Below are 144,179 nucleotides of genomic sequence, written 5' to 3'. Positions count from 1 at the left end.
AAAAACTTTAAAAATTTTAAAAATAACAAAAAAAATAGTAAATGATCCAAAAATTATATATAATTAAATTTGGTAATTTATTGATTCTTTTTTTGGGGTAATTTTTAAGGTCTTTTTTTGGTCATTTTTTAATCAACTAATGATTAAAATTAACTTTGATTGATGCAGGGGTTAGATTGTATCATTTTTAAAAGTTAAAAGGTAATATTGCATAAAAAATAAGTTTAGGGTCTCAAATGTCCCTGGACCTATATTTTAGGAGGCCAATACTTGCTCTTTTGCACTTTGTTTTTTTTAAAAAAATTGTTTATGAAGAAATCCTTAAATAAACCTGGTTCATCATGTCATTTGTAGACTATTCAATAAAATTGTACTATTTCATTGAAGGCTAAAGTATACTTTTAATTATTTAATTTTATATAAAATTTTAATTTGATCGTTTAATTTTAAAAAGTATATTTTGAATTCTTCAACTATAACACCATGAGTTTTAAATGATTAATTTTTATTCCAATCATTGTTACTTTAAAAAAATTAAACTTACTCTATCAAAATTTTAGAATATTTTGTTAATATTTAAAATTTTAATGTATAAATTTGGTGTGATGAATTAAAAGATTAAAAAATATATTTTATAAAATTAAGAAACTAAAATAAAATTTTATATAAAACTAAAGAATTAAAAATATATTTTAGTCATCAAACAAAATTTCACATGTCATCATTTCTTGTGATTTTATTTTTGGAATAAGATATCTATTAATTTCCTATCTTTTTTATCTATATTACCATTGATGAAAGAATTAATTTATATTTATAGCGATATAACATGCTATATTTTTATTAGATAGTTTGCAAATGATGTGGTATAGAAAATTCTTAAGTAGATTAGGTATATTACGTCATTTATGATTCATCCAATAAAATTGCACCATTCAATCAAATAAAATTTTATTTTTCATTATTTTTAATGAATTTATTTTTATAATAAAGTACCTATTTGATTCTTTTTTTTTCTCTTTCCATTATCATTAAGTCATAATTAATTTATATTTAATATCATGTGAATATCATATTTTTATTGGATGGACTATAAATACTTAAAAATTTTTCCATCATACATTAGGGTCTATGTAAGAATTTCTCATTATTTATGTGTGATGTTAGTTAGGGATATATTTAATACTTGTTATAGTTATAAAAAAATGCAAATATTTTGGAAATATTATTATATGTAATTATAACTTACTCCCTCCGTTAAAAAATATAAGATATTTTTTGAGGGGTTGAATATTAAAAATGTAAGATATTTTTGGTTTTTCAAGGTGTAATTATTACCTTTTTTTAAAAAAGTACCCCTATTGATAATGACTTTATATTTATTGTAGGGTGTTTAATAGGGATAAATATAAAAATATAAGATTAGTTGAAAAGTAAGTAATTACTTTACTAAGGGTGAAATTCAATTAAAAATATCTTACATTTTTAAACGATGGGAGTACCTTTTTTTTTAACAGATTGGTCAATGCAATGCCTCTCTTTTTAAAATAATTTTGAAAAGAGATTTTATTTTTTTTAAAAAATAATATTTAATATAGAGAGTATAGCTTAACATTCCTCACAAGAGAAAATGGTAATTCATCATGAGACTTTCAGTGGTTTACAAATATTCTTGGGTAAGTTTTGTACAAAACACAATTATTGCCTTGGTAGGCTAATATCAACAAAATGATAGGTTCATGAACTCAAATCGCTAGGGGCCTATAATCTATAATCCCGCGTTTACGTTAAATAATGAGGGGAAAATTTTATTAAAGCACGTCTCATCTCAAAATAACCTTGGCAATTATAATTTCTCAATATTGAATCAATCTTACCACACATTCATTCATTTTGAAATTTGAAATTCAATAAATGCTCAATATTAAAGAATATGTTTGGTTTAATGGGAGGAAGGGAGGAATTTTTAATAATTTATTGTAGTGTTTCAAGTCCCGAACTAATATAAATTATTGGTTTGACTCATTATTTCATTTTAAAAATTGAACGGTTTAAATCAAACAATTTTAATAAAATTAAAATTAACTCAAAAACTGTACAACAAGTTAATAAGAGAATTGAGAAGCATAAAAAAGATGGCCATGAAAGAGGAAGAAGTAAGATGGCAAGAGAGAGAAAAAAAGAGTACTCCTTTCGGTCTTATTTACAAATCACATTCTAAGAGGTCCATTTAATCTCATTTATAAATTATAGTGTAATTTTTTAGGTAATATTTAAAATATATTTTCAAAATTACCTTTTATAAGAGAGAAAAAGTACCAAGACATTACTTTTTTGAATTTATTATATAAGGATATATTTAAAATTTTACACATTTTTATTCCTTGTACTTTTTTTACATTAATATTGATGAAGTTGATAGAAATGATTTATAAAGAAGATTGGAGGAGTAATAAGATTCTACTCTTAGGAGTAATAAAAGGTGTAAAAAAGGAGTATTTTATTTCATGTGATTATACATCTTTGACATGATATTTTTATATAAAATTTTAGTTTATTCTTTTAATCATATAAAGCATCTTTGTCTTCTAATTTTAACATTATCACTGACAAATATTTTTTTTTGTATTAATCATTGATATTTAAAAAAAAATTAAGTTTCATATTTCAAATGTGATAATATTTTATCAAAATTTAAAAATTTAATATTAATATTTTTATTAATAAAATTAACTGTATGAGAATTATAGGAATGAAAAGATATCTTATAAAATTAAAAGATTTAAATGAAATCTTATATAAAGTTAAAGACTAAAAATTCACTTTTACCTATTTATTATATATTTTTAAATATTATAGAATATTGAATTGTCATATATTTTCAATAAAATTCATTTTATGGAATATGTAAAGTATATATTCAAAATATAATTTTTTATACCTTTTTTACAATTTTTAATAACTTATAATTTTTCTTGAAACGAATATATCATATATGATATTCCACTTTTTTATAATTTTTTAATTTTTTGGTTTTAAAAATTATATGTAATTATACATAATTTATCATCTTCTTTTTTCCTATAAATTATTTGTTATAATAAATATTAAACAAATGTAATTAACTATATATAATATTAATTATTAAAAAATTGCTCTCTCGCGCTTTTGAGGCTAGGTCCACCTTCATATGTAAACTCATATGGACCTAGCCTATTATTAAACTAATTGAACTCTGCTTATTATTTCCGGATCGTTTGTTGTTAATTTTTTTTGATTAACATGTAAATTTTCTTCTCCTAAAGTAAAAGTATAAATTCACATAAAGTATTGTGAATAAACATATTTCTATTGTAAATAATTCATTTTTTTGGTTATGTTACGAACCTTTTGTTATTAATTTTCTTCAATTAACTTTTAAATTTTCACAAGTATAAACTAATATGGACTCTCGTGAATAAATAAGTTTCATCATGTAAATAATTATACTTTTATTGTTATTTACAGACCTTATATTGTTAATTTTATTTGATTAACTTATAAATTTTCTAAAAAAAAAAACAAGTGTAAACTCACGTATATTCTTGTAGATAAACAGATTTTTTATTATAAATAATTGATTTTTTTTGTTTATATACTTTTTGTTGTTAATTTTATTTTGGTTAATTTGTAAATTTTTTTCAAGTACTTGTAACCATGTGGATTATTGTAAATAAACGGTTTCTTGTTATAAATAAATAAATTTTTCTTGTTATTTACGGATATTTTGTTGTTAATTTTCTTTAAGTGCATATATTCTCACTTATTAAAGATAGTAAAGTCTTTTCACTTTTAAAAATAATTTCATCTAAGGCTCTTGAATTTGTAGAGAAATATCAAAATTACTGTAGAGAAATTATGTTATTGGGTAGGCCTTATATGAGTTTCTCTAAAAAAATGCAATGCGAGGACGCAAAGAAATTGTCAAAACTATTAGATAATGTTTGGATTGTGATTTTAAATTTAGATTTTAAATTTAAAAAATCACATTTTAAATTTGATATTTGGATAATTTAAAAAATTTTAAATGAAAAAAAGAGATGAGTTGAGTTTTGAAACAAAAATAAAAAATTAAGAGTAATAAATTTATTTTTATTTTTCAATTGATCATAAAAATAATCATATATGAGAAAAATATGAGAGTTGTACTCCCTCCATTAAAAAATATAAAATATTTTTAATTAAATCTTACTCCTAATAAACTAGTTATTTATTTTTAAATTAATTTTATCTTTTTATATTTACTCTTATTTAATAAGATATTTAATTTTAAAATAAATATAAAGTAATTTATTTAATAAGGATAGTTTTTTAAAAAGGTAATAATTAGATATTGAAAAATTAAAAATAGATTATATTTTTGAACATCCAATCTCTCAAAAAATATTTTATATTTTTTAATGGAGTGAATATTAATAATGAAAATATAAAGAGAATAAAATGATTAAAATAACTAAAATTTTAAATAATTAAAATATAAAAAATTAAAATTATAAATCTAAATTTATAATTTTTGTATAATTTAAATAAAAAATTTGATTCAAACTTAAATTTAAATTTTCGCAAATTCAAGCAAACCATTAATTTATTTAGAACACGAACCATGAAATGCTCTGATGCCATTTGCTGGTGTTTCCTCTTTACGTCACATCATTATATTCAGCATTTAGCTTTTCTTCTGAACTTCTTTTTGCTCTTTGCCTTTTCATTTTTATTCACCAAAGCTGAAATCATTCGTTTTGTTGCTTCATGATGTCCACTATCATTACTATAAAGTCTTCTTACAAAGATGCGCCTGTCAGCTTTTCTTCCTGTATTTGTTTTTTCTAATTTTAAATTTCTTTTATTTACCAAGACTGAAAAATAAAAATAGAATGCATAATTATTATTTTTTTTGGAGAAATATCAATTAGATTCGATGAGATTTAATTTATAACAATTAGGTTTTCTATCAATTTTTTTGAAAATACGTTCAAAATATTGATTCAAATAGTTACAATATAAATAAGAATTTTAATTAGTTATAAACATGAATTCTTGTTTCAATTTGAAAGTTATATGTAAAATATAAATATTTTGAATTTGCTTTATTATAAGCTATAAAAGATCTTGACGCAAAACTAAAAGTTTTTTAGTTTGTAAATCTTGTGGCTGATGGCCTTGTCCATTTGCAAGCCACACTTTCCTCAGTATAAAGGGTATTATTATGTTATTGGCATGCTATTAAATAAGAAGAACTATCTTCTAATTCTACATTATTTTTGAGGAAAAATGGAATATTAATTATATGTTCCTTACAATTTTCTTTTAATTAAAATTTAGCTTCTAAATTTTGATTTAATGCAACTTAGCTTTTATAATTTTGATTCAAATATAATTCAATTCATAAACTTTGATTTGGTACAAGTAGCTGCTGAATATAGATTTAGTGCTCAACCTCTATAATTCTAATTAAATATAATTCATAAACTTTGACTTGGTGCAACTAACTTCTAAACTTTGATATAGTGCAATTTAACCTCTATAATTTTGATTCAAATATAATTCAATTCATAAACTTTGACTTGGTACAACTAGCTTCTAAACTTTGATTTAATACAACTCAGTCTCTATAATTTTGATTCAAATATAACTCAATTCATAAACTTTGACTTGGTACAACTAGCTTAAACTTTGATTTAATACAATTTAGTCTCTATAATTTTGATTCAAAATGTAACTCAATTTATAAACTTTGACTTGGTATAACTAATTTCTTTAGTACAACTCAATCTCGATAATTTTAAGTCAGATATAATTCAATCCATAAGTTTTGACTTAGTACAACTAGCTTTTGAATTTTGATTTAGTACAATTTAGACTCTATAATTTTGATTCACATATAACTCAATTCATAAACTTTGATTTGGTCTAAGTTAGGACCCTCCACCTCGTCACTCTCTCCCTCCAATAAGCGGAACAAGCTAGCATGAAGACACCAGTATTGTCGCGGCCACGACAAATCTTGACATGCAACCAGGAAGGGATCAACCACAGCTAGTTCAGCGAGCTTCTCAGGAGGCATAGCTTTCTTCACCATTTCATTCGCCATTGACAACTCAGCTTCAACTGACATATTGCTTGAACCATCCATGCAAACACTCTGAATAACCTGATGCACCAGCGATTTCTCTGGAACAGCATCGTTGCCGCTGCCAACATTCTTGACGGCTCTGGGAAAGCCTTCGACGTCTACAATGTAATCCAGGAAATCAAAGTCCATAGACAAGCTCTAGAGATGATCACCGTCGGCAGGACCCTAAGGGTATGTTGGGCTTGGAGCTCAGGTAGTTGAGTTCCTCAGGTGAAAAACCAAAAGCGATGTTCGACTCCACCGATGATGTAGTGGGGTGGTTTGGAACGTCAGGAATTGGAGGAGGATGGCTGTCGATGAAGTCAATGTCAAACGGATCGAACCGAGCCAGGTCACTAAAGTCAATGGTTGTTGATGAAGTTATTGTCAGAATGGGACCCATTGTGGTGGGACTGAGGTTGGGTAGTCCCTGAGCTCTGTCCAATTTCCATGGTGGGTACCGGCACTAGTGGTGAGTTGGTCGATGACATCTGCTTGAAGGGGTCCAAAGTTGTTCTTCTGCAAATTCTCCTTCTTCTGCTCTCTGGTCAAGCAACTGGGAAGGAAGAAGAAGAAGAAGAAAAGCTTTCAACTTGGATATATATGTAGCTTCAATTCCTAATTGGTGGGTTTTTTTTTTTTTAAATTGGAAAATAACTCATATGTCCCCGGAAATTATGTCTCTAGCATGTTGACTTGTTTGGCTTAGGGTTTTGATTGCTAAAAATGTAATTGCTTAAAGGTTAAAATGCATTAAAAATAAGTTTAAAATTCTAACCCCTTTAAGTATATAGTTTAAGGTTCAAATTATCATTTTTTTGTTTAATAAAGAGATCCAGTGATAATATATAAAATTGGATTTAAAAGGACATTACTTGAATCGCAAACTTGAAGAGTCCACTAAACTTGAAGCTGGTTGTCCTGGGACAGATAGTATGTTACAGTACCTGAGAAAACAAAATAACATTTTGGATAGTGAGAAAATCTAAAATGTGGCAGATCTAAGATAACCGCCCAACATCATTTATTATTAGATAAAATTAAAGTCCCTCATTTAGTAATTAGAAATAAGTATATTAAAAGTATATAAATTTTAAGATATGTTTAACCAAGTGACTTAAACCATTTTTATGAGAGCATACTTAATTAATATAAAAACTTAATAGGGTATCAAGATTCTGTTGATCTAGCACAAGTACAAAAAAAAAACTGAGAAAATAAAAACAATAAAAAAAGAATGAAAGATGAAGAAGATGGAGAAGAAAAAAACAAGAGAGATTGAAGAGAGAGAGAGAAGAAATATATAAAACTTATGATATGTCTAACCAAAATAGCTAAAATTATTTTGATGAAATAGACAATCTTCAAGCATATTTTATATAAAACTTTGACATTTACTACTTGTTCTCTCATAGATTTATGTTAGTTCGAGGTCAATGGGATTAGCACTTTGACAAAAAAACTGTTGTGATTAATCATCATTTCTATTGTGTGTCATTATTAACCAAAAAAATAAAAATAAAAAATACCAGTCATACCTTTGTAATAGAAGCACCATATAACATCAAAGGTGCTCATCATTACGTCCCAAGCATTACATCTTCCTTCTTGCGAAAAAAAATCTTAGATATTATTTGTTAAATAAAAAAGATCATGCATCTTCTAATTCTAAGTTATATTTCAAGAAAATGTTACCCAAAAGATGAGTATAATGTTTAGAATGTGAGTAAATGGGAATTGTGATATAAATGCCATTGCTTTTCCAAGGCCATATCAACGAAGTTTTTGGTCTGCTACTCATGTTCTTCAGCATTATTTCATGGTATAATCCACATTTGAATCCACCATCCTGCACCAGAAGAAATTACAAACGTGATAAATTAAATTAAATTGGTAAGTAATCAGTTTGATAAACTTAATTATTTAATCTACTTTAAATCAAGTAAGACATTGATTGCAAAAATACATTATATTGATAAATATGACAATATTTCTAATTTTAAAAAATGCATATACAAATCCTTTCCAATGTAAATATAATTAGAATCAAATAAAGAGAAATATTCTCCACAAAAAAATATTTCAAGTGTCTACAAGAAAATTAAAGAGATGCCTTACAAGGAAAAATTGGAGCTTGGTTTGAGCTAAGAAGCTAGAACTCTTCATAGAACTAAGTGGTGATAGTAATATGGCGAGCGATGAAACTTTAGATGCATACTTTGGACAATTGGTTTATGAAGAAAGAATATACAAAGAATGGATATTTATAGAGCTCAAAAGGAAGTTGGTGGTAAATATTGAGCATGTATGTAAAAAATTAGACTTTTTTATGTGACAACCAAGAGGAATATTGGAAAGAGAGAAATAAAAAGATATATAAAGTGTGATAGGCATTATTATCATGGTTGCCAAGCGTCAAACATGCAATGACAAAAATGTGGCATGGGTGCCAAGTTTCAAACATGCAATAACAAAAATGCGGCATGGGTGCCAAGCGTCAAACATGCAATGACTAAAGTGCAAATGTCAAACATGCAATGACAAATATGGCATGACTTTCAAGCATCAATCATGCGATGACAAATAAGACATGGCTGTCAAGCGTCAAACATGTGATGACAAAAATGCAGCATGGTTGCCAAGTATGGCATGACTGTCATGAGTGTCAAACATGCAATGAAAAATATATCATGACTATTAAGTGCCAATCATGCTGTTCTAATAATAAATAAAAAAATATTATAGCAAGTAAAATTTTTACTTTTATAGAACGCAAAAGGAAGGATTATGAGTTACAAGTATAAATAAGGACATCAATTTGAAAATTCATATTTAGTTTTACAACCAAGAGGAGAGGCAATAGTTTGGGCCAAGCCCAACTAGCAAGCGTGTATAAACTTGATAAATCTTAAGGTCAGGCTTGAGAGTGTAAAAGATTGTTTTTTTCCTCTAGGCTTATTTGGCCACCTAATTAAACCTGAAGAAATATGAGCTAAACCAAATGTGAATTGGCTTATCCTAGATACTCACATTTTTTTATTATTAATAAAGTAATATAAAATTGGAAACATTAACATTTTTGAATAAAAATGAAATTACATAAAAACAAAAAATAAAATAAAATAATATTTAACAATTCGAGTATTCTAGCTTGCCCGAACAGGGGTTGAGAAAAGGGAGGACCAGTAGGGGCCACGGCTCCCTAACATTTTAATTTTTTTTAAGTAAAATATAGAAGTTATATATTTTTGGCCTCCATAAGTCAGCACATTATGTAAGCTTTGAGACACTAAATAGAATTCTCATTTAATTTCAATCATATAATAGTCTTTTATGCTTATATAATCTGACTGTTTTAGTAGTTTGAAGATATAATTGTCATAAAATTTACTTATTTTCAACAAGATAATGTTACAATTGCCTTTAAAGCATTGATGACATTTAATTTTACTTTTATTTTATATTTGATAAAAGAAATTATGAGAATTATTACTAACAAACTTTGTCTAGTATTGCAACAAAAATTTCAAGATATATTAAATTTCATATGCATGATATCTACTATAAAATTACTTACCCAAAAGTTAAGAGGTTATAGTTAAAATATATTCTTTTTAAAAAATTACTTTTTCCTGCAATAATCAAACTAATTAAATTTATTATATGAGTGATTTTTACTATGATATATTTAGATCTTATCAACATAAAAAAATTATAACAATTGAGTATCATCACCGTATTGATATAGAATTTTATTAGATTGAATAGAACTTTAAATCCCAATGATATATTTAAATTATTTATTTTTATTATATATGTAAAATTAAATATAAATATATATGTTGAAATATTTATATTATGTTAGTGATATATATATATATAAATTTAATCTTCTTTCGATTATCATATATGCTTTGTCATCTCGACCTCCTTAATAAAATTTTCTGGCTCTACCTTTAAGCTCGAATAAGTCTAACAGGCCGATGCATTAGGATCGAGCTTGGCTATATGAAATTTTTATATGAAAGAATATTTTAAACCCAATCTGAATAAGCTTGACGTAAATTGAACTCAATTCGAATAGCCTTGGCTTGCCCAAATTATTGACTTTAACCAAGAGGATGAATGAGATATGTGAGAACATAAAAAGTGAGATGTAGCATGATATTTTCAATTGTAAGACATGTAGTGACAAGTATGGCATGATTGTCAAGTGTCAAACTTGCAATCACAAATAAATATGAGGTGGCTATCATGTGTCAAACAAGCCAACAAAAATAACATATAAAGTAATCATAAATAAATATGACGTGGCTATCATGTGTTAAAGCTAATCTAATGGATCAATATCTTTATTTAATATCCTAAATTAAACCTAATTATATTTTATCCCATATTACACCATTATGTTTGGCCTTATTTGACAATTTTGAACTGTCAAGTATGAAAATATCATATAAAGAAGCTTGCCTTACTTGACAGTTAATAATAACTATCACATTGTTGTATGTGTGTCAAAAGTGTGTGTATCAGAGTCCCACATTAATTAAATGAAGAACTTTCCTAGTGTATATATACTAAGGAATGAAGTGGGCTAGTAAAATAGGCTTAGAGGAGAAGTTGTCTCGTGCATATGAGACAGGCTAACACAGGGCAATCGCAGTTGAAATCAACCGATTCGCCCCCTTGCACGCGAGTTCAAGAGGCATCGGGTTCCTTTTACCGGGTTATTTTTAAAAAAATAATTAAATAAATAATTATTTTTAGCTTCCTTGAAAAACCTCTGGTTTTGCTATTTTGAATTTGAACTTGAAGCTTTGATAGTTTTTGGGCATTAAACTACTTCTAAAAACTGATTTTGTAAGTTGATGTCTTGAACATTTTTGTCTGCCAACATCTCCAAATTAACTAATTTTATAAGTTAATATCTTAAACGTTTTGTCTGCCACCATCTCTAGATTAATGGTGTTTTATACATGTGTAACTGAAGTATTAATCTGGTGATTATGAGCCAATGTTCATGTCTCCATCTTCAGGCTATATATAGCCATAGGTGCAGACGGAAAAACTCGACCAGCCTCTTGAATTTTCGAGGCAATTCTCTCCTTCCTCTACCTTTTGCTCTCGTATTTGTCTGTGTTTGCTTTTTAGTCTTTGTTGTTCTGTTTCCTTGCTCTGTAGGAAGTGCTTGTTTAATCTTGAAGAACTGTCGGTCGTCACAGGTGTGCCAGAATAGTTTTTAAGGACAGTGCCCTTCTGGGCACGACTCAAGCAGTTCATAGTTCACCGTTCATGTCTGCTGCTAGTGCTGCTAACACAAATAAGGTCTAAAATATTTGACAGATATAACAAGAAGAATATCAAGTATGAGTTACCACGTCTCTTCATTTTTTGTAATTCACTCACTTGACTATTATTTCAAAATATTATCAAATAAAAGCCCATATTTGATAGCAATTTGATATAACTATCAAGTAATTAAGGCAAATTGTATAACTAGTGCTTGTTTTAAACCATCATTATTTGATGCTTATTTCAAATTAAATAACCATTAAGTAATTGACTCTATGTTGGTGGTTATTTTAAATAACCGTCAAATGTTTAGACATGTTTGATGATTATTTAAAATAATTGTCAAGTAATTTATTGTAAATTTCTTATAAATTTGTATCCAAAAAAGTAATTTACATGTACAAATATAATATTTAGTAACAAAATTGGACCTCAATACAATTTATCAAACAGAATGAAAAAATTATAATAACCAGGATAATTTAGTCTTAAGCCTATATTTACATGAAACTATAATCTTATGAACATCATTTCAGAAAAAGTTCTTAATTTTAAAATCAATCTCTCTAAATTCTTTTTGGTCATTGAATCATCTCATTTGAAGCTTTTTACGCAAATGACAACATTAGTAATGAAGTCACTTGGTTACTTAGTTCATTGACACTTATTCAACTAGCTCTATGCATGCTTATGATTTTCACTTCCGTTTGAAGTGAAAGGAAGTGTTAAACATGCAGTTCCAATAATAAATAAAAATTATTAGAGTTGGTAAAATTTTTACTTTTATAGAGTTCAAAAGGAAGGATTATGAGTTACAAGTAAATAGGGACATAAATTTAAAAATTCGTATTTATTTTACAACCAAAAGGATAATGAGAGATGTAAGAACATAAAAGTGAGATGTAGCATGATATTGTCAATTGTCATATATGTTGGGACAAGCATGGGATAATTGTCAAGTGTCAAATTTGTATTCACAAATACGGTATGATTGTCAATTACTATAGAAATAACTAACATGCTTTATTTATAATTAATTTAATTATGATTATATTATCATTTGGACTATTAACTTTGAAATTGATTCTTTGATGAATTCAATGACTAGTATGATTTTCAATACCTTGACAATTAATAATGTTTTCTAAATAAGGGTAACTATAAAAAAATTGTGTAATTTTAAAAATAATTAACTAACTTATTGAAGGTATAATTTAATTAAAATTGTCTTATAATATTAAATGGAAGAAATGTTACATTTAAGAAGTCTTTATCATTTTTCCCTAATAATTTCTTATAAAATCGCACACACTCATTTGTATAGTTTTTTAATTATTTTTTGGAGTAAAGAGTTTTTGAAAACTGTAAATGTGGACACGCACGCTCGCATTTAAGATTTACTTTCCTAATTAATAAAATTTGTAGAAGTTGACTTTTTTTTGTCAAGAAGTTGATTATGTTCTTTGATATTTAAGCTTAGGTAATTAATTAATATACTCGTTCCGAGAGACTTAAATTATACATGGGAAATACTTATATAGTTAGCTTTATATACTTAATATATTTTTACCTAACTAAATCAAAACAAGAATTTAGTGTATAAATAATATTAATAATAAGAATTTATTATAGAATAAATGTTCTATAAACAAGGATACAAATGTCTTGATTTAATTGAAAATAAGTATTTTAAGTATACAAGACCAAGTACATAAGTTTTCTCCATTATATATTACTTGTATGTTTATTTTAGAAATACACACATAAAAAGGTAACCATACTATTCTTAAAAACACTATTTAATAAAAATATTACTTATAAAGAATTATTTTAATTTTAATATTTTACTTTTTTATTTATTTTACAAACCATAAACTAAATTTATTTTATTTTTTAGGTAAAAGAGTAAATTAGACCCTAAACTATATGTTCAGGAACGTCTAGGATCTTAAACTCATTTTTAATATAATGTTCCTCTTCAACTTTTGAAAATGATACAATGTGAATCCTATCATTAACAAAAGTTAATTTTAATTATTAGTTGATCAGAAAATGACAAGAAAAGCTTCAAAATTATAGAAAATTACAAAAAATTACAGTAAAAGACCTAAATATTATACATGATGACCCAAAAATTATAGAAAATGACTAAAAATTTTATCAGTAATTTTTTTTTTGTAATTTTTTGTTGGAAAGGTTGGCACTCAAGAGAGGGTGAATTGGATGACACTTAATAATTTTTGAAAACTTAAAGAGTGAAAAACTTGAATGAGAAGGAAGAGATAAAATAAGATTTATCCTAATTAAACTTGGATTACGTCAAGTTCTCAAAATCACACTTGAGATTTTCAACTAAAATAAGATGTTTTGATGGGTGCTTGCCACTACAGTATAAATTCACAATATCTAACTTGTCTTGATTCACTCAACAATCCTTGTTGTAATCTAGCATGTTGTTACAAATACTTGAAAAACTTCTTTTCAAGATTTTAGAGGTAAAAGATAAACTTTCACAAAAAACTCTTCTAAAGAATAGATATATTACCAATGAAAGCTTATAAACTTATGAGAGTTTTTTTACAATTCTTTTCAAGAATGATGAATGAATGTTAAATGTTTAAGCATAATTTGAAGGCTTTTTTTAAATGCTTAGATAAAGAAAAGTTTGCTTAAGGATCAAAAGTTTTAGTTCAAACTTGAATTGTATCACATACATAGTTTTGACAGTTGACAAACCATTAGAATAGTGCTACTAGCCGTTGGTGTTATTTCTTGCATGCATCTTGACATATCACGTGTGAAATGGCTTGTATTAAAGTTCTAGATATGAATATGTGACAAATCAGGCATGAACCTCGAGGCGTCTCATGCATGGTTTAGATTATTTGAATATGCAATCCATTCGGTGTGCAAAAAACTCGCATGCGATCCTCTTGTTGTCACACGTGGTTTGGCTAATAGAAAGCCAAAACTAGTTCTGTATGACAAATCTTGCGTGTGACCATCTTGTCTTCACGCATGATTTGGCTATCAAAAAGTTAAGCCCAAATCTGTGTGATAAAACTTGCATGAAACCATCAAGCTCTCACGCGTGATTTGGCTGGCAGAATGCCAAAGCCAATTCTGTGTTACAAAACATGTGTGAAAGCAAAAGACTATCACGCGTAGAATGGCTTGCTTCAAACCCAGACCATTCGGGAAGTCAAATCAAGCATAAACATAACAATACTTATGCTGAAATGAAAAGTTGCAAAACTTGAGCCATTCTAGGATACATATCACGTGTGGAACCATTATGTACTCAAGCAAGATTTTACATGATCAAAAGATATGGAATTGTGAATCACAGATCACACAAGTGTACAAATTGAATTTGGCTTGAAATGATATGAGATTCAATTTGGTAAGATGTGTTTAAAGAACTAATGACAAATCACGTGTGGTTACCATCTGCTTTCATGCATGAAATGCCTTATGACAAAATGTAATGAAACACAACTTTGACAAAACTTACAAGCAGACCAAAGGGTTGCTTGTGTGATTTGGAACACAGAAGCAATGTCAAGGCATTATACAAACACAAGTGACAAATCACGTGTGGATCACTTTCTGACTCAAGCGTGAAATGGCAGTTGGTGTGCCTGACATGACACATCTCTCAAGTGACCATATAGAATCACACGTGATTCTGCAGTTTGAGAAAACTCAACTTCTATGAACCACTACAAGCTAAAATGACATAACTTGTAAGATTGAATGTATTAAGATGAGTCTTAATGTGCATAAATAAGACTTATGAGCTAAGGATAATGCATTTATTTTATTGACAATGATATGTAATTAAGCTCTCAAAGTTTTCAAGTTGAATCTAAGAGAATTAAATGACTTATCCTATAGTTCTTCATCTTCTCATGAGATTTTATCTCTATGATTCTTTATTTATCTGCACACATAACAAATAACTCTTCTCTTAGTTTTGTAATCATTAAAACACATGATCCAACAAACTCTTTTTTTTGATGATGACAAAACCTTAAAATCAAGGTTCTTAGTTTTGTTCAATACAAGACTCCCCCTTAATTAGATATGAGAGCATAAAAAAATCAAACTTGCAATTAACAGCTTGAAGACAGGAATGAATAACTTAGAATATTCCATTGATAAAAGATAATGTACAAGATATACTAGAACAATTTATCAATGAAAAATATAAAACCTTAAGTATAGATTCTTCATCCTAAGTCTATGTTCTATTACAACTCGCCCTTAAGTCTAGCCTATCTCTCTAGAATATTTTCTCCCCATTTGGCATCATTAAAAAGATGTAGGCTTTCTTAAGAGAGAGGAAACTCAATGCCTAAGATGGGCTTTCAAGACTTCTTTATCAAAGAGAGAATCTAGGTTAAAGGGTTGAGTAGATAGAACCATATCCCAGGTAGAAGAATCATTAGGATCCATAGGAGGAATGGAATCCATGCAGAAGCTGATCCTTCAGTAGCTTGTGAAGAATCTTAAGGAAGTACTGGATCAATGTCTTTAATTTGACCTTTATAAATCAGAGGGACTTAAGTTTGCTAAGGCTGACCTTCATTTCTTAGTCCTCTGGTTCTTCAACAATTGTCTCCTCAACAAGTTGGCGAAGGGAATGTTTGTTATGTTTGTATCTTAGAATGCATTTCTTCCTCTGAAATGTTTTGGTCACTGATTGGGCAGAGGAAAAGGCTAGTAAAGGCATGGCCATAGGTATGGATAAAGGTGTGGTAGGCTCTCTAACATTTTGAGTGAGTTTACTAATAAGTTTGGTAAAACTCATGTCACCTATATCCTCATAAAGGTCTTCAAAGGTTAGAGTCTCAGCAGATATGACTGTGTCAGTATTTTTATTAGAGAGGGAATGTGAAGAATTGGTATGTCATCAAATGGATGGATACGCTTGGAAGTGTCTTGATGGCTTTGAGCTTCAGTTTGGTTAGTTTGTATGGTGAGCTGAATCTTGGGGCTGATTTTCTTGGTGAAGGTAAATAAAGGAACCTTGGTCATGTTAGGAAATGAGATTTTCTTGTTCTTTAGAGGAAGGGTAAATTGGAGAAGGCATATGAAAAGGTGAATAAGGTGGGTCAAATTGGGCTTTGGAAGTTGAGAGAGAATCAACTATGTGAACTAAACCTTCTCTAAATCTTGATGGACCAGCCTCATCTTCTTGCCTTATACTTTCTCCTTGAGCCTTAGAAATCTCAAGGTGATCCATGATTTGATCCAATTTTCCATTTAAGTATAACATCATGTCACTAAGTCCTTTTATATCATTTTTGAGATGTACCACTGCTTGATCAATTTTACTTTAATGCCATTGAGAATCTTGTATAAGAAGGCATTTGACATGCCACTTGGTGGAGTAGGCATCTATGGCAGTGGTTGGGAGGTAGAGGCTCTAAAAGTTTTAGAAGCTCTAGTAGCAGCTTTCTTCTTCATTTTCCTCTTCTCTCTTGCTGCAGCAGGATTAACAAGTTCATCTTCTTCCTAAGGAACAAAATTGTTCCTATCCAGTTTGAACTTCATCTTGAAAAGAGCTATATCTTTGAATTCTTCAAGCTCTAATATTGCTCCTTCAGTATACTTGACTTGAAATCTCCTTAATATCACAAATATTATATTTTAGAAATAGATATTTCTATCCTTCTTCTTCTCCTTTTTCCTTTTTGAGTCCACTTTTAAAGCATATAGTATCTTGGTCAACATTTAGTGACACATATTAATCTTCTGCTTCTTGATCTATCTTGTCAGCAAATCTATTTCAAACTCAGCACAAGTGTTGAAGGCAGTCCTATTGTTGACAAAAAAATCTTACTACAATATAAGCAAGCATCCTCTGCTTGAAGGTGAAAGTTGTGGGTTTAAAGATAAAACTAAGCTTAAGTACCTCATATGGCACTTCTTCTGTCATCATAATTTCCTTGTATTTATCTTTATTTGAGTGAAATTTAGGAGCATTTCTCTGAGTTGCTTTTTCAAATTCTTGAACCTCTATACCTTTTGCTTTTATCCTTAAGATGTGCCCCAAGCTTTTGGCTATGAAGAACATCAGACAGCTTTTAACATTAGCCTTGTACGTCTTCTTTTACTTGTCCTAGCCAAAACTTGCATATAAAGCTTTCACCACTTCTGCTGAGTAGCTTGTGTTGAGCTCCAGTAAGCCTTTATAGTCACTTAAATAATCATCTATATCAAATTTATAAGCTTTGATAAAAGAATCATATTTTATATAGTAAACAGTAACCACCACACCTGAGGAGAAAAATTGATTATAACTTGTTTAGTGCTCGATGCTCAAAAGCTTCCCTTCTCTAACATTTACTTCTGAAAAATCACTAGGGGCATATTACTGCCATTCAAAGATAGTTCTTGTCCCAGTCTAGTTAGAGCTTTATCTTGCTGACTAGCTGAAGCAGGCTCAGGAGTTGTAGTAGGCTCCCTCATCTTTCTTAGTATTTTAGTCCTCTTGGATGACTGACCAGGTGATTTACTTCCTTCAACAATTAGAGCCTCAAAGAATTTTCTCTTTTTGGTCACTTTTGTACTTGCTCTCTTACCAGTGTCCTTTGTTTATGCCATCATAGAATTTTAGTATCCTTTGCCAATGATTAAAATTAAAATGTAGGGGCTAGATTATACCATTTTCAAAAGTTAAAGGAGAATATTGCTTCAAAAATAAGTTTTGGGTCTCAAACGTTCCTTGATCTATAGTTTAAGAGGCCAATAGTTGCTCTCTTACCCGTTATTTGTTAGAATTATTTATGGAGAAATTTCTTACATAGACTTAGTCCACCTCTTCATTTGTAAATTATTAAATAAAATTACACTATTTCAATCAAATAAAATACTATGTGTCATTATTTCTTATAATTTTATTTTTGGAATAAGATATCTATTTAATTTCTCATCATATGATATGGTATATTTTTATTAGATAGTTTACAATAATGTGGTACATCAGGATCTATATAAGAATTTCTCATTATTTATGTGTTCTGTTAGTTAAGGATGTATTCAATACTTGTTAAAGTTATACAAAATGAATATGCAAATATTTTGGTTATATTGTTATATGCAATTACAACTTGAGAAATTCTTAGTTTGACCGAATGCACTATGTCATTTGTGGTTTGTCCAATTAGAATACTTCAAGCTATCTAAATAAAATCTTACACAATATTATTTTAATTAATTTTAGTCTCATATACTAGCAAAGACAAGTAAATTTACATTGGTTAAAATAGCTTATCTACATCAGTTGTTCAATTGGTTTAGATAAGATCAATGTATATATGATGAAGTTATCTACACTAGTTATTTAATTGGTGTACTTATTGGATAATCTACACCGATTCCAAAATCAGTTTAGATAAATTAAATTATGTACATATTTTTTTTAAAAAAATAATATCTACATCGGTTCTAAAAATATTATTTTAATTAAGTCACCTACACCAATTTTTGTGATAATCGGTGTAGATAATAGCATATCCACACCAATTATAGTGGCTATCACAAATAACTGGTGTAGATGACTTAGATATCTATATCGATTATCTCCATAACCAGTGTAGATAGTTCATTTAAAAAAATACTCTCATTTTTTGCATTTGCCACAGCCATAATTGGTTGCAATTTAAACTTTGTACTTATCAAACATCTAATAACTAGACAACCAAACAACAGCCAGCTAAACAATCATATATTATTCAAATCAAATGAATTTGAAATCATGTACTATTCCAAACACATAAAACATAAATTGTCAAGTAAGTAATCCTATACACAACTATATATACCAATGTTTCCTACAACTATACAGCTCACTTTTCCAAAGGATTATTATTATGTAGATCTAACATGAAAAGTCTCTAATGTTGCCTAATTTGATAAATCTCTAGATTTGAAAACGGAGATAGGTTGTTGAATGTCTGAAAATATTTGGGATAAGGGAATTAAATTAGCAATTCAAAAAAAAAAAATAACACCTAAAATTAGATTTACCTCCTCAGTGAACTTAGTTAAGCCGGTTGTGATGATATTGTATTCATGTCTCAACACATAAAAGCTGTACAGACTAGTAAGGAGTTGCTTACGGTTTTGTGGAATAACATAACGCTGTCATAGTTTTATTGAAAGAAAGCTCTATCATCAAAATTACATAAAATAAAAATATATACAACTTGTTACCTTTGGTGTTATCCATATAGGATCCTTGCCATCACGTGGGGCCTTGCCTAATTGAACTTGCTGGCCAATTCTCATTTCCCTATCATCAACATGACATAATTAGTGACTTAATCATTAAGAAAGATGTATTATAAGACTTCTTAAGCACACTTACTACTTGCAAGATTTCTTCATTGTCGGGTTGAATTTACGATGCAGAGAGCATAAAAAGATTATAGAATTGCTCTTTATTAAAAACACTATCAATTTTCAGTGTGTACTGCAAAAAAAAAAAAAGCGAATTAAGCAAATATTCAATACCACTATGAACAAATTCAAACACATTTACTTATAGATTGAGAAATATAGAAAAGTTACACTCATTTCTGCCTTCACCGAGCCTTTAGTTTATATATGCCTCCTTTGCCTAATTGGTGGTCTCCTTATCATTAGTGTAACACGGAAAAAGAAATTCGTATTGTTTGTCTTTGCCCTAGGAAACTAACAATTGATGCAAAAGCCTATGAAAATGAAAAAAGTTAGTTTTAAAAGCTAAATTGTTTAATTTCATTTAAATTTACAAAAAGAGACTTACATCATCCCAATTTAAATGTTTGCTACGGTTAGGTCAGTATCAATGAGAATTTAATGGAGATCCTTACTCTTAATAAAGATTTCATAGTTTTTTACACCAGTAAGATCAAGAATCACTTTAAAACACTGAGGTGGAAACGATCCACCATATGCCATTAATGCAAAATGACCCTATGGACTTAGCTTGAACAATTGTGGCTTTCAACCTACTTTATAGGATGATAGGGTTTTTTGTTAAACAAAAAAGTTAGTGACACATTCTTAAATATAAATAATTCATTATAATTAATTAATAAAATTTTTTACTGAATTTTGAGGCTTCCTAACAAGTCTCTTTGGCCATAAGCAAAAGTACCCTTAGTGTCTTTCAATGTCTTGATCTCATCGGTAGGGAACGGGATAGGAGCATAATTAATTTTCACCTCTTCAATAGTGACCTTGACAACATCTTTTTGAACTTCTTGGAAGTATCATTTTGACCTCTTGTGGATGCGACCATGTGCTACTAAGTGTTTATCCAAATCCTCTATATACAAGTAGCATGGTTCACTCTCCAAGCAGGGTCATCTTTTGAAAGAAGTGGAATGATGTTTCTCCCTTTAGTGCTCGGATGACAAGTAAGGGAGTGGGTCTGTGGACCACTTGGCTTTTTGATTGAGCTCATTATCATCATCATCATCATCATTATCATCATCATTTCTTTCTTCATATTTTGTAGCTTGGCTTTAAGAGTAGTCTTAGTCTTTACCCTTGCCTTAGCCCTTGATTAAGCTAACATGGCATCCAACTCCTCCCTAGTCACAAGTCTTGAAGAATGGCATTGATGAGGTGGTCCACATGTATCTCTTATGCTCACCCCTGATCCAAATCCCTTAACATATCTATGATGCTGTCCTTTCCTTGTAGCAATGGTTAGGATATCATTCCTTCCCTCTAAGATGAATAATCCATCAGATTCCTTTTATTTAAGCTCATCCTGTAATATACAAATAACAAAAAATAGTAATATTTCATATTTAAAATAAGATTACAAATGATAATTATACTTACAATTTTTTAAGCAACTTTACAAGCATGTTCTCTTGAAAAGGACCCGTCCTTCTTTTAGTGAGCTTAGAATCATCTCTCATCGCGACGTGTAAGAGGAGGTGGAGATAGTAGAATAGAAGGATTTAATTAAGCTTGTTTGTCTCTTTTCCTCCTCTTGCCATCAATTCTCTATCAGCCAATATATTATTGCCACGAGACTTTATTTGGGGCAATTATTCTTCCTTCTAAATTCTTGTGCCTTTCTCCTCCTTTCCTATGAATTAGAATTACAAAGTATTCTTTATCTAATAAGTACATTAATATACAACTAAAATGAACTAAAAAATAATAAATTAAAATAAACTAACTCACCAGAGCATTTGACATAGTTAGAAGCTTAACAAATTCTTCAAAAGTAGTTGTATCGAGAAATGTATATTAGGTATAAGGATTAGGCCACAATTGTCCTTCTAGAACCTCAATATGCACAAATTTATTAGCTAGTGATGTCTTGAAACCCCTTTAACGATCACAAGCCTATGTCATCAACTTATGCTTAAAGTCTATACTAGTAAGGACATCATATGTGACCTGCAATATATTCCATTGAAATAGTTAGCGATATAGTGGTAATAATTAGTGATAAATAGTTATAAAAGTATTTTTTTTTCATACATTGATATCTTCCCAGCTCTATTCCTTCACTTGTTTTGGGACATCATCCCATAAAGGCGCTAATATACTTGGATTAATGCAAGCTTGGAGGCTTGTAAAGCTGATAAACTTGGTTGCATTGGGCTCGATTGGCTTCCAATTGTCATTAAACTAGATTGAAATCTTCTTGCCTCTACTTCAACTCAGAGCTAACTTTCTTAATCGTGTGTCACTTCTGGGTCTCCTAGATTGTGTACATTGGCTATTACTCGCAATTTGGGAACTAACAGGCACATTGTTGTCATCATTGCTGCTAGACATGATTAGAGTAGAAGGGTCAAGCTGGCCCAAATTAATGCTCCAATCTTCCATGTTCTTGTTTATACAATACATAAAAATCATTAGTGATATAACTATTAAATAAAATATGTTCTAATATGAATAAAACATAAGAAATAACCAATTTAATAAATCATATATGTTCTAAATAAATAACTAACTTTTAACATATTTTTAAATAGTAATATTCTCCCATATCCTTTCATGGTGATCATCTCTTGTGCCATGTTCGTCATCCATTTCATCTTCTACATTCAATATAGGCAAGCCTATTAAGAAAGAAGGAGCCTCAAAATATTAAAATTTGAGCAATCTTTCTCATCAATATTAACCTCCCTTTTTCCTTCAAGAATCACCAACCATGTTTTATTTCTTAAATTTGTGAATAGAATACTTGTTTCGCTTGGTCTGCCATAATAAAAGGTTCATCGCCAAAATTTAGAGTATTTAAGTTGACTAATGTAAATCCTATCCTATCATGATGAAAACCATTTTTAACATCAACCTACTTGTATTTAAAAATATAGATTTTAAATTTAATATAGTCTATCTTCTACATCTCTTCTATAACCCCATAATAAGGCATGGATGTGAATAGAGGATTCGAGTCTTTCAAGCCAGAGAAGTGCACGCTTGAGGCCACTAGCGTAATACCACTATTTTGCACATTACTCCTGTTGTATAAAGACTTCGTATAGAACAAATACACATCAATATCAAGTACAATCCAACATATAACATCAAACTTAGGACTTTGTGCCAACCTTTTAACAATATTAGAAGCACAATCTTCTCTCTCAACCTTCTACTTAAACCACTTTGCAAAATTATTGTTATACTCTCTAATTAGTCTTTGTTTCATCATTTTAATTTGACTATTTTGCTTCCTCACAAGTTCTTTATGCACATCTATATAATCTTGAACGTGACCAACGTTATTCAAGATATGTAAGTGTGCTTGTTGCAATTCATGATAGTTAGCGGTCTTTATAGAAATACCATGTCTATGATCTTTAATGTCATGTTGTCTTAACCTAACAAGTCATACATTATTCAAGTAATCTTAGCAAAATTCCACCACTTTTTCAGAGACATATTTTTAAACAATAGATGCTTTAGGATGATGTGGACTCTTCACATATCCTTTTAGTACTTTCATTGTTCTTTTAATTGGATACATCCATTGTAAATAAATAGGGCCACACAACTTTATCTCTCTCACTAGATGAACAATTAGATGTATCATGATGTCAAAAAAAGATGAAAGAAAGAGCTTTTCAAATTGGCACAAAATAAGATATGCTTCATTTTCTAATTCATTTAATTTTTTAGGCTTATAGACTTTATAGTATATAGCATTAAAGAAAAAGTAAATCCTGGTTATGATGTCTCTCAATTCATCTTTCCAGAAGCCTTAAATAGTTATTGGTTGTATTTGTTATATTAAAACATGACAATCATGAGACCTAAGGCCTATTAATTTTAAATCCTTCATCGACACAAGCTTCTTAAAATTTGAAGAATACTTTGAGGGAACTTTCATGTCATGTAAGCACTTACAAAAGCTTTTTTTTTCTCATCCTTGCATAAAGTATGTTCAGTTGGAGGACAGTAAGTTTTCTTACCAACCGATCTTCGATGTAAGTTTTTTTAATTTTCATATCCACCAAATTCAATCTTGCCTTCACACCGTCCTTGGACTTGCCCGATATGTCAAGAAGTGTTCTAACAATACTATCACACGCATTCTTCTCCACATACATGACATTGATACAATGTCTCACATCAAGATGGTGCTAATATAGAAGGTCGAAGAAGATAGACCTCTTTTTTCATATATTTTTTTCACTATTTTTTTATAGTTTTTCCAAAGGTAATGTTGATATCTTTCACCAATTCATAATCCTGCTCCCCTGTAAATGGCGTTGGGGCAGTTCTATTCTCTTAACCACTATAAAAAGCTTTCCTCATTCTATAATAATAGTGACCCTCTCCAAGAAATATCCTGTGGCCAAGATAAACTGTCTTCTTTCTATGATGAAGTTGATGATAGCATGTGCCTGCTTCACAAATCGGACATGCTTTATACCCCTTAATACTGAGCTTGACAAGTTTTCATATGTTGGAAAGTCATTTATGGTGTAAAATATTATCGCATGCAACTTGAATACCTCCTTCTGATTCTCGTCAAACACATCCACACCTACTTCCCATAGCTTTTTCAAGTCTTCGATTAAAGGTCTTAGGTAAACATCAATGTCATTTCCTAGTTGTTTCAGTCCTAAAATGAACATAAACAACATGATATACTTGCATTGCATGCACAACATAGGAGATAAGTTGTAAATCACCAATAGAATAGTCCATGAATTGTGTATGCTACTAAAGTTGCCATAAGGATTCATGCCATTTACACTAAGTCTAAGCTTGATGTTCCTTGGATTACTACCAAACTCGGGAAACAAAGTGTCAACTTTCTTCCATTGCTCTAAGTCAATTGGATGTTAAAGCTTTCCATATAAAATCCTCTCATTCACATGCCATCTCAAATTCTTCGCATCCTTTTCATTAGCAAACAACTATTTAAACCTTGGTATAATTAAAAGATACTGTAGCACCTCGCAAGAGCTTTGTTTTCTTTATACCTTAGTGTCTCATATATCGAACACTGTTGCTCCTCTTTATGCTCTTTCTTATGCAATATGTAGTCATTTGGACATTCATATATTTTGCTAACACTAAAATTTTCTTCACCTCATAGTAACGAATTAACAGCATATTTTCTTTCAGAAGCATTAATTTAAACAACTCAAGCATTTCTATGAAACTCTTATCGCTCTACTTAGATCTAGCTTTCAAGTTCAAGAATTCTAACACTACTTTCAACAGACTAAATTCCTCGCACCCTGGATACAAAGGTGCCTCTGCATCACTGCACATATTATTGTATGCTTGAGATTGCTTAAAAGCCTCTTTACCCACATCACGGATCATGTCCTCCAATTGATCAACCAGATCATCATCATCAACAACAACAATATCAACATCCCATGATTGAGATGTACTCAACATTAGCATGTTCAGTCTTTCATCATGCTATATTCATACTCTATAACTTTTGAGAAACCCTTAATAAATTAAGTATTCGTATATCTTATCTGTACTTAGCTATCTCTTATTCAAACAGTCCCTATAAGGATGATAAAATATCCCACTATTATCTTTAGCATTGCTTTGAGCAAATTGCAGAAACCCTTTAACCCCATTAGCATACTCTAAGCTTGTTCATTTGACATTTATCCAACTACGATCCATGTCTAATTTGTCTCCCTAGAACACGATAAAGTTCATGGATTAATTTGGATAGGGTCAAACGACAAGTTATATGTTAAAAAAATAAGAAACAAGAATGCTAACATAATAATTTCCAATTTAATTTCAAAAATTTCAATTTTTTTTAAAATATGTTTTAGAGTTGGCTTCCCTTCTATCTAAAAAGGGGTAAAATAATAATTTTTTTAAAAAAATTGATAGAGTCTTTCCTAAAAGTTAGACTTTTCAATAAATTTATAATTAAAAATACAAAAAGAAAATAATATCTTTTAAACAAACAAAGTTGCATGCAATGCTTAATGACCTCAGGCTTCTACTAGCACCTCCACCAGTGTACAGAAAATAAACTAATAATGTAATCACAATAATTTAATTCATAAGCAATAAACCAAGTTAATAGAATTTAGATAGGCACAACTCATTAAATTTTGTTTAATCATAAACAAATTTAAGCATCAAAATGATACCCCCATTGTGGAATTACTCACTAAATGAAAATCAAGTTGAGGTTGAGACCTCTTTAATTTCCAAAAATGTCTTTTCTATTTTGGTGTCTAACTCCACAAATGAAGAATATTTCCTATGGATGATTCAAATTAAGCAAGAACAACACACTAGCTAAACTAGAATAAAAACAAACAAAGCTAAAACACAAAACAAGTTGAAACTGATTTTTTTTCCTGATTTTCAAAGCTACCCAGAGAAATTCCAGCAAGTAAAATGACTCAAAAAAACAAAGTCAAACAGCTCTACTAATACTAGAATGAAAGGGAATGAAACAAAGGAACCTAAGACAAGTGCAAACCACTAAAAACAATCAAACGAACCAAAGCTGTCAAAGAAATTCGGTACTGTCCAGCAACAATTTTTTTTTCACCAACGTCAAGCAATAATTAATCCACCAAAAATTTCAAATTTAATACCTAAAATGATAGAAAAATCACACAAACAAATTTTGGAAGTGGAAGATATGAAGGTCAAGCTAATTTCACAGCAATTAGAACCAATTAAGGACCACAAGATCAATCAAAATCATAAGCATATGAAGATGAAGCTAATTTCGCAGTGATTAAAACCAATGTTACCTACAAGTAGAGGATATGAAGATGAGAAGGGCGAAGACTTAAGAGAACGATGAAGAAGATGAGGGGATTGGACCTCAAATGTAGTTGAGCTCTGAGAAGGGTGAATACCAATGGAGTGGAGAAGATGAAGAACAAAGAAGCTAAAATGGAGTGAAGCTAGCTAAATGAACATGAATAAGACAGTGAGACTGAGAGAGGGAGAGATGAACAGAGGAGAGAGTGCGAAGATGAAGACAAGAGAGTGAGGTGGGTAGAGAAGGGGTACACCGATTATAAGAAATACTCAGTATAGATATGGTATAAAGATTAAAAAAATATTTAAATCATCTATACTGGTTACTCTACGTAATCAGTGTAGTTATGGTAAAAAATAAGTATTTAAAAAAATATAATACATATCTACATCGGTTAACAGTGAAATTGGTGTAGATATGTATATTTACATCGGTTAATATTAGAATCGATGTAGATATCATTGCAAAAAAAAAAAATATTTATGAAAATGCCATCGCCTCTGCTTTCTACGCCGCAGGAGCTATAACCAGTGTATATATCTATTTAATTTCTTATCATATGACATGGTATATTTTTATTAGATAGTTTACAAATGACGTAATATTTTGGGATCTATATAAGAATTTCTCATTATTTATGTGTTCTATTAGTTAAGGATATATTTAATACTTGTTAAAGTTATAAAAAATGAATATGCAAATATTTTGGTTATATTATTATATGTAATTACAACTTGAGAAATTCTTAGGTAGACTGGATGCACCATATCATTTGTGGTCTGTCCAATTAGAATATTTCAAGTCATCTAAATAAAATATTATGTAATATTATTTTAATTAATTTTATTTTTATAATAGAATGCATAATTAATTTATTGTCTATTATCTCTTTATCATCATCAATATCATAATCAACTTATATTTAATACTCTTTGAATGTATATTTTCATTGGATAGACCACAAATGAATTGACGCATTCAGTCTACCTAAGAATTTCTCTTATAACTTATCTTTTTTTTTTTTTGATAGATTGGTTAAGGTGACTCCTCTCTTTTAAAATAATTTTGAAAAGAGATTATATTTTTTTAAAAAAATAAAAAGAATAGTTGATACAGAGAGTATAGGTTAACATTCCCCATAAGAGATACAGTAATTCATCATGAGACTTTCGGCGGTTTACAAATATTCTAGGATAAGTTTTGTACAAAACACAATTATTGCCTTGATAGTTTCATATAAACAAAATGATAGGCTCATTAACTCATATCGCAAGGGCATAACTCATAATCTCACGTTTACGTTAAATAATAACTGATTAAAGCACGTCTCATCTCATAATAACCGTGGCAATTATAATTTCTCAATGTTGAATCAATCTTACCACACACTCATTCATTTTGAAATTTGAAATTCAATTAATGCTCAATATTAAAGGATATGTTTGGTTTAATGGGAGATGAGGAGGGATTATCAATGATTTATTGCAATATAATGTTTCAAGTCTCAGACTAACCCGAATGTTTGGATCGCCACCCAATTACAAAAGCAGCTTGGTTTGCCTCGTTGTTTCATTTTTGAAAATTGGGCTGTTTTAAATAAATTGGAATTAACTCAAAAACTGTACAAAAAAGTTAGTATGAGAATTGAGAAACATGATAGAAAGATAGCCATGGAGGAAGAAGGAGATAAGCGTAAGATGGTGAGAAAGAGGGGGGGGGGGGGAGGAGTAATAAAAAGGAGAGGATCTCTCCTCTTCCTTCCCATTCTTTTCCTCTTCTTTTCTTAATTTCTAATCATTAGATCAAAATTTTAGATAATTCAAATTTGATCTCCTTCAAAATATTTCATTTCATTTTACTTTTACTGTATTTTTAAATTGTTCTTATTAAGTTTTAGTAATTTGAATTTTATTATTTATATTTTTTATAATTTAATATTTTAATAATAAATTTATTGGAGATTGAATTTAAACCATTTAAATATTGATCTAATAGTTAGAGAGGGCAAAAAATGGAAGAGAATGGGGAGGAAGACAGGAGAATCCATGTTCGTAATAAAAGGAGTAATGAGATACCTAATATTTTTGGGATGGGTGATTGAGATTTGATAACATTTTTTAATTATTTTATTTGATTGCAATACATATTTGACATGTTAATTTTGTATAAAATTTTAGTTTAGTCTTTTAATCATATAAAGTATCCTTTTGTCTTCTAATTCTAACATTGTTAGTCACAAAGGATGATCTTTTGTGTGTCAATTATTGATATTTTAAAAAAATTAAGCTTCATATATCAAACATGAGAATATTTTATCAGCATTTAAAAGTTTAATATTAGCATTTTTATTAATAAAATTAACCAAATTAGGATTATAAGTATGAAAACATACCTTATAAAATCAAAGGATTTAAATCAAATCTTGTGTAAAGTTAAAAATTAAAAATTCACTTTTACCAATTTATCATATATTTGTCAATATTATAGAATATTGGATTGCCATATATGTTCAATAAAATTCATTTATGGAATATGTAAAACATATATTGAAAATATAATTTTTTTTATAATTTTTAATAATTTATAATTTTTCTTGAAACTAATATATCATATATGATATTCCACTTTTTTATATATTTTTTAGGGTTTTTAGTTTTTTAACATTATATGTAATTATACATAATTTATCATCTATTTTTTTGTAACATCCCAAAAAATTAACCTAAGGTTAATTAAGTTAATTTAGAGCAAATGAGTAATTTTGAAGGAATATTTAGATATACATAATTTTAGTTAGAAAATTATTATTGGATTTAATTTAGATTAAAATTCTAAGTTATGATCTTATAGTAAATAGAAATAGTAATGATAATATTATTAAAAGAAAAGAAGAAGAAGGAAAAGGAACATAAAATAAATTGAAAATTAGAGGGGGGAGAGAAGTAATTTTTGCTTTGAGTGTTAAGGTGTAAATAATGCAAAAAAAAGAGAGAGAAAAAGAAGAGAGCTTTCAGCGTCCGCATGCTGCAATGATTATATATATATAATAATAATAAAAAGAGAAAGTAGGAGTGTGAATTATTATGTGGGGCCCACACCATTTTAAAATAAAACAAGCCAAAGACTTCTGACTTTTCATTCTCTTCTTCCTTTCCGTTTCTGCATCCACACACAGAGAGTGAGCAAGAGAACGAGTGATGCTGCGGCTAGAGGAGTTGATTTAGAAGGTGAAACTCCATAGTAAGATATTTTAGATGAGATTTTAAATATTCTATAACTAGGTAAGTGTTCTAAACATTTTTTCTTAGTCGTTTTTCCCTTTGAGCTGCAAATTCTAAAATTTTAGAAAACCTAGGGTTTGAAAGAGGGATGAATTTATGTTGAATAAATATAATTTTTGAGGTTGTTAGTAGTGTAATAAATATTCTAGAGTATTATTTTGTTGATAGAATTGGAATTTGAGGCATTTGAGTTTATCCCTAGATCCCTATGGGTAGATTTTTGGTTAAATCTGAAAATATAAATTGATTTGTTGATATTTAGATGATTTTTTAAGATGAAAAATAAATTATTATGGCTATAGAATAATGATTCTAGGCTTGAAATCAAGTTTGCAATTTTTGGGTATTTTTATGTGTGAATTTTTGAAATAAAAAGAGAAATTTTGATATTAGAAAATTATTTAAATGAAATTATTGTGAAGGAGACTATTGAATCAAGTAGATAGGTTCAAATACATGAAATTAAATTTTAGAATTCAAGAGACTAAGACTAAATTTTTAAAATATATATATATATATATATAAAATAAATATAAAATAAAATAAAATAAATACTTAGGTGTTAGAGTATGAGTGAAAATTGTGTTAATAATATTATTGACACATTGTGATATGATCAATTATAGATTAATTTTTTTTGACACCATTCAAGCTTTGGAAGTGTTGTAACTTGAAAGGTAACCTTTGACCTTTCAAAGGTTGAGGTAACCGGAGAAAATCTATTTTATGAATTTGTATGTTAATTAATTAATTATGTTGTTGAAACAAAAGAATATATATATATATATATATCTAAATTTGAAATAGTTGTTTGTAATGCATATGCCTTTGTAGAGACCTTATGATTTGTGACCAAATTAATTATGACTTGGTATGAGTAATGAGATTGATGTTAATAATGATGTGCACACTCTTGACTATAAATTATGAATTATATATGAGTTTTTGAAATGCATTTTCTCATGAGCATGATCATATGGCGGGAGTTTGCCTTAGTGAAGGAGTTAGCGGTTATGCAAAATCCATATGGTAATTAACTATTAACCAATAATCCTAAAGGTTATAGTTGCTACTTACCTTGTAAGGTACTGTAGCATTGTTTCTATTAAGAGATTTAACCCTACTGGCCTACCTGAAGTTTTGGGTAGAGCTAGTTTTGGGTATGACACCCCATAATGTGTGATTTAGTGGAAACCGTGTTCATAAGTGAGTAAGGTAACCCTGGCCCGATAGCCCCTCATGATATGATTAAGGTTTTGGGTAGTCTCACCACATGGACGATCCCTTCCGATTGTTGGCCCATGGATTTTATGTCAGAGGAAATAAGGGGGGATATAAAGAAGAGATTGATCATGCATATTATTACTATCATGCCATTTGAGTGATTGATGGCTATGTTGAGAATATGATTATAATTGTAGAAATGAGAACATACAGTAATTATGTGAATAATGTATATATGGCTATTTGTGCAAATTTTACACTTGACTTTATTTTTGAAATTATTCACATGAGTTAAATGTTAATGTGATTAACATGTTGTTAATGTGATTGTTTGAATGGGCACCTTGATAAATTTATTGGCCACTTGCACTCATGATTAATTATCATGCATTTGTATAACTTAGATATACCTTGGTTACTCAGTGGTTGTACTCACCCCTCTCTTTTAACATATTACAGGAGCTAGCTCATATGAGAAGAATAGAGGAAAGGAGCATTAGGCCAAGTGATAATAATCACTTCTGTAGACCTCTCTCCTTTTATTTGATATGTGTATTTTAGTTTATGATATTGCCAACTAGGATAATATATTCTTGATCCACTTGCATTATGGGTTTTGTGTTGGGGAAAATGTATTTTTGGCCTTGGAGAATGTGGTTTGATGCTTGTGCTATAATTACGGGCCAAAATATTTGTACAAGTAAAAATAGTTATTATCATGCTTCTGCATATGTTTAATTAAATGATATAAGTTTTTAAAATATTTTAAAGACTTTGGATCCCTTTGTATTAAATAGTTTGTGAAAAATACATGTTAAGAATTCATTTAGGTTAATCTCGTAATGGATAATCCATTTGGGTTAGTTCTTGATTAACGATGGTTAGTGTGATGGTTAGTATGATGATTAAGTCCTAATTTAGGACGCCCTTTACATTTTTCCTATAAATTATCTGTTATAATAAATATTAAAAAAATTTAATTAACTATATATAATATTAATTATTAAAAATTGCTCCTCCACACTTTCATGGCCAGGTCCTCCCCTATGTAAATTCATATGGACTCATATAAACAAACAAACCTTTTTCTTTAAATAATTGAACTTTACTTATTATTTTCAGATCATTTGTTATTAACTTGTTTTGGTTAACTTATAAATTTTCCTCTCATGAAGCACAAGTATAAATCCACATGAATTGTTGTGAATAAACAAATTTCTTGGTGTAAATAATTGATTTTTTTTGTTATTTTACAAACCTTCTATTTTTAATTTTATTCAATTAACTTCTAAATTTTCACAAGTGTAAACTATCATGGACTCTTGTGAATAAATAAATTGTATGTTGTAAATAACTATACGTTGCTTGTTAGTTACAAATCATGTGTTGTTAATTTTATTTGGTTAACTTATAAATTTTCTCAAAAAACAAGCGTAAACTCATGTGGGCTCTTGTAAATAACATATTTTTTATTATAAATAATTGGACTTTTCTTATTATTATTTATGAACTTTTTTTGGTTATTTTTATTTAGTTAGCTTGTAATTTTTTTCGAATACAAGTGTAAACTCACATGGACTATTATGAATAAACAAGTTTCTTATTGTGAATAAATAAGTGAGAATATATGTGCTTAATTTCCTTTAAGCACATATATTCTCACTTACTGAAGGTAATTCAATTTTTTTACTTTTGACAATAATTTCATTTAAGACCTTTGAGCTTATAGAATAATATCAAAATTTATTGGGCTTGTAGAGATATTATGTTCTCGGTTATGCTTTATATGAGATTCTCTTTTAAAAAAAAAAATGCAATGCAAGGATACAAAGAAGTTGTCAAAACTATTAGGTAACATTTGGATTTATAAATTTAGATTTAAATTTTAAATTTAAAATCTTACATTTAAGATTTGACATTTAAAATTCATATATTTATAATTTTTTATTTGAGTAGTTTAAAAAATTTTAAATAAAACAAGATGAGTTGAGCTTTGAAACTAAAATGTAAAATTAAAAGTGATGATTTTACTTCTATTTTTTAATTGACCATAAACATAATTAGAAATAAAAAAAGATACAAATATTATAGATGTATCAATAATAAAACTACAAATAGAAAAAAATATTTAAATAAAATTTGGTTCAAATGGAATCTAAATCTTCATAAATTCAAGCAAACCATTAGGTTGTGTTTGGATGAGTGAATTTGGGTTGAGAATTTAGATTTGAAATCTCATATTTAAAATCTTACATTTAAAATTTATAGATTATAAATTCTTTGTTTGGATGATGTAAAAAATTTTAAATTATAATATTAAAATTCTTTGTTTGGATTTTAAGTAAAATTCTAAATTTTAAATTATATGTTTAAATTTAAAAGAAACTTGAACAATGTTGACGGTCCGGTTTTAGTCAAAGTTAGCAGTCTGGACAATTGACTTTTATGAGGACCGAATTGCCAGGGCCTATTGGGATTGAATGGCAGACTTCCATTGGAACTGTACTACCAGTGACGACTAGGACTAGATGGTCGATATCCACTAGGATCGGATCATCAGCACAGATTGGGGATTAACTATAGGCATCGATTGGGACAGGATTGTCGACGCCAACTGGGATTAAAGTGTAAGTAATGATCAAAATTGGATGGTTGACTTCTACAGAGACCTAACCTCTAATGCCGACCAAAAATAGACTATCAGAGCTGATTGAGATAGGATCGCTGGCACTGATTGGGATTGGATAACTGCCTGCGATGGAGATTGGATGGCTAGATTGCACTGTGACTGGGTTCGACAACTTTGATCGAGACCAGACCAACGATCTCAACAAGGACTAGATTGCTTGTGTTAACACAAATAGGACCTCCGACGCCAGCCAGGATCGAAATGTCAGTGGTTTGTCAGCATCTCGACCACTGTGGGAGTTGGTTGTCAAATCTCAATCTCAAGAGGTTGTCTAGTCCTAGTCGAAATTGATAGTCCTATCCATGTTAGTGTTGGTGGTCTTATCCCAGTCTACGCCAGCAGTCTGATCTTGATGGAAGTTGGTTGTTTAGTCCTAGTCATCACTTACACTCTGGTCTTGGTTGATGCTGGTGGTTCGATCTTGGTAGAAGTCAACCGTCCTATCTAAGTCATTCCTTGTACTCTAGTGCTAGTCATCATTGGTGGTCCTGTGTTGGAGGAAGTTGACCGTCCAGTCCTGGTTGGCGCTAGCAGTTTGATCTTGATGGAAGTCGTTCATCTGGTCTCGAGGGAAGTCAATCATCTAGTCTCGATTAGTGTTAGTCGTTCGGTCCCAATCAATAGTAGCTGCTCGGTCTTGATCAACGATGACAGCTGTCCTATCCTAGTTGTTGCTGGCAATCTGGTCATGTTCGATGCTATCAATTTTGGCCAATCAAATTACAAAGAGATTGTGGTAGGATTTGAAATAATAGGGATTTAAAAAAATTTTAAATTACAAAGAGATTGAAGTAAAATTTAAAATTGAATTTGAATTTAGGTCAAATTAAAATCCATAGTTTTTTAATAATCTAAATAATGGATTTAGCTTAGATCTAAATTTCTATGCATCCAAATATAGTATTAATTTCTCTAGAACATGAACCATGAAATGCTTTGATGTCATTTGCCAATGTTTCCCCGTTACATCACATCATTATGTTAAGCATTTAGCTTTCCTTCTTCTTGGGAGAATTTCAATTATGGACCATGGAAGAGACTCAGTAACTTATGAACTCCAAAATTTTTTAAAAGTTTAGTTTAGTTCAGGGAAAAAAAATCAAAATAATGTTAATGGTGAAAAGACTAGAATACCCTTCACTCAGTGTGTAGAATTACTAGTCATTAATTTTCTTACTTTACTTGTTAGTTTACTAATATGAGTTATAAATTAGATGAGTTGACATGTCAATAATTATATAAGACTTGACATTAGTTATTCAATTATAAGTAGCAACATCAGTTGTAAATTACTAACAGGTCTTATAATTTATTAAAATCAATTATAAATTACTAATAGATCTTGTAATTTACAACTAATGTTAGTAAATTAATTAGTAAAGTTTGTAAATTAACAATTAATGTTATTAATTATCTGATAAATGGATGTAATTTATAAGTAATATTAATAAATTAATAAGTAAAATAAAAAATTAACAATTAATAATTTTGTATAACAAGTGAAGGAAATTTTAATCTTTTTATTATTAAAATTATTTTAACTTTTTTCTTTAGGACTGAACTAAAGCTTCAAGATTTTTCAGAGCCCATAATAATTAAGTCTCTTTTATCGTCCTTGTAGTTTTTCTTTTTGTTTTTTTTTGGTCTTTGCCTTTTCATTTTTATTTACTAAAGCTGAAATCATTCGTTTTGTTGCTTCATGATGTCCGCCATCATTACTATAATGTCTTACAAAGATGCGCCTGTCAGCTTTTCTTCCTTTATTTTTTTTCTAATTTTAAATTTCTTCTATTTACCAAGACTGAAAAAGAAAAGAACGCATAATTATATTTTTGGAGAAATATATGTTTGGTTCTACGAGATTTAATTTATAACGAAGTTAGTTCTTCTATATTTTTTATAAAAATAAGTTAAAAATATAAAATCAAACAATTACAATATAAGCAAGAATTTCAGCTATAAACATGAATATTTATTACAATCTGAAAGTTGTATTTGAAGCATAAATATTTTAAATTTGATTTACTATAACCTATAAAAGATCTTGACATAAAACTAAATTTTTTTTAATTAGTTTGTAAATCCTGTGGCTGATGCCCTTGTCCATTTGCAGCCACGCTTCCCTCTGCATAACAGATATTGTAATGTTCTTTTTTTTTTTTGATAAAATGATATTATTATGTTATTGATATGCTATTAAATAAGAAAAAAAAAACTATCTTCTAATTCTACATTGCTTTTGAGAAAAAAATAAAAAATTAATTATTTGATCCTCATAATTTTCTTTTATTTGAAATTTAGCTTCTAAGACATTAATTCAGTATAACTCAATTTCTATAATTTTGATTCAATATAACTTAATCCATAAATTTTGACTTGGTGCAACTAGCTTCTAAATTTTGATTTAGTGCAACTCATCCCCTATAATTTTGATTTAGTGTAACTCATCCTCTATAACTTTGATTTAGATATAACTAAATCCATAAACTTTGACTAGGTGAACTAGCTTCTAAACTTTGATTTAGTACGACTCAGTCTTTATAATTTTGACTTAGATATAACTTAATCTATAAACTTTGACGTAGTACAACTAGCTTGTAAACTTTGATTTAGTACAACTTAATTTCTATAACTTTGATTCATATATAACTCAATCCATAAATTTTAACTTCATACAACTCAATCTTCATAATTTTAATTTAGATATAACTCAATTCATAAACTTTGATTTGGTACAAGTTAGGACCCTCCACCTCCTCACTCTCTCCCTCCAGTGAGCTGAACAAGCTAGCATGAAGGCACCAGTATTGTTGTGGCCATCACAAATCTTGACATGCAACCAGGAATGGATCAACCACAGCTAGTTCAGCGAGCTTCTCAGGAGGCATAACTTTCTTCACCGTTTCATTTGCCATTGATGACTCATCCTCAATTGACACATTGCTTGAACCATCCATGCAAATGCTCTGAATAACTTGATGATTCACCGATTTCTTTTGAACAACATCGTTGCTGCAACCAATATTCTCGATGGCTCTAGGAAAACCTTGGACGTCCGCAATGTAATCCAAGAAATTAGAGTCCATAAACAAGCTCTGAGGATGGTCGCCGCCGGGGGGGACCCTAATGGCATATTGGGCTCGAAGCTTAGGTAGTTGAGTTCCTCAAGTGAAAAACCAACAACGACATTTGACTCCACTATTGGTGTAGTAAGGTGGTTTGGAATGTCAGGAATTGGGGGAGGATGGTTGTCGATGAAGTCAATGTCAAATGGATCAAATTGAGTCAGGTCATTGTAGCTGGTAATTTAGAAGTTATTGCCATAGTGGGACCCACTGAGGTGGGGACATGGGGATGGGGTTGGGTAGTCCCTGAGCCTTATCCAACTTCCACGGTGGGCACCGATGTCGACGGTGGGTTGGTTGATCACATTTGCCTTAAGGGGTCCATAGTTGTTCTTTTGCAAATTTGATATAAAAAAAAAGGCCTATTGATCTAGCACAAAAAAATATTGAGAGAAAAAAGGCAATAAAAACAAAAATGAAAGATGAAGAAGAAGAAGAAAAAACCAAAGATTAAAAAGAAATAAAGAGAAAGAAAAAACAAATATATAAAACTTATGGTATATCCAACCAAATAGTTTAAACTATTTTGGTGAAATAGACAATTCCCAAACGTATTTCATATAAAAATTTGACATTCACCACTTGTTTTTTCATGGATTTATGTTCACTCAAGTCTTCCATATGGGACTAACACTTAGACAAAAAACTTTAGCAAAAAATTTTTCTTTTTTAAATTATGTAAATAAAAGGAAATTAATTAATCATCATTATATTTCTTTTGTGTGTCATTATTACCACAAAAAAAAAATCACTTATACCTTTGTAATAGAGGCACCATATGACATCAATTAAATAAAAAAGATCATGTGCCTTCTAAATCGAAGTTACGTTTCAAGAAAATATTACCAGCGTAATGTTTAGGATGTGAGTAAAAGATGAGTATAATGTTCAGAATGTGAGTAAATGGGAATTATGATATATATGCCATTGCTTTTCCAATGCCATATCAATGATGTTTTTGGTGTGCTGCTCATGTTCTTCAACATTATTTCATGGTATAATCCACATTTGAATCCACCACCATCCTGCACTAGAAAAAATTACAAACATGATAAATTAAATAAATTGGCGAGTAATCAGTTTGATAAACTTAATTATTCAATCTACTTCAAATCAAGAAAGAAATTGATTGCAAAAATACATTATATTGAAAAAATGAGAATATTTATAATTTTAAAAAGCTCATATACAAATCCTTTCCAATGTAAAATAATTAGAATCAAATAAAAAGAAATATTTTCCACAAAAAGTGTTTGAAGTTTCTATAAGAAAAATTAAAGAGATGCCCTACAATGAAGAATTGGAACTTGATTTGAGCTAACAAGCTAAAACTCTTCATAGAACAAAGTGGTGACAATAAAATGGCGAGTAATGAAACTTTAGAAGTATATTTTGGACAATAGGTTTGTAAAGAAAGAAAATACAAAGAATGGATATTTATAGAGCTAAAAAAAAAAAGATGGTGGTAAATCTTGAGCATGCATGTGGAAAATTGGACTTTTTTTTTTTTACGTGACAACCAAATGGAATATTGGTAAAAGAGAAATAAAAAGATACATAAAAAGTATGATAGGCATTATTGTCATGGTTGCCAAGCATCAAACATACAATGAAAAAAATGCAGCATCAGTGCCAAGCGTCAAACATGCGATGACAAAAATGCGGCATGAGTGCCAAGTGTCAAACATGCGATGACAAAAATACAAGTGTCAAACATGCAATGACAAATATGGCATGATTTTCAAGTGTCAGAGATGTAGTGACAAATATGGCATGGTTGTCAAGTGTCAAAAATGCAACATGAGTGCCAAGCATCAAACATGAGATGACAAATATGACATGATTGTCAAGCTTCAAATTTGCAATGATAAATATGTCATGGCTGTCAAGTGTCAAACATGTAGTTCCAATAATAAATAAAATTTATTATAGCAGGTAAAATTTTTACTTTTATAGAGTCTAAAGTTACAATTAAATAGGGACATAAATTTTTATCTTTTAATTCTACCTTTTTAAAAATTAAGATTTTTTATTTATCAAAGTATATTTTAATCTGCTTTTAAGAAATTGTATTTAATTTTAATATTTTGTCCTAAAAATATCAAATTAACTACAAAAATATATATATATATATATAAGAAAACTCATATGTATTTTTGTCATTATACATTTCAAGTGACTTTTGAATCAAATAATTCAAATAAGTTTCAATTTATCTAACTGGTTTTAAAAAAAAAGATATCTAGACATAAATTATAACATCCTAAATTTTAATCCCCGAATTATTTAAACTTAATTGTGATAATTAAGTAAATTGACATGGTGTGTGGCCAGGAAGGTTTAATGATCGTATTTGGTTGTGTTTCAGCCCTAATTATGGGCTCAGTGTGAAGTTAGGCCATTAGGCATCAAAAGGAGAAAAAAACAAAGATGAAATGTTTTTGCACCATATGCCACGGCATGCAACACAACTGTCATAACGCACAGACAATGACTGAAGAGTGAAGGGACCTATTTATGCCATACGTTATGGCGCGTGTAGCGTCTGCCGTTGTGCATGGCCCTTTTCTACAAAATATCAGTCATGAATTGAGATAGAAATTAGAGAGAAAGAAGGAGAAATGGAGAACAAGTGACTTGAGCTCTGCTAGGGTTTGTTCTTAGATGATATTGAGAGTATTTTGAAGCTAGAAACACTTAAGATAAGTGCCATAAACTCCATTTCTTCCTATCTGTTCCACATTTATGAATTTTTTTGTTAAAGTTTGATAGTAGGAGATAATTTTTAATTCATATAGGTTATGAGTCCAAATCTATTATCTCAAATAAAGTTGATTGGAGTATTTAAACCTAGAGTTAATGAGTTTTGACATCCTTGGTTGGTAAATGTCATTAATATTCAAAAATGACATTAATATGGCTGTTAGGAGAGTTGTAATGTCATTAATGAAAGTTTAATGGTTCATTAATGTTATTGAGGACTAAGCTTAATAAACCCAATGATTAGGCCTAAACATAAACAATATGGGCACTAGGTAATCTAGAAGTGACAAATGAGAGTTGAGGCATGTGTGTTTGACATTGTTGATGAAGTGTAACTTGAATAATTATAGATTGAGCTCTTGAACACTATTTTAGCTTGGGAAAGTCAAGCTTGGAAGCTTAACATTAAGGAGTAAACTTTTGACCTCTCAAAAGTTTGAGGTAATTGAGAAAACATTATTTTAGTTAGTTGTATATTAATTGCAATATGTGTTTAATTTGTGAATTGTGAATAACATGCAATGAAACTTTATGTTTGCTTATTTTTTTCAAAATGAATTGTAAAGTTGCAAAAATAATTTTGAAACAAATTGTAATTGCAATCTGATATAAAATTGAATAATTGATAATAAGTTTGTTAAACAGGAAAGTGTTGAGTTTGAAAGTAGTGAAATTATGTGATAAACATGAAAATGAGTATTGATGCTCACTTGGGTAGTGCACAGTCGTGAGCCCAACGTGTCGATTTTGATAATAAATAAATGAGAATGTGAAAAATGAGTGAGCATCATATATGACATAATCAATAGGCAAGATTTTGCTTGAGGATAAGAGTAGTAAAAATTCATATGGTATTATGGCTGCCCTTCAGTATATAGGGGTATAATCTTGTCATATAGTTTATCGAGAGACTGTCTCATAATTTGTTGAAGGATTAAAACCTAGCTATCTCTGCCAGTTTATCGAGAAGGTTAGTCTAGAATATATAACACCCTAGAGATTCGAGAGTAGGGAAAATCGTGGTTCGAGAGTGAGTTGTGTGACGTTTGGCTAGGTTATACCTCACAATCAGAGAGCTTGGGTAGTCCAATCACTCGGATGGAGCCCTATTTGGTGTTATGCTCATGGTTTCAGTTAGAGTATATAAGAATAGTTGATTATTGCATATGTAAATTTATGACGTGTCACATGATTAAGTTGTGATAAGTCGTGTTGATATCAGTTTATGGTCACATGTCTAAGTGTCTTGTGGCTATGTATCATGTGATTAAAAGGGAAGTGAATTGGTTGAAAAGTGATGTGTTGTAAAATATGTAAAATAATGTGATAATGCATGTTTTTAAGAAAATCTATTTCTCGTATACTTGTAGTTTTGTCAATTGATATATAAGTGCATAGGGGAAGTTTTATCTTGGTTATTGAGTGGTTAGACTCACCCTTTTTCCTTAACATTTTACAAGCTCTAGCTCTGGTATTGAGAGGGACAAAGCTCCTGAGGCTTAGGAATCTGTGTATTCCTTTTTATATGCCTATAGTATTCATTTATTTTGTATAATAGAATTTCATTGCCAATTCTAGGATGCATAATGTTACACTTGCACTATATATGTATTTATTATGATATTTGGGACGTATTTTAGGCCCTGAGGTATGATTATGATCAATTGTAATTGTTAATAAGGCCAAAATACTAGTGTAAGTGTAGAAAGTTGTTTTAAACATGATATGATTGATTTTTGATGCAATGCAATGAAAATTACCTCCCTATTCTATTTTTGGTATTAAGGGGTTGAGGAGTGAATTTGAGATTAATTGGTATATGTGTGCTTATGGTGTGTTGTACAAGTAGTTCCTGGTCCAATTAATATGGTTTGGATATTAGAAATGGCTTTTGGCACTTATTTTGAGTTTTGGACACCCTTTTGTTATGAAAAGTTGTGAAAAGTGGTAAGATTGTATTTGGGTGTCTAACTTTCTAGTGTGACTTACTTTGGAAGTAAAACCATGCCATTAGCTAGTTTATGAAAATAGCTTTACGTAAACTCCTAGATTATATCATTTGGATATCGAATAAAGAATTGGGACACGTCAGAAGTTGCTCAATTCTACTATCAAATGACAATAGAAATAGTTGTTATGAAAACATGCAACATGCAGCGCATGGCGCCTGAGTCATAGTACGTGGCACAGAAGGCAACAAATGGCTGTGCATTGCTCTATTTTTCAGCAAACTTGATGTTTTTCAACTATTTCCAACTTCTTTCACACCGCTAAGGTATCCTACACTTCTATAACTTGTTTTTACCTTGATTTAAGAGTTTATGAATGGTTTAAACTCATTTTTGGATTATGAAAACTTGAAATCCCTTGATTTTGAAATTAGAACTTGATAATCTCTTAAAAGGGTTAATCCCTTGATTATCATATTTTGAATTGTTAATGGTGTTTAGTTTTCTTAGAATGTTACATAAATCACATTAAAGTTATAGATTTTTTTTTTATCTTAGTTGATTGTAACATTAGTTGCAAATTTTTTAATCCAAATACAAACTAAAGCTATCAACAGAAGCATTTTGAGAGAAGAAACGCTTCTATGGGTCAATATGGGAACGTTATTTTTAGTTAAAAGCAGTTCCATATATTTGTATATTTTTTTAGAAAAAACAAAATTCAAGTACAAATAAAATTACATATTTTTTTTTGGACAATATTTTATCTAAGCCGAAAGAATTTCATTCAATTCTAGAACTTCAAATTAATTATTTATCTCACATTTCGAGCTTTAAACTAAGAAATCCAATTTCATGGTTCTCAATCTACTGTTATTCCTATGCGTAAAAATTCAAGCTTCATAGACAACAGATTTGAAGCAAAGATTTATCCTACTCCTTCAGCTGCTACTAAAATTAGAAGCATATCTTTGGATCAAAGACGTGAAACCCAAAAAAAAAGCATATTTTTAGAAACTTTTTTTTCCCAACATATTTTTAGAAACTTAAATTTCACATGCCAAACTTAATTTGTTCAATTAAAATGACTATTGTGTTGAGATACAGAGACGGCAGAAATTTGGACAAAAAATGAGATCACCTTTAATTTAATAAATAAATTAAATCCAAGTGTTTCCCACCAACTCTCGTATCCATCCACTATATATAGGTTGTGTTACAATCTTTCATGCAGCATCTAGGAAGGACCACAAATTACAATATATATTTATATATATATGGCATCATGGTTATTGTTTCAGAATCATGAATTCTTGTACAAATAAGAAAGATGAAAGTGTGTATTCAATTCAATTGAACTATCATCTTCGATTCTACAGAGGGAGTGACAAGTTGAGGTTGATCACATATACCGAAAAAGTATATAAGTTCGGGGACTTCTTGGCTTCATTTGCCATTTCTTTCGGGTAGATAATAGATCCTTCATCCTTTTCCAGACATCGATTATATACAATTTTGTAATAATAAATCTTAGTTGAGTCTTTTCCTTTTATGAACGAAAAAGAAGAAGCTGAAAGTGAATCTATGATTGGAATTTTGAAAATAAACTCCTTTACAGATCCAGCAAGTACTTCTCATCCACCATGTAAACTTGCCACACTCATCAGGAAAGAAAAACCAACATATGTTTAAATATTTGTTTTAAACCATTACTCTGGAAAAATAAACTATACAGCTACTATCATCATTGAATATTGAGAATCATCCCATCAAATAAAATAAGTAAAATGAATCTCTACTTTACATTATATATGTGTGGATATATTCCCTCCATTTAATAATATAAAACAATTTTTACCTAATTAATTACGCTCCCAATAAGTTAGACAATTATTTTTAAAATTACATCCTCTTTTTATGTTTATCCTCATTTAATAGAGTGTCTCAATTAAAAAAATTTTTAATTACACTCCTAATTAAGGATTTTTTTGAAAAATACCATTAATTACACGTTAAAAAATCCAAAATGCTTTATATTCATTCTTGTGAGAGCGTTTCTATATCAAAGCGCCCCAATAAATATAATTTACAAAAATAAAATAAAATAAAAAAGAACTTATTGGAGAAGTGCTAAAATAAAAAACTATAACACATAACCGACCTTTTTTTTTTTTTTATTAGATAGCATTCCCATATAGCTAGCTTTTTGGAGTACTTTTATTTTTTTATATATAAGCACTCTAATACGTTTGGCCTTTATTTTTTTAGAGCATTTTTATATATAAGTGCTCTGATAAAGATGTTCTTATAGATTTTTTTCCTTAGCAGTGATTATTTTTGCCATGTCATCATTTCTTTTAGATTCAATTTAAAATCACACGTACCCTTGTGATAGAGGTTCTATATGAGATATCACGTACTCGCTTCCAAAGCATTATGTTTTTTATCCTGTCAAAAGAGAAATTCTTAGTTATTAGTATATCATAGATATGCTATTAAATAAGACAGATCATGCTTATTCAAGAATATTACCATTGAAATTAAAATCATAAAATGATTGACGTAATGTTTAAGGTGAGAGTAAAAATAATGCTTAGAATATGAGTAAATGGGATTATGATGTATGCCATTGCTTTTCCAATGCCATATCAATGATGTTTTTGAGGTGCTATTCATGTTTTTTAACATTGTTTCATGGTATAATCCACATTTGAATCCACCATCCTGCACCAAAAAAGAAATTACAAATATGATGAAATTGGAAGTAATAAATTTGATCAACGTAATATTATTTAATCTACTTCAAATCTTGCAAGAAATTAATTACAAAAATACATTGATAAAAATGAGAATATTTATAATTTTTTTAAAAAAATGCATATGCAAATTTTTTTCCAACATAAATTGTTAGAATCAAATAAAGAGCAATATTTTCCATAAGAAATATTTCATGTTGCTAAAAGAAAAATTAAAGGGATATCTTACAATGAAGAATTGGAGCTTGGTTTGAGCTAAGAAGCTAGAACCTATAATTCATCAGACTGATTACATAAGGGATTGGGCTCATAGAATATAGTGGTGACTGTATATAACATAGGGAGCAATTATACTTTAGAAGTATATTTGGGCAATTGGTTTATGAAGAAAGAATAGATAAGGAATGGATATTTATAGAGCTCTAAAGGAAGTTTGCGGTAAATGTTAAGCAATCATGTGAATTGGACTTTGTTCCTAACGACCAAGAGGAATATTGGTAAGAGAGAAATAACAAGATAGAGCGTGATAGGCATGACTCTCAATTATATTAAATATGCAGCATTAACATGACATGGCTATTAAGTGTCAAACATGCAATGACTAATATGACATGGCTGTCAAGTGTCAAGCATGCAACGATAAAGATGGCATGGCTGTCAAGTGTCAAACATGCAATGAAAAAGACAGCATTGATGTCAAGTGTCAAATATGTAATGAAAAATATGGCATGGTTGCCAAGTGTAAAACATTTAGCGACAAACATAGCATAGTTGTCAAGTGTCAAAAATGCAATGATAAATATGGTATAAAACACTATTAAAAAAATGTAAATTAATGATGAACAAATCCTTCACTAATAAGGAAAATTCATAACTAATTCATTTTTAAATTGAGAGTTATTTTGTGGGTTCCGCCGATTTCATGTCACCTGCCATGCCACCCTTTAAGTGGCACATCACCTACAACTTGCCATATCATAACCATTTATGTCCCAATCATTGCCATTTTTGGACCTCCATGTTGTAGCACTCTAAAATTTTTAACCGATTTTCTCCAATAAAAATAGCATTTAGTCAAAACTCAACTTTTCAAACACTTACCATGTTAGAAAGAATATAAGATATTATTTTAAAACCTTACTATAGTAAAAAAGAGTCTATCATAATATTAAGAATCAAATTATCTTTATAAAAGGCTTACCATGGTAGAAAAATATTTTCCATAACAATAAATTCATTTTCAAAGTCTACTACCACGTAGAAAAGGAGCTACCATGGTAGAAAGAACTGAATGTAACAATTTAGAGCTACCATGGTGATTTAAGAAGTTACTAACACAATAATTGTGTACCAAATGAGATCACATTTAAAATTAAGATTCAATGTGCTGTCAAAAATAATGAATAATAATATTTAAATGAAGTAAACATGGGTAATTTGGTCTAAAAATATAGTTAACATGGGTAGAAAGGTCAAAAGGGATCAAATTTGAAGTTCAAAGATGTAGAAGGGCATTTTAGTGCAACAACAAGCTTATTAGGGGTAAAAGAACCTAAAAAAACCTTTTTGAAAATAAAATTTCAAAGGATAATTCAAAAAATATGTGCATGGCTAACATGTCATCTATCGTAAAGAAGATACTGTCACTTCTATGTCGTGGATTGCAGTTGATGTACAATTCGCCATGTCGCACAACACTTGATACATAATGCCTCCTGACATTATTCAACACCAACTAAAACTTAAGAATTACTGTGGTATTTTAAGCTTATAATTAATTATTGAAAGGATAACACTAGTCTTAATGATCAATCATAGCTAGGTGAAATCTGAAAGATTTTAATTAAAGAACTTTAGAATAAAATGGGATCCTAAAAAATAACTCAAATTTGAAAACAAGCAATTAAGGCCCTTTAAAAGACTTAAAATCATAGTGTCAATAGTTATGGAAATATGTAAAAAAGCTTGAGCATTAAAACAAGGTAAAATAGGGTTACATGAGTCATTTTCACAAAAACATGACTATTCGCTACGGCCAAGATAGTACCTGCCGCAACTCATGCTACAAAAAGGGTTTCACCATAGCCAAAAGCTCTTTTCGTTGCGGCTAACACACTCGACCACATTCACCATAGCCAACCAAGCACTTTACTACGACACATATGCAATATCAGCATCAGCTATAGTGGCATTTGGATCTCAACTTTTAGAGTGTCTAACTTTCAACTTGAACCTTTAATTAAGGTGATCTAAGTTCCCACACATAAGAAATTAAGTAAACTAACTAATGGCTTCGGTCACACCTCAATTTGGTATCATATGGGTATTTTGGATATTTAGGGCTAAAAACATGCATGTCATACCATTTCCCCAATCAACCAAATGCTACTACCCTACTCTTAGCTATTAGTGATAAAAACCATTAAATACCATTTCACAATTAATTAAACATGTTATATTCCCTCATATATTAAATATCCAATTATCAATCCAATAAAACATATTTGCATGATTAGCTTCATTATCAAAAACATCATGAAGGACATAATAAAAAACTAGTGAAGTCTACATTGGGCTCATGTGCATAATGTCTAATAATAGAAAATCCTCTAATGTTGGCAAATGATATTCATTTACACATAAGCAAAACTAAGTAGAGACTCTACTATGTAAGCTATTATTCTCTAGCTTCGGATACTTCCCCCTTGTTCTTGCCCTTAACACCACTTTTAAAGTATTAAACCACGAGGAGTGAGATATGAAATCTTAGTAATCAAGTTGAAAAATTCAAGCACATAAACGTGTGGCAGTAAAAACATGTAATGCAAGATTCAACATTTGATAAATCCATTAATACTCAAGATATCATAAAGCTATTACTCATAATCACATAGCATGTATATGAGTAGTAACAAATATGCATGATCATGCACCCAACTAATTTATTCATCTTTTTATATCTTCTGACTGAATCCATGGACTACCAAATTACACATGCACGCGCGCGCGTGCTTATCACCCTCACTCTTGGACTATGGATTCTCCCTTCTTGAATTATTAAGGTTTCATAATTTCCTAATCCACACCATCTCCTATAAGAATCTAGGAATATTGAGTATCGTGCCTGACCCATGCCATTCACGTAGGAAAAATGACAATACTAAGCACATTTAATTAATAATAATGCTAACCACTGTGACAAATTTACTCATACTCAATGACATATCATTATCACATACTTCAGTAAGTTAGTACATTCACAAGATCATACTACTAAGCCATATGTATGTAGCACTCTAAAATTTACAACAATTTTTCAAAAATTTCATAATGAACTTTATCCATTAAATACATACTATGATAGAAAAAGAGTCTACTATGGTAATAAAGAGAGAAACTTACTTTTTAGAATATTACCATGGTAAATAAAGGTTTACTATGTTAAAAAAGACTTTAGTAGTATTTTGAAACTTTACCATGGTAAAAAAGGGGCTACCATAGTAACTAAGAATCAAAATTATTTTTATAAAAGTATACCATGGTGAGAAGAGCTTTTCTTACAAATAAAATATTTTTGAAATTAGTAGAAAAGGATCTACCATGATAGAAAATGTTAAACATAATAAATTGGACATATCATGGTAAATAAGGAAGTAAATAACTCAAATCAATAATTATCGATGGAAAACTAAGTTAAATAAAATGTACCTCATGGGATCCCATTGAAAACAAGTATTTAAATATAATAAAATAATGTAAGAGGTAATTAAAAGTGAAGGTTCCCAAGGTGCTAAATTGTCTAAAAATAAATTTATTAGGGGTAAAAGGGTCCAAATGGATTATTTGCTAAGTTAAAAACTTAATAGGGCAATTCTAAAAAAATTTGTGTCATATACCACAGTAGTACTGGGCAAACGAGTTACGGGCTGAAAGTTTTGCGGGTTGGGTTGGGCCAGCCCGCCAGATAAAACGGGCTGGAAAATCCAACCCAACCCATTTTTTTGCGGGCTAGTCAACCCGCGAGCTGGCCCCGAAAAAATTATCAAATTTTTTTTAATAATTTAAAATTTATACAATATATATATATATATATATATTTATGTCATATTTTAAAGCAAATTAGCAATTAAAAAACTTATAAATAAATAAAATAAATATAGAATTCAACCAAGCAAATTTATTTTGCTAGATTTTTACTATTAATCAACTTCTCACTTAGGTGTGCTATTTTTGTCACTAAGAAAAAAATTTAAATATAAACCCATATTATTTTTCTTAGTAAATTCATATTTATAATTTTAATTAATAGATCTTATGAGATTAATAAATAATATATATTCAAAACATTTCTATAAAAACTAATAAATCATCTTCATAAACTATAACAAAAATTTTATTTACAAATTATAAAAAAGATTTACACTATATTTCAAATGTAAAGAACATATTTGAAAGTCATAAATTATATATTTAAAAAATATTATCATTATTATAGATTTATAAAAAGATATAATGTAATTAAAAAATAAAAGATTATTTTTTAAAAAATATGCTAGCCCGCGGGCTAGCCCGTTTTAACCTGTGGTTTTTGCGGGTTGGGCTAACCCAGCCCATTTTTAAAAATAGGCTAATTTCTTCAACCCAACCTATCAAATTGCGCGGGTTAAACGGGCTAGCCCACGGGCTCAACCCGTTTTCCTGGCTCTATACCACAGCATGCTTGCCATATGTCATGACATATGGCACAGAGAGGGAAATTCACCTTCTATGATGTATGCCATGGCATACACAACATATACGGCAGTGCACGATGCCATATCAGTAAAATGATAGCATGAATAGTGAAATCAAACTTCAAATGGAGTTAACTTTCTTTACAAATATCCAAATTGAATTATTCAAGCATCCACATAAAATTTATTAAAATATCCAGTTAATGGCTTTGGTTTGATGCAAAAATTCTTCCAAATGATGATTTTATTTACAAAATTCTTTTAAGAACAAAACACACTTTTATACTTCATAAACCCAAAACCGAAGCCAATAGCTAATGTGTGGGGCACTTAACTACATAATACACATACCAACTAACCTTCCCAACACATAAATTTGATCATCAAAAATAGAAATTTTTATAGTTAGGTTGCAACCACCAAACACAATTAATATACAAAACTCATGTAAATGAACATCAACAACTTCTTTACTTCAAATGCTTTGTAATTCATTTAACCATGTCAAAATAAGGCCATCAATGTCACAAAACATATTTCATGGCTATCAAATGCATGTATCAACAAAATAGGGAGTCACATACTCATATTACAAAATAATGCCTTAAGGTTGACAATACATATATACAAAGCTAAGGAGGTCTTATTAACCAAGTGGTGATCTACACACTATGTCTATGCCTCAGTGCTTCTCTAGTTGGGCTCTTCCATGTAAAAATTGTAACTACAAGAAATGAGACAAAAGATCCCAGCAACTAAAATTAATATACAAGGATGTTGATATACCAATTATTTATATTAATTTTTGAGTCATTTATACTTAAATATGCTCATTAATTATAGCAAATTGAGGTAATAACCATATATATAACCTCATTAAGTCAGCATTTGTCAAAATGCAGGGAAGGAATGAAAAAGGACTTAAAAATATTGTTAAAACATGAGATTGCATATTAAGGACCTCGAATAGGCCTAAAAGCTTTCAATTAGGGACGGATGAACTGCCAAAGAACTCAACCATGAGTAAATGAGTGGAAAATTCAAGGAGACCCCTTACCTTAAGTACACTCACACATAGACAAACCATCAACAAAGATATCTACACATGGGCGAAACAAAAATAGAAAGATCTCTCACCTCACCCTTAGTTCATGTGCGGATAGTAACATATAGCACATGACCACATGCAAACATTAATGTTTTGACACGTAGGGAGTTTGATTTTGTATGAAATTATTTAAATCATCATATTTAATTCAAAAGAGACATAAAGCACCTAGTTTTAGGGCTCCTTAGGGTGTGAAAAGCTATAAATAAACCTTAGAAATACAAAATGAGAACACATTTTGACAAAGACGCAATTCAAAGGTTGAGTGTCGAGCAAGGGGCTGATCTAATTAATCTGGAAGTAATTTTTTGTGCTCATCTCTTGTTCTTTTCTTAATAGTTTAATAGATTTGGGAATTGTTGATGACTAAATTTATGTCTGGTTTCTAAATTCTTAAAGGAGTAGCCTAATTAGGATGTTTATACCCTTTTCTAGTTTTGATTTTATTTCCAATTGTTCTGGATTTAATGTTTTATAATACTTTGAAAGTAATTATTCAGTTTTCTTTACTTTTCCTTATTCTTCAATTCTAAGTTTATATCTAGCCAATATATTCTTTGTCTGTGGGCTTACTTAATAAACTAAAAGGAGAAGAGCAAGCCTAGACTTAAGAAAGTAATCATAAATAACTAGATTAGAAATAATTTAGGAGTTTAGGGCAACGTTAATCATAGCTTAATCGTTCAATCAAAGGGTTAAAGTCAAGTGATCGGTGATTTAACTATAATTAAATACAACTTAGTCTACTGAGAGGTAACTAAGTCACTTTGGTAACAATTATTGCTTTCATTGAATAGGAATAATTTTTAGTAGGTAAGAGTAGAACATCCCAATAGATAAATCCAATCCTTAGCGTTTTGTTATTAAATAAATTTCCTATTAATTATTTTTATTTTATTATTTTAATTCATAATTCATTTTTCTAAATTGGTTATTATTTGTTACATTCTAATAACAAAGTTCATTGTTCTCTCTTGGGTTTAATATGGAATACTCCGAACTTATTACTATATTGATTTTGTGCACTTGCAGGAGCAATCAGATACATGTGATGTAACTAACTATATGATTACTAAGTAGGGCATACAAGATGTTTTTCAAACATATATTAACCAAACAATAAAAATGATGGATGACATCACCTTATATCCCTTCATACACCGCGCTTGGAACCAAGTCACCCGACCAAATATAAGTTAGTTCAAGCTAGAAGCCACTCACAGTGTCTAATGAGGGCTTACCACATGGTAAATAAACTCAAAACAAAATCTCCAACAACACAATATTTTAAACCCAACAAATCATGCATATTTCAAACATTTCTAAACAATAATCATACCAAACATTGTGTATGTGCGCGCGCGGGCATTTTATCCCACTTGGCAATTAACTTTTTCAAATAGCGCATACAATATAATTTGCTAAACATAATAAAATCACACAATCAATTTCACACACAAACACACATAATCACACATTAATAGTGATCACATTTGCTCCTTGCTACAAGCTTCTCGAACAAGTGCACTATCACCTCCGATAATGTCAATATCCCAATCTATATATGATGTGATACTAATTATTTTTAATATAATGCTAATTATTGGTAATCATTAATACACTAATCACGCCCTAATCCTAGTATTAGGTTAATTAATATACCTAAATCATCATTTTAGTCCTCTTCAACCTCAATATACCTCTTAATCACAAATTTAGCTTCTAAGCACTCAAATTATCACAAATCATCATCCTCTTAGTCTAAGATTTTTGAATTAATTTATCCCATTGCCTCAAATACCTTTGAAACAACTTAAACTACATTTACATAATCTTAAATCATCCATTAGTTTTGAACACATTAATTGGGCAACCTTAAAAACGAAACCCTAACCCAAAAAATCCAAGCAAACTAGCTTAATGAGAGGTTTAAAGGATAAAAGAGTGATTAGAGGTGTCATCTTAAGTTATTTGGAGCCCAAAACCATGCCTTATGATAGGAAAAGGGAAACCCTAATAGAACATTCAATTTTTTCCCTTACCCCCACAAAAAACCCTCACTTTTATTATAAATTTTGAACAAAACAATAAATGTTGAAAACACACCGTATGCTATGCCATATGCCATAATATGTGGTACAGTTGCGAGAAAATCTCACTTAAACCTAATAATTTGGGCCCAAGTCAATCTAATATCTATTTTGAACCCCAAATAACCCTAGTACATGATATCATGCCCAATTTAAATTATAATTAAGAGCCTAAATAATTTATTAACATTTTATAAACCTCAATCAATATAAATACTCTAAATATATGTTTCTTCAATTAAATCCTCAAATGCACACATTTCCTCAATTAAATCTTTAAGCGCCCGTATTTCCTTATTTAGAACTAATTCCTCAAATTAAACTGCCTTAATTACCTATAACTTTCATAATTAAATTTCTAAATAAAATTTAAAATGTTACATCATGCATTCATACTCAATTCTTAGTATTGTGTCATAACCGTTCATTTACTCAATCATATATCTATATCCTCAAACACATGCTCATTAATTTACATGCCCATATTTATGCTCATTAAGATTTTCTTGGCCACAATTCCATCATCATATCATGCTTAACAACCACATTGATATTGGATTACATGTTTTGATGATTATAAAACCAAGAAAAGAGGTATTTGTTATGTGTGCAGATGTATAAAGAATCATGGATGAAGACAAAACCTCAAGAGCATGAAGAATCAAGAAAAGATTAAGAATTATAAGATAGGTCATTTAATTCTTTTAGATTCAATAAACTTTGAGAGCTTAATCATATTTCATTATCATTAAAATGAATGTATCATCTTTGATTTATAAGTCTTATTTATGCACATTAAGACTCATATTAATACTTTCAAGTGTGCAAGTTACATCATTTTATCTTGTAGTGGTTCATAGAAGCTGAGTTCTTCACAGATTACAAAATCATGCGTGATCCTATATGATTACTCACATGATTTAGCAAGTAAAGCACACCAACTAACGTTTCACATAAGAATTAAGAAGTAATCCACATGTGATTTGTCACTTGTGTTTGTGTGATGTCTTGTCACCGCTTCTATGTTCCAAATCACGCAAGCAAGCCTTTAGTCTACACACAAGATTTGTCATGTTGTGTTTCTTTGCTTTCTGGCAAGTGCCATTTCATGCGTGAGAGTATATAGTAACCACACATGATTTTGTATTAGTTCTCTGAAACACACTTTACCAAAATTGAGTCTTATATCTTTTCAAGCCTTGTTTAAATTGTATACTTGAGTGATTTGTGATTCACAATTTCATATCTCTTGATCATGCAAAATATTACTTAAGTGCATAATGGTTCTATGTGTTATTTGTATCCTAGAATGGTCTAAGTTTTGTAACTTGCCATTTCACGCATGAGTGTTATTGTGTTTCACATGCGATATGTCTTCAAGAGATAGTTTAGGTTTGAAATAAGCCATTCCATGTGTGATAGCCTATTGCTTCCATGTGAGATTTATCGCCCATAATTGACCTTAGCATTCTGCTAACCAAATCATGCATGAGAGTATATTGGTTCCAAGCAAGTTCTGTCACATAGACTTGGGCTTAACTTTCCACTAGCTAAATCACACGTAAGGACAAGTTGGTTACACATAAGATTTGTCACACAAAACTAGTTTTAACTTTCTATTAGCCAAACCATGTGTGAGACCAAGAGGGTCGCACGTGAGTTTTTGCACACAAAATGAATTGCATATTCATATACTCAAAACCACACGTGAGATACCCTAGAGTTCATTACCCTAGAATTCATGCTTGATTTATCACATATACATATATAGAACTTGATACAAGCCATTTCACGTGTGATATAACAGGATGCATGCAAGAAATTGCACCAACGGCTAGTAACAGTATTCCAATAGTTTGTCAACTATAAAAAAACCATATATGTGATGCAATTCAAGTTTGAGGAACTTTTAATCCTTGAGCAAACTTTTCTTTATCTAAGCATCCAAAAGGTTTTAAATTGTGCTTAAATCATTTAGCATTTATTTATCATTCTTAAAAAAAATTGTGAAAAAGCTCTCACAAGTTGATAAACTTTCAACTATAATTTATCTACTTTTTAGGAGAGTTTCTTTGTGAAAGTTTATCTTATTCTTCCAAAATCTTGAAAAGGGATTTTTTCAAGTGTTTATAACAACTTGCTGGATTGTAGCAAGGTTTGTTGGTTGATTTAAGAGAAGTTAAGTCTTATGAGTTATACTGTAGTGGCAAGCACTTATTGAAGCTTGTGATTTTAGTTGAAAATCTTAAGTGTGATCTTAAGGACTTGATGTAGGCTAAGTTTGAGACTGAATCAATATAAATTTTATGTGTTTCATATTAAAGCTTTTCACTCTTTAAGTTTTAAAAAAAATTAAGTGTCACCCAATTCACCTCTTGGGTGCTAGCCTATCCAACAATTGAGATTCATTTAATCATGCCATACGAACTTATGCCATCACCACATGTTAATATGATGCAACCACATAACTCAAATCAAATCATTTCATTTCATAATCAAACAAGCTCATATTTGCATACAATAAACATATATTAGAATTTAATTCTCAATTACCTTAACTCTTAGATTATCCTCATAAGAGTATAATTTGAATTCCGAGGAAGCTCATAAACAATACACAAGCTCCAAGAACAATCAATCTACAATTCATGATTAATAATAGCATTAATGACTATTTGTCATTAATTAGCCCTTAATTGCAATTAATGCCTAAGACCCTAATTAGCAATATTAGCTATAATTAATCCTTTTTCTCATTTCCATTAGCTTATCTAACCTCTATTTAGCTCAACGAACACTATTAAACAACCACATTGGCTTAATCTAGATTAATTATTATTAATATTAAGTTTAAACCCATTATTAACACTAATAACTACTATTGTTAACAATAACCTATTATTAGAAACTTAAAACAACTCCCTTAAATTTCATTACAGTCACTAGAATAGGTACAACTCAACTTGAGCTTACCCAATAACTTGAGAAAAACGCATAGAAGAGGGAGGAGAAGACAATAAGAAGATTACCTAGTGGAAAGACACCCTTAAACAATATTAAAACACTCCAAAAGATGAACCCTAATAGAGCTATGACTGCCTTCCTTTGAACTAACTCAATCTCCATCATTTTTTGTTTACATGATACGTGTTTTTTTATATTTAAAATTTCAATGTGTCCATCATGACATATGACGCTTTCTGCTACAATGGATGGCATAGTTTGAGAACCTTAACTTAAGCCTATTAATGTGGGCCTAAAGTGGCCAAAAAACTCCTCCAATCCCTTTTTGAGCCTCACATAGGGTTCAATAGACCTAAAGGCCATCCAATTACTCCCATGCACCAATCTAAGCCCTTAGTGCTTTTCCAACTGAACTCTTTTCTATAAAAATGTTAACTATAGAGAATAAGATACAGGTCCCAATAACCATGACTAATATTCCATAGTTCATATTCAAATTAGAATTAGACCCTAGATGTTATTAAAACTATAATTGGGTCCAAAGTAATGGACTAAGTTCACACTCTTCTATACTTGTCATTAGTCGTAGCTTATGTTCAAATTTTAAGCCTCTAGACTTACATTTTAACTTACAAAATTAAAGAATTGAGTAGGAGTCCAAAGGTGAATAAGGATATCTTTGCTAGGGTTTGTTGTAGAAATCATTAAAGTCTATTTAGAGCTTCAAACCACTTAGGTAAACTTATATACTCCCTTTTCTTCATCCTTATGAGTTTCTTTTTCCACAATTGTGGATGGTTAGTTGGAGTAGAGATTTGAAAATGGTGTTGTTTCTAGCCACTAATTTGAGTAAGATGGAGTTGCTTGAAGTTCCTAAATGGTTGATTAGCTTGTATTTAATTATTTTGGGTTTTCAAGTTAAGCTAACATTAATGTGGATAGCTAATAGTGTTTATTAGACTAATGGAAATCTAAGTGATTAAATAATGGAACTTATAAATGAACTTGGTTGTGGTAGATGACCACGATGGTAATTTTAAGGCTAGACTTTAATTATAGAAAATTTATGTTAATTAGTCATTAACGATGATGATTATGTAATATGTAGATTGATCCTCTGTTGGTGCATTTGAGCTTGTTAGAGGTTTCATTTGATATTCATGGGTTTTTTGGTTGGTAAACCAAGAATTAAGGTAATCAAGAACCTAAATTCTTATATATGCTTGTGTTTATGATTTTGAATTTTATGAAATGCTTACAATGTATTTTAATATGAAAAGTTATATGTTTTTATATTTAGAAAACATTGTAAAGTGGGTGAATATGTTATACAAAGTCAATGAGATAGTTTGTTTGTAAACTAAGTGAAACTTAAGCATGTTAATGATTGTGCTATTTTTAAAGCACGAGTTTTATGAATTTGTATTTAAAGAGCATGAATTGTATCTTTGGCATGCTCATGGATGTATAAGACTTTAAATCTATGTAAGAAAATGGAAGATAAAGGGAAGAAATGAGTTTAGAAACCTTACTTTAAGTGTTATCTAGCTCTAATATGCTCTAAATATCTGAATTCTCCAAGCCCTAATAGAGCTCCCCGTGCTTCTCTTCATTTTTATCCCTACTCCCTCCATTTTGCGAGCTGCAGAATACTCTTATTTCTGTAAAAAAGTGACCATGCATTATGGCTGACGCATCATATACCACGACGTATGGCACAGAACCTCATTCTTCAAATTTGCTTCCTTTTTCACATCCAAGTGACTCGACTTTACTTTGGACCCATATTTAAGGCTGAAATTACAACTAAACATCGTTAGACCTCTCTAGTCACACATCTCACTTAATAGACTTAATTACTTTAATCAGGCTTACTTAATCAAGTTTAAATTTTTAGGATGTTACACCCTTAGCAGCTTTCCCATTACTCCTAACAGAGTCTTCACCTATAAAATGATAGCCACAAGGTGATAATAACATCTCAGTAACTAAGTAACATAATCCATCTACAAGTAAGTCAAGAAAGTTAATGAGCATACAAAGTAGGCAACACAAACTAGTTGATCATGAACACATATACTACATGTACATGATCATTATACACCTCCCTTATGCCCTTTTAATACCTCTGACTGAATTTGTGGGCTAACAATACAAACATGATAAATTCTATGTGACTAGACTGGCTCAACCTCACCAATTATGAGGGGTGGCCCAGCTAAAGGCTCCACATTCACTTTCAAACCATGAATTTCCCTTTTTCAAATCCTTGGGGTGTCGTATGCCCCAACCCATACCCTTAAGGGTTAGAGTAGAGATGCCATGTAATAAACTGATCACCGGAGCCACCTATAGTGTTAATGGGTACCATATTGATTTAAAGTAATCCATTTGGAGTGAATCCCCACCCTCTCACAACATGATAATGCCATACATTCATAAATTCAATGCATTGTTTTAACATAGAATATATATAATAGCTTTAACTCACTAAGGGCCTCTCCCCCCGGACTTTCACCATGCTAGACACACCTCCCCCAGGCCCCATATGGGACAACCCCTCTTAAAAGAGCTTTGGGAGACAAGGCTTCTCCATAATAGTATGTGAGATTATTCTCCTATGTCAGGAGACTCAGGGGTACCAGGTTCAGCCTCAACTTTGTTAAGTAGGAGAGGTTGGAGGATCAAACCTAGGGAGGCTCTCTCGCGATATTTATCACAGGAAAATAATCCCACATACTACTATGGGGAAGCCTTATCTCCTGACACTCTCTTAAGAGAGGTCGTCTCATGTGGGGCCTAGAGAGAGGTGTGTCCTGCATGGCGAAAGTCTAGGGGGAGAGGCCCTTGGTGAGTTGGGACTATTACATAAAAGGTGCCTTTTATGTAACAATCCTAGCCCCACCCTACCAAGGGTCTTTTGGATTGGAGCCTTAACCACTCTTGCAGCGGGCCTAGCTTTCCCCAAGATGGTATTTAGCTTATTCCTCACCTCACCAAAGAGGTCTTTTGAAGCCTTCCTAGACTCAAACCTCCAACCTCTACCATCTTAAGGAAATTGAGGCTAAATTTAGTACCATTGAGTCAATAACATCTTAATTTTTTTCAAAACAATTTAACTCAACCATGGTAGAAAAGTGTTTACCATGGTAAACAAAAGTCAACTGATCCTTTTTTTTAACAATTCTATAATTTAAAATACTACCATGGTAGGAAATGATAAAACATAGCTTTATAAAATATTTCACATTTTAAAATAATTACCATGGTAGAAAAGATTAAACTAGAGAAATGAGTACTATTATGATAAGTAGAATTTAACTCCTTAAATTGTCATTTTTAAAATTTCAGATCTCAATCAATTAAAAATAAAATAAATGTGAAAGGCCCAAAAGATCCCTTTTCAAATAATACAAATCAATTTCATACAACTAATATATATCTACAACTATAGTTAGGTTATAACCACCCAACATGTTTTATATCAATAGATCCAATATAAAAATATTTAACAATTAGCTTAAGCTTGCACAATACATCTTAAATAAATTTTTACCTCCCACATGCTGTAAGGCTAAAATCACATTTTTTTCATTCTTATGCTCCCAACAAGTGTAAACCATAGACCAATAATTAAAATAAACAACTTAATCAATTTTCAAAATAAGGCAATATAACACATTAAAAATTATAAATTAAAATATATAAAAGAGACAGTAGATCTATGTCACTAAGTCTTAGGGACTCCTCCACGCACTGCTCATGGCTCTTCTCCTAAAAATTGTTAACCACATAATGAAACTCAAAAGTTTCAGTAACCAATGTCAATTTATGATAGTGTACAAAACAATTAAATGTGCACTTGCTAAGGGGGGAACAACAGTCATATAATTCCAATAAAAATAAAAGAAATATTACAATGCATAACAAATAACTATCCTTATCTCTCTTCATTAACCTCGGGTCGTAGCCCTCACTTGGTGCTAAATTACCCGACCAAAGGTAGATTAACCCGAACCCTTACAAGCCACCTCCAGTAGGGGCGTACCACGTGACACATAAAGACAACAACAATAGCAACTCTCCCAACACCTCTCATAATAATCAAACAAGATTCATATCAACATTGTAAAATTATATAATAGTATAATCTTCACAATTTTCTCAATTTTCAATAATATTGCATGACATCCTACTTGACAAAAATACTTCAAAATTCATATTCACAATTTCACAATTTTTCCATAAATATAATAAAATAATTTGTCAATATTAATTCATAATTTTCTCAATAATCACCTAATTAATATGAAGCAACACTAATCACAAATTAAAAGTAGGTTACCTCATGGCTTTTTTAATAAATTTTTCCTTAATAATTTCCTTCCACCACAATCTTCACCAACAATATAATCTACAAACAATATATTATTTATAAATATTAGTTTCAATTATTGAAACTAATAAAATGACTCTAATGATAGGATTAGAGAATATAACATAATTTTTAATATCATTCTTAAAACAAATATAGAGTTTGTACCATCAAGTAAAATTTTTAACTTCTCTTTTAGTCATCAATAAACACTAATAAGTTAAAATCAACCTCTAAATTAATTTTTATCATCAAAATTTTCCTTTTCATGTCATAAATTCACACATAAAAATACCCAAAAATTACAAATTGATATGTCAAAATAGCATTTATTATTTTACAAACATTCAATAACAATCTAAACAAGTAAGTAAAAGGATTAGGCTATCTAATTACCTTAATTCTTTTGTTACCAAAAAAGGTTATCCACTGATTTTAGCAAACTCTTTGAACCTCCTCTTGTTCAAAGGAAACCAAACAATGTTAATCTACAATTCCAAACACTAATTGATCAATTTCAACTCTAATACAAAGCACTCAGTCTAAATCTAACTAAACCAATCTCATAACTTCCATCTTTGACATAATCCAAACCTTAATGACCTTCCTAGTTTCATTTAAATTCTATAAAGTCAAATAATACCATGTAACATCTCACATTACTCCCAAACTCTCATTTTGAGCTTAGGGTTCATCCAAACCAAATGGCCCAACTACAAAACACCATAAAATTACTAACCTTAGGTTTATAAACTTTAAACAACTCTCATTAATTTTATTTAAGCCTATGAGTTTAGACCAAATACCCCAAGTCATGGAGTCATCATCAACCAATCTAGAAACCCAACTTAGTCACCAATAGAAATGTGGAGGGAAGAGTGTTGAAGAATAACTAAGGCAATAGCAAGCTCAAATCACACCAAACTTCATGAAAATAGTATGCCCTAGTAGAGGAGTAACGTGCTTCTTCATTTTCTTTTATTTCCTTCCTTTTTCTCCAGCCTAATTGCATTTGATTTAAATTAGTTTTGTCCCGTCCCTCATGGCACATACATCTTGTGTCTGCTATGATAGATGACACAATAGGCTTAAGTTTGAGTTTTCATCCTCTAGTTAGGCCCAATTGGCCTAAACCACTCCCTAGCCTAATTTCAAGGCTACCAAAAATTCAATTAAGCTTATTAGTTATTCGAAAACACCCTTAACTAAATTAATACACCCAATGACTAATTCACCCTTCATTATTTAATAAATCCCTTATTAAATTTTGGGATGTTACACAATATAAATTTTTTCATACCTACAATCAAACCAATAAATGGGATGTTTAGTTTTAACCAATTCTCAAACTAGAATGAGATAGCTTTTCCATCACCTACTTTCTTTCTCAAGCCCTTATTGAATTTTTCCCAAACTTCATAGATACTTTTCCATGTAAAGAAGGAATTTTGTTTTCTCTTCACTACAGGCAAAGGACCATTACCGCATTGATACTTGCTCTTAAGGACTTTCACCTAAAGGGCATTGACTTTAAAAATGAGGCTCCAACACAATTTCATTATGAAGAGGGCTTTACTCTATTTCCTTAAATTTTTAATTCCCAAGCCACCTTCTTATTTAATCTTTGTGACAATATCCAAGCTAGAAGATGAAGCTTCCTACCCTCAACATTCTTCCCCTAAAGGGAGATCTTGCAATCCTTTTCAAGCTGATTTAGTAACTTTTTAGGTAAGAGCATCATTTGGATATGATAATATGATAAGGCTAAAAGAGCTTTTGGCTTTCCTGTGTTTATGCTAAACCTAACTATATCTTAAGGAAACATTTGTGGAAAGCTATAATTGACCTGAGTAATCTTATTTTTAAGGCACAAATGGTTATTGGCAACTTTAATGCCTACATTTCCTTATTTGACAAGTAGGGTGGTTCTACAATCAATGGTGCTTATTCCATTAAAATAATTCAATGAGTGCATCCAAATAATGCTCAACTCTTAGAAGTGGATTTTATTGGGGATATAGATGAAGGAGAGAATTGATTGGGGTTTCATTAATATTAGTGATCAAACTTGTTTCCTCATACAAAAGTATATTGCCTTAACAACGTTGGCTCTAAACATCAACCTCTCTTCATGAGAACAAGCTCCAACAATACTAGAACCAATTTGAACCTCTATTTAAGTGTCAACCCTCCTAGATGCTCAAAGAGGGATTTGTAGATATTGTGAAAGAATCTTGGAACTTTGGTGATTAGTTTGAAAAAAATATAAAAAATTGAATCTAGTTGTACCCAGCGGAATAGGACTAGTTGGGTAACATCCTCGGGAAGAAACAAAACCTATTAAAAAGAATTAAGGGTATGGATTATGCTAGAAGACATAGGGACAACCACCATCTTTCTAAGACTGAAAAAGAACCCTAGAAGATATATAATAGGATCCTTACTCAAGAGAAAATAATTTGGTACCAAAAGTTTAGATGTAATTGGTTGAAATAGGGTGACAAGAATAGCAAGTTCTTCCATGCATATACTTTATCCAAAAGAAGAAGGAATGGAGTTGACGGCCTCAAGAACTCAAATGATATATAGGTGTTTAATCACAAGAACTGAAGGTTATGACTATGGATTTTTATAAACATCTCTTCAGAAGCAACTTGATAGTTGAATTCTTTAAGTACCACTAATGTCTATCCTTATTATATGAGTTGATAAAAATATTCTCAATGCTAAGGTTATTAAGATACACGAAGCCTTGTTTGACATGGAACCATTTAATGCCCCTAGACTAAATGACATTCATACATTTCTTTACTAGGACGATTGGAACATTATTGGTGATTCAATCTACAACTTCATCAATGAAATTTTTGAAGACCTTGTGATTTACTCTCTTAATAGCACTCATCTAGTTTTAATACTAAAAGTGGATAAACTTACAGTCATGAAAGACTTCTAGCCAATCTCTTTCTACAATGTAAGTTACAAAGTTGTTTCTTAGGTGATCACACATATATTGAAAGGCCATATGGATAAGCTTACTAGTAACCATTAGTGTTGCTTCATTATGGGGAGATAGAACTATGATAATATCATTATTGTCCAAGAAGTCATCCACTCAATAAAGAATAAAAGAGGGAGTAAAGAGATGATGGCGATTAAAGTGGACTTAGATTAAGCTTATGACTGATTAAAATGGTCATTTATTCTTGACACCTTGAAGCTATTGGCTTTCATAAGAAGATTCAAAATGTGATTATGGCATGTATTCAAAGCCCCTTGATACAAATCCTTTAGAATGGTGAACCTATTGATACTTTTAGGATGTCTAGAGGAATTAGGTGAGAGTATCCTATCTCTCCTTATATATTTACTCTATGTATGGAAATACTCAATCATATTATCCATGATAAGATCAATAAGGAGAGTGGGAAGCCTATCCATTTGAACAGAAGTGGCTCCCAATTATCACATCTTTTTTTTTTTGTTTTGGCCAATGACTTGATCTTCTTTGGACTTGGCTTCTCTCCATTTTCTTATCTTTCCATTTTCTCTCCACTTTCCATCGAATCATTGAATTTATTTTTAAATGGTTGGAATCTAATTTTAATTTTATGAAACATTAGATGTCAATTATTCAAAAATGGATTTAATGGTTGCGATAGAAAGTAGAGAGGAAATAAAAAAGAAAAAATGGAGAGAAGCCAATTTGATCCTCTTTGGGATAGCTTTTATTGATAAGTAAAAATCATGATGGAATGTACTTATTACTTTTGTGCAGTTTCAAGTCAAAAGATGAATAATTATAAGACCAAAATGTGTTTTTAAAAAAAATGTGAATTTCTATATAACTATGGAGATGAGTAAATGGGTGTTGGCTTAACTAGAGATTAGCAAATATTTGGGAATTCCTCTTATTTACAAAAAAAAAAAAAAAGTTTCATATGTTCTCTTTACTTCAATATAAAAACTCACACAAAGTTGTCAAGCTGGAATGGCAAATTCTTTTGCAAAATAAGTTCCGAGAAACATCCTAGTTATGGACCTAATTGATATAATAAATTAATCAGAAATAATAAAAAAAAATCAACGGTCTCGTTTGAGGAGTGGATTAAATTCTTGCAAGCCGATGGCTGCAAGTCACTTCCCCATCTAAGATTCCGTTCACTTTCTTCTCCCGTTACGATGGAGATAGATTCCCTTCCCAATGGCGGCAGCACCGCCGCGACGGCCACCACCGGAACTGCCGTGACTTCTGCCGCCGTCAACAACGCCGCCGCACCTCCTCCGTCCTCACAGCTTAGCCAACTCACCGAGTCTTTGAAGCTTGAGCATCAGTTCTTGAGGGTCCCTTTCGAACACTATAAGAAGACGATCCGTGCTAATCATCGCATCATCGAGAAGGAGATCTCCTCCGTCGTGTCTAGCGTCTCCAGTGTTGCCGATAGTGACATATCCCGTGATGACGCAGTCAACCAACTGAACTCCCTTGTCTCCAGGCTACAAGGGCTTAAGAGGAAGGTAAGTGCAAAACAAAATTATTTATTTGAATTGTGACAGTATGCTTATGCTCATTCAGGCAATTTATCTTTGCTGTCTTCAGTTGAAGTTAATTGTTCTTTTTTTTTTTCCTTCAGATGTTAATTGTTTTTCCCTTCACACAAGTTTTTGGTTGCAGAACTGAAGATATTTATTGATATTTTGTGGGTGTATCAGAGGGAGGGATATTTATGAATTTTAGTCGTTAATTTTGATTGCATTTCGTTTTGCTATTTTGGTTGACAAACGAAGTAATGTGTGATCAGCTTTCGAGCTAAAAATGTAGTTATTGTTTAATATTCGATGAGGTATTTGGATAGATAAGTTTAAAGACATTAAGACATCCCATAATTTTTTGCATCATGAAGGCCACTGACATTTTTTGGGTCTGATGTATTTGATATTTCTTTTCAGGATGCATTGCGGTTGTCTTGCATTCACAGTTTATAGCAAACTCATTCTCCCATTTTTTCAGTTTGCCAAAGTGAGGATAGTTATTGCACATTTTACATTATATCAGTGAGAGGGATAGTTTTGATGCATTATTTGTGTATATAAGTTTAAAGATGACCAAGATCTTTTATGCATCATGAAGGACGCTGGCTTTTTCTAGGTGTGATGTGATTGATCTGTTGTGAAAAAATTGATCTTCCTTTTCTGGAAGTGTCATGGCACGTGTTTTGCATTTGCAGTTTTCCTACCAAATGATGTATTTACATTCCTATTGATTGTCTCGTGTTTATTTTTTTCTCCATGATTTTCGTATAACAACATCTTCAGTTGGAGGAAGGAAGTCGAGCAGAGCAACTGCAAGCACAAAGATATCGAGTGCGTATTGGTCACTTAGAATCTGCTGATGCAGAAAAAATATCAGAATGGAATGACACACGTCTGAAGAGGATTTTGGTGGATTACATGTTGAGAATGTCATATTATGATACAGCAGTTAAACTTGCTGAATGCAGCAATTTACAGGTAAATCTTGTGAATTTTGTTTCGTTCCGTGAAGGTTTTTTCCCCCTGTCTTAAAATTGGACTTTCTGTTTGTCAAATGGCTGTTGACTTCTTGAGGATTCTTTGAATATTCCTTGGTGCTTTTGTCAAGCAAATGATGGTTTCCCAAACTCTAATTTTTCAATTATCAAGCCAATTTATTCTACTTTGGACCTGATACCAATGCCATTCTTCTTTATGCATCAGGATCTTGTTGATATTGACGTGTTCCAGGAAGCAAGAAAGGTTATTGATGCTTTACAAAATAAGGATGTTGGACCTGCTCTAACCTGGTGTGCTGAGAACAAATCAAGGTTGAAGAAGTCCAAGGTTCATACTGCTGTTTATCAATATCTGGTGGATTGATGAGTTTATTTATATGATAATCCTTTAATTTAATTTGAGATATTGTATCTTTGCTCTTGTATTTCTTAAAGTGTTGAGAAAGGAATTTATCCAATGTCTAACTTCATTTGCAACCTTCAGTAAAGCCCAAAGAGATTTCACTTTCAAGCCAAGATCCTTGGAAAAGACATCACTGTAGAAAATTTGTCTCTGTTAGATGCCATCCTGTTTAAGAGGACTGGTTATTGGTAGGTCTAAAGGTTTCATCACGCTATTATTGAAATCACCTCCTTTTGTTACGAGGATCCTATCTGAAAAGCTCTGCTACGGTACTACTTTAGGTAGTTTGAGCTCATTACATCTGCTACAGTGCTACCTAAGGCAATCTGAAAAGCAAGATATAGGACCTTTACTTGATCGTCTTCTTCAAGCATATTTTTCCAGAATTGAGACCAATTTTATGGGATGTGTTTTACTATAAGAGCTCAGCATTATGCTGCTGCTTTCTTCTAACTCTTAAAGTACACCATCAATGTTTGCTTCCGATGGAACTTCTTTGTTATTATTATTATTATTATTATTATTGTTATTTGAAGAGATGGGGCAAGAGCTCTGTGATGGGAAATTATGCAAAACTTATTGGAAGTGTAGGAACCAGAGTTTAGAGATATTTTCAATTTACATATTCTCTAACTCTAATCCTTATCTACATACCAGTTGAAGAATTTCAGTTTATCCAATGATTTTGCTCTGCTAATTTTTCCTCCCTGTCCTTCTTTCCCTTTTGTTTCCCCATTCCCTTGACTATTCTAAATCACTCTGTATCTGTTATTACCAGGTAAATAGCAATGGTTTTGGAATTCATTGGAATTATATGTTTTAAGCACTTGATGATAAAAATTCATGTCAACAAATTGCAATGCCTGATAGTGTGAAACTTTGGCCTTGTTAAATTGAAAGAGAAAGTAACTTATCATAAGTCATTATATTTGACCATAAACTACATAATTTTCTCACTAACTTAGCTCTACTTTGTTAGGGACTCTCTCAAACACTCACAATATAAAGGCAGTTAACTATACATGGAATGCTGTAGATAAGTCAGGAGAGATTTTGACACCTCAGAGTGGCTTGACCATGGCTTAAAAATAAAATAACAGTTTGCTTTTTTTTGTTTTTGCGGTTAAAAAAAATTAATTGTTGTCTTGTATCTATTATATCTGCCACCGCCTTCTATTGAAGGTAGGTCATATGCCATGGTATTTGATATACAAATGCAGACATTAGGTTTTTGTCATATTATATTGAGTTAGATTGGTTTTATTGACAACAGAGCAAATTGGAGTTTCAATTAAGACTTCAAGAGTTCATAGAGTTGGTACGGGCTGAAAATAATTTGCGAGCCATCACATATGCTAGGAAATATCTTGCACCTTGGGGAGCCACTGACATGAAAGAATTGCAGCGGGTTATGGCAACCCTGGCCTTTAAAAGAGATACTGAATGTGCTACATATAAGGTAAACCTTGTCTATCTAGTATTTGTGCATGTTATTACACTAATAGTATTTTAAATTTTTAATTCTGCCATGTTAGGGGAATTTTCAGTGTTTGATTAACGGGTGCATCTTTTGAATTTTGATTTGTTTTATTAGAATTTGATTGGATTGAATGGATAAACACCATATATCAATATTAGAGTATTGATTTGAAAGTTGAAGATGCCACTCCTCTCTTTTTCTTTGTTTTGTTGAAGGTGGGAAAATATTTGCATTTTTTTTTCTAGATGCCAAAATGTGAATGCGTTTTTCAGTTAGATTGTGAACTTCATTTTAAAAGCTTGTTTCTGTCAAGTGCCTATAACTTATTTCTGTTTTAAGAAAGGAGGAATGCGAAGCTTGAAATATACATTATGGCTCTATCTAGTGGATATGAGCTGTGACTATGTTTCTGACCATTCCAAGCTGGTAATAATTACAGTTCACGAAAAACAAGCTTAATGTACTTTCTGTTTTTGGCCAAACAGCTTCTTGTACATAAGCTTTCATATATTGTGTCTATATTCTTTGAGCTGAAATTTCAGTAATCCGTAAAAGCTGTAATTACATTTTCTCAATCCTTTTACAGGTCTTATTTGAACCTAAGCAATGGGATTATCTGGTGGACCAATTTAAACAGGAATTCTACAAGTTATATGGCATGACTGTAGAGCCTCTGCTTAATATCTATCTGCAAGCTGGACTTTCTGCTCTGAAAACTCCGTATCCATTCACATCTCATAGCATCATCCATTTATTACCTTGTCTTCATGTTTGACATTTTTTTGTTTGCTGTTGATTGTTTAATAGAGGCCGGATGGTGGGGAATGTTACCTCTATCTTTAGCCATAGACTATCCAATACATGCATAATTTTTCAAGTTAGATGCTCCTATATTTTCCTTTCGATAGACAGCTATTATAAAGTGCACATGGTATGCAAGTTAGGTTGTTTAATTGAAGAAAGGTTAAAGAAGTTATTTGCAATCATAAAATACCTAATAAACTTAAAGGGAAGTTTTATAGAACTGTTATAAGACTAGCTATGTTATATGGTTGTGAATGTTGGGTTTTAATGGGCTAGCAAGAGCATAAAATTGGAATAGCAAATATGAGAATGTTGAGATGGATGTGTGGGCACACATATAAAGATAAAATCCGAAATAAGCACATGCGAGAAAAAGTGGGTGTAGCATCTATTGAGTGAAAAATGGTAGAAAATCATTTGAAATGGTTTGTTTTGAACATGTATAAAGAACCGTGGGAGGCACTAGTGAGAAGGGTGGAGTGGATCATTTTAAACTCTATTAAGAGGAGTAGAAGAAGGCCAAAGAAAACATTTATGGATGTTGTTGACTGAGACCTCTGAGTTAACACAATATTTCTAAAAGCTTGGTAAATGATAAAGTATAATGGTATCGTACAATCCATGTAACCAACTCCACCTAGTGGAATAAGGCTTGTTGTTGTTGGACTGTTATTATAAAGCCAATCCATCTGAGAGCTTCCTTACTTATTTATGGGGTTTACTTGAAATTACCAGGGTTGTCAATTAAATTGAATACCTTTCATTGGATTGAGTCATTATTTATGTTGTTAGGTATATGAAATCACGAAATCCTCTAAGATTCATAGGCCAAGAGCATTCATGATCTGATGTTTGTCATTATGTAGAATTTTTCATTTATTGTGGGCTGAGAACTAATGTTGGAGAAATCATATTTGACCAATGAGCTACAGTCCATTAAATTTGATTGTCACACGCCAGAATCACTCAAGGTTTTACATATTTAGTCTTGTTACTGCTATGATGATCAAAAGTATGTTTAAATATTTTGCCATAATTCGTCAAAAGTATGGTCCTCACGAATCTTAACTGCTGCTCATTTTTAACCAATGTAATGGAAATTTTCATATTTGTAAACATTGAACCGTTTTTTCTTCTCAAATTAAGCTTTCACCTGATCCTCGGCTGAATTTGGCCTGAATTTTGTCATTGAAGAGCAAAGTAAGAGAACCATAAAATTTTATGTAAAATAAAGCCTCTAGCTGTGTATGCACAAATCACAGGTAACTCTGTTCATGTGATCTTTGACTTGATTAAGATACTGTTACGAGGATGATTGTACAAAAGAGGACCCTCTATCCCAGGAGGGTTTCCGGACGCTGGCGAAGCCATTGCCGTACTCTAAGCAGCATCACTCAAAGCTTGTTTGCTACATAACTAAGGAGCTAATGGACACAGAGAACCCGCCACAAGTCTTGCCCAATGGATATGTCTATAGCACTAAGGTCCCTCTTATTTTATATGTTTTTCATGAATAATTTGTGGTAATTAGGCTAACTATATTTGCTGGTTTTCAGGCTCTTGAAGAGATGGCAAAAAAGAATGATGGTAAAATCATCTGCCCGAGGACTGGTTTGGTTTGCGATTATGCAGAAGTGGTGAAAGCTTACATCTCATGATTCTACATGCTTGAGCTTGTTTAATGACTGTAAGTTTGACGCTTAAGTCCTGCCTTGTACCTCTAAGCTACTCGAGATTTCTGGTGAAAAGAAAAGAAAGGGTCTGGAAAATTATTGTCTCGGACGTGCCATTGTTAACTGCCCGTACATTTACATTTTTACTTCTGGTCTTTGCTTAAACGTGTACATAATTCATGTGTAATCATAGTTTCAAATGTCACTTTGGGAATTACCTGGGACTGTGCATAGATAATTATTGTTCCTGATTGTTCTTTGATGCTTTCTTACCGTTCTTAGTGAATTCTTGTGCCAGACAACTTTTGCTATCGATAACGAAAAGGCAAAAAAGGTTTGTTAGCAATGATTAATGTCATGTTTTTCTTTTGGTATAGTCCAACCCCATGATTTTTTAGAAAATTATTCTTATTAGCAATGATTTAGTGAACTTGTCATGTTTCTTTATGCACGTAATCTGATAAATGAGTTGGATTATTCACAACTTATGAATATTATTGTTCACTATTAAGTTATGTTTTCTATGGATGTTGATATATTGATTACAAAATAGGCTACTAATTTTGAGATTTAGCATAAACCCAGTTCACCAGCCCAACCTGGCCATATTGGGAGGAATAATGGAAGATGAAGAATTGAGGATTAGCTTCTAAGGTATAAAGTGGGGAGAATATTAATGAAGGTCCTCTATAATAATTTAATATCAGATAAGGACTTGTTACCAATAAACATTAACAATTAACAAGTGAAAGTTCTAGTTTTGTTACGTATCCAATCCGTTTAGGTCCTTATCTGATATTAATTCATTTTAGTGGCCCCTCATTGATATTCTCCCTATAAATTTTTGTTTGTTGAATGTTTCTATTGCCGTCTTGGCTTCTAAATGCTGGATTGATTTATTTAATTAATGATTTGTGGTTAATGAAATTAAAGAATAGAGATGGAAGTGAGGAGAGAGTCTAGAGAAGGAGGTAGATGAAATCATAATAAATTAATAATTCATTGGAGTGTGCAAAATGTGTTTCATGGGAATAGAATGTAACAAGAAACTTGGATAAAGATGGAAATGAAAATGGGAAATGTTTTTTGGGCCAGAGAAATTAAAATGAGAAAAAGAAGAATAGGTTAGAATGAATGAGATTTTAAATAACTAGGGAGAATTTAAAATTGGGGAAATTGGAAAAAATGTTTCTCCTTTTATTTAAAGGTGTAAAACTTTTTTTAAGGTCAAAATATAATTAAAAAAGATGTCTAAAATGTTTATTATATGACCTCAATTTCTAGGCCTCTAGCCTTATAAATAGGATTGGGAGAATGATAATTAAGTTTTAAAAAAACAAATTAATAATAGGTTTTGATATTTTTTAAAAAAATAAGTTATAAATATCAATTGAAATAATTTTAAATTTAAGAGTTTTAATTACGAATAAGGTATTTAAATTTTTATGTAACTCTCAATTAATAAATGAAATGTCACATTGATATTTATAATTTATTTTTTAAAAAAATGTGTTAAAAATAAGTTATAAATATCAATTTAAATAATTTTAAGTTTAAGAGTTTTAATTGCAAATAAGGCATTTAAATTTAAATTTTATATATAACTCTATTAATAATCAAAATGTTTATTTACAACTATTTAGATTGATATTTATAATTTATTTTTAAAAAAATTGTTGGGTTTAATTGTCATTAAATTAATTTTTTTGGGATTTTCTTATTTTTTTTCCAATAACATAAGTTATCTACTTATGTGCAATATAAGCAGCATTTTCTGTAATGAGCCCTTTTAAAGATGCAATATTCGATTTTGAGTTCAAATAATGGCATGAGACGACTCATTTGAAGCTATATGATATTAATTTAGAGTAAATGTTTTCAAACTGAAATGCGAATAAATATTAGAAAATAGGATATTAATTTATTGTAAATATTTTTTTAACTGAACTTTGAATAAATATTAGAAAATATTTATTTCATTCACGAGCTATGAAATATAATACCATAAAGAGATGGAATGAAACCATAAAAAACCATTTTTACGAAGCTGTGGATATGTATATATCATGATAATATTTATAACATATCCAATCCTTTGACTTATATATTTAGAGTAGAGATATACATTGGAAATTTGAAGGCTATTTGATGCAGCATATATTATATTTTATTTTTTTTATAAAAAATAGGGCTAAAAGGAAATTTTATTATTAAATTATAAATTCAAGGTGGGACTTACACTCTTTTTTGGTACAATAGTTTCCTTCAACAATAAAAAACAGTGCAATACTGTTGCCTGTTGGTAAAAGATAACTTTAATCGTTTATTGATTAGAAATAATATTAAAAATTATAAATTAATACCTTACTAAAAAAAATTATTGATTAAGTTTTTAAGTTATAAATCAATATCAAAAAACGAATGTTATCTTTTTTCCATGTAAAAGATTAACATTCTATTTTGACCAATCACTTTAATTGGCCACCGGAAATATTGGATCAAACAACAATACTTTTAGGTAATTAAAGTTAATATACTTATGTTAATAATATCTTATTAAAATATCAATACTTTAATAATTAATAATTTAAATATTATTATCTATAAATATTCTGAAAAATTTATAAATATTCTTTTAAAAAGTAATAGCTCAACTAGTATTTTCAAGAATTATAAATAAATGTTTTTTTCATAATATAAGAATTATAAATTAAAATAATATAATTATAAATCTTCATCTAAAATTTATAAGTCTTTCTTATGAAAGTTGCAGCTAGTGTAAACAAATTCACTGTTATGATAATATTTAAATTATTATATATTATATTTAGATGACGTAATTAAAAATCGGGACCAAATAAATTTGAAAATGCATTGCAAGTGCAAGCTATTGAGATTGAAATGAAAATAATTTTATAAGACATATGACTAAAACATCCTTAATAAAAATGAAGAAAGAAAATGTGAATAACTGTTTAACATAATTTATGTAACACTACTTGTTAAATCTCATATATTAATTATTAAATGTGTAACATTACTTTGAGAATTCATCTAGTCTCACATAAATCTGTAACTTGTTAAAAATGCTACATTACTTGTTAACTGAATGTTACGCTTGCACGGGACATTAATTCTCTTAATGATTTGAGGGAAATGGATGGGAACAGAATGGAGGAGATATTTTAATGACTTTTATTTAAAAAAAAAAAAAGGATAGACAAATAGTGTTATAAAAATTTTGATAGAGAAAACATGTAAGAGAAAAAAGACTAGAAATGATCTAGATTCTCTAAAAACTTATCTAGAGATATCAATAAATATAGTTGAAAGTCACATCCACTGAAACTTATATATATATATATATATATATATATTGATCAATGAATTGAAACTCTAAAAGAACTCATCCTCAAATTCCAGATTATGAAAATGACACCGCAAGAGAAAATCAATCTCTTGACAAAAACCCTTTGTATTCAACCATGAAAACAATCCTACAAGTAATCAACTTACAAAGAAATCAATTTTTATTCAATTCTCTTCTCCCCCAAATTAGTTTTCACTGCGTGCCTCTAAATAAGTAAAGGATAATCCTGCTCTAAGTTAAACTCTTTGAAAATCATAATAAAACCCTAATTGAGATACTCACAAGACCTACTTCACTGACACCCAACTAAAAGAAAAAAATAAATAATAAAATAAAAATAATTCTCTTAATTTGACATCTAAATAATATTCTAATTCAAATACAAAAACTATCAAGAGAATTAAAAAATCATTTAAATAATTCAGAATAACTAAACGATCCTTTAAATCTTCCTAATAATTCCTTAAATCCTGGGAGACTCTCTTAAATAATATTACATAGAAAATAAAAAATAAAATGAATAAATTCAAAGCCCTCTTGAATAAGATCTTTTGCTTGCATTCATCTTTGCGCGTAGATTAGAAATTGAATGCTTCATGAACCGCCACTTAAAATACAATTGCCATATGGACCATCATATAGGATGTCACTTGGCATGCCCACTTATTCTCTTCAAATTTTTTTAAAAAAATTAATTTTTTAATCTTTCAACTTTTAACTTATCTGTAACTAAATTTTTTAATTATAACTCACTATGATTCAGTTTCTCAATTGTGATTAGCTACGACTCAATCTCTCAACTTTTGACTCACTTATAACTCAATCTTTAATTTTTAATTTTTTTAAAAATATCCTTATTAAATAATAGGGATAAAAGAAATGTTCATATATTATTCTAAAATACCCTTATCTTATTCTTTAATGTGAGATCTAGGCCAACATGAAAAAAAAGAATTAACAAAAATTGTAGGATTAAATTATAAGTGAGTCAAAAGTTAAGGGACTGAGCTATATGCAAGTCATAGTTAAAGTGATTAAATTATAATGAGTCATAATTAAAAGACTGAGTTATAAATGAGTTAAAAATTAAAAAATTAAAAGATTAACTTTTTTAATTTCATTTATAGTTGAGCTTCTCTCACTTGAGTGATGGCATAAAAAGTGATAGAATTGCCCTCCAAATTTGTATCAAGAAAACAAATTAAAAACTTTTAATCTCATTTCTCCATTTTATTTATAATCGAACTCATTAAAATTTCCATTATCTTCCTTCCATTCTCCTCGAACCAAGCAAAGTATGAAACATATATTTTTGTTGTTTTAGAATTTGTTTCTTCCTTGAAATAGAAACAACTTGTTTTATTTTAAAATTTTCTTCATATGCATATTAAAATTTTTATTCTTTTTTATACATTTATCTCTTTTATTATCATATAACTTATTTTAGAATTTTTCCCTATGCATCTTAAAAATATATAGAACAATTTATTATTTCGAGAGGATGATCCCCACAAAAAAATAAAATTTAAATGGATTTTATTTTAAAATTTATTACCTCATATATAGAAAAAAATAATTATTTATTTAAGGATTTCTTAGCCTTGCTCATATTAAAAATATAAATATAAGACTTTATTTTATTTTATAATATTTCACCAATTACAATAACTTGTTTTATTTGATAATTTATTATTTCATGAGCATTAAAAACTTAAATTAATATTTATTATCACACGCGTCCTATGTATTATAATTTATTTTAATAAAAAATTTATTTCTTCTATGTATATTAAAAATATAAGTGACAATTTATTTATTTGTTCTACAAATTATTATTTTGCACTTCCTCCAAACTACAATATAGATCATTAATTAACTAATTTATTTTTGTAAAAAAATCAATTAAAATCTTGATTTTCTAAAATTTTTTACATATTTCCAACTGTACGCTTGAGTATTATTCCCTCATGTTGTTATTATAAGGCACTCCTAACTTTTTCACAAGAATTAAGAAGATATGGTTAAATTATTAACTTTTTCAAAAAAATAGAATAATTTTTTAATTTTACCACTATTTAAATGACAATTTTTAAAATTTTCATTACATTCTCTCTCATAATTAATGAGTTTAAATAGTGATAATGATAATATTAAAAAAAAGTAATGAATACCCCATCAAGTACATTATATTAAGTATAAAAAAAAATTTCTGGAAGATGCTATATAAAAGGGACCAAAGAAGGAGTGTAAAATATGAATATAATTAGAAAAATATATACTCCCTCAATTGAAAAATATAAAATATTTTTAATTAAATCTTACCTCTAATAAAGTAATTACTTACTTTCAAACTAGTCTTATCTTTTCATATTTATTTTTACGAAACACTTTACAATAAATATAAAGTCATTCATCAATCAAGGCAATTTTGAAAAAAAAAAGGTAACAATTATATCTTGAAAGATTAAAAATGCTTACATTTTTTAATATCTAACTCTCTAAAAAATACCTTATATTTTTTAACAGAGAGTAAAATATATCCAATATCTTCATTTTTTTGGAGCAAACAAAGTTTCTAAAACATGCCATATATTATGATCTTGAGAAAGCACATATTAAAATTTTTGTTTGCTCATTTTTTTACTATAGCTCTTCAGTATCCCACACCCACATTTTATTAACATAGACCCAGAACTCTCAATTTTAATTGCTATATAAATTTTTTCAAAAATAAAAAAAATGTCAAAATGGTACTATAGAACTGCAGTATCATTTTGACAGTAATTACAATATATAAAGATAAAGATAAAGATTCTCTTAAGTTATTTGATAAGTCTATTAACTATCTAACTTGTGTAATAATAAGAAAAACAAGGAAAATTTAATAAGTAATGTAAGTGATTTAATAAGTCTGTCTCTATTCATTTCTATTACTAAATTATTATTGGTTAAATTATATTTTTAGTTCTCTAATTTTATATAATATTTTAATTTAATCTTTTAATTTTATAAAATATATTTTTATTTTTTTAATTCTAATATTATTAGTTTTAAATGATTATTTTATGCATCAATTATTGTTATTTTAAAAAAAAATTAAATTTAATTTGCCAACATTTAAAAATATTTTATCAATATTTAAAAATTTAATATAAAATTTATTAAGGTAAAATTAATAATGTTAGGGTTAAAGAATTAAAAAGATATTTTATAAAATTAAAAAATTAAAATAAAATATTATGTAAAATTAAAAAATTAAATATATAATTTAACCATTATTATTCCCCTGACCTAATTTGCAAAGCAACGAATTGCATTCTTGTGTCTGCTCCAAGCCTCTAGTGGCATGTCACTCTTCTCCACTTGTCAGCTCCCTCATCGCTCTTCTCGAGTGCTGGGTCTCTCCTTTACCTTTTTCCCTTTGTTTCCTTCATCATAATCGTTCATTTTGTGTGATTCTGTGTAACTTTTATACGACCATTTAAAATGTCAACTGTAATCTTCTATTATTATTAGCTAAATAATTTGCTTTAAAAAATAATTTTGAAATTTTTAATTAAAATAAACACAGCATTATTTAAAAAAAACAAATGTTATATTGCATTTTTTACAAACTAGTTAATTTAAAATTTTATTCTTATGTTTCAAATTAAAAATATTATGAATTTAATCTTGGAATGTTTATTTTTTATCTTTATTGTATTATTTATAAATAAAAAATTTAAAATGGGAAAATATGAATGCATATATATAAATATATCATTTAAAAAATTAATATAAATATATATATTATTTATAAATATAAAAAATTGTTCCTACCAAAAAAAAATTAAAAACTGTTTCAATGGGTAAAACTAATTTTTATATTTTTTTGATGCAACGTTCTTCTAGTAATATATGATCTGGTATTTTTCATTTATCCTAATTGCAAACTTTTATTTTGATTCTACGTGACATATTGATTGAAATTTATAATAATATTCACATACACAAACACTTTAATATTTACTCTACTGAAACAGCTTTTGAAATTTATAAGTAATGTATATTTTTTTTGTTTAAAAATGTAAAATATTTTTAACTAAATTTCACCTCCAATAGTTACCTACTTTTAAACTAATTTTATATTTTTATATTTACTCCTATTACATATCATATAATAAATATAAAGTTATTATCAATACTTTTAAAAAGAAAGTAATGATTACATCTTAAAAGATTAAAAATATCTTATAGTTTTTAATATTCAATTCCTTAAAAAATGTAAAAATCTTTTAATAGAGGGAGTATATTTTTTAACAAACATTCAAAGATGAAATTCATAATAATTTTAATTTTAAACACAAGAATGAATATATATTATTTATAAATTTCAAAAACTGTTCCTACCAAAAAAAAACTTAATCAATCAATTTTTTCATTTCCAATCAATTTCTAAATTTAATCACTGAAACAGTTTTTACTTTTTGGTAGGAACAGTTTTTGAATTCATAAATAATATATATTTTGAATTTTTAAATAATATATTTATATATGTACCTTAATATTTTCCCCATTTTTTAAATTTTTATTTATAAATAATATAATAAAGATAAAAGAATTCAAAAATTAAATTCATAACAATTTTAATTTAAAACACAAGAATAAAATTTTAAATTAAATAGTTTAAAAAAATGAAGTAGCATTTGTTTTTTTAAAATAATGTTGTGTTTATTTTAATTGAAAATTCTAAAACTCTTTTTCAGAGGAGATTGTTTAGGCAATGATGGTAGCAGACTATGACTGACGTTTTGAATGGTCAAATAACAGCCACACAAAATCACACAAAATAAATAATTAAAATATAAAAAATGAAGGAAAAAAGGAGAAAAGGTAAGGGGAGAAGCCCTGCACCCCGCTTCCCTCCAAGCCTCCATTATTATTTTCTTTAGAGTTTGTTTAATTGTTTCTAGTAAATATTTAATATATTTATATATGATATAAAACTTTGTAAAATTGATTAAAGTATACTTTTTACTCGTTAACTTTTAATTTTTTAATTTTATAAAATATTTTTTAATTCTTTAATCTTAACATCATTAATTTAAAATAATTTTTTGTGTGCCCATCATTATTATTCAAAAAAAATTAAACTAAATATATCAATAATTCAATAATGTTTGGTCAATATTACCAAAAATTAATGTAAAAAATTTTTGTAAGGAAATCAACTGTGTTAGAATTAAAAAACAATAAAAACACTTTATAAAATTAAAAAATCAAAATAAAAGATCATGTAAATTTAAAAAATTAAATGTATGCTTTAATTTTTATATTAAAAAAATTTGTATAAACAGTAGTTATTTTATCATTGCATAATTTTTATATATTTTAAATTATTATCTTCACTGTTCATGTATATGGCTTTTATCAACTTTATTTTTTTAGTCAATTTCATATATCTCCTATAAATTTATTTACCATGATGTAAGGTTAAGATTCTTTTTAATTATTTAAAAAATATTGGAAAAATAATGAGTATGGGAAAATTAGAAAAAATAAGAATGCAAAAAATTAAAAGTATTTTTAACCTACCCAAAAGTTTGGTAGTTTGGTACTCTTTAATACAGAAGAGTTCGATAAGTAAAGTAAATTTTAGAGAAATTAATTTTGCTATTTTAATAATTAATTACCAAGTTCTTCCTAAATTAATTAATTAATTAATTATAAACCCCGATAGAACCCTTCCTCTTGAGTGGCGGGTCCAGTTCTCTTAGTCGACGAACAAGCATCCCATACTCCGTTGGTCGCCGTCCACCGTTGTCAACGCTGTGTGGTTGTTCTCGGCCAAGCAGTGAAGAAGGTTCGAACCTAGGTCTTTTTTCTACTCCCAAAATCCGGTGAGATTGATTTGTTCAATCTGGTGTTTTGAATCTAGATTTGAATTTTTATCCGCGTCATCTGTTCCCGCTGTTCTTGTTTTGTTTTAAACTTTTCATTTTAATTTCGCTTTGAATCTGATCGTGTAATTGTTGAATATTGACGCCTTTGGTTTTGGGAATATTCACATATTGAGTTTATGTTTTTGTAATAGTTTTTGCTTGCACGGTGTGTAATTGGCTATGATACTTCTTCCCTCTTCAATTTGATTACTGGTGACTTGTATAATTTGGATATTGTTTTTCCCCCTTTGCAATGTTGGATTTGTTGTGTTTTGGCATTCTGTTTATTAATCTTTTTATATTATCATCAAAATTGGAAATTCTTAAGGCACTTGTGATGTATGATCTTGTAAATGACTTGGCTCGAGTCGTGTCAAAGTATCTGCAACAAAAATTAAAAGGACATTATATCGACTATGCATATTTCAAAGCCCCCAGAGTGTAGTATAGGTCCGCGTATGACTGAAGGCAATAGGAAGAAAGGGAAGTGGGGATGGGGAGTTGGAAACTGGTATGTTGTTGTCTTTGTGAATGATTAAAATTTCACAGCTTTATTAATCAATATAGATAATGTGCTACTGTAGCATTCTTGGACATATTATGCCCCATTTTGTAGATTTTCATGGAAATAAAAATGGAGATGAAGGTGAAGATGGATATGGAAATGGAAATGAATACATGGTTTAAAAATATTTTTGCTCATTGTTGGATCAGCAAGGATACCTAAAATGGTAGTGACTACAGTTTAGATAATTTACTGTTTCTATAACTATATTCTATGTGAACTATATTCCTAAAAGCTTAATAAATGATAGAGCACAATGGCGTCTTGCAATCCATGTAGCCGACCCCACCTAGTGAGATAAAGGCTTGTTGTTGTTTACTGTTGCTATAACTAGAATTTCATCATATATAGGTATGTATATGTTGGTACTTGGTATTGAGGTTTTGTAAACCTGATGTGAGCTTTTGTAAATTTGTAAACTAAAATCTAGTAGCTTGTCTCTTTGCTTGAGTCCAGAAATTAAAAAAATAAGGTCATCTTGTGGGGCCACCTATCGAAAAGATACCAGTCTAAATATACTGAATGCCGCCTGTTTGTTTTCAACCTTGGGCTTTTAGCATTTTGCTTTTTGGGGAATTTCCGTGCATATTTGTGAGACACAGGAATTCTGAAGTAACAAAGACTTTTGATCTGAAAGATCCAGCAAACTGACAATTTTCTGATTAAATTTTCTTTTCATTTTTTTCAGTGTACTTTCAGTTGCATACAATGCTATGGAACCTGGTTATTTTTATCTTTGCTAATGTAAATTTATCCTTAGAACTCACTGTTTTATGACAGGATTTATGCTGGTGGTTGAATTGCTTATATGCTGGTGAAACCAGAAAGATCACACGCATTGATCTGAATCATCAGTTGAAACCTTCATTTTCAGTTATTTCACTAAATGTCTCTTAGAAAACCTCCCCTTCCACGTCTCCTCCTCAACAACGTTTCCTGCATGAGAAATGCCCAACAAATTCTTCATCATGTGAATGTCTCCCTTCATGATGGCAGTGCGCTTGTGTTAACAGGTGCAAATGGCTCAGGTAAGACAACCTTTCTGCGTATGTTAGCGGGATTTTCTCGCCCTTCTGCTGGCGAAATACTTTGGAACGGACATGACATTACACAATCCGGAATATTTCAACAGTATAAGCTTCAGCTCAACTGGCTTTCCCTCAAGGATGCCATTAAAGAGAAGTTTACAGTTCTTGACAATGTTCAATGGTTTGAAGTACTTGAAGGCAAGCAAGGGAGGTCAATGCCTGGACTCGAGTTGATGGGTCTTGGAAGGTTGGCTAGTGAGAGGCCAAGTAGACTCTCAATGGGCCAGAGAAAAAGATTGCAACTTGCGAGATTGTTGGCAATTGATCGTCCGATTTGGTTGCTTGATGAGCCTTCTGTTGCATTAGATGATGAAGGGGTGAAGTTACTCGAGTACATAATTGCAGAACACAGAAAGAATGGTGGGATTGTGATTGTGGCAACCCATTTACCAATTAAGATTGAAGATGGCATGATCTTGAGGCTGCCTCCAAGATTTCCTAGGAGGATGACTCTAGTGGATATGCTTGATCGTGCCGATATTTAGTTATATTCTTTTTTACTTCACATTAACATCAATTAGGAAGTTCTAGAAGGATATATGAAGGAGTATATGATTATTGAGAACCACAAAATTCTGAAATTTAATTTAGGAATCATAATCCTTTTCTGTAATAAAAAAAAAACATTGTGACTAAAATACCCTTCACACTAATTAAGCAATTGGGCGCTAAGTGATTCTGAAATTCTAAGAGTTCGAGCTGTTGAAGTTTTGTTTGAGGGCATTGTTGCCTTCAAGCAAGCGAGGGCGTTGTGTTGATGGATACAGTTTGGGCATAGGTATATTAAAAGGCCAGTTGCATCATGAAGAAGTGAACTTGCTTGTTTAAAAGAGTTGCACAGATGGGCCTGGAATCTGGATAAACCACCCAGCATGGTGTGCATTAAAAAGAGGTGCTTTTTGAAGGGTGTTTTTTTTTTTTTATTTTGGAGGAATAAAAGAGGACTGAAGGAGTTTTTTTTTTTTGGGTGACCAAATTGTGTAAATATTTTGTACTGAATTCGTTCTTTATTTCTTTTTGCTGTTAGGGTTCTTAGATTTTTGGAAACCCAGTTTGTAATTGGCACATAAATGTGAGAGGGAGGCTCACAAGGATACTTATTTTAGCCTTTTTGTGTTTAGAATATTGAAACGTTGATTCTCTCTTCTTGAAAATTGAGAAATTCAAAGGTTTGTTACTTGGCAATCTCATAACAGCCCATTCGTAACTGGGATTGATTTACCCAGGTGATGCGTGTTTATTCAATAGGCGATTGCCACCCCATGGGACATTTCTAGGTGATCATTTTCAAAGAAAAGATCGATCTTTATGAGATAAAGTCAACTATACTAAAAATGACTTTTGTAGAGATAATTGTGAATTTCATGTCATTCTTTGGTTGAGGCAAGGTAACGAAAGGGAAAGAGGATTGAATTGATTAACTATGCCTTGTTTCACAACTATCAACAATTCTTTAAGGTAGTATTTAGATTGATGATTTTAAATTTAAAATCTTGTATTTTACATTTTACATTTAAAATTCATATATTTAAAATTTTTTATTTAAATAGTTTAAAAAATTTAAATAAAGATTAATTGAAATTCAAAATGAAATAGAAAATTAAAAATAACTAGTTTATTTTTATTTTTTAATTAGCAAAAGATGAAAAAAGATGCAAGAATGATATATGTATTAGTAGTGAAACACGAAAAGAACAAAATATTTGAAGTGATTACAATTTAAAATAACTAGAGTGTAAGGAAAATTTAAAATTACAAAAAATTATAATTTAAAATAAATTTGAATTTGAATAAAAAATAAATTTAAAAAAATTGTATTTTCAAATAAAAGATTTTGTCCAAATTCAAATCTCTAGTAATTCAAACATACCATAAATGTGGTTCCTAATTTTTTAATCTGGGACTGAGAAGGAATGTCAATCAAAATATGCTGACTTCTATGTATACATGGGAGCAGAAGCAGCTGAGCAAAGTGCGTTCTGAGATTGTTTTCTGGTTGATTACCCATCCCTTAAATCTAATTTCTTCGGAACTGTTGAGCTCTATTTCCGGTACCACTCGAAGAAACAAAAGATCTCAAGCATAGTAACATCCTACGATAATAACGATAATTGTAAACAGATAGATGTACTTGTAATTGACTTAATGTGTGTTATTTCTACCGGCGGTCATGTTAACAATAATTGTAAACAGTTCATATTATAATTAAGGTAAAGTGCAATAAGTCATTTAATTTGCTACTGATAAGTGGTGGCCTCTAAAAGACACAACTGAGACAGGGCAAGTTGATTTTCTCATCACTCGTCAGGTTTCAGTACCTATAAAATAAATCCAGTTCTGGGTTTTAAAGCTCTCACCGAAGGCCATCCATAATCTTTCAAGTAAAATAAGAAGTCTTTGTATCTGATAAGCGTTGCTCTTGGATTATTTATTTATTTACCTACTTTTGGCATCCGATGAGCCAGAACATTTTGCTTCCCCTGACTTTTATGCCTGGCCCATGGATAGGTATCTCATGTATTAGTCTTTCTATTTAAAAAAATTTTTACGTCTCAAAATATAAAACACTCAAAATATACATTTTAAAAAAATTAAAATTTTATTAAATACATCAATTTTAATATTATCATTTTTCTCTCTATAATTAATTTTCATCCTTTTTTCTTTTCAACATATTAAATAATGAATAATTTTAAAAATTTATATTTTTATTTTAAAAAAATAAAATTATTAAATGTATTTAACATAATTTATTAATTTGTGAAATTTTACCTAAAAAGTGTTTTATAATTTGAGACGAAAGGAGTATTATTTGATCCTTGTTCTTTTAAAAAAAAATATGACATTTACCACAAACACAATAAACAAAACCTAATAATGAAGAAAAATTATTTTGATATCAAACGCAATTTCTAGAATCAAAATTTTCCTGTGGGTCAAAGACTCAACCATCACAGTGCCTATTCCACTAAATTCAGTTTTCTCTCAGCCCACAAAGCAAATAGTGAATCTTTAAGATGGAATGGCAACTATTGAACAGCCCTTTGTCTTTCATCCGCATCTTCACCCTCAACCTGAAATCATATAACAATTTAAATGTAATCTGACAAGCCATAGGCGAAATAAATTGTTTTCACATATATATGAACTTTGAAGAATGATTTCACCCATACTGGCACAGTTTAAGATGGGTACAATGAGTTGATGAAACTAGTCCAACAACATTATTTATGATTTTTAAAAATTGTTTCCCAAAGTGAAATGACTAAATTGCAACAAAACATTTCATTGTCCGTGAAAAACATCAGTAGGATTTACTTCTTTTAGGCTTTAGCATAACCTTGTAATCTTGTATGCATTCAGAAATTAATTCATTGCAGCACAAAAATGCAGAACCATTAAAAAGAATTGGAACACAGCAAGTCATTACCTCAACAAGGACCCTCGCTTTCTTTGATTTTTTGTCAAATACACTTTTCACAGGTCTTTTATTCTTCGTCAACTTCTTGTGAGCAACAACATTTGCTTCTTCTTCATCGTCAGTTCCAGCTGCATCAGCAAAATACCATTACATTGTGCTTTTCACAAGTGTTCATTTCACACTTATTATGCAAAAATAAAAGAGCTTCCTCACTGCTATTTCCGACAAATTTTAGAGCATAATATGCATCATATAACATTGTATCTGAATGACAAAATATTTAGATGCAAGCATTGTACATGATATTAACATAAAAGATTTCTTTTTCTTTGACCAATTCAATAAGCTAGTTATTCAACCAATCCTCCAGTCTAATTTTCTCCGACTTTACACCGCCATTTCATAATCATGTGTTGTAATGCAGTCGGTGTTCAATCTTGTGTAAAAAGCTTGGCTGCTCCAATGTGGAGAGTATTTTGAGTTTGGAGAGTTGTAACGGTTTTGTCTAATGAAAGTTAGCTGTGATTGTCAATCATACAAGTCATCTCCAGTGTTCCTATGCCTATTTTTTGTAACATTACCAAAACTCATTTAACTTTCAGGTTAAATCCTTTTGAAAGGCCGAGCACGTACTAATAAAATGTTCTGCGATAGAAATATTAGATACATCATGATGTCTTATGCAAATTGCGAAGCTTCTGGATCAAACTATACCATTTTCGTCATCATCATCATAATCATCTGGAGCCTCATGAGTCCCAAAGCCAGAAAAATCCTCCATATCATCTACCTCTTCAAATTCATCATAACCTTCTACATATTCAACCTCAGGTTCCTGTATGTTTAGGAAAAACAAATTAAGACATTACAACAATGAGGCGTTTTATTAAGTCAAACTGCAAACTTGTAAATTCAATATATATGATAGCTGAGAAAATAGAAAGAAAGGATCTCCAAAAGCAAACTTCTTCATCTTCCTCTTCAGCTGGTTGAAGCTTCTCCATATCAAGAACATTATTGTACTCTTTTAGAGGATAATTGACGATGTCACCAGGTCCATAAACTCCTTTATGGAGGCGTTCCAAAAGCTCACTTTCAATAGCCTATATAAAATAGATTAGCACTAGTGAGGGAACATAAGATTTAATGTGTATAGGTGAAATCAAATGAGGATTTAGTATAACCTTGTCTAACAATGCTGCCTTTTCAGCCTTCTCTTCTCTTCTAGCTTCCCTCTTTTTTTCTTTCCTTGGGGTTGTCATTATTTTTTCCCTGTCCAAGACAACGTATCGTCACCAACACAATGAATCAGGTTATTATGGTGAGAAATGAAAAATCTAGTAATGCATTATACATAACAGCCCAAATATAGATCAAGGATATTTAGGCTATAAGATTGTTCTCTAGGACTAGTATTTGTTACAGGGTAGAAAAGAGGCCAATAAGCTAAAGCAGTACGAATTAACCAAGCAAATGTTGATAGAGTGTAGAAGATATAACAAAAACTCTTGAATGATGGAAATCTTAAATGCATACCAAGAGGCAAGAATTTTCAATGAACAAGGTAAATGTTATAAAATATCCATGACTTATAATTGATTATGGAACAAATGCAATGCAATAAGACAACAACCAACCAAACATACCAGAGGACCATATAGACTATACAGTGAGCATAGGTTATTGAACAAGATATGGAATGGAAGTCTGAAAATCTATTTTTTTCCCTCCATTTCAAGCATTGATTATTCTCATCCAAAAGTTTTTTCATGAATTTACCCATTCTGATTTGGGGAAAAAAAATGACATTGCTTGAGCATTTTAAGATATTGACCAAATAGCTCAGTAAAAGCTTTAATAAATTTGTATGATTGACAATGGCAATACCATAGGGATACTCTAAGAGTCTAAGTCACGTAAAGCTCAAGTCTGTTTTAGATCCCTGAAATCTACTAATAGGGTTTCCTATATACTTGGAGTAGTAGAGAATTTTCCCGCTCATAAGGGTTTTACTAAAAGTGATTCATTCTAATCGAGTGCCAAAATTCTAAAACCTTCAACCTTCTGCAAATAAAGAGGACTCTTCATATATATATATATATATATAACCACTTCTATCACAAAGGTTTGCTCCCAGTTTGCCAATTTAGGTTGTCACTCTCTGAATCACTAAGCTGGTACTTGGCTTAATTTGCCAATAAAACCAGCATGCTTGAGCAGCTCACATACAAGAATAAAAACAAGTATGCATGTTTGAACACACAAGCTATGCTGATGTTTTACTTCCGATCATGCTAATTAGGTAAAATGGTTAGGTCCTGAAGTCTTACTTCCAATCATAATAATCTTATGTATCTTTCCCTTTACGAACTATCACACAAAAATTATAGTTGTCTGATTCTATTAAACATGAGATTTCAACATCTAAATTTCCCAAAGGTAAAATAGGCATAAACTGATGGAGAATATGAGATTCTAAATTCAACCTCGTCTTCAAACTAAGTTTCCTCATGCGTATCCGCATCTGGGTCATTTTGGTCAATCGCTGCTTTGTTTTGTGTACAAGAAATTTAGGCCAATACAACTGTCCAACCAAAAAGTTCAGGCAGTTCAACCAATCATGAAATTATGAAAATATTAGTAATACATGTAATATTCAGATCTTGAATAGACTATTTAGATCTTTGTACCAGATGTTTGTCAATGATTTCAAGTGCCTTTTCATAATTCCTTGGAAGCTTCACTCTTTCCCACAGTTTGTTCGGCATGTGAGCTCTTTCTATAGTTTTCATGTAAAGGTAGAATACTCCTGCAGTACCCAATGCAACTGTATTATTAGTTGCATGTTGTGAAAGCAGCATGACTTATATCATTCTTAAGTATACCATCATATAGTTGATGTGTTGAAGTAAATTGTTCAATATACACGCAGAGGGAAACTAGCCCAAATGAACAGTGTAAAAGATGAAGCTCAGTCAGATAACCATTGGATCTCTAATTCTTCATGTGATTCTCAAAAGGAAAAAAAAAAAAAACATAAGAACTCAACTACCAGTGTAGTTGTGTAAGTCAAGATGAAACGTATAGGGTAAGAATAAAGAAAAGAAAGATTAAGTAAAAGGTACCATTCTCATCTCGAATGGTGGCATAGCGACTATTGGCCAAAGGGCACGAGCTTCGGTTGCAAATCCCAGTCACGTTATACGGGTTTCTACAGAAATTACCCGTCGTGATTCTACAAAAACGCACCCCAAAAGAAAAAGAAAGTAGAAGAAAACGAAACTATTTGTCATTTATCAAAAATCTGGAGTGAAAGAGAAGAATAGCAACAAAGATGAAGACAAAAAACAGTTACTTGGCCATGAAACTGCAGTGGTTGTGCCTGATAACTTGCCATATGACTTCGTCATGCTGCATCTTTGAAGGAAGCTTTCAGAGAACTGCAAGATAGCCCTTCAAGACTATGACCTCGCTATTCAAAGACCAAGTGATTCCGAGAATATGAAGAGACCAAGTAAACCAGTATTCACCTGACTCACGATATAATGAAGGGACTCAAAGTTCCGTTGATGGAAGAGGTACAAGACGAAGACGATGCCTTTCTTTATTTTTCCCCTCCTTTCTGGCAAACGACTTCGTTATTGATGGTTGATACATTAGGGTTTGAACGGCGCGCAATTTTTTTTTTTTAAAGCATATCGGGCCATTAAAAAAAAAAAACACAAAAGCATATAGGGTCGGTCCGGATACTTCTCCAACACTCGAATTTTAGGCCCCGGTGCGGATTCAAATTGAAATATTGAAGGAAAATTTGCAACGAGGCACCCTTGGAGAAGTTTATTCACAGAAAATGACCAATAAATTCTGATTTGACAAGGCAATCCTAAAGGTCCTAATTGTAAATAAACTTCTTGGTAGACAAAAATAACCCTCTGATGGAAAGGAAATTAAGCATAATACTTAGAAGAAGAAACTGGCGCATGAAGCTCGAACATTCGAAGTGTGAACATGCAAGAGCTAGTGACCTAAAAACTCCCAATTCCTTCCTCCATCATTGCCGTCCTATTACATTGGTTTTGCATTCTTTCTTTCATCTAAGTTGGCTTTGTTGTGTGGGTACCGTAGGCTTGTTTGTGGGGGGTACTTTGAGGCATTCAAATCCAAAGTTTGCGATGTCATCAAGATAAATGATCTATATAATATCCTAAAAATTTAATTGAAATTAATTAATCTATTAAAAGATAAAATAATTAAATAATAAGTTAATTAAACTAATTATGATTAAGGATCATTAATGAGCTTAATTGAACCCTTAGGTAGTTTTAGCTTGAGTCTAGAGGAATTTGGACCACTTTGGGCCAACACAATTTTAGATTAAACTATGTTATGCACCAGGACAAATGTATTGTGCATTGTGATGGATTATCGATTATTAAAATTAAATCTTTCACAAAAACACAACAAAAAAAAAAAAAAATGAGTGAGAGTTTGAGAGAGAACACTTGTGACTCTGCTAGAGCTTGGTGTCAACAGCTTTCAGAGAGCTTTGGGGTGTGGAATCACATAGGTAAGCCTCTCTAACTTCTCCCCCCCCCCTTAAATATAAGCTAGGTTTTGGGTTGATATTTGTGTTTTTGGCTATATGGGGGGTTATGATTGAACCTATTGAGTCTAATGAAACTATTGAGATATTATTTAAACATGTAAACCTATGGTTAGTGTTTTGATAGAGTTGTGTGTTTAGATTTGTGATTTTGAGCAAACTCTAAACTTGGAGTTAGCCATGTAAAGATGAAATGAATATCAATTAGGTTTAGTTAGATTCTTGGGAGTCTGTTGAAGTTAATAAGACTAATGAATGTTTGAATTAACTAAATAAATGAATTTTGGGCATTATGAGAAGCCATGAGTAGCTTGGATTAATGTCTATAATTAGACATTGATGAAGTTGGAAATATTAATTATAGATTAATAATCCAGACCACTTGAGAATGTTGGGAAGCTTGAGTTGAGAAGTATCTATGAGTGTTTGTTTGAATTAACTCAAAGAGTGTAGGTAATTGAAAACATAAATTTTGAGAGTTTGTTGAAGTAAATTAGGCTGATGAATGTTTAAATTGACTAAATAAATGAATTTTGTGCATTATGAGAAGCTATGAATAGCTTGGATTAATGTCTATAGTTAGACATTAATGAAGTTAAGAATATTAATTGTGGATTAACAATCTAGATCACTTGAGGATGTTGGAAAGCTTGAGTTGAAAATTATATATGGGTGTTTGTTTGAATTAACTCAAGTAGTGTAGGTAATTGAAAACATAAATTTCTTCATATATTTGCTTAAGAATTTATTCTACTTTGAAAATGAAAATATGTTTTGAATAGGAGAAATGTTAAATTATGTTTAGAAAATTCATGCAAATGGTTATGATATTTTATGTGTGAAAGTATAAATGAATTGTAAAAGTGATGTTCATGTGATGTATGAAAAGCATGATTTAACTTAAGCATGTGGACTCTTGAGCATGAAGTTAGTATGATTGTATACGTGGCACCAATATGAAATAGAATGAGTGAGAATTCATCCTAAATGAAAGCAGTTGTAAATGTAAAAAAAAAAAAAAAATCTTACTAAAAATATTGAAGTTTTCTTTCCTTATAAATATGTTATATCTGATTGATTTGTAAATATTAAAATTTATTTCAATAGAAATAACAGGTCAACACTGGTTGGTAATTAGTCAATATCTGTAAATTTAAGGGCATTTGGACCCTTTACAAGAAAAATAATTACAACAAAACCTCACGTGACTTAGAAGTATTTTTTATATTTATAAGGATTGAGAACTTGGTGTTAAACAATCTTTTAGAGATAACTTGGGACGTGCTAATTATTTAGCAAGATCTCCCATGGTGTGGGAGCAACTGTTGATTTAATTTGATCTTGTCTTGCAAAATACGTAGATATTTTGTTGTCTGATCTGGGTACTCCTATATATATATAAGCATTCTTCATTTTCTTTCTTAAGCTTCAATTCAAAAAAGTATTTTTTTTATAAATAAGTTTCTTAAGCATTTTTGAAGAATAAAAAAATAAAATATTATTTTAAAAAATAAAAAAATGAAAATATCAACCTTGTTTGAAACTATTTTTATTTTATTGTTATGAGAACTAATATTTTATAAAACATGTTCTAAGACTAAAAAATAATGAAAATGAATATTTTTTTTCATTCTTCCTTATTCTTTAAAATAGTAGTCTCAGAATATTTAAAAAATATTTCTATTTTTTATTTTCTATTATCTAGAAAAATATTTTATTTTTTATTTTTTAAAATACTTTTTGAAAACACATTATCAAACAAATTTTTTATTTTTTATGAAAAATAAAAAAATTATTTTCAAAATAAGTTGTCAAAGTCTAATATTTTATATGTTCTAGAATTACTACTCTGAAAAATAATAGAGAATAAAAAATATTTATTTTTATTATTTTTTGTTCTTATAATATATTTCACAAAACACCATTTATCATGTAACAATAAAACAACTCTCCCGATTAAGTCCTCTTTATCGCTTCCATCTCTCTAATTCTCTTTCCCATCACCCATTTATAGTTTTGACAACGTGCCCCTTCTTGTTCATAATCTTACCTATGGGTTGATGTCCTCCTCAACCCTCGAGGCAATAAGTTGACAAAAAATGTTTATATAGATGGAATGTATTGCATTGTTTATAATTTATTTAATTAAAATATTTTAATTAATTTAAATAATATTTTATATAATATTTTTTGAATTAATTTTATATTTATAATTGAATGCATATTTGAATTTTTATCTTTTTTTTTATATTATTATTAATATTATAATTAATTTATATTTAATGTTATTTTTTATTGAATAAATTACAACATGACTTGGTGGGCCGGCCTGCTAAGTATTTCGCATGAGTTGACCGGGAATCAACCATTTCCTTCTTTTCGCATAATTCATTTGTCTTCGTCGTCGTCCTTTTCACTTCGTCTTCTTCGATCTTTCGGAAAATTTCCAAGTTTTTGCTTTTATATTTCATAGCTTGTGATTTTAGGTATTTTTCGATAACCGTAATCGTTTGTGTTAAGATGAGTCTCCGTTTTTTAGTCTACTCCTTTTGTTTATAGGTGAAGATCTGATTCCTCTATTTTGGTATGTTTTTCTATGTTGTCCACGCCGTTGTTTTTGGAGACCCCTTTTGTTTTCCTCGCGGTTTATATTCGTTATGTTGATTTTACAGTTCTTTGAGGTTTCTTGATTTCACGGAGTCCAATAATATCCAGATCGTTTTTTGCCCACTTTAGTTGAGGGGAGTTGGTGTTTTAAATTATTTCTTGTCTTTTTTATTGAATAAACTTCACTCTTTCCTTAATCAGTATGATGTTCTTCTTGGATTCTTGTTCAGCTTACTCTGCATGCACGGTTTTGGGTTTCTTTAATCTTTCAAGTATTCACTGATCTGACGGCCTATTTTGATTGTGTAGTCAGTCAGTTTTTGATACGATAGATTTAAGCCTTAATTCAAGCTCTTGGATTTATAGTTTCTGTTTATGACTGCACTCTATATGTTTTATTTCACTTTCGATTCTTCAGTCTAGCGTTTTTCTGATATTGCAGTTTTATGTTTTGTGATTTGTGGGTCCTTGTGACTACCGGCTAAGCTTATGTTTTTCCCCCAACTTTGAAGTGTGAATAACGCAAGAAAATAAATTTTAGCTGTCTAGGAGGAGCTTTTGGAAGAAATATACGTCTACCAACTTTCAAGTCAGGTTAGAATATTAATCTACTTCACATACGGTATTGAAGAGCTGCTTTTGTTATTGAGTTATAATATTGACCTTAGAAAGAAGGGTTCTACCTTTTGGCAAGCTTCAGAATCATGCCTGTTTCAGGACACGAAGAGGTGTTTATTTCCTTTCTGGTTTGCAGCTAACAATGATCGGAGAACCTTTTTTCTCTTTTTTAAATATTGATTTTGATGTTCTATTGACAGACCGAGGTTAAAACATATGCTGGGTAGTTTAGTGGTGTAATTGCAGGGGTGCCTATAAAAAAATGCGGTTTCCTTTGATTCATCCCTTTTCGGCTTTGTCTGGAGATCAATATTTGCTCACAGAAGAAACTGAATCACTACGGAAAGAACATTTAGGCACTCCTCTAGGATCTCCTCCAACCCTATCAAATATTGGTATTGCAGATGCACCAATCAAGAAAAGAAGGTTCCCTTCAATTCAATCTTCTTCATCTTTGGAAGAATCTTCTTCACTACCGGAAGAAAACAATGCATCACATAAGGAACATTCGAGCACATTGTTGGGTACAACTCTTCCAATCAGTTCTGCTGGCATATTTGATCAAATGAAAACCCTGCATTTGAAGAAAGGAAAACAAGTTCTAATCTTACAAATGCTAGCTCTGTCCAAAGCAAGTCTAGTTACCTTAGCCCTAAACTTGAACAAGCAGGTCTTGCAACTCACTCAAGTACACTGGATATTGTGGACAGCAGAGAGAAGTTGATTACTAGTGGAAGTTATGAAGAAAAGCTGGGAAAGAAGAATTCTGAACTCTTGTTGGCTGCTGAACAAAGTCTTGTACTTAAAATAGGAGCTGAGATTAGCAAGCAAAATGTTCAAGAGAAGTGTAAACAAGAGAGTCATGCAGTTCTAGAGAGTGCTGTTTTATCTTTAGGATTTAAAAAGCACTTATTTCCAGCCGGGACAAGCCTTGATGTTGATAATAGTTTCCAGAATGAGAAACCAGAGTCTGTTTCGTTAAAATTGTCTGAGCTAGGAAGATGGTAGTTCAGGGAGTCATAGTGGTGATGCTAAAGCTAATAGGGCAAATTGTTATCTGAATACAACAATGGATGCTTGGGAAGAACCTGGTGAGGATGCTTCTACTGATAAGACATCTATGCATGGGCTGCCGATTTCTGATAATGCACTTATGGAAAAACATGTTATGTGTTCAACCGGAATGGAACTTACTAGCAGTACTCCCCAGTTCAAACTACTGTGGAGAGTCTAAACAAAAGCATTCATGATTTCATCTAGGATGTATGGGCAACAGCTGAAATATGTTGACCCTCGTAATCTCTACTTTGCTTCATGTCTTCCAAAATATACTGGAGAATCTTCTGGATTTGTTAAACAAAATTCTAACTGTGCTATTCCTACTTTGAACTTGTCAAATGTGCAAGCTTCTGGTGATGTGAACATAGCTAGTATTAGGCCTGTAAAATCAGAATTGTTAGGATGAGAACGATAGCATGCTGAGTCAACATGGACGTCCACTACTGACTTGTCAGAGAAGAAAGGGGAGGAAGTTAGAATCAGTTATGCAGAATTAAATTAATTTTGATTTAATTATTGCACTTTCAGTTTTAGTTAGCTAAATAAGTGGATCAACTTTTGATATGAGGTTCACCTACGTTTAGTCAGTTTGAGTCAGTTGTGCTGCCATCCCAGATATGTTGGAATATTTTCTTATTATTTATTTATTATAACTCTCATCATAGCTAGACATTCAGAAATAAAATACAGTTTCCCTTGGAGATTCTCCTACTCTGGCTATTAGATACTTTTAGAGTGAGATTCTTGCTCTAATTTATTTAATAGATTTATTTGCTTTTCCTTACCATTCTGAGTTCCTAGCAGAGAACTGGAAACATGATTTAAAGGAGACTAGACCTATTCCTGTGGGATCATTAGATGGGGTCGCTGTCAAACATAATTAGTGGAGCATCCCAATGTTGATTCTTTCAAGTCTTTGGAAGGTAGCAATATGAAGCTTGATAATCCTAGACTCGTTAAATCTGAACCAGGTCGTGAGAATAATTAGGAAAGACCCAAAACGGCAGAGAGTATATCAGATCAAATGAGTAAAGAGTTGCTACGGGGATCAGATGACTGTTCTTCCTTAGAAAAGCCAAGGACGTTGGAATCATTTCCAATTTCTACAGGTACAGCTCCACCTGTGAAAGTCATATGTTCAACAGAGTTGAGTACTAGAATAGGTATTGTAACCCATCTAGAAAATCATGCTTCTGTAGAGGGAGCCTTTGTTGATGAAAAAGCTCAAGGAGATTGTTCAGGTGACAAGCAGGTCTCTCCAGAAACAGTTTCCATAGCTATGGTTGATGTGCAAAATCAAGTGGTCTTGGCAAAATGGATATGTAACTAATGAAGGAAACACAGATGATGCAGAGGGATGTTTGTTGAAACGTAAGAATGAGGGCCCATCAGATCCACAAGGCATGGTGAAGACGGTGCAAGTGATGATGACATGATAACTTTATCGACTGATATACTAGAGTATGATTCTCATGGATGTGATTGTGAATTAGATGCCATGGATATAGAGCAGTATGATGACTGGATGATGATTATAAAGATCAGGTTCGAGAACCAGTGAAGCACTCTGTAGTAGAAGACTCTGTTTGTGAGGTAAGAGTAGGACTCCCTCTCTTTTCAAATGTACGAGAATTTCAACTAACTCACACAGTTTAAGAAAGTTACCTAATCTTAATAATTATATCTGAAATTGAAATATTTGGACTAAAATGTCCTTGTAATTAATGTTTACTTTTTTTTTTCTTTAATTTAGTGGTACTACGTATTTATGAAGGACAATTTGGAAAAAATGTAATTAATACTTCTGGAAATTTGTAATTTTGTTTATAATAAAAAGCAATAGAACATAGGGTGGTTTCTCTTATATTTGAAAAAGAGGGAGTAGGTGGTGGTGTTTCTAGCCATTGTCCCACGTCACCTCGTCTTGAAGAAAATGACAATAGAAATGTTAATCACAACGAATAAATTGTGTCAATGATGGTATTGACATTGAATCAATTGATAAATCTGATAGCATCACTGACAAAAACTATGTGTACAAGAGTCATTGGAAGCTGAAAAGCCAATTGTTGGCTCGCAAATCAGGCTGGTAGATCTTTTTTGGGAGGCAGAACGTCCTTAATGCCACAGAGACATTTATTATCTGACCAAAACAATAATGAAAGGAATGAAGTAGATGCCGCTCTGTGCTGATGAGGTTGTTATGAACTTGGACATACATAGAAAAATTGACTCAGAAGTGCCAAAGATGGAAGTATCTGTAAATACTGATGATGCAAACAAGGATGCAAGTAATGGTGGTAATCAAGGAAGGATTATAAATTTGTCCCGAGCAGCTAGTTCACTATCCCCTACTAAATCTTGGTCAGTACAAGGACGGGACTGCCATCACAAGCTGGAAGAGCTGTGTTGCCTGAGAAATTCCATCATGACAAATTACATGGACGAAGGTATATGCTTATATCCTAATCTCCCTTATACTGATAGTTGAATCATTTTCCTATCACATTTGCCTTCCTGTTTTGATTTTCAGAGATGACTTTTACATTGATACTCATCTCTTCCGTGCAGATTTTCAAGAGAAAGGTATGAAGATGTTTCACCTAGAAACTCGACTAAATGTGGTAGAGGGAGGATTAATAGGCGGATGGTCACACATGGGGATGAATGGGTGTCTGACCGTGAATTTTCTGGGGAATTTATATTGGTGCAAGGCAGTTTTGTGTCTCTAGGCATAAATTTGCATGGGCTGTTCATGGTGCTGATTCACAGTGCAATGATGTTGCACATGATGGTTCTTTTGTTGGGGTACTAATTGGTTATGCAGGAGGCCCTTGAATGATGAGGGGCTAGTTGGTATATTAATTGAGGAGACAGTGTCCTGGTGGGAGAGAGAACATGCAAATGGGGCGTGGAATTCCTAGAAACTATGAGCCCAAGTGTTAGTATAAGCATGGGGAGAAGTTTATGAGAGGGTATCCTTAGGAGCCTTTGGACCCTATGTGTACACATCACCAATCATTTGAGAGAGTAAGTGGTTGATATACTCAGGGAGATAGGAACTTCATTCAGAGAAGGGGTCCTCAACGAATTTGTTCGAAGTCTCCAATCAGATCTAGGGTAGAAGATTACGAAATGGATTTGGTGGACATCTAGAATTGGCCCATCGACAGCCATTATATAGGGATGACAGAATCAGATCCCCTGATCGTCCAGCTTTGCATGGGAATTGAGTGGTCAGGAGGCATGTCTCGACCTTTGAATGAGATGAGGGGTATTGATTCTGGTTCTGGACGTGGTCGTGGTAGGTCTGTCATATCCAACAGGAATCCATCTGGTCGAATTGTGTTTAGAAAAAGATTTGGCGATGCTGTAGATTCCCGATACAGGGCAGATAATGATGACTGCTTTGAAGGCCCCCTATGCATTCTGGTCGGTTACTTAAGCTAAATGGTGAAGGCAATGGTGATGAGGGGAGGTTTGGTGAGAGATGGGAACCAGTTAGATCTTCTAGGTCTCCTTATAATGGTAGTGTTGGTGACAATTTTTATCTTGATGCAGAGGATTGGCCTAGATAGTGTAGATATTGTACTGAAGATTCAGAATTCCAAGAAAGAAGCAGCTTGAGAGAAAGGGATTTTGAGAGGCGTTTCTAGAGCAGGCCAGCAAATGGGCTACCTAGAAGAACAAGAAATGTAGATGAGCAGGAAGCAAGTTGCAGGGACTGTGGACAGGTTTGGAGCGATGACGGCTTTGATGATATTTCAAGAGTGAAGGGGAAAAGATCTTAATTGTATGACTAGAAGTAGAAAATATGCTGCAGGAATAATCTGTGATATTGTACTGAAAAATTTACATCTAGATCAGATTAACACACACACACACACAGAGATTTATAGCATCATCTGTGATGTTTCAAGACTTCTGGATGCCTCGCTAGTAGTTCTAGTGAGAGGGCAGAGGAGCCTCCTGATTTTATGGAAGCACAACCTAACGCCGAGGCATCCGGGATATTATTCTCGCGAAAGGTGTATGAGAAACTTAGACATATCATATGATGATTCTTTTTATACTTGCCCAGGTCATACTTAGAAGAGGACTCATTATAATCACCTTTCTTATTTAATTAATGTGTGTATGTATATGTATGACAAACAGCTTTGTGAGATCCAAGTTGCTATATATATATATATATATATAGTCTCTCCTTTTAGAAATACTAGGCATTTTTATTTCTTCAACATACAATTAATTTTTGTTTTAAATTCTCAACAAATAAATCACTTAACATTTTATCTTTAAGTGAAATATTCTATTAAATAATGACGTACCCTTTCTGTTTTTATATGTAAGAAGTTTTTTAAAATTTTTTTATATCTCTATTAATATTTTTTTAATAAATGGATCATTATATTTTTATTAAATCAGAAAAAAAAAAGATAAGTATTTTTATTAATTTACTTTGAGAAAAGATATTTATTTTTTATTTACAATAATTAAGAGTAAAATTGAAATGTTATTGTGTTTTTGATTAATTGATCAATTTTATTGATTTGCGTAATTTAATAAAAAATATTATGTATATAAGGACAGAGGGAGTATGGTAAGAGATGGTATTAGTTTAAAGTCAACTAATTAATTTATTGGAGATATAATTTGATGAAAAATATTTTTTACTCTGTTCGTTAAAAAATAAGATATTTTTTAAGAGGTTTGATATTAAAAAATATAAGATATTTTTAATTTTTTAAAGTATAATTATTTTCTTTTTTTTTTTAAAGTTCCTTTATTGAATAGATCACTTTATATTTTTTTAAGGTGAAACACCTTATTAAATAAGGATAAATATGAAAAAATAAGGTTAGTTTAAAGATAAATGACTACTTTATTTGAGGTAAGATCTCAAAAGGATCAATTAATTTAAGTTAGGTTTCAGGTATCAAACTTAAGAAATTTACAACTCAATTTTTTTATTTTACAATTGCATTATGATGAATTTGTAACTTGTTTTTCAAATTTTAACATGGCTTAAGAATAAAAAATTTTATTTTTCTTGTTAAAATTTAAAATACAAGTTGCAAATTTATCATAATAGAGTTGCACAATTGAGAAATTAAGTTACAAATTCTTAAAATTTGACACTTGAGATCTAACTTAAATTAATTGGTTATTTTCAGATTTCCCTATCATTCTCCCTTAATATAATTTGCTTTATCATAAAAAAAAAAAAAAATCTAGCCAAGCCACCAATATCCACTTTCACCACATCATCACGTGCAGTGTTCATCTAAATTTTCTTTCATCTGTCATGGAAATAGCTCTTTAAGTTCATTGGGTACAAAATTACAAGCACAAGAAACTTGTCTTCTATAGATACAAAAAATTAACGTTTTTAAATAGATACTTTGTCATTCGCAAAACATAACAAAACTTGCTCTCCTTTACTTTTCTTCATGTCCCTTTTCCATATAGGAAATGCAGCTTGGAAAATGTCCAGTTTCTCTCTTGCTTAGTGAACCCCCTTATGCAAATGGATATCATATCGTTTTCAGATCCTTTTTAGTTGGCAAAAACTCATACATTCTATTTGGTTCATTGGTATACTGAGATGACCAACCGAGTGATTGACCTAACTCGGTTTGGCCATGCAACATTAAATCAGTCGAAGTAATTTAGCCATTTGAGTTATTTACAATCATAATAACTATGTTAAAAAAAAGTGGGCACAGAATAAATATAGTTATGAAACAATAAAAATTTATCTACAAAGATATGTACTTAAAAAGAAGAGTCTGAACTCTGAAGACGAGTGAGGAGGAAAAAATAGAGAAAGTAATAACATGGTATAGTTATGAAATAAAAAGAGTTTATCTACTGCATCAAATATAATTACATTTAAAATTCAATCTTACAGCAAAAATTACAAATATTCTAAAACTCGACGTTTATCCACACGATTTATAAACTGGCAAGGGTGTTAAAAAAAATGGAAAGGGTCTATTTGGTATAAAAGAATTAAAAAATGATCGCTATAAACATCACCAAAAAGTGGGAGATCTCTTCCTGGCTGTCATACCGAAGGTCTCGTCAAGCTTCAGGGCTAGCAATGAATAGCTTGTCCAGACAAAGAAAAACAGTAATTGTCCAGCCAAGCAGAAGCAGATTTGAGGATGCGAAGCTCACCAACTAGGAGATCCCGAGCCATTGTTCTTCTTACATCAACTTTTGTAGAAATGGAAGCATTGGAAAATTCCAATGACTGCAAGAATAATTAGGTCCTTTAACTAGTAAAGCACTATACCAAATCCAAGAATTTTGACTAAACTTGATAAGTGATAACATCAGTATGTATATGTATATAATAAATTGGATGAACACGTATATAATAAAGAGGATAAAATGACAATTTAGCCCTTAAACTATAGGCCAAGGAGCATTTGGAACACTAAACTCATTTTTGGTGCATTTTCACCCTAAACATTTAAAATTGTGGCTCATTCCATGTAATCCATATAAGGCACAAGGGCAAAGGCAGGAAATCTTTACCATAATAGCTTCAGAGCGCTCTGCAATTAATTTGGTGAATAATGAAGACAAGATCAGGTGTGCTTCAATCTCTTTGTTGATGTTGCACAATGGCCGCCTGGCCAGCCTACCATCAGTTTGTGCAGCCTCCATGGCCAAATCATTTAGTTCTGATATTTTGTCAATACTAATTCCATTAGCGGATAATGCTCAAGTACAGATTATGTAACAGAAAGTGTAACCATTATTGCATTACAAAGAAGACAAAGAAATGTACAAAAGCACACCCTGAGGAAAGGTGCAAGAAAGGACGCGAGCAAATGCACGAAGAGATTGTGGAAGTCCCTTTCCTTTTGCACTGGTAGGTATCACTTCCCTGTACTGGCTTCGTCAGACAGACAGACAGACACTAACAAGTAGAGTGGCGACATTTTAGAGTAACAAGGTATCAGTGTTAATATCACCAATATGAGAAAGGATTAACAATATCTAACATCCAAATTCCAGTCAAAAAGACTTATCAAAGTCAAAGCATGCAGATTTTCAGCATAATAATACTCAAGATCGAATTAGTCTCCTTTCATTTTTTTTTTTTTGGGGAAGAGAATTTTCAGAATATTCTCAGAAGGGTGATGGACTAAGTTGTCTGAAGCAAATAGCAATCATGTTATGCAGTTTAGAATACTAATAGTACTTGGTGTGTGCATAGTAGATGCAGTCAATCACACCAACAAAAAAATGAGGACATTTTTCAGATGTAGATTCTTCCCATTTTTAAATAACTTCCACTCCACAACATCATAAAATCAACAAAAAATAGACTGAGATATTTAAATAAATTCACATAAGAATTAACAAATCAAACAATACTTGACTATGAAAGAGTTCACAGAGTTGCTTAAGCCTTTCACGTCTTTGGGAGAGCGCACAAAATATCGCCTCAAGAGTTCCATTTTCATGTCATGCAGGGAATCATGCTTGGGTATTTCAAGCTGGATCTGGACCTGACAATAATTAACATCATCAATGATGAACTGCAAATACATTATTAAATACAGATTAAACAATCATCGCAATGTTTAGAGGGCACACAAACATGTATAGTGTATACTCATTTCAAGGACATACAACTGTTCCTCCTGACAGTTAAAAAACAATCACAGAAAGAACTTCAATGTGAAAGGAGAAAAGGGAATGAAATAGAATTTTATAACTGAGAACTATGTTTAATATGACATAGAAAGGAAAGCAATGTCCATTGCATTTTTCCTATGTTTAGTTGGATATAAACAACGCAAAGTTCACATGCCTCTTCTAAGGCGAGATTGTTGTATCTAGTCCTTAGTGTTGTTGGAAACTTTGAATCTATCAAAAGACAACAGCAAGACTTAGCAAACATTGCAATCCAATCTCATCTCACTCTTACGCATTAATGCATAAGTGTGTGTGTGTGTGTGAGAGAGAGAGAAAGAGTTTCTTGCTTTGACAGTCTATTTACTGCCTCTTCCACCTGGTATTCAAGCATAGCTGTTATTTATATTTTGGTTGTAGATCCCTTTTTGATCTGATTCGCTTATATTGGGTTGATTTCTGGCCCCAAATTCTCTGTTTTGAGGCACAGGAGTTGTTTTGTTTGGTGTAGTGCACTATTCCTGGTTCTATTTGATGTGGTTGGGCACTGTTTGTAGCTCTGTTTCAGGATTTTTTTTTTCTTTTATGTTTGGTACTTCCTTCACTTAGATTGCAGAAAGTAGAGCAATGGTTATGCCTGATGTTGTTCGTGTGATGTCAACAATCACAGACCATAAGTTGCATTGATCGAATTATCTGAATTCAAGCTACACAGTTTGGATTTACTTATGAAGCATTGAGAAGGATGATCATCTTATCAAAGATCCTCCTAAAATTGGTACAAAGCACTTGCTGCTGAGATGATTATTCTGGAATCATCATGACCTGTTAACAAATCATCATGTTCATGGGTATGAGGTATGTAGCATTTTTATCTCATGAACTTTAAACGAACTTACGTGGAATTTAATATGCCATCACTTGGCAATCTTTTGCACTGTTCATCCACTAGAGTTTAAGACTATTAAGGGCTTATTTGGTTTTGTTCTCATTTTTTGTTTTTAAAAACTCTTTTGCAAACTAATTTTTTTTAAAAAAATTCAAAACAAAACAAAATGAAATTTTGTTTGATTATGTTAATTTGAAAACAATTTTAGAAATAAAAGCAACCAATAGTGGTATAGCCAATAGTTAATGACGATGGCCTATAATAATGATTGGTCATAGCTGTGAAGGTAATTTACAATAATCAAATGTAGCATGCTTTAAAAATAAAAAAGAACACGCAATAACTCTAATTTCTATTTTAAAAAAAAATAAAAAATGAGAACAGTTTTGATAATATTTAAATCTAAAAAAAATTACCCAAACAATTTTTGTTATTTTTTTCATTTTTAAAATTAGAAAAGATAAAATCTGTAATGAGCATATATGAAAAAGGTGAACATGACATCTATTCAGGAGATGATAAATTGTTTGAGATGGTTTGGATATGGATAGAGAAGGCTATCAAAGGCAATGGTGAGGAGAGTGGAACAGATAACTTGAGACCTATAAAAGGATAAATAAAGACCAAAGAGAACACTCAAGAAAGTTGTTAATCAAAACCTTTTGGTTAGCAATATATCTAAGGCTTGGTTATTGATAAAATACAATGATGTCACACAATCTATGTAGCCGACTCCATCTGGTAGGATAAAGCTTGTAGTTGTTGTTAAGAACAGAAAATGAAAACAGTTTTTTTAGGTAGAAATCAAACCAGTCCCAAGTCTCCAGTTCTCTTTGGATCTGAAATTTCCTCCTGCAAGACGCATTGGCTGGAGTACTTCATAAAACAGGGTTCTAATTAGCTCAATCTACCAACAATAGTGCCCTATAAGTTGTGGTGGTAAGAACAATAGACGTGAAGGCGTTGATAGTGACAATCAGAAGACAGGAGTAACAATGTCACAGCTGCCAGAGTTGTGTCATATCAAGTGCAACTATAAGAAGCTTCAGAATAAACAACAAAGAAATTAGTGAGCACATGTCGGAACATCTCCTGAAAAGATTGTTATGGCCTCTCCTAATGAGTTTACCTAATTTGCTAAGTATAAGGAATAATTTAAATCAACCACTGCTATAATAGAACAAGGTTAATACACTACACATCTTATCTCTTCCAAAAGGTCCTTGATTTTGGTGCCACAGATCACATGAACGACAACCAAGTCTCTTTTCCACTTTTCAACCACATGCCAATATGCTTTAACGTTACTTAAGCTGATTGGTTAACTTTTCTTGTTATCAGCTCCAGAACTTGTAATCCAACTTCATCACAATGTTGAGTTTATTTGACTTTTCTTTTAATCTCATTTCTATTAATAAACTCACATGCACCCTGATTTTTGTTATCTTATTTTCGATAATCATTGCTTGTTTTAGGATCTTATGAAGGGGATTCTTTGTAAAGGTCATGAGATTAGTGGGCTTTACATTCTTGATGCATAAATGCCTCAATTGGTTATTGTCCTGTGTTTTGACCCATTTTAGACCAATTGTCAGTCAGGCCAATTTTTTTTTTTTTAAATGTCTTCTATAGAGAAACTATATCCTTAGTTTTAGCACTTACCGCCTTTGGACAATAAGCCTCGTTAGTTTGCTAAACATCATTGTCTTCTATTTCTAGAATCAATAAACAGGCCACATCCTCGTGAGTTAGTTCATTTTTCTTGAGGTCCTTTGACCTATTAATGTTTAAACAAGGCCATTTTATTAACAAGCAAGTTGAAGTTGTAGGGATAGTATCGGCACAAAATGGCTAAGAAAACTTAACTTGAAAGGTAAGTTCTTGTGCAACTTTAACCAAATGTATACGCATATGTCAAAGCATGAAAGTGACACCAAACTAGGTGTAGTTCGAAGCTCCATGTGCTGTAGTTAATCACTAAAATCAAAGGCCCTTGATTGTCCCAAGTTAGGTGGCTAAAGCTAATTGTCACTCTATGGAGGACCTAACTTAACCCCAAACAAACAATACACTCATAAAAATGGAAGAAGCAATGCGGCAAAAATTTTTGGTGATAGCTCAGATACCATATGAATGAATCAAAGAATGGAAAAATGCTTTGACATATTATTCATAATAATATGCCTATTTATACATGATAGAGGCTCCAAGGAATTAATTGCTGATAATGATAAATGACAAGAAACATTGCTATAATAATTACAAGGATCCTATACTAATTACAAAATCATCAAGTCAATCCTTATTCTTTTTCACCCATGTGCATAGATAAGATAGACAAATTGATAGAACATGTGATAGGAAGGTAGATTAGAGATTAGTTAGAATTGTGGGAAAGAATAGCACCTGAGACCAATTTAATGCCGAAATCATGTGAAGTCTCAATATAAAATACCCTTGTGCTCATTCACAGAACATAAGTAATGATGGACATGCCAAGATGAGAAAAAAACTCCATCACCCTACAACAAACCCTCTTATAACATTACTTGACATTCAATTACAAGGATTACCTCATCGTAATTGTTGTAAGGAAGTGTAAAGCCAAAGTCCAGCATCAAGGTAGTATTAGAAAATTTTCCATATCTTATTAATACCTGAAACAAAGAATCCAATAAAGCCTCTTATCTGCAGGTAGTTGGAATATCAATTATTTACTCCGATGAGCCCACCACCCATAAGTTGGGCCAAGTGTATGAGAGGAAGAAGAGTAAAACAACAAAGAGAGGCCCATTACCAACCCAGAAGAGAGTGACCACAATTAGTTTTTCAGGGTTGAGTGCCCTAGGGAGAGGCAGATTGGAAGTATTAAGTCTTGGGAGAGCCTCTGACCCCTCAAAAGTCATGGAAGTCTTTTCATTTATGTATTTCATCTACTTTTTATTCATTCAGCACTGAAGCCCTGGATTAGTTAATGTTCTGCTGTTCTTCTCTTCCACCATATCGAAGAGGGTTGTATTAACTAATCTTTTATATATCGGAAAAGTATCTTTGATGCTCCATCATTTTGGTATCAGAGGAAGAGGTCAGTTCTCAGGACATGATTAATACCAAAATGGAAGCAAGAATAGAGGAGGTAGAAAGAAGTCTAGATGAGTTACAGAAAGCTAATTTGGATGCGAGGGAAGAGAGAACTGCTATGTAATGATTGTTGACTCAGCTACAAGAGCAAAACACTGACATATTGGCATTGTTGTGGAATCCATGTCATAATGTTTAACAACCAGAGCGTCAACCTAACAGAGGTGAGGTTCCTGGAGGTGATGGGAGACCAAAAACTGAGACTGTCAATCCTGAAACATGGGACAATGGCCTAGGATTGGAAAATCGTGACAACCTTGAGAGGGATATGCAGACATATAAAAAGCTTGAGATGCCCTTGTTTGACAAGGAAGATCCCCTTGGATGGACATTTAGAATGGAGCGTTATTTCGCTGTTAATAACATACCAAAAGCAGAAAAGCTTGATGCCACTATAGTAGGACTTGAAGGCAAGGCCATGAACTGGTTTCAGTGGACAAAGATTCAAGCACCCATTTCGGATTAGAGGGAGTTTAAGATTGTTGTGATAGAATGCTTTCACTGCAGCCAAAGTGGAGATAATCACAAGAGGTCAGCAGTGTTGAAGCAAGACAAAACTATGTCAGGGTATAGCCGTATAGGGAAACATTTGAGATGCTATCAGCAACTTTACCTAAGGTTCTTGAAAACTCATTAATGGGCCTGTTTTTGAATGGGCTTAGAGATGAGATTAAGGCTGACGTTCAACTACTAAAACCCAAGACTGTTAAAGAGCTTATGGATGTCGTGTACTAGGTAGCGAGGAAGAACTTAACACTGTAGAGGGTTGAGGAGAAAAAGGGTAAAAATAATAAAACATGGGCTTGATGAAGTGGCCCAATGTTCAAGCCCCCAATGCGAAATATTCTAATCTGATTGAGAGCCCAAAGAAAGTTCAGAATGCCGCACCCCATCGTGCGACAGAAATGAACGAACCAGAAAGGCCGAGGGGGATGCATATGACGCCTACATCTGCGATCACTACATGCAGTAATGAGAGCAGCAACCACGCCCAACCTAAGCGACTTACTGAGGCTGAATTGAACAGGAGGCGAGAGATTTGGGTTATGTTTTAAGTGTGATGAGAAATATGGGCCCAATCATAGATGTAAGGGGAAGCAGTTTCAGTTGTTAATAATCAATGAAGAAGAAGAGGACGACATAGACAAGAGAGATTTTGTAGAATTGGAGGATGAAAAGAATGACAAAGTGATGGAGCAACGATGGCGGGTCTCTTTGGGCACCGAACGATGAAGATTAAAGGGATGCTCAAGAGTCGCCCAGTAATTATCCTTATCAACAGCAAGGCTGCGCATAATTTCATCACGCACCATATCGTGACAGAATTGGCAATAAAAGTTACGCACACTTGCTTCTATTCAATTACTGTGGGAGATGGCTAAAAAACCTATTCTAAGGGTGAGTGCAAAAAATTTCAAGTTGATTTGCAAGGAATCAAAGTTTCACAAACCTTCTACCCATTTCATCTCTTTAATATCAACTTAGTACTGGGAGTAGCGTGGTTGGAAACACTAGGGGAGACAAGAGTCAACTGGGGTCAATTACACATGAAAGTAAAAGTGAGAGATAACTGGCTTTGTTTAAAAGGGGACCCTACCCTTAATCTCAAGTATCATCAGGGAAAACGGTGTGCTTGTTAGAGATTAATGCCTTGGAGGTCAGAACCCAAAAGAAGCACGAACGGAAGGACCAACGACTGCTACACAGCAATTACTTAAGGAATTCCAGGTTGTAAGTGAACCCATGCAAAGGTTGCCACCACATAGGCATGCAGTCTTAGTCAAAGGAGCAAAACATCCAAATATAACACCTTATCGTTATGTAGCAGGGCACAAAAATGAGGTTGAGAGACTTACGAAGAAAATAATTCAGCCCAGTAGCAGCGCTTATTCAAGCCCAATCCTCTTAGTCAACAAGAAAGATAGGAGTTGGAGGTTTTGTGTAGACTATAGCCCCTCAACAAAATCACTATACTAGATAAGTGCACGATCCCTGCTATTGATGAGTTACTTGACAAATTGGGTGGTGCCACTGTTTTTTCTAAGCTGGACCTAAAATCTGGGTATCATCATATTCGCATCAGGCTTGGTGATGAGTGAAAGATGGCCTTTCGGACACACGATGACCATTACAAATTCTTGGTGATCCTTTTCGGACTCACCAACGCTCCTACATTTCAGTCCCTTATGAACAATATTTTTAGAGAGCACCTGTGGAAATTCATACTTGTTTTTTTTTTATGACATCCTTGTATATAATAAGGATGAAGCTTCCCACATGGAACGTTTGAGGGTAACTCTTGGGGTATTGCAGCCCCACCAGTTAGCGATCAATCCCAAGAAATGTAGTTTCAGACAGCACCAACTTGAGTACCTTGGTCATATTATCTCAGTCGAATGTGTCAAGTGGCCTGTTCCCAAGGATGTTCGTAGTTTGAGGGGGTTCCCAGGCCTCACCAAGTACCACTGTAAGTTCAAAAGGGATTACGGAAAAATTGCAGCACCTTTAACCGCCATGCTGAAGAAGAATGCTGTTCAATGGCATAATCAGGCTCAAGAAGCTTTTGAAAAATTGATGAGTGCTATGATATCAGCCCCAGTACTAACTTTACTAGATTTCCATGTTCCCTTTGAGATAGAAGCGGATGCTTGTGGGACGGGAGTTGGAGCTATGCTAATGCAGCGTAGTAGGCCAATTGCTTATTTTAGTCAGCAGTTACTGAGAGAGCCAAACAAGGATTATTATACGAGAAATAACTTATAGCAATTGTGATAGTGATGAAGAAATGGCAGCACTATCTAGCTGCAAAACCATTTACAATCAAAAATGATCAAAAAGCTCCTAAGCATCTGCTAGAACAACGCATTATTGCTCCGTATCAGAAAGGTTGGGTATCTAAACTTATGGGTTATGAATTTGACATCTAGCACAAACCAAGGAAGGAAAATAGGGCAGCAGATGCTCTACCCCAAAGAGATAATTATGAAGTTGCATTGAATGCTTTTTCCATGTGGCAATATGCTGATTTGAGTGAGTTTGAAGCTGAAATAGCCAAAGATGAGAAGTATGACATATGGCACCAATAGGGAAAGATGCTCCAGTGGGGTATTCCATTAAAAATGGGTGCTTGATGTATCAGAACAGGTTAGTTGTGCCAAAGCAGTCCCCAAAAACTACTGCATTAATCAGAGAATTCCATAATTCACCTCTTTGGGGCCATTCAGGATACTTGCATACTTACAAGCATTTGTCAAAAGTAGTATATTGGGAAGGGATGAAGAGGGATGTCCAAGAGCAAGTGCCTAGATATGATGTGTGCCAACACAACAAATATGAAGCTCTTAGCCCTGCTGGTCTGTTACAACCACTACCTATTCCCTCACAAGTGTGGGAAGATATTATCATGGATTTCATTATTGGGCTTCCCAAATCCAGCAGGTTCGAAACTATCATGGTAGTGGAGGATCGCCTCTCAAAGTACGCACATTTTATTCCTCTTTCTCATCCTTTTACAGCCAAGGATGTTGCTGAAGTTTTTTTATTAAAGAAGTGGTTAAATTGCATGGGTTTCCTAAGTCCATCATTTCAGATCGCAACAGGGTCTTTGTAAGCCACTTTTGGAAGGAATTATTCACACATTCTGGCACTACCTTGAAGTATAGCTCGGGGTATTATCCTTAAATGGATGGGAAGACCAAGGTGGTTAATCGTAGCTAGGAAACTTATCTACGTTATATCACTGGAGAATCTCCAAAAACTGGCTGAGGATGCTGCCATAGGCTGAATTTTGTTTCAATACTTACATTCAACAGATCCATTGGCACTACCCCCTTCAAGGCCCTGTAACAGACGAGATCCTCCCACAATTTTAAGTGGCAAGATGATCAGTCAATGGTAGAGGAGGTTAATGAGCGACTCAAGAAGGAGAGGAATGAGGTGCTGAATGTCTTAAAGTCTCACCTAGAGAAAGCACAGCTTCAAATGCGACAGCAAGCAGACAAGAAGCATAGGGACGTTGAATTTGCTGCTGGAGATAGAGTCCCTTTGGGCATACAATCATACAAACTAAAGAAATTGGCTTAACGCCAACATGAGAAGCTAGTGCCCATTATTATGGTCCTTATGAGATCATTCAGAAGATTGGGAAGGTGGCCTACAAACTCAAATTACCTGATTCAACCGGCATACACCCAGTTTTTCATGTTTCTCAACTCAAAAGGTCAGTTCACAACATGGAAGTGGTCCAATAACTCCCTAAATTCTTATCAGAAGAATATGAACTGCTAGTACAACCCCAAGACATCGTGAAAGTGCGTAAGATGATAGATGGCAGCTATCAAGTGCTAATCAAATGGCATGATCTACCTGATTGTGACAATACTTGGGAGGATATGGAAACAGTTAAGCAGCAATTTCCGCAATTTTCCCTTGAGGACAAGGTGAATCTTTTTTTTTTTTTGGGGGGGGGGGGGAGGGTTAAATGATGAGCCCACTGCCCATAAGTTGGGCGAAGTGTATGAGAGGAAGAAGAATAAAACAACAAACAGAGGCCCATTACCAACCAGCCCAGAAGAGTGACCACAGTTAGTTTAGGGTTGAGTGCCCTAGGGAGAGGCAGATTGGAAGTATTAAGTCTTGGGAAAGCCTCTGACCTTTCGAAAGTCAGGGAACTCTTTTCATTTAGGTTATTTTATCTTCTGTTTATTCATCAGCACTGTAGCTCTGGATTAGTTAACGTTTTGCTGTTCTCCTCTTCCACCATATCGAAGAGGGTTGTATTAACTAATCTTTTATATATCAGAATAGCATCTTTGAGGCTCCATCATACTCTAAATTTTAACAACCACTGCAAATTAACAGGATCAGTAAGGGAAAAGAAAATAATTATTTCTCATCACTTTTAGTATCGTTCCAACCAAATTTTTTATAGGCCTCTATCAACAGATACGAATTTGGACCTGATCAAATTCCAGGATTTTTTATTTTTATTTTTGGGATAAAATGAGCTATTTTGAGTTAAAGAAAGATTAACCAAGCTTCCATAACTAGGCTTCTTAGTAATTCAGTTGGAACTTTATAATTATTGTCTACATAAGAGTGGTTTCATGATGCAGTCACCCTAACAAGTCTGCATTCTAACTTTTCTTATTCAGAGGTATTTCATTTTTAATCTTCTCTTGGAAAACTTTTAGAATGATAGAGAACTGTGCAACACCACTAGATGTTTAAGCAACTAAAAACGGGGAATCAGTTGACAAATCCAAAATTTTTAGTATAACTAAGAAAGCATTTATACTGACCTGTTCACCAGGAGCATAGCCACGATCAGCTATAACCTGCGTGCATTAACAAAGCAAAATAAGATTGAATCAGAACATAAAAAAGGATTGTATGCTAGGAGATAAAATGTATTAGAAAGAAACTAATCACTGATGCAGTAAAGTTTTAATCAAATGATCATTTAAATAGACTCAAGTAACCATTGATGGATTTAGTGCATGACCCCAAAAAAAAAAACAAAAACAAAAGTGGAGGGGAGAGAGGGAGACAACTTCTGAGTATTGTTTGTCATCATCACTCATTACAATTGCTTCTGAAACTCCATCGTGATTCAAGAAATCTGCAAACGGAATCTGCAAAGCAATCTTAGATAAATAATCAAGAGATAAACATGAAAGAGAATTGAAAAGGCATCCTGACAATAGCTATACCAGAGATAAGCCCTTCATGCTTCCCCATGCCCGACAACCAACTGTTGAAATACAAGTTTGGCAATCAATGGAATATAATAGTGAATTGGGTCTACAAGTGGTTATCAAAAATTTGTTTTGACCAATACACCTAAGCAGACATATTGAATTTTATTATAATCAGGAAGGCATATATCCCCCATACCAATTAAATAAATAAATAAATAAGATAAGATAAAAGCAGACAAACAATGCAATGAAGAGGGGGAATCAGACAAGCAAGGCTCTAGAACCCCATGGTGCAGGGAAAAGGAGGGAGAGGAGGAAAAGAACAAGAAAAAGCAAATGGTAATGAATCATTAATCGTTAAGTAAGAATTAAAACATAGATTTCCACACTATGACACAAGTGACAAATGCTGATTGTAATGAAGATGAACAGAATTATCAGGATATCATGACAAGCATTGTCAGCTCCAAAGCCATTAATAGAGAAAGCCTTCAGCTAAATAAAACTCCTCATTGACCACTATTCAAAACACCGTACTAGTCCTGGCTGGTTGGGCTGGACAAATTGTGAACGGGACTCTCCATGAATCAGTAAAGAACTGACCAAAAATCAGTGAACTTGACTGGTTCGAATAATCCATGTTTTTTGTTCTTTCATCTTGTTATCGAGTGTTGAATGCAATGTCGTTTTGGCTCCTTTCTGAGTTTTGCAAAGTGAAAAAGTTCTATTTGTCCCTTATCTTAGTATAAAAGATAAGTATATATTTGTGATTGAAAATTTAGTTGTAATGAGTAATATTGACCATACAATATAGTTTATTATGTAGTAGCATGAACTTATTTTGCATGTATTAAAACGTACATGCTAAAAACCCAGAGCTTTCCCTGGATTACATTACATTTACAACAGAAAACAGACCCATAAACAAGAAAACAATTTAAAAAAGAAGAAGAAAGACTCTAGCACTTCCATGGGCTAGGACCTCCACATGAATACCCAAGCTCTGCCTCTCAACCAACCTAACCAACTTCTATAACCTTCTCTTGTCAGCCTCCACATGTTTCCTCACCGTCACAATTCCCAATATGTCATGCAAAAAGTCAGTAGATACCTGCAGTCGGATTTCCACTAGCAGCCCCATACACCTCCCTTGCTTACATCATTTAATTTGGATTTTATGTTACTAGTTTATCGTTTTCCATCTTAGATTACGTATGTAATTTAATACTCCCTCCATTCCTAATTATTGGACAAAAGTTTTTAGGGTGGGGTATTCCTATTTAAAAGACAATTTACAGAATTTCAGGGGTAATTAATTTTTTTCCTGAGTTGCCCCTATTTAAATTTCTGAAGCATTTAAGGCTAACCAAACGCTAAGCATTTATTATGGGCAGAAGTGGAAAAATAAAAACAAGTTTAAGACATAAATTAGTTTAAATGATATGTGTGACTTATGTAATTTTGTCCCTTAATTAGGGATGGATTATATCATCAATATATCGTTGTGAGAATAATTACAGGAAAATTAGAGGGATAAGTCCCATAAAAATAGAGATTTGATAGGATTGGGTCATTAGGAGTAATATTTGATTTTATTTCCTTTTGTTTTTTTATTTCCTTTTATAGAAGATTATGATACGTGTATATATTCTGACCATATTACTGAATAAGATTCATTCGATTCCTTCCTTTGGCTTGTCTTTGACCACATGGTATCAAAGCACGCAGACGCTGAACACCATCACTCAGACGAAGATGACAAAGCCGACCGAGAGTCAGATTCACACACTCGACCCTCTGCGTTTATGGGTTTCGGTGCTGAGGCTGACTCGAAAATCACCCCAGATGGTGGAACTCCTCTCGAGTTGAGTTCTGCCGAGAGGGCGTCCCTTGTCCTGGTTTCCAAAAAGTTCAATGGAACCAATTATCGTGAGTGGGCCCAGAGTGTTCGACTGGCTGTTAGAGGCCACGGGAAGCTGGGTCTTATCTCAGGTACATCCAAACCACCAGACGTGTCTGACTCAGCTACCTTGGTGAAGTGGGAGACCGAAAATTTTCTGGTGGCTTCTTAGTTAGTTAACTTTATGACCCCTCAAATCAGATGGTCCTTTATGTTTCTCCCGACAGCACGGGATATCTGGGATGCATTCAAGGAGTCTTACTCGGATGGGGAAGATGGTACTTGAATCTATGATCTCAAAACTCGAAGTTGGCAAATCAAACAAGGTGAGCGTGATCTTATTGAATTCTGGTTGAAGTTAGTTTCAATGTGGCAAGAGATTGATCTCAACATAGAAACCGAATGGTCTTGTCCGAGTGATGCAACACGGTATAAAAGGCTTATTGAAGATGAGCGAGTATTTCAATTTTTGGCTGGTCTTCATCAATCATTAGATGATGTTCGTAGTCGCATACTGGCTCACTCTCCTCTACCATCTGCTCGGGATGCATTTGCTGAGGTTCGTCATAAGGCTTCTCGTCGCAAGGTGATATTACCTGGAATTTCATCAACCCTTCCTTCATCTGAGTTGTCTGCTTTAGTGAGCCGACAATCGGATCAAGGCCAAAAGGAATCAAGAGGAAAGGTTGTATGTGAGCATTGCAAAAAGACAGGCCATTCAAAAGATAAATGTTGGGACCTCCATGGAAAACCACTTGATTGGAAACCACGTAAAGGTAAATGTCGTGGCTATCAAACTACTCTTGATTCTACTTCAAACAAATCTGGTCCTACTCCAGACAAATCGTGTACCTTGCCTATCATTGACAAGGATCAGTTAATAAGCTTCTAGAGATGCTCCATAGTTTACAATCCTACTAGTCGCCTCCATCTCATAATGCTTCCGTTGCTAAGCAAGGTAATTCGCATTTTGCATTTAATGTATGTTCTACTAAATCAAAGTGAATTGTTGACTCCGGAGCCTCAGACCACATGACTGCAGACTCTACCTTGTTTACCTCATACTTTTCTTGTAGTGGCCATGAGAAAATTGACACGGCAAATGGTACGTCCTCTCCCATTGCAAGAAAGGGTAGTATCATTGTTTCTAAATTTCTACACCTAGACTCTGTCCTTTATGTTCCCTATCTTGCGTGTAATTTACTATCCATTAGCAAGTTGACTAAACAAGCCAAATGTAGTGCTCACTTCTTCTCTACTCATTGTATTTTCCAGGATCTCTCATCGGGGAGAATGATTGGTAGTGCTGAGGAGTGTGATGGGCTCTACTACCTTGATGAATCAACCGTGAGTAATCTATGGTCCCGAATCTACTGCAACCTTATGACTACTTCTGAACAAGCTGATCTTTTGTCGTGGCATAAAAGAATGGGTCATCCCAATGTCCAATATTTGAGCCATTTGTTTCCCCATTTTTCATCTAATAAAATTTCTAATTTTCATTGCGATATTTGTGAATTAGCCAAACATCATCGCTCTTCTTTTCCGCGGTCTAAATATAAGCCTTCTAAGCCTTTCTCTCTTATCCATAGTGATGTTTGGGGTCCATCTCGTGTCTCTAATCGAACTAGAGCCAAGTGGTTCGTTACCTTTATTAATGACCATACCCGTGTGTGTTGGGTATATTTAATGAAAGATAAATCTGAGGTACCTTCTATTTTTATCGAATTCCATACCATGGTTCTTAATCAGTTTAACACGTCCATCAAAATTCTCCAAATAGATAATGGCACTGAATATGTCAACAAGTCTCTAAGTGACTTCCTTAAAGCTCGGGGCATTATCCATAAGACCTCCTGTACAAATACACCCCAACAAAATGGGGTAGCCGAACACAAAAATAGATACCTGTTGAATGTTGCCCGTGCTCTTATGTTTACCACAAATGTGCCAAAATATTTTTGGGGGGATGCCATTCTTACCGCCACCTATCTCATTAACCGCATGCCAACAAAAATCCTATCCTACACCACACCCCTCGAGTGTCTCCGGCAGACCCACTCTCTCACCCATCTTGAAACCATTCTTCCATTAAAGTTATTTGGGTGTTCTGCATTTGTTCATCTCCATTCCTCTTCCAAGCTTGACCCACAAGCTGTCAAGTGTGTGTTTCTTGGTTACTCCTCACACCAAAAGGGATGTAAATGCTTCGATCCATCCTCTAAACGCCTACTTATCAGTCATGGTGTTACTTTTTCTGAATCTGAACCTTTCTATTCATCACCTTCAATTCAAGGGGAGAGTTGGAGTGAATTTCAGGAATATTCTCCCATTGAACCTATTGATTCTCTTGACCATCCCACTTTGCTTGAGCCTGTCTCTTTTATTCCAGAATCAAAAGAAAATGCAAGTTCAGGGGGAGATAAGAACACAGGTGCAGAAGGTAAAGAGATCAAAGTTTACACACGGAAGAAGAAGCATGGTACAAAAGCTCTCATACCTGAAGCAGTACCGGAATCAGAACCGATGACAGATTCTATGGGAGATAGTCCTAAAGAAGATGAGAATGATAATCCTGATGAGGAAGAAGGTTCAGAAAGTTCAGAAGATGACTTGGAGGTGCCTATTGCTCTCAGGAAGAAGCCAAGATCATGTACACAACATCCTATTCAGACGTTCCTATCTTATAAAGCCTTATCCCCAGGATATTGGGCTTTTATTGCGAATGTGGATGGTGGTTGTATCCCTAAGGACATTCATGAGGCCCTGAAAATGTCTAGATGGAGAGAAGCTATCTTGGAAGAAATGAAAGCCTTGGAAGAAAATGAGACCTGGGAGGTTGCGCAGAAACCAAGAAACAAGAAGCTGGTTAGTTGCAAGTGGGTATTTACCCCTAAATATAAGGCTGATGGAAATCTTGATAAATTGAAGGCTAGACTAGTGGCAAGAGGGTTTACACAAACCTATGGCATTGACTACCAGGAAACATTCGCACCAATGGCAAAATTGAACACCATCAAAGTATTGTTATCTGTAGCAGCCAATCTTGAATGACCGTTACACCAACTAGACGTCAAAAATGCCTTCCTAAATGGAGAATTGAAAGAAGAAGTTTATATGACTTTACCTCCTAGTTTTGATAAAGGAAGGGAGAATCAGGTATGTAAATTGAAGAAATCATTATATGGGTTAAAACAGTCTCCAAGAGCATGGTTCAATAGATTCTCAAAAGTTCTAAAGCTACAAGGCTACAATCAAGGACTATCGGATCATACTATGTTCGTTAAAGTAGAAGGGGGCAAGAGGTGTATCCTTATTGTATATGTTGATGAAGTAATCATCACTGGTGATCATAATGAGGAAGCGACAAGAATAAAGGCTGTTCTTGGAAAAGAATTCAAGATTAAGGACTTGGGTTGTCTGAAATACTTCTTGGGAATAGAGGTTGCAAGATCAAACAAGGTATTTATGTGTCTCAAAGGAAGTATGTACTTGATCTCTTAAAGAAGACAGGTATGCTGGGGTGTAAACCTGTTGAAACCCCTATTGTTGTTCCAAAGAAGAGGCAAAAATCCAAGAAAGAAGAGGGCAATTCAGATGAAGAGGGTAACTATGTTGAGGAAGAAGAAGATAAAGAGAAAGAGAGGCCAACAAATAAAGAGAGACACCAAAAGCTTGTTGGGAAACTTATTTATCTATCTCACACACGACCTAACATAGCATTTGCTGTGAGTGTTGCTAGTTAGTATATGTGTGAACCAAAGGAAAAACATATGGAAGCTGCATACAGAATCCTAAGGTACTAAAGGGAAATCCTGGACGAGGTTTATTGTTTCAAAAACATGAACAAAGGAATATAGAGGTGTATACAAATGCAGATTGGGGTGGACATCACCAAGACAGGAGATGTACTTCTGGGTATTGCTCATTTGTATGGGGAAATCTAGTTTCTTGGAAGAGTTAAAAGCAGAGAGTTGTATCCAAAAGCAATGCTGAATCTGATTTGAGAGCTCTTGCTCAAGGCATAATGGAAGAATTGTGGCTAAAAAGGGTTCTAGAAGAAATCCATGTCCAACTTGATCTGCCTCTCAAACTATATTGTGATAATAAGGCTACCATAAGTATGGCATTGAATCCTATTCAACATGAGAGGTCCAAGCATGTGGAGATGGACAGACACTTTATTAGAGAGAAGGTGGAAGATGGAATTTTATGTCTAGCCTTCCTACCGACAAATCTCCAAGCAGCAGATGCGTTGACAAAGGGGTTACACAAACTCGCTTTTGATAATTGTATAAGCAAGTTGATAGAAAATACGGCAAATATTACTTTAGGAGGAAATAATTTATTAGTTCTTTATTACTTTTCATTAGTTTATTAGTTTTTGTTGCTTTTCACTTAACTTTTGTAAGTTTCCTTCTTGTGAAGGAAACCAAGCAGCAAGTGGACGTTTCTTTGTTAGGAAGGAAACCTCATACTTACAAATAGCATGACCTGTGTATTCAGAAGGCATGAAAAACGAATGAAGTTATTTGATATATTCTGAAAACTCTCTCCCTCCAGTCTACGCCCTACCCCTCTCAGTTCTTCCTCCCTCCAGTCTTCAGGCCCTTGTCCATCCCAAGTATCATCTATGTCATCAGAATGATGATTGGTAAACTCATGAAGAGATGGTCTACTATGTCTTTCACCCATAGCTCTAGAGGAATGACCAATCCTAAGGGAATTACCTCTAAGTTGATTGTGGACTAGGAATTGCTCATTTCTAAGACTTGACTCTCCTCTAATGATAGGTCTTTCGAGTAACCCTTCAGTTGTTTTCCCTGTATCTTGCTTGTATGTCAACTGAATTGCCCCCATTATCTCTTCAAATTTATTGTTCATGAATTCTTTCATTTCATCTAGCCACTGGTCCACATATGCCCTTTGAGTCCTTTCAGATTCCTCAAGATGATTTTGGGTGATTTGGGAGTTAATGGCCATGGCAGATTTTAGGGCAGTAATTTCTTGATCTAATAAAGCTTGCTTATCATAAAAATAACATGTAGATGTATCCATGCTTAATAACATGTAGGCATATCCATGCTTAAAAATGTCAGCATGGACACATCAACAATCCTGAAAATATAGATGCATCCATGCTTAATAACATGTAGACAACAAATGGTATAGATAATCCTCCAATTAACATAAAATAAAGCCAAGATAAAAGATTTTTCTTCCCTTTCTCATGCATAGAAATCAATCACAAATCACAATGACTGCAACCATGATATAAAAATGACATGCTTGAGCACAACACCCTTTCAAGTGCATTGCTTACCAAGCGTGCACGCGTGCATGAAATCCCTGAAAGTAAATTCTCCAAAACTTTTAAGGAGGCTTTCGAAAACCTGATTTAAAGAAAATATTTCGTCAAATTCAGTCTCAGTAAACTGGTAGCTTCAATAAAATCTCACTACCCGTCCATTAAAACATTAAACATACAAATATAAGTTATGGTCTTGGTCTCGCCAGAGTAGATATAAAATACTCTGAAAGTACCCAAGTAAAAATGTCTTTAACTAGGACAAACTTTAACCTAGTTTATATCCATCTGTCAAAGATTAGTTGTTGGGTTGTCTAATCATTTTAATAATACTGAAGAAATGTATTTCGTAATATAAAACAAGTACATTAAAAAGCAAGTTATATTTATCATCGAGAAACCTATCTAGCGGTCGTTTGGTATGAAGAATGAAATTAACAAGAGAATTTGCCGATGAAAATGATTTTAACCCCTTAATTTGAGAGAGAGCTCTAGGAAGAGACAAATACTATTAAGTGATGATAACTGGAAGAGACAATAAATGACGTCATTTACTGCTGCACAGATAAAGAAAAAAATTGGAAGAATGACAATTAAGTCTTCAACAAATTTTTTTAAAAAAATCAATTGTAAATATTGATTCAAACAGTTACAAATTTTAAATACAATTTTTAAATTATAAATATAACAATTAGTTTGCAATTCAGATTTCTATTTATAAATATTTGAATTGATATTTACAATTTATTTTGCAGAAAATTTTATCAACACTTAATTACATACATTAATTCATCCTTTTGGAACTTTATTGTCATTCTCCCAAAAAAATTTCTCCTCGTTTCTGAGTCATCATATCATGCAGAACCAAAACTTTTCTATCCATCACGTTGATGACTAATGACGAAACATTACCATACCATGGTATAAGACATGATGCAAGTTCAAACATGATTGATCGTTAGAAAAACAACTGAGACTCTAATAAGAAGTAAGTGAAATACTCACTGGTCTGATTGCCAAAAAGTCCTTCTCAATTTGAGACTTTTGATTGATAGTTTCCTGATACACTGAGCTTATCCGAATCATGTCCAATTCACTTTCACTCCAAAATATCTAGATAGATTTAACACAAATCACATTGAAGATCTTGGGGATTGCTTTTATCTGAGAAGTACATATAAACATTCAAATCAGAACTCATTTAACGATTCCTGCAGAGTTCCTTTAAGAAGCCATAGTCCTTTTATTTTGGCTGATAGAGGCAATGTGTATTTTGTTCCAATAGCCTAGTCTTGTCACTTTTTCTTCTGTTTCTTCTCAAGTATTTTGGACTTGCCACTTTGATTCAACAAAAAAAAAAACTCAATTACAAAATCCATAAACCTAATCAAGGATTAATCAATTTAAAAAATTTGAAATTGCATAATAAATAGGGAAACTGGTTTCTAATTTTAAGTGAAAACAGCTTTTCAATGTGATACAGCACGCACATGTAAAAAGTGAGAGCGGCATGCAAATAAACATTTGCTTTTTCTGGAATATTAAAGCTGCTGACAATCTGGGAGCATCATTGCCAATAATTTCTTGCCCCTAAATCAGAAATGCAATCGCAGTCAATTTCTCCACAAAAAAAGTAGACCTAAAATGAAGAATGGATTCCAAAATCATTTACAATTTCCAATATCTCATGTACCTTGGTTGTGGCACCTAAGAAGCATCGATAGGGGTACAAGTATTGGATATTTGCAAGTTTTCCACTTGATGAGCCAATTTTAGAGAAAGAACTTATAGGGGAGTCTTGTAATAACATTGAAGATAAGGAATAATTTAAATTTATCCTCATCAATGACATTGACATTTTGAAACGTACTTTGTAACACTTACATGTATTTTGTTTCATCTTGCCATTTATGACACTTTGAAATGGCTAAGCACTTTTAATAATTGAATTGTTGCTTACATATGTGTGTGTACATATATAATTTTTTAAAAATATTTATATATTCCCTGTATCCTAAAATTTTTAAAATTTCTGTATCTATCATATCATGTTGTACCATATCTGATACTCATAACCATATCGATGTTTCTTATTGATACGTGAGAATTAGGAGATAACTCCAGAATAGCCAAAAATTCACATGTTCCCTAATTTCTGTTTCATTGCCTTCTAAATCGTTGTTCCTCCTCAATTCCACTACATCGTTTTTCTTGACCTTCTCCTTCCAGCTTCCTCTTCTGTCCATATCTGTCTTGAAGATAGGCAAGATACATCACACTAACAAGGGTGCTTGGATTGATGCCCTTAATAATTTCTTCGATGTCTGATCTAAGTCCTCAAAATGAAGACTCTAATCACAGTAAACTAGGGTAGCTTTGTTTCTAGCAGAAAAGCTTCAAATTTGCTCCAATAATCTCACATTGAGGTTACTCTGCCATCTTCTTACTGCCATATGGATCACTTTTCCGGTGACAGTCACCGGCGGCCAGAAAGCTAGCTTTGATACCATTGTTATGTTGTAATGTAGAAAAGAGAGAAAAATAACCACGACACGAAAATTACGTTTCACCTCTCACCAGATACTGCTCGCATATCTTCTGACCCTATTTATAGAGCTGCTGAACCAAATTACCAAACTACCCTTTCCCCACAATTATCCTAATTACCCCTAAGTTCCCAACAATTCCTTAACTATCCCCTAATTCCTATGTATCAGTTATGAGAAAGGCTAAGAAAACAGGCTGTCCCTCTGTGAGCAGGCAAGGCGAATAGACAAACTCAAGGAGAACAAAGTATAACATTCTTAGCATGATGCCTTGCAGTTTAGCACAATTAAGATGCTTCAAAAAGAACGGAACTCTACTAAAATAAAAATTAAAAAAAAAACAAAGAACAGACACCGAAAAAAACAGAAAATACAGAAAAGTAAGAACACTTACTGTATTATGCAGCTGTCCTTGCTGAGGAAGACAGCTGATATATGGGTCCCACTCGGAGTCCTATCAGAGAGAAATAGATATTGCATATATAAGCTGCGAAGTTTCCTCATATTTCTACCAAACACAATGATATTAAAATATGCAAGAGCAAAGTTCCTGAATAGAGATAAAGTTTTATCATAGAAATTTGATATTATGGTTACCCGACCCAGTTTCTGCTCAACTAGAATAACAGCAGCAAGTTTTGAAATATTTCCAACTTCATTGCTGATCAAAGATCTGATTTCTGGGAGTAAATTATCCACACTTATTTGCTGCAAAAACAATTAGGAGTACTATGATGAGCAATTTGCCATGATAACAGCAGAATAACTATTACTCTCTCTGTTCAAAAATGTAAAGCATTTTTTGAGGAGTTGGATATTAAAAAATGTAAGGCATTTTTAGCCTTTCGAGGTATAATTATTGCCTTTTTTCCAAAGTGCCCCTATTGATAATGACTTTATATTTATTGTAGGGCAGTTAATAAGGGTAAATATGAAAAGATAGGGTTAGTTTGAAAGTAGGTAGCTACTTTATTAGGGGTGATATTCGGTTAAAAATGCCTTACATTTTTGAACGGAAGGAGTATGAAATTTTAGTAAGATCTAACAAAAGCATACCACGGCATAAGGAACTTGTAAAATGCATTCTCCAGGGTGTATAATCCTAGAGGCAAACAGAGACCTACATCCAGGTACATTTCAAGGTTACATAAGAAGTCAGCATTTGATAGATAGACCTGATTTAACCTGAAGTAAGGAGATAAAATATGATACACCAATGTACAGAAACGTTTTCTAAAGTCTTGAGTGTGTATAATCCTATAAGCAAAAAGAGATCCTGGTGCATGGAACAGATTAAGACATGATATAGGAAGAGGTAACATTTGAAACATCAATGTATAGAAGAATTTACCACAAATATTCTTTCTAGGAAATTATTTTATTAATTAAATCCACAATAGCGTGTAAATAATACACCATAAAAGTACGTAGCTACATGCATTGATAAGCTATAGTATACCTATGATAAAATAGACACACGCACCAAATTGAAGATAAAGATGGAATTTTGACTAGTAGAATGCCTTTAGTTAATCTAACTTCATTTAACAATTAAATTTGAATCTAGACGTTGAAAATTTTAAATTAAATTAAATCATTTAATTAGAAGTTTACTGTTTCCGTATTCTACTTTTAATAATTTTTCTTTGGCCCCAGTAATATAGACATTTAAATTGGAAATGTAGTCTGTAGGAAAGATAAGAAGAGGTTTGCAAGGATGATTTTAAAGTGAAAATGGGACATATCATCTTTTTAGTTTTCTGCAAAACGTGCCATAACAGTGTCATCTTCATGGACAAAGTAGACCAATGTAAATACAGTGTAAAGCACCCAAAAAAAAACAAACAAACAATTTATCAATAAAAAATCTATAGCGATTCTGCAAAAGCAGTAACTGATTTAACTTTGAACAGTACACATTCATAGACAAGACATTTACTGGAAAAGACCAAAATATTGGAACTGAAGCTGCTTACAGGATAGAACTTCTCTGGCAAAGACAAACACCAATGCATAAGGTAAAAAGCATCCAACCAATTTCTTTCAAACCTTACATATTTATTAACTGAAGCCAATTAATATCTATATACATTTTATAGATTGATTTCTCTTCCAAAGCACAAAGACTCGTACCTTCAAACAACTAATCCCAAAATAGTAGGGACTCAGTTCAGCTTACATTATTAGACAAGAAGCTGGCACTTCAACAAGCCAGAAACTAGCATACAGAATTCTTTCTTCATACACAAAATAGTCCCTAATTCGAATTTCACATTGAAAAACGACCCCGATACAATGAAATCAAATCATTCCAAAACAGAGAAACTGGAGAGAACCTGCCATACGAAGATTTCCCGATTGAAAGCGATGATGAAATCCCAGAGCCAGCTTTCCACTCTAACCATGGCAAGAAGCCTTCGCAATCGTCGTCCAAGACGCCAGAAACCTATCATCAAAAGAAAAAAGTTCGAGAGTAGGGGAAATTGAAGGTTCAGTGAAAATAAAGGTTGAAGAGAGAAATGGAGGAATATTCTGAACCTGAGGTTGGATTGAAGAAGAAAGGTTTAGGTGGAAAAAGGATGAATGGTGAGGATTCCGATGGGCGTTGGAAAGAGAACGTAGAGACCGCCTAAAGGTTGGAGTGCGAGGCCACAACAGCATCGTAGAGCCAGAGAAGTACAAAACGTTGTCTTATTGAAACTTATAAGGTACAAAAATGAAAGCCAAGTCCGAACTCCGAAGTATAGTGAAGTTTCAGACTTTTTCCCGGCCAAGATGATAGTTCTCGGCGTCGGAACTAGCCGTTTGCAGCCCAAAAAGGACGATATATATATATATATGTATATATATATCCACACGATTATTTGATATCCGAGATATTCAAAAACTAACTACGCACACAAAATGTCCTTGACTTAATTATGAATTTAAGAGAAATGAAATCATGTAGATCTCTCGTACGCCAAAGGTCTTTGGGTCTAGTAACACAGTAGAGAACTCACATATAAATATGTGCTTCAGGGGCGGGATGTGTGTTGGACGGATATATACAGGGTTAATAAATATCCTAAAGTTTAAACTATTATATAAATAATATCATAAATATTAAACTCTTAAAATATATAAAATATCCTTTCAACTTATAAATTCTAAATCTCTAAAACCCTTCGTTAAGTAGGAGAAAACAACTGTTACTTTTACAGTTGTAGAATCCTGTCATATATTGATATGACACTCATTTTAATTTTTAAAAATAATAATAATTTTCTTTAACTTGATGGAGGAGTTTTAAGTACTCGAATTTTTCAAGTTGAAAAATTTTTTTACACATTTTAAGAGCTTGAGGTTCAGAATATTATTCAAGCAATAGTTTAAGGTTTAAAATAATCATTAATTCATATATGTATTCCGAGAACTTATTAAGGTTAGGATATATTTTCAATCTCAAAAATATTACAAAGATGCCCCTCTAGTCTTATTTATAATGCAAAGAAAAGATTATTTTTCATCCTATTTATATGGTATTTTATTATTTTTTATGTTCATCTTTACCTTTTTACCCTTATTAAATACTAGAAATAATTATTAAAAAATAGTTTATTTTGTCCTTATTAGGCAGCAGATGTGAAAACATATTAAATTGTAAGATAAAACTAATGAAGTTTAATATTTTTTTTGATTCCATTAAAACATATTACAAGTGACTTAGTAAATTATATATTACTTATTAATAAAGTTTTTACATTAAAAACAAAGTTTGATCTACAACCTTATGGAGTATGAGACAAATCATTGCTAACTACTCCCTCTTTTTCTATATATAAAAAAATATATATATAACATAATTTAAAAAAGTTAGTTAATCATAATAATTATATCTGAAAATAAAACAATGAAACTAAAATGCTCTATATTAATCAACATAAACATGCATTAATTATTTCTCGTTAATATAAATTATGAGGGGTGATTTAAAAAATACTTAACAAATAGTTATTAAAATAGGTGATTTTTTTATATTAAAAAAATAAAAAGTAATAGCTTTTCTAACAATAAAAAATAATAGAGGGAGTACATTACTAACATAAATGACTACTTTAAAATACACACACACATATACATATATATATATATATATATATGAACCTTTTTTCGAGGCCTCTTTATCTCTGTCTTATAAATAAAACTTTTTGGCTCATTAATTATTATTATATATTGAAAGAATATTGATATCAAAATATAATCATATAAAGCTCTTTATTTTCCTAGATAGGAAAATATCAATTATTAAGCCTAGAAATCAATGATAGAAGATGAGAAAATGGGTTTACATGCTGAGTCCAGCCCGCCATAGGTTTAGTTGGGGCGGGAATGAATTTTTACAGCCTATTTCCAGCCCATTTTTCCCAATCTTTCAACCCATTTATTTAAATATGTTCAAATATTTTAAATATGTTGGAAAAATAAAAAGTCATTTTATAAAATTATTTTAAGAATATAAGAACAAAAAATAAAAGGTTTATTTGAAATTATTTTTATGTTATTATTCTGAAATTGATGTTTTGTAGAAGAGAACCCAAAAAAATGATGAAAATGTGTTTTTTTTTTTTTTTTTGCATTCTCTGTTATTCTCTAAAAGAATAATCCTATAATAATTAAAAGATATTTTTATTTTTCTATTCTATAAAATAACATTTTTTTGTTTACTAAATTTCTTTTTGAAAACACATTTTTAAATAAATTTATTTATTTTTATCCTGAAGAACAGAAAACTATTCCCAAATTGCCAAACAAACCCAAAATCAAGTCTTATTTTTTCCCCATAGTTTTCTCTCCTTTTTTTTTTTTCATTTCAAACTCGGTTAGCTCATAGAATCTGGTTTCCATGGGAGTGCAAGGAAGGTTTTCGTGCATGAATTGTGGGCTCCAAGGTTTGTTATGGTTCTTAATTAGTTTGTGCGTCTTGTGGTTGTATATCAATGTTTAGTTTCCGCCAAGTTGTTTTTAACTGTATATGAATAATACGCTCGTGTTTTTTTTTTTTATTCGTGTTGCATAAATTTGAGTATATATCAACAAGTCTTATGCTTTGTTTGGTTCGATTTCAACTACATGTAAAGGAATTACGTGTAATCAAGATACAATTCCCACCTCTGCTAATCATTTGGTTGCCATTTTGTATTGTAAAGCCTACTCCCTCTCGTCCTAATTACATGTAAATCAATATAATTATATTATTATTTAATATTAAAGGTAAAAATGAAGGCACTTCTCATTTTTTATGATATAAAAAAGAAAATTAATTTTTTTAAAAATGCATAAAACGATTATACGTTTTATATAATAAAGACATGATAGAGTATTATGTAGTGCATTCACTTTACCTTATATGTGGTGTTAGGAATTACATTTAAAAAAAAAAAAAAGAAAGCAAAAACCTATACAATCCCCATTCTCTACCATGAGTTTAGTCAAATATCCCTCCCTATCCTTTTCCTTCTTCACGCTTCCTTCTTCTTATGCTGGGAACTTCATCAGCTCCCCCCTTTTTCTTTTGTTCGTTTAATATTCAATTTATGACAATATTAAAAAAATATTATTAATATAATTTTATTTTTATTAAAGTGTCTTATATTTTAAGACGTTAAATTTTCTTTAAAATATCCTGTAATTTAAGACTGAGAGTATTTCCTTTACTACCATTATATTATTTATGATTTATTAAACCAAACGGGCCATTAGTTTCTCAATATCTTGCCGTCCAATGTACTTGTTTCACTAATATGTTTTTTTTTTGGACAGAGAAAAAACAATTCATTAAAAAAGTCACCAATACAAGCACTAATCATCCAAACCCAACAACAAACCCTTAACAAACACAAGTTCAAAATACCCCACAAAAAAACTGAAAGACACATCAATGATAAGACAAATTCTTTTGCACATCGAGAAGCTAGCCAAGGTGTAGTAGACTGTCCTATGTATCTTGAAGCCCATGATAATCACCATGGAAACGGCTAGAAGGGGTGGTAGTCTGACGACTTGCTCAAACACTGAGCCCACACCCTTATACCCCAAAGCTGCATTCATTAAAGCAGCATCAACAACCACTCTTAACACAAGAGGAAAAGAACAATATTGAAAGCCAAAAATAACTTTTAGGTCAACAAGGAACACCATAGGACTGAAGCAACAACACCCACAGCAAAGCCAAATGATTCACAAAAGGCAGTCTCTCTTATTAACAAACAAAAAAGACACAAACATAAGCTTACAAAGAACACTTCTGCTAACTACTAAGGGCAAAAAGATCTCTATCAGCACTACTAAGAGAGCCCTCAACCCTTGGTACTTGCACCAATTAATCTTCATGGCACTTTGGTGGCTATAAGCCAGCCACTTGAGCTCTCACAATATGCTTTTTCAAGACTTTTAACCATTGCATCTTGAATCATCATCAGGCAGATCATGAAACATAACTTGACAAACTCATCAAACCACAACCAGAGATACACACCAAATAAGATAGAATCAATAGAGAACACAACAATAACACGAGCACCATCCATGTTAACAACAAGCCTATATTCAATCAGGAAATCACTTAACTAGTCCATCTTCACGCATGGTTTCAGAAAATATAAAGACACATTCATCAATTCACACATAGCCAACACTTTTTCATTCTCACTCACTTTCTTGCACAACAGATCCACTATATTGATAAACAATCTCTATCGGTCAGGATGATTATTCAAAACTAGCCATTCAGTGAACAGAGCATACCTCACTTGCTGATTCAGACTCAAATCGTTCAATCTAACAGACATTGGAATCATCCAAAATAACTCCAAAAAATCCTTCATATAGCTTCGCAACTCACCATTGTTAAGCGTCACACTGATTCTGCTGATCGATACTGTAATAACCTTAATTTTTAAATTACACAAAATTTTATCTCAACTGATATTTTATTTAATTGTTTCAATTCTATGATAAATGAAGATTAGTGACCTAGTAGAATCTATGCTAGAAGCTTATCTGAAGGTTCAGAGTTTGAATCATATTGAGCAAAAGTTTGGTTTTAATTTGTTTTAAAGTTTGGAAAAAATTACCAAAGTACTTGTGTCTTTTATGTAATAATAGAAAAAGTTGTGCTACTTTTTGTCATGTTCCTAATTTTTCATTTTGTCTAGATTTTTCCTTCTCTTCTCGATCATTCAAATAACAGAGCAGTGAGAGAGGAAGGGATCATGTCGGTTCTTCACAGCTCTTCTCCTCTTCCCTGTCGCATCTCCTTCGACCTCACAGTCAGCTCTGTTCTTCCTCGTCGCCACGTCCGCTGCTAAGAGAGTACCGTCATCGAAATCTTGCCTTGCCCACCGCCCTATTTCTTTTCTATTTTTTCCTACTTAACTGCTGATCCTTTCTCCTTCTCGTCTCTTCGACTGCTCAACGATGTAAGCTTCTTCCTTCTTCGTGGCGTCATTTATGTGCTGGAGTATGGAATTCACCCTTCTTCTTCCTTGTTCGTGATGCTGTCATGGTTTGAAGGAATTTTAAATTTTTCTCTGGCTTTGTGGTGGTTGATTGAGGTGAGGAACTTCGAATTTTTCCCTTCCTTATTGATTTGTGTGTATAATTAAGCGATAAATATTGTAAAAAATTTTCCTTGTTCTTCACTCTGTTACCGCGTGCATTTAATGGGGAGGGCAAGTTGATATCAACTTAAAAATTTTAAAATTAAGAGTAAGATAAAGATGGATGGCTTTGGTATCCTTAGAGTTAAAATTAATTTTTGTTAAAGGAATTTATTGTGGGAAGCTGTATTAATTCAAATATTTTCTTAGAGCTCAAGTTTGACTTAAGAATTAAAGGATGAGGAGAAATTGGTACTAAAAGAATTTGAATTTGTAGTGAACATGTATGGGTGCTACTAAGAGATTTGTGGAAATGCTTGAAAGAAGAAATCTGTGGAAATAATGTAACTAAATTGGTATAATATAGCTTGGAGGAACATATGTGCGAGAAGTGGCTTGAGCTATTGATTGAAATTTAAAAATACCAAAATAGGAGAAAGGATTTCATAGGATACTTGTATAGTATTTTATTAAGTCTAAAGGAAACATAAGAATGGTTGATTGGTTTATTATGGTTTATAGTTGAAAATGGGCCATAAGGAGGTATGGGAATGAATTGAGATTTGTCAAATGGTTTAACTAATTCAAGTGCATTTGGAACATAATTAATTAAAGTATTATCTATGATATTATTTGGAGTGAATTTAAATTCTCACTAAGTGATTGAAAAATTACTTGATAAATGATTTTAGAATTATGATTTATTTGTCAGGAATTAATGGCATCATTAGAATTAAAGTGAAAAGATAAGAGAAGCAAGTTTTAAAATTCTTAAAAAACTCTCAGGTGAGTGGGTAGTGTCCCAAATAATTTCTTACAAAATATTTATAAAATTTCTTTATTTAAATTTTTATAGCATTTCTTTATAAGTTGTATAAATATTCTTATCAATTTTATTTTTATAATTTATGCAATTCTTTTTACTTACCTCACTTTTATATTAATTGGTTTATTATGGAATTAGCTTCATTTTCATTAAGAATTATGCTATTATTAAAAAAATGTTTAGATCCGATACGTTACTAATTGATTATTTATTCTAAAGATTTCTATTTTTTAAAAATTTTATAATTTATATGACAATTGTTAATACGGTGATTTATGCATGGAGAACAATGAAAAAAAAATTTGATAGTTGAGTATTATAATTTGAAAGGAATGGTTTTCAATGAATGTTTCAAACTCATGCACATTTGATTTAATTAGAGGGACTGAGTTTAGAATACTGGATGCTAATGGTAGTTTCGTTAGCCCTTGGCGCGCCATGGTATACCTAACTAGCAAGGTGCATTGGAGGTGCTAGCCCCATGAGCGGGCCAACATACGTAGAATAGAGGATGTAGTTTCGTAGATATAATCCACGCCTATTATTCGTGAGCTTTGTGCCTGGACCTGTTAATTATTCTGATTAAGTCCCGCTAAAAAAGGAATTTTAAAACTTTTTTTTAAATTTAATCTCAAGAAGTAAACTGCTGTGTTTTTTTACTAAATGTGGATTTTATATTGAGTAATATATATATATATATATATATCCCAAGATGTTTAAGTATGTGTTGAAATTTAATAATTTGAAATTTGAAATTTTAATAATTTCATTTGTATTTATATATTCTTGGTTTATATTATCTTTAATTGATTATTTTAGTAAATTCATAATTGGCTCATTGATTTCTTTTCATTATTTCCTTCAACTATGAATCAGGACGCTACTCACCGGAAAAAATTTCTTTAGTCTCAGATATTAAAATTGACCTTGCATCTCTTACTGATTACTAAGCGACACAATTGTTTTCGAAACCGTAGAAGTATGTGTTAATTACTTTTGATGTAAATATATTTTATATTATGAAATTGTAACTTAGTGCTCAATGTATACCGTAGTAAGGTCCTAGTTTTATTTTGTTAATATATAATCTGCTAGTATGAAGCTATTTTCCTTTGCTGGAATGATTGCTGGTTTTGTTATTGTAGGAATTTGGGGAGGTTTAAGTTATGAAGGAGACTCTGCTGAAATTTTTACAAAATATTTAAGACGTTATAAATTATATATATATATATATATATAAACTACATATCAATAATTCAACTTAATTTCTAGTTAATTAAGGCTTGTGAATGTGAGGTTATCTCATATTCAGTGCCGGTCATACCTTTAATATTGGGGGTGTGACAGATACCTCATGACCAACACTCTAGATCAGATAGTTCAGTTCACTATCCTGCCCTAACAGCTCAAATCCATGCCGAAAATCAACGCTATCTAGGTTGATCGGCACTATTTCCTATTTCCTCCAAATCAACCTTCTCCTGGATGAAATTTGCCCCATTCTTCACCTTCCAATCTTCATCCTTCCCTTCCACAATCTCCTCTTCGAAATCATGATGAAAAGAATTAGCTTCTTCTACAATGAGCATGGCCACTAGTGTAGACATCTTTGACAGTCGCTGAAGAACAAGAGAACACAGACGTCATCTAGATGCCAATCGAGGCTCCTGAGGGGAGAGTCGGAGCTCCCACGCCATCGCGGGGAGAGTCTAAAAGTTGTTTTACTAATATCTTGTGTGTGTAACTTTCCTAAAGTTTTAATGAAGTTAATCTTTTTATCATAAATAAATAAATAACCATAGAAGAGAACCTAATATGTTATGTTCTTTGCTTGACCGGTGGGTTAGTGTTTATACTATGTTCTTTTTTTGGGGGGGGGGAGTTTATACTTTGTTCTTTATTGACATGTTATTCTTCTTCATTTGATTAAATGTTTGTTATTATTTTCTTTGTTTCCAATCCCTTCCCTTGAATATTAATCTTTGTGAATCTAATTAAGAAGGGGGGGGGGTTTTGCCAATGAGATGAACAAGCAAAGCATCCAAAATTTTTTGTACAAGCATCCAATTTTACTTTTTTCAAAAGAGTAAAAAAAGGATCCAAGTTTGTATAAGGAAGAATGACATCAAAGTCTTAAAAGAAAAAATTAATGATAATTAAATTTTGAATTTTTATAAAAAAATAAAGTTATAAATAGTGCTTCAGGTGATTGCAAAACAAGAATTATAATTATAAATTGAGAGTTATATTTAAAATTTAAATATATTATTTGCAAATAAAATTTTTAAATTTATAATTATTTAAATTGATATTTGTAACTTATTTAATCATTTAACCTAAATTAAATTTGTGTATATTCGCATTTTTATGGATATTATTAATTATTTTTAGAAGCCATTTATAAATATTTTTTATATTCTGATTATTTTTAACACTTAAACAGATATTATAAAATTTTTAAAATGACTTTAATATATATATATATATATATATATCTCTCTCAAATAAGCAGGCCATAAATCTGAATTGTTCTTAATCTTTGTTAGAATAGTGGCTATAAGAATGTAAATGTTGTTGAGGCTATAAATTTGCTAACTGGGGGTTGCAATGAGGAGCACCCTTTTAAAGACATCATTACTGACACAAAGATGCTGATTTTATAGAAATTGGAAGTAGATTTCTCTCACATTTTAGGGAAAAGAATTTAATGACGAGTAGTTTAGCTAAAATGTCATATACTACATTTAAGTAACCTATCGTTTTATTCTAAAATTAGCATATGAAACTTACTTTATTCAAAAATAAATATACCATCACAATGCGCGTGCTAAGAAAAGTAATATTATTAGTTTTTGAGCGAAGATAAAAACAGTTAAAAGAAAGGAAAATATTATAAGTAGAGGGAATTTTATAAAGAGAAAGAGACATGGTTAGAAATTTTAAAGTCTGTAAAATTAAAAGTCTTTTAATTTTATAGAATTCAATATGACTCGAGTTGAAATATCTTTTGAAATGCTTGATTACGTTTTTTAATTGTAGTTGAATTACTTTTGTTGTATTTTTTTCTTTTATTTTATTTTTTTCTTTTATTTCTAACTTTATGGCATTCTTAATTGTTTCATTTTTTTTTCTTTGTTTACTTTTAATTTTGTGACATTTTTATTCTTTTTTTTCCATTTTATCCTTTTTTCATCTTTTCTCTAGTGACATTTTTTTTTTCTTTGATCACATTTGTCTTTCACCTATCTTGTCTTGCTTTTGCTTTTCTCTTTTCTTTTTCTTTTGCTTTATTTTTCTTAGCTGGCAACCAATGGATATTCTTCAAAATGAATTCAAATATATTTTCATCTTCTATTTTTTGAATAAAGGACCTTACATTTGATGCTGCTTGCGTGGCTTAAGAGGCCACTTCTTAGATAAGAGAGGCTCATTCATCTTTATTTTTTATTGTTGTCAATTATGTCATTAATTTATTCTTTCCAGCCATACAGGAAGTTGCTTGTGATGCTTCTTTCTTATTTGTTAATAAGATATCAAATTATAATGAATGAAGAAAAGATAAGGATTTTATGAAATTATTTTTAGCTTTGGATAATCATATCTAATTTTTTTCAACCTAAAGTTAATAATACATCATTTAAACTGATACATTGGCAAAAAAAAAAAAAAACTAGTACAATTTTGAACAAATAGCTTCTCCATCGTTAATTAACCCATATTTTACTAACAGAATAAACATACAGTACAGAGGGTTTGAGTTTTAAAATTTAAAATGTTAACAAAATTTTAGAAGATACATAATCCAAAATTTAAAAACGCTAAGTAAATAAAACTATTTCTTAAAAAAATTTATCAGAGCTGACCTATCATATCTTCTTAATAAAATAACAACTTAATACAACTAACTATAATAAAATTGTCCGAATAAGTCTATAACTATCAGATATTTAACACACTTTATTGTTTAATTTTAACATTAGGATTAAAAAATAATATCCAATATTAAAAGAATCATAATAAAAAATTAAATCGAGGATTTTTTTCAGTAACAACAAAGAGTGAAGTGTAAAGTAGGCCTGTTTTAATTGGACACTCAACCATTTAACAAGAGCACATATATTTCGATTAGCATTTGTAAAATTGAAAATTTCATAAATTGTAGTTTGAAAGCAGAAACTAGAATAAAAATCAATTAAAGTAATGAAATTTATATCCATATATAAAAAGCTCAAGTCATAGTTTTTTTTTCCCTGGCCGAAATACTCAAATCATAGTTTACTATAAGTAACCAAAAAGTTGCTGCTCATTTTCACCAAGGTCAAATAAATTGTGATTGGTATAAAACTAATCTAAATAAAAAAAATTGTTGAAACCCATTTTTTTTGAGCATATAATAATTTGAATCCATTCATTGTTTATAATTAGGTCATAAGACAATTTGACTCTTAAATTATGGGTTTATAAATATTTGAGCTTTTAAATTTATTTTTTTATATAATGTTTATCTTCAATTTTTAAAAAGAGTGTAATTTGACTCTTACTGTTAAGAAAAGTCAACTTTAATCATTAGCATATCACAAAAAAATAAAAAAAATTAAAAATTAAAAAAAGATAAAAAATTATTATAAAGTGGCAAAAAATTACAGACATTGATAAAAAAATATATAAAATGATTAAGGAAATTTTATTGATCATTTTTTTAAAATTTTGACATTATTTTTTGATCAAATTATTGTCAAAGTTACTTCTCTAATCCTATTTATAGAGTAAAGAGAGAAAGAATTTAATTCTATTTATAGGACACTTGTCAATTTTTAATATTCCTTTTCACATTTTAGCTTTTATTAAATGTTTTAAATAAAAATACATATTTAAAAATATTCATTACAAGTAAAGGTCAAAATTTATTAAATTTTAAAATAAAATTAATAAAATTTAATTTTGATAAAATATATTAAAAATAATTTATAAATAAAATTAAACGAAGTAATTTTTTATTAATTGTAAGAGTTAGATTGTAGTAATATTTTTAAAAATTAAAAAAATATTATATAAAAAATGAGTTTAAAATTTCAAACGTCTTCTAAACTTATAAATTAAAATTTAATTTGTTCATTTATTTTTTATAATTTTAAAATATTTTATTATTTAATTTTGCGTTTAAAACTTAAAAACCAAAAAAATGACTTTATTTTTGATTTAATTAACTTTTTGACAAACGCAAACCGTGGTGGTCCACGTCACATCAGATTCTAGAGACAAGGGGCATGTCACGTGTGTCCTCGTGTTAGCTGGTTGGCGTGATTCCGGGGGAAAGAATGGAAGAATAGCGAGGATAAGCATCGGCTATGGAATGGAAAATGACGTTTGAGGACCAGTATAAAGAAAAATAATTATACTTATTCAAAAAATCACAAAATTTCAATTGCCTCGAAAATCTCAATATTGTTATTGGAGGGTCATGAAACGTCATTTTCTCTCAAAGAAAAAAGGTTCGGCTTCCCCTAAAGTCAATAATTAAACCCTCCCCCTACTTTTTTTATCAAGAAATATTCTCTCCCATTTTTATCTTTAAACACTTTTTAAAAATAATTTTTAATTTAAAATATAAAGTACTATATAATAAAGAAATTATTTTTTTAATTTTATTTTTTTAATTAATGTAAAGTTATTTAATATAATATGTCATAATTTAAAATTTAAAATAAAAATGAAACTATATCTCCAATAAGAAATTAAAACCCTAGTGTTGGTGGTGATTATCTTCATTAAAAAAAGCCAAATAAAATAAAATAATATCTGTTGACAAATGACAAATTAAAACCCTAGTTTTCTCTCTCTACATTGATTCCATTTCTCGCTCCTCTTCTGTCAGCCACTTGTTTATATTTGATGTTTGCATCCATGTTCTCATCAACCCCCGCTTCCTTTCCTCGAAGTTGCAGAGCTTGACCAAAAAATTCCTTCCAACCTTTTCTTTTCTTGTGGGTAATTCTTGTCTTCGTCGGCGTCGCCTTCTTCTTCTTCGTCTTTAATCTCAATGGGATCGGAAATTCCCTAATTTTTATGCTTTGTTTCTCATAGCTTGTGATTTTAGGTATTTTTTGTTGAATAACCATCGTACTAAGTTGTGTCTCCGTTTTTTTGCTCTCCTCTTCTATTTTGTTTGTAAGTGTAGATTTGATTTCGTCTCTTTCGGGAGGTTTTTCATGTTCTCCGCACTGCTGTTATTGGGGGTCCCTTATGTGTTTTTGTTCTCCTCCTTCACGGATTTTGTTTGTGACTTTGGTTTTACAATTCTTTGGGGTTTCGCAAGATTTGATGGAGTTCAGTGATATCCAGATCGTTTTCCCCCTTTTGGTGGTGATTTGATGTTTTTAATTACTTTCTAGTCTCCTGAGGAAAACTTTACTCTTTTCTTAGTCAGTTTGATATTCTCCTTGAATTCGTGTTCAATTTACTCTGCATGCACGGTCTTAAGATTCTTCAGGGTGTAAGTATTCACTGATCTGGCGGTTTGTTTTGATTGTGTGGTCGGTTAGTTTCGGATCTAATAGATTTTGCTTTCATTCCTGCTCTTAGACTCTTAGATTTGTCGGTGCTGTACTTGACTTGCTGTCAATGTTCTGTTTGGTGTTGATTTTTCAGTGTTGCGGTTTTCTGATACTGCGGTTTTATGTTTTGTGTTTTGCAGGTTGAGACTACCGATCTGTTATTTTCGCACTTTGAAGTGTGACTAACACCTCGAAAATAAAATTAAGTTGTCTAGGAGGAGCTTTTGGAAGAAAGATATGTCTAGCAACGTTATATTCAGTTCAGAATACTAATCTACTTGAAAACTTGTATTGAAAGTTGCTTTCGCTTTTGATTTATAATATTGCCCCTAGAAAGAGGGGTTGTGGCATTTGGGCAAGCTTTGGAATCATGCCTGTTTCAGGACGTGAAGAGGTGTTTATTTCCTTTCTGATTTACAGCTAACTACGATTAGAGAACCATGCCAATTTGTTCCTTTTTGGATATTGATTTACTTGATCTTCTATTGACAGACTGGGGTTAAATCCTATGACGGGCAGTTTAGTGGTTTAATTGCAGCTGTGCCTATCAAGAAAAGGAGGTTCCCTTTGATTCCAACATTTTCACCTTTGTCTGGAGAACAAGATTCACTCACTGAAGAAAATGAAAATGAATCTCTACGGAAAGAACATTCAAGCACTCCTCAAGGATCAACCGTTTCAAATGCTAGTGTTGCAGACGCACCAATCAAGAAAAGAAGGCTCCCCTCGGTTCAAGCTTCATCTTCTTCGGAAGAACTTTCTTCACTACCAGAAGAAAACAATGCATCTCATAGGGAAAATTCGAGCACAACACTGGTTTCAACCCTTTCTATCAATTCTGCTGTGTTATTTGATACCAATAATAACCCTGCATTTGTAGGAAAGAATATAACTTCTGAGGTTACAACTTCTAACCTTGCCCAAAGCAATTCCAATTATGTTAGCCCCAAAATTGAGGAACCAGATCTTGCGTCGCACTCAAGAGCATTGGATGATGCAAGCGGCAAAGAGAAGTTGATTGCTAGTGAAAGTTATGAAAAAAAATCGGGACCCCAAGTGAAGAAGGAGAATTCAGAACTCTTGTTGGCTGCTAAAGAAAGTCTTGCACTAAATATAGGATCCAAGATTAGCAAGCGAAGTGTTGAAGAGAAAGATAAACAGGAGAGTTGTGCCAGCACTAATTTATCTTTAGGTTTTAAGGAGCACTTATCTCCAGCTGTGCCTAGCCTTGATATTGGTGAGAGATTCCAGAAAACTCAGAAAGCAGGGTCTGTTTCACTGAAGTTATCTCTGAGCAAGGAAGAAAGTAGTTCAAAGAGTTGTAGTGATGATGCTAGAACTAGTAGGGCAAACTGGGATCTGAATACTACAATGGATGCATGGGAAGAACCTGGGAGTGATGCTCCTTTAGGTAAAACATGTACTTCAGGTAAAACATCTACTTCTGCCTGTGGGCTGCAAATTGCTGGCAAGGCACCTAATGATAATAATGTTATGTGTTCCCCTGGGATGGAACCCACTGGCAGTGCTTCCATAAAGCACACCACTGCAGAGAATCGAAACAAAGCTTTCGTGATTTCATCCAGACAGTATGGCCAAGAGTATGAAAATGTCAACCCTCGTAACATTTGCGTTGCCTCATGTCTTCAGAAATACACTGGAGAACCTTCTAGATTATCTGTTAAAGAAAAAACAGACCTTCTCTTTCCTACTTTGAGCTTGTCAAATGCTTCAGCCTCTGCTGTTGATGGAAACAAAAGTAGTGTTATGATAGTAAAATCAGAGCCATTAGATGAGAACTTGAAACAGGACTCAAAGGAGGCTAAGCCTAGTCCTGTGGGATCATTAGATGGAGTCACTGTTAAACATGAATTGGTTGAGCGTTCCAGTGTTGATTATATCAAGACGACTTCTAAAGGTAGCAATCTTAAGTTACTCGATCCTAAATTTGTTAAATATGAACCTGGTCATTCAAATAATCAGGGAAGACCCATGATGATGGAGAATGTATCAGATCAAATGGGGGCAGGGTCGCTACAGGGATCAGATAACCATTATTCCTTAGAAAAGTCAGTGACTTTAGAATCAGCGCCATTTTCTGCAGGGACCGCTTGTCCTCCAGTGGAAGGCATATCTTCAGAACAGTTGACTACCAGTGCAAGTATGGTTAGCCATCAAGAAAATCACGCTTCTATAGATGAAGCCTATATTGATGAAAAAACATCTGAGGGAGATTGTTCAGGTGACAAGGAGGCTCCTCCAGAAACAGTTGCCACAGCCATGGTTGATAATGCAGAATTAAGTGGTCCTGCCGTGAAGGATTGTGCAAGAGGTGGTGAGGAAAAAGTAGATGATGCTGAGGGATGCCGGTTGAAACTCATGAATGAGCACCCCTTAGATACACGGTGCAGTGGTGAAGATGGTGTTAGTGATGATGAAAAGATAACCTTATCAGCTGATATGCTAGAGGATGATTCTTATGGTTATGATTATGAATCGGATGGCACTCATTCTTTAACTGTTGCCATGGATGTAGATCAGCGTGGTGAAGAGGATGATGATTATGAAGATGGTGAGGTACGTGAACCATTAAAGCATTCTGTAGCAGAAGAATCTGTTTGTGAGGTAAGAGAAGTAGAACGTGTTGTTTCTAGTCATTGTGATGATGGCAAGCAGATTGAGAAAGAAGTGTTAGGTGGTGATTGCCCCACCTCATCTTGTATTGATGAGGATGACAATAGGACTGTTACTCGTACCAAAATAAATTGTGGTAAAGAAGGTATTGACGATGAATCAATCAATATGTCTCATAATGTTACTGACAAAACTGTGTGTCTGCAAGAGTCATTGGAAGCTGAAAACCCAAATGTTGGCCCTCAAATAAGGTCGTTAGATTATTCTGAAAGGAATAAAGCGCTTAATGCCAGAGAGACCAAATTAGTATCTGAAGACAATAATGGAAGCAATGAAGTAGATGTTGCTCAGTGTGCTGATGAGGTTGTCAAGAACCTGGACATGGTTAGAACTGACTTAGATTTGCCAAAGATGGAAGTATCTGTAGATATTGATAATGCTAGCAAGGATGTTAGTGATAGTGGTAATCAAGGAAGAATTATAAATTTGGCCCAAGCTGCTAGTCCTTTATCCCCTACTAAATCCAGGTCCATACCAGGCAGGGCACTGCCATCTCAAGCTGGGAGGGATGCGTTACCTGACGCATTTCATAATGAGAATTTACATGGAGGAAGGTATAGGCGTATATCCTTTTGTCTTTCTTCCTTATACATTGTTAGTTGAATCCCTTTACTAATACTTTTGCCTTCTTCCTTTTCTTAAGACTATTAATAGTTAATGTTTTTCCTGACACTTTTGCCTTACTCTTTTTCTTAACACTTCTGCGTTTCTGTTTTGATTTTCAGAGATGATATTTACATTGATGGTCCTTGCAAATTTTCAAGAGAGAGGTATCAAGATATTTCACCTAGAAACTCAAGACTAAGTTTTGTGCGTGGTAGAGGGAGGATTAATAGCCGGATAGACACATGTCGAGGTGAATGGAAATCTGACCGTGACTTTGCTGGTGAATTTTATAATGGTCCAAGTCATTTTCGTGGTCCTAGGAATAAATTTGTATCTGCTGTTCATGATGCTGAATCAGAGTACAATAATGTTACGCATGATGGTTCGTTTGTTGGTAACAATCGGTTGGGTAGGAAGCCCTTGAATGATGACAGACCAGTCGGTCGTCATATTACACTGAGGAGACGGTCTCCAGGGGCGAGAGAGAGCTTGCAAATGGGGCATAGAATTCCTAGAACTATGAGCCCAAGTAGATGTGTTGGAGACGATGGTTCTGAGTTTGTTAATATGAGGCATGGTGAGAAGTTTTTGAGAGGTTACCCTCAGGATACTATGGATCCTATGTTTTCACGTCCCCCACCATTTGAGAGAGGAGATGGTCGATTTACACGGGGAACAAGAAGCTTCATTCAGAGAAGGGGTCCTCCTCGAATTCATTCCAAGTCTCCAATTAGATCTACGAGTCGCTCACCTGGTCCATGGTCATCCTCCCGAAGAAGATCTCCTAGAGGATCACCAGATGGGTTTGGCGGACATCCTGAATTGGCCCACCGACGATACAGAGTTGACAGAATGAGATCCCCTGATGGTCCAATTTTCTCTGGGGAGAGAAGAGTGGTCAGGAGGCATGTCTCTCCATATATGTCTCGTCCTTCTAATGATACGAGGGATTTTGATTCTGGAAGGGGTCGCGGGCATCCCAGGTCTATCATATCTAACAGGGGTACATCTGGTCGAATCATGTTTAGAAACAGAAGATTTGATGCTGTAGATCCCCAAGATCGGCCAGATAATGATGAGTACTTTGGAGGTCCTATGCATTCTGGTCGACAATTTGAACTAAATGGTGAAGGCAATGGTGATGAGAGGAGAAGGTTTGGCGAGAGACAAGGACCAGTTAGATCATTTAGGCCTCCTTATAATGGTGGTGTTAGTGAGAATTTTGATCTTGATGCAGAGGATGGGCCTAGAAACTACAGATTTTGTGCAGCTGATTCAGAGTTCCAAGAAAGAAGCAATTTGAGAGAGAGGGATTTTGACAGGCGTGTCAAGAACAGGCCAGCAAATATGCCCCCTAGAAGAGCAAGAAATATAGATGAGCAGGAAGCAAATTACAGGAATAGTGGACAGGAGGTTTGGAGTGATGACGGCTTTGATGATATTTCAAGAGTGAAGAGAAAAAGATTTTAGTTGTGTCGCTAGAAAGTCTACAATTCAGGTCAAAAAAGAAAAAGAAGCTAGAAAGTCTGCCGCTTAATGCTGCAGGATAGGTGGAAAATCTGTACTGCAAATTTTCGTCTAGAAAAGTATATTAGATTAATTTTGATTTATAAATATTATCCTATGTTTGAAGACTTGATGTGTGACTAATTCAAGCGAAAGGGCAGAATTATTATCGCTGCATTGGGGATATAATTTTTTCCAAAGTATCTGTCTTTCTGAGAAATGGGGACTGGTACTTTTTTGGGATATTAATGGATGATTGTTATTATAATTACTTTTGCAGATTTTCTTACCATAGTTCATCAGTATGCCTCAATTTCTGATTAATGGTTACATTCACATCAAGTTGCAAAAAGCTCTTGGAAAACTTTTTGTTAATGGCAGTTCAGTGATTCCATGCTTCCAGCGACACATCGAAGGCAGAACGGCTTGGTTTTTTCTTTTTTTCTTTTTGGGTTAAATAATGTCAAGTGCACGTTGGCTTGATGGCTCTAGTCCGATAATTTAATTTCTGATGAATCATAAACTATGAAAATTGGCACTCAACAGTCAGCAGGTTGGTGGGATTTTTTTTTTTTCAGAGCTCCTATTTTCTTTGTAATATCATCTGGAAAAGCTTCATGCCAGATGGTGAAGTCAGATAGAAACCATGTGGAAGACCTCCTGTTGCCTTGTTGCTTTCATTTGCAGTAAGAGACCAAACCTGATTGATGGGCCGTGAAGGTTAGTTTGGTCATTGGATTGAAGAAAGTGATGGGATCAATGCTCTTTTGTCTTTTTCTCCATTTTCTATTCAAATGGAGTGGTCAAAAGGCTGGGTTATAATATGAGAAAAAAATTAAGGGAGAATCGCACTGCATACCCCAAAAAAAAAAAAAAAAGCATTTTGAGCCTAATAACTTTTGATAATGCACTATAAATTTAAAGGTCTTTATTACAATTTTTTTTAAAAGTAAAAGTACAACTTTGCTCTTGTATAATTTAAAAACTCAGAATTTGTGTGAAACCCTTATCTACGAAGCATAATACAATATTCATGAATTATCAACATGATATATACAAATTCTCAACACAATGTTTATAAATTATCAATATAATGTTTATGCGTGTCCAGTTGATTTGTAAGTGAATTAAAATAGATAAGTCACACAAAATATATACAATACTATGTTTATGAATACACAACACGATGTTTATGCATTTTTAATGCAATGTTTATGTGTGTTCTGTAACATCTTAAATTTTTTAATCTTGAGATTAGTGGTTAATCGAGGGTAAGGTAGTAATTATCATGGGATCAGAGATTTAGATGATTACTTGATAATTTGACTTGTTGGTGTGTTGTATGAGCAAATATGAGTGAAATGAGTGCATTTTAGGTCGAAGCAAGTACGTGTGGTGAAAAAAAATCTCACTGTGCCATGCGCTGCGGGTTGTGCTGCATGTGTTGCGGCACATGGACCAAAAATTACCTTCATAAGTTGTGAAATTTTAAAAATTTCAGAAGAGTAAAATTTGAAAACATACGAGAGAGGGAGAGAAGAAGGGCTGAGAAGCTAGGACAAGCTATTTTAGGCCATTGAAAGGTGCTTCTAATCGATTACTTGTCAGGTAAACAATGTATAACTCTTACATTTCATTCTACACAAATTTTTCTAAAAATGTATAGGAAAATTGAATCGGTGAAATTTGAGGGGTTTGATTATTGTCCAATAGTAATAAAAAAGTTCTCGATAGTTAAATTAGAGCTTTGCGATTGATTTAAAGCTGAATGGTAGAGCTTTAAACCTATAGGCTCAATTTTAGCTCTAAAGAGAGAAATGTTAAGGCAAAAATGGTGTTTGAGTGAAATAAGACCGACTGAGGTGATGTAAAGTAGTAATTGGGTAATGATGGACCTAAAATAGATAAATAGAAAAGAATTTATGAATGAATATAGCCCTAAGTAGTAAATATGAGTTTTTGGTCAAAATGGACCAGATGACTAAAACGTGCCAAATGTGTTCAAATTGGCATATTGAACATGTGAGTAGAGAAAGAAAGCTTGAGATAAGCTATTGTGAAAGTTGAAATCTACAGGTAGCCTTTCTAGTGATAAAAGGGTTGAGGTAATCAAATAATTTTTTTTTGATTGTTTATTGCAATTGTATATTAGTATGTTATGTAGTACATAAACTTATTTTGAATTAAGCATGATTTATAACATTGTGTGAATGTTGCATGAAAAAGCTTTTGATTGAAATAAAGCATTGAAATGGGTGTTTTCAAATAGTATGTTAATATATATGTTATGTTTGAGAAAATGAGTAAAATGATAAATGAGAACCTTAAATGGTTCGAAAAACATAATCATAGGGGTGGGAGTTCACCCGAGTGGAAAGGTGATAATAAAGACCATATGGCAAGGTTTCTTTAGTACCCAACAAGGTGCTGGAAACAATTCTCCTTAGTGCCTTGCAAAGTGCGGTGTTAGAGAAGATCTCCTTAATGCCTATTGAAGTGTAGTGTTGGGGATGAGACTCCTTAATATTTATATGATATGATGTTGGAATCAATAACACCCCATTATATGCATTGGGGTAAAACCATATTCCGTATATGTGTTAGAATATTTTTAGCTGGATGATTCTACCACTGCAAGTGAGCTCAAGGCCAACAAGAGTGTACATTGGTCCAAGGCGAGCCTATGGCTTTGTGTCGGGGTGATTTGGAGGTTCGGTTAGTAGTGATCATACTATGAGATGTTATAAAATGATATGTAAAAATGGTGAAAGGCAAGAAATGAAATATGTGATATAAATGTTATTTTTAATGAGATTTAAATGATATACTATACTTCACTTTCATATTATTTCATGTGATAATTAATAGGAGTAAGTTATTTTGTTATTCAGATTTTTATCTCGCCCCTGTGGTCACATGTTTATAGGACTGGGCAGTGATCAGGGCAAGAAAAGAGAGTCTGGACTGACTTGAGTTGTGAAGCCGTGTATACTTAGAGTTGTGTAATGAACTGAGCTAAGAATTTGTGTATATATATGTATATAAGTTGTCATAAGATTGCATGCATATTTTGGGTAGTGAATTGTTGAAATTACAACCTAATTATGGATATTTGTGAAGAAATGAATCAAGGAGCTATGATTTAGTTATATTTGTGTGAATTTGTTGATTATTGGTGAATCTTAAGTTCAAGAGAGAAATTATGATAAAATGAATAATTTGGGGTTAATATTGAGTAATACATGTGTTGTAATGTGAATGTATAAGATTATGTTAAGAAAAAAGCCAAGTGGCCTATGTTATGCCAAGCAATGACAAGTTGTGCAAAGTTAGAAAATGTGAAAATTGGCCGTAGAAGGGTCAAATTTCAATATGTAACACCCTCAGATTTACATACTGATTTTTCGCAAATTATTAATTCAACAACTCATTTTTTTTCCATTGAACCTTTATCATACCCTTATCATGGTAAAAAAATTTCTACCATGATACATCCAAGACAATATACCACAGGTCTTAAAATATTTCAAAAAGCAATTAGAACCATGAGGGACAGACATGATCCTCATAGCATGTTATTCAAATCAGGTTATAAATTAAAAGGGACAGACATAATCCTCTTGAACATATAAATGCATTTAATAAAAAGGATTAGAGTTTACATGCTCCACAAAGAAGATATATCCTAAGTTGGCAGAAGATACATTGTATAATCCAAAATAAGAGGCAACGTAAAAGATGGTGTCTCATACACCATAATTACACCTCTGGTGCTTTCTCGGCCGGACTCGCTCCTGTAAAAATATTAACCACGGGGAATGAGACTTAAAAGTCCCAGTAACCAAAAATTAATATGTAATGATGCATGCGGATGTAACTAATCATGCGATTGCTAAGTGGGCACACAAAACATTTAACCAAACAATACTTTCAAACAAACCGAACAAGTATTTAATTTGCATGACTGCACCTTATATCCTCCTTTCGCCATGCTCGGACGCCAAATCACCCGGCCAAAGGTGAGTTGGACCAAGCGACACGCCACTCATTGGGTCCAATGAGGGCTTACCACGTGGTAATAATTAACCGAACAGAAATTCCCATTAACACCATACATTAAAATACCCTGACAAGTCATGCATCATTCAAATATCCAAACAGGAATATATCCGAACAATAATATCTCATCATGATAAACAAAAATAAATTTTTTAACCCACTTGGCAATAATTTCAAACAAGTATATACAGTATTTATTTTCAATAATTCATAATTTTTCCAAACAATAAAACAACACATAACCATTCACAAACACACCCAT

General features: G+C 31.8%; 6 protein-coding genes and 1 long non-coding RNA gene across 22 annotated transcripts in view; 4 read left to right on the top strand and 3 right to left on the bottom strand.

Annotated features, from left to right (window-relative positions):
• The first annotated feature begins 63,861 nt into the window (after positions 1-63,861).
• LOC129293420 (protein MAEA homolog) lies at positions 63,862-69,858 on the top strand. The gene is made up of 7 exons (XM_054931371.1): positions 63,862-64,268; positions 65,067-65,261; positions 65,487-65,609; positions 66,958-67,143; positions 67,751-67,884; positions 69,266-69,452; positions 69,525-69,858. Exons 1-7 carry the CDS (start codon positions 63,933-63,935, stop codon positions 69,624-69,626), a joined length of 1,263 nt encoding a protein of 420 aa, XP_054787346.1. The 5' UTR covers positions 63,862-63,932; the 3' UTR covers positions 69,627-69,858.
• Positions 69,859-78,749: 8,891 nt separating this feature from the next.
• Positions 78,750-81,739, top strand: LOC129293314 (ABC transporter I family member 1). 3 transcript variants are annotated; one of them, XM_054931212.1, is made up of 2 exons: positions 78,750-78,853; positions 80,278-81,739. In XM_054931212.1, exon 2 carries the CDS (start codon positions 80,384-80,386, stop codon positions 81,068-81,070), a length of 687 nt encoding a protein of 228 aa, XP_054787187.1. In that variant the 5' UTR covers positions 78,750-78,853; positions 80,278-80,383; the 3' UTR covers positions 81,071-81,739. The 3 variants fall into 3 exon arrangements, with proteins under 3 accessions (XP_054787187.1, XP_054787186.1, XP_054787188.1); XM_054931211.1 differs by having other exon boundaries at positions 78,753-78,890; XM_054931213.1 differs by having other exon boundaries at positions 78,770-78,865.
• A 1,724-nt stretch (positions 81,740-83,463) lies between these two features.
• Positions 83,464-87,683, bottom strand: LOC129292237 (uncharacterized). Its single transcript, XM_054929801.1, has 10 exons — positions 87,537-87,683; positions 87,362-87,446; positions 87,132-87,241; positions 86,697-86,815; positions 86,493-86,590; positions 85,191-85,278; positions 84,972-85,109; positions 84,721-84,841; positions 84,016-84,134; positions 83,464-83,659 (listed from the first exon to the last, which is right to left on the bottom strand). The coding sequence occupies exons 2-10, from the start codon at positions 87,421-87,423 to the stop codon at positions 83,615-83,617; spliced, it is 900 nt and encodes a 299-aa protein (XP_054785776.1). The 5' UTR covers positions 87,424-87,446; positions 87,537-87,683; the 3' UTR covers positions 83,464-83,614.
• Positions 87,684-90,971: 3,288 nt separating this feature from the next.
• LOC129292719 (uncharacterized) lies at positions 90,972-96,965 on the top strand. Of its 6 annotated transcripts, none has more exons than XR_008588955.1 (3): positions 90,972-91,810; positions 92,035-95,343; positions 95,465-96,965. XR_008588955.1 is itself a non-coding variant. In XM_054930331.1 (2 exons), exons 1-2 carry the CDS (start codon positions 95,070-95,072, stop codon positions 95,623-95,625), a joined length of 435 nt encoding a protein of 144 aa, XP_054786306.1. In that variant the 5' UTR covers positions 93,698-95,069; the 3' UTR covers positions 95,626-96,965. The 6 variants fall into 6 exon arrangements, 1 of the variants encoding a protein (XP_054786306.1); XR_008588952.1 differs by having other exon boundaries at positions 90,972-91,944; XR_008588956.1 differs by having other exon boundaries at positions 90,977-94,002; positions 94,093-95,343.
• A 1,756-nt stretch (positions 96,966-98,721) lies between these two features.
• Positions 98,722-123,008, bottom strand: LOC129292160 (ribulose-1,5 bisphosphate carboxylase/oxygenase large subunit N-methyltransferase, chloroplastic). 5 transcript variants are annotated; one of them, XM_054929699.1, is made up of 15 exons: positions 122,571-122,999; positions 122,369-122,478; positions 121,089-121,152; positions 120,630-120,740; positions 120,427-120,486; positions 118,492-118,599; positions 117,502-117,571; positions 110,291-110,331; positions 110,132-110,212; positions 109,880-109,915; positions 104,012-104,095; positions 100,289-100,422; positions 99,706-99,794; positions 99,440-99,588; positions 98,722-99,152 (listed from the first exon to the last, which is right to left on the bottom strand). In XM_054929699.1, exons 1-15 carry the CDS (start codon positions 122,691-122,693, stop codon positions 98,994-98,996), a joined length of 1,419 nt encoding a protein of 472 aa, XP_054785674.1. In that variant the 5' UTR covers positions 122,694-122,999; the 3' UTR covers positions 98,722-98,993. The 5 variants fall into 5 exon arrangements, 4 of the variants coding, with proteins under 4 accessions (XP_054785674.1, XP_054785675.1, XP_054785676.1 ...); XM_054929700.1 differs by lacking the exon at positions 104,012-104,095 and having other exon boundaries at positions 122,571-123,000; XM_054929701.1 differs by lacking the exon at positions 118,492-118,599.
• An 11,340-nt stretch (positions 123,009-134,348) lies between these two features.
• On the top strand, positions 134,349-140,157 carry LOC129292774 (uncharacterized). Of its 5 annotated transcripts, none has more exons than XM_054930416.1 (4): positions 134,349-134,482; positions 135,193-135,446; positions 135,545-138,300; positions 138,472-140,157. In XM_054930416.1, the coding sequence occupies exons 2-4, from the start codon at positions 135,423-135,425 to the stop codon at positions 139,820-139,822; spliced, it is 4,131 nt and encodes a 1,376-aa protein (XP_054786391.1). In that variant the 5' UTR covers positions 134,349-134,482; positions 135,193-135,422; the 3' UTR covers positions 139,823-140,157. The 5 variants fall into 5 exon arrangements, with proteins under 5 accessions (XP_054786391.1, XP_054786394.1, XP_054786393.1 ...); XM_054930419.1 differs by having other exon boundaries at positions 134,402-134,486; XM_054930418.1 differs by having other exon boundaries at positions 134,426-134,595.
• Positions 140,158-143,598: 3,441 nt separating this feature from the next.
• The window catches only part of LOC129292552 (uncharacterized), a 1,540-nt gene continuing 959 nt past the window's right edge, over positions 143,599-144,179 (bottom strand). Inside the window, exon 3 of the long non-coding RNA XR_008588902.1 lies at positions 143,599-143,652. This is a non-coding gene — a long non-coding RNA (uncharacterized LOC129292552). The remainder of the gene's footprint in view (positions 143,653-144,179) is intronic.

Source organism: Prosopis cineraria, unplaced genomic scaffold, assembly GCF_029017545.1.
Source record: "Prosopis cineraria cultivar Desert tree isolate PC_DT_omini unplaced genomic scaffold, ASM2901754v1 PC14, whole genome shotgun sequence".
NCBI lineage: Eukaryota > Viridiplantae > Streptophyta > Magnoliopsida > Fabales > Fabaceae > Prosopis > Prosopis cineraria.
The sequence above is the reverse complement of the archived record's forward strand: the minus strand, read 5'-3'. Positions and strand labels throughout refer to the sequence as shown.

Coding starts and splice junctions, on each gene's coding strand:
- LOC129293420 (XM_054931371.1), top strand. CDS start 63,933: ATGGAGATAGATTCCCTTCCCAATGGCGGCAGCACCGCCGCGACGGCC. Junction 65,610..66,957: donor CAAGGTTGAAGAAGTCCAAG/GTTCATACTGCT, acceptor TATTGACAACAG/AGCAAATTGGAGTTTCAATT. Junction 69,453..69,524: donor GATATGTCTATAGCACTAAG/GTCCCTCTTATT, acceptor GCTGGTTTTCAG/GCTCTTGAAGAGATGGCAAA.
- LOC129293314 (XM_054931212.1), top strand. CDS start 80,384: ATGTCTCTTAGAAAACCTCCCCTTCCACGTCTCCTCCTCAACAACGTT.
- LOC129292237 (XM_054929801.1), bottom strand. CDS start 87,423: ATGCAGCATGACGAAGTCATATGGCAAGTTATCAGGCACAACCACTGC. Junction 85,279..86,492: donor AAACTTAGTTTGAAGACGAG/GTTGAATTTAGA, acceptor TGTCTTGGACAG/GGAAAAAATAATGACAACCC. Junction 85,110..85,190: donor AGGCAGCATTGTTAGACAAG/GTTATACTAAAT, acceptor TATTTTATATAG/GCTATTGAAAGTGAGCTTTT.
- LOC129292719 (XM_054930331.1), top strand. CDS start 95,070: ATGCCGCTCTGTGCTGATGAGGTTGTTATGAACTTGGACATACATAGA. Junction 95,344..95,464: donor GACAAATTACATGGACGAAG/GTATATGCTTAT, acceptor TCTTCCGTGCAG/ATTTTCAAGAGAAAGGTATG.
- LOC129292160 (XM_054929699.1), bottom strand. CDS start 122,693: ATGCTGTTGTGGCCTCGCACTCCAACCTTTAGGCGGTCTCTACGTTCT. Junction 100,423..104,011: donor CTTACAACAATTACGATGAG/GTAATCCTTGTA, acceptor AATTATTGTCAG/GTCCAGATCCAGCTTGAAAT. Junction 99,153..99,439: donor AGCGCTCTGAAGCTATTATG/GTAAAGATTTCC, acceptor TTATTCTTGCAG/TCATTGGAATTTTCCAATGC.
- LOC129292774 (XM_054930416.1), top strand. CDS start 135,423: ATGCCTGTTTCAGGACGTGAAGAG. Junction 135,447..135,544: donor CTGTTTCAGGACGTGAAGAG/GTGTTTATTTCC, acceptor TTCTATTGACAG/ACTGGGGTTAAATCCTATGA. Junction 138,301..138,471: donor GAGAATTTACATGGAGGAAG/GTATAGGCGTAT, acceptor TTTGATTTTCAG/AGATGATATTTACATTGATG.